This window comes from Mastigoproctus giganteus, chromosome 10 (assembly GCF_048544385.1).
Source record: "Mastigoproctus giganteus isolate SK-2022 chromosome 10, ASM4854438v1, whole genome shotgun sequence".
NCBI classification, from domain to species: Eukaryota; Metazoa; Arthropoda; class Arachnida; order Uropygi; family Thelyphonidae; genus Mastigoproctus; species Mastigoproctus giganteus.
In genome coordinates, this window is record NC_143584.1 from 2,210,919 (window position 1) to 2,355,097 (window position 144,179).

At 38.3% G+C, this 144,179-nt stretch overlaps 1 protein-coding gene across 1 annotated transcript; it reads left to right on the top strand.

Moving 5' to 3' along the window:
* The first annotated feature begins 2,773 nt into the window (after positions 1 to 2,773).
* Positions 2,774 to 70,824, top strand: Ahcy (adenosylhomocysteinase). The gene is made up of 9 exons (XM_090383733.1): positions 2,774 to 2,871; positions 16,644 to 16,834; positions 28,559 to 28,687; positions 44,071 to 44,170; positions 48,199 to 48,311; positions 51,715 to 51,922; positions 55,800 to 56,005; positions 60,029 to 60,223; positions 70,176 to 70,824. The coding sequence occupies exons 1-9, from the start codon at positions 2,832 to 2,834 to the stop codon at positions 70,305 to 70,307; spliced, it is 1,314 nt and encodes a 437-aa protein (XP_090239859.1). The 5' UTR covers positions 2,774 to 2,831; the 3' UTR covers positions 70,308 to 70,824.
* Positions 70,825 to 144,179: the final 73,355 nt, after the last annotated feature.

Consider the following 144,179-nt stretch of genomic DNA (forward strand, 5'->3'; position numbering starts at 1 on the left):
AATAACATTAGTCCACGATGAGCAGTGTCCATTGATTACCACTCTCTGTCTTCTCCCTCTCAACCACCCCTTTATCCATAGCAGCAATTTGCCTCCAATGCCACACTGCTCCAATTTGTGCAGCAGTCTTCCATGTGCAACAGTATCAAAAGCCTTTCTAAGATCCAAGTATATAATATCAAAGTTATTGATGATGTTGATACTTGTTATTGATACTTCCTGATGTTTTCCTCATAGGTTTTCTGGTGGTTGTTGGTGCTGGGCACCGCTATATCGATCAGGTAGATAGCCATTTCCTTCTTGTGTATGAGGACTATATCTGTTTCATTGTGCGGGATTATCTAGCAGTGCTGGATTAAGGCACGGGCTAGCAGGACCCTTGGCCGGGGTGCCAAATTTTTCAAATCATGAAAAAAAAAAAATATATATATATAGCCTTAGTAAAGGGGGCGCCGAAAAAGCTTTCAGCCCGTGTCGCGAAATACAGTACCTCTTATTTGATTCTTCCTTACTCGGTTCTGAACTGTTGTCTAGTCCGTTATTATGGCACAGTCCCAGTATAGTTTGTGAGTAGGGGTCTCTAGTACAGCCTAAGTTTTGTACTTGTAATGCGGCACACTAACTATGATCAACTGGCATTTTTGAGCTAACTTCGATGCATCATCTTGGCGACCTGGTCGTGTCTGTGATTGTCCTGCTTCGTCTGGGTGATCCCTCTGCATCCTGTAGTGAAGTGCTGGATGGTTTCTGACGCTAGGTGGCATCGTCGACATGTGTCATCTGTCGCTCCGGGGCCCTAGCGACAGATGCACGTTATCCTATAGGCAAAAAACACATCTGCCTAGGGCCCCGATCAGAGGGGGGCCCAAAACCAGTTTGAAAAACTCATTGCTGTTTTTTACTAATATTATTTAAGTGATTTTTATCGGAAACTGAACTTTTTCCCTGTCAATAAACTTTATTTGAAGATTAATTTGAAAATTACTTTTTTTTCGGAAATGGGGTCCCCCCAAATTACATTTTACCTTAGGCCCCATGAAGGTAAAAAGCGCCATTACTTGGCGATGTATTTCCTGTGGTTCCGGATGTTGATTATCTGGTTTTGGATGGTGAGCAGGAATTATTCGGTCTCGGGAAAGAGCCTCTCGCTCGTTTTCCATGCGTTGAAAGCCATCTTATCTGTGCAGTCTTGAAGGAGACCTAGTGTATCATGGAGTCCCTTCTTCTCCCATCTTTCTTTCTTTGTTTCTTCTGTCTGTCTGTGTGAATGGAGTCTCTTTGTTAAAGTGGAGTGTTGTGTGTCGTTTGTCTATCTTTTTATGGCTTTGTAGATTGGGGCTGTGTTTTCCTGGAAGTAATCCAGGAGGTGCTTAATCGTCTTCTCTTGTTCAAAGCAGTCAGGCAGTCCCTTCCCTTCTTTGTGGGCTATGGTCAGTCTCTCCATGGCCGACTTCGGGTTGTGTTTGCGGCTCTTAGTCATCATTATGCTGGTTCGATCTCACAATATCCTAGAGCTCGGCGTTGGTCCAGTCTATCCCTAAGGAGTATGTTAGTGCTGGGACAGCATAGGTGTTTATGGCTCAGACCATGTTGTTGCCATTCAGTTTTGATTTTAATGGGGCTTTAGTCTCTAATGATATTTCTCAGTCCTGATCTCTCTGTGTTCTTACTGTTGAGCCTGCATCGTCCCCAGATGTTTGTAGGGCTTCTCCCTCTGTCATGGCTTCAGTCTTTTCACCGTTTTTCAACTGGTAGTTTCGGCTGTCTGAATTCCTCTGATGTAATCCATGGGACGACTTGTATTTTTCTAGGTCAATTATTATTATTATTATTATTATTATTATTATTATTATTTTTGGTGCAACAAAAGGCTAGGGACTCCTTGCACCATATAGCTACTGCTAATATTATTTTTAGGCCACCCGAATAATTAAATTCATATGCCCTGCTGTGTGTCTTATGTCCGTTTATTGCGTTTGTTCTATGGTCGGTTTGTCTGTTTTGCTGGACGAAAAACCCTGTTTATGGGGGGAACCTTGCTATCTACGCCTGAGACCTACTAACTCAGCCAAGGAGTGAAAAAAAGCCCATTAAAGTTCCTCGCGTCATTGACGGGATTCGAACCCGGGTCTTTTCCACTCGGTGTGGGGAGGACGGTGACGATGCCACTGTCTACCGCGCAGACTAGCTACTGCTAATACTAATGTACTTTTCTTATTACCGTATTTTTATAGATTTTTTTCAGTCTTTATAAACATATGAATATATGATGACAGACAAATCTCGTTGAGATTAACCCTTCTGATACAGAACCTTCCCCTTTTTTTCTGTATGAAGATAAGGAATACAAAAAAAGAAAAAAAAAAAAGAAAAATTCTCTCGATAAACTACACACATTATCAATTCACTTCAGGATTGGAAGCTTCCTCAACGATTAATGTTGAGAGAAATGGACCGTAATCTACAACGCTGATCCAGTGCGAATTGGCAAATCAAGTGTATTTAGCAGTCAGGGACTTGAACCCCGGTCTACTCAAACAGCGTGAGTTACTACACTCCTGATCACTTGGCTACGAAGGCCTCTGTATGAAGATTGGGAATCCAAAAAAACAAATTCTCTCGGTAAGATCAGCCCAAATGCCACGGTGTGGCCAGTTCACTATATTCAGTACAAAGAGTAGTGACATACTTTGTGATTCAATCTTTGGTGATATTTTGATTTGATTCTTCCTTTCTTTTCACTGCAGGTGGCGCGCTGTTTCTTATAAAGCGAAGCATGGTTTAGATTAGTTCCTTCCACTTGTGTGCTTCGGGAAGTTGGTTTTGTATTTATGTCTGTGAAAATGAGTCAGAAACCGGCGTACAAAGTTGGTAGGTGAATTTTGTTGGTTATCTGTAAAGTGTGGAGTTTCGATGTTGTTGTTCTGTGAAATATATGGCGCTCATTACATTTTAAGGTAGTTTATCATATAATTCTGAATATTTCACACTAAGCGTTGCGACAAAAACTTACTGGTTTATATTCATTCTAATAAGTGGATTTTATTTTTATTATATCCTGACAATGTCCGTATCTGTCACAAAGATGTGACAATGATCCGTCACATCTTTGTCCGGATCCTCCGGTTTTCAAGATATAGCGGATGAGAAATCTAATTTACCTTGGAAGTCAAATGAATTTGTTATATTTGATTAATGCAGTGTATTAAATTTTCCATCGTTCACGGTTTTAGTATATCTTGAATTTTTGTATTGTTATTGATATTTCGTTTTCTTAATTAGCAAAAGCTACTGTGTAAGAACTATAGGATATAGTGTTAATCCTTTGGGAATAGTAGTTTGAAATGAATTGAAAAGAAAAACATTCCTTTCATGAGGAGAGCGTCGGATGGGGGGGGGGGGGGAATGATTAGATCAACGAAATTGACAGTGATAAGGAAATAAATCTGAAGGATAAAGACGAGGCTCAGTCGAGGATTCCAAATACACCCATGCTGGTTTATCTGCTGTGACCTCATAAGGTGAAGATTTGAAAGCAAGAAAAGTAAACACTGATGGTGTAGAGATACGGATTTCAACTGCTTAATTTGACTAATTCGAAAATATCCAAATTAACCTTTTTACTGTCTCATTCCCAAAGGAATAAGTTAAGGCTCCCCATATCTTCGGTTTGTAAACTTACAATTTCTTAATAGTTTGTGAACTTTAAGAACCTTGCACCTGTGGAGGGTTTCCAAACTATATGTAATGGTGCCTCCTTTTAGTTTCGAACAATTTTTATTGTTCTGAAATTGGTTTTATTGTAACCAGTGAAATATGGTGGGATATTGAAACATTAATCTTTTCTGAAAATTGGCCATGAATGACTTATAAATGAGCTGAACTGTATCAGTCTAGCATTGGCTATTGTCAGTAATGTTGTGTTACTATTATTAAATTAATTTAAATGCATTTTGAATTCACTCCATGTATAGTTTTCAGGATAGAAGAAATACATACAGAATGTTACATTATTTGGTAATTCTCCAGAACATGGTGCTCCTTTGACAATTATGTCGAGAAGAAGAGGGGAAAGCAGTGACGTACGGTTTGTAACTCCGCCCACTCACTGCGTTCCCCCTCTTCTTCTCCCTCTTCTTCTCGACAACTGCACGTGGCGAATGTCACGCGACATAACAGTATGGCGGAACCAAAAAATAACGAAATTATCGGCAACAGTAATTTTTTCGGAGCAGCAGCCAAAAGAATTGTAAATTAAACACACTAATTTCGTTGTTCAAAACGAAAAAAAAAATAATGAGACGCAGCAAACGACCAATTTTTGACAAATAACTGGCGAAGTCCCGCAAAAAAGGTAACCTACCATTTTTAATTAAACACAAACGAAAGACAATTAAAAACGTAATTCCCAATTGAAAAACGTTCTTAAAAAGGAAAAAAAAAAAATGAGACGCAGCAAACGACCAATTTTCGACAATTAACTGGCGAAGTCCCGCAAAAAGGTAACCTACCATTTTTAATTAAACACAAACGAAAGACAATTAAAAACGTAATTCCCAATATACATTTTTTTTTTTTTTTTTTTTTGTTCAACGTTTTTGCTTGAATCCTTCCCGGATTCAAGCAAACTAACCTTTTCTGGCTAAACAGAAACGAAAGTCAATTAACACGTGCAACGAACAATAAAATTACTCTTTGCATAAGCACAAAACGACAACATAGAATTTTTTCTTTAAAAAAAAAAAAAAAAAAAAAAACGCAACGGACACAATACTACGTTAATAATACGTGAAAATAACAGAGAAATACAAGACAAACTAAACTCACCTCACAGCAGCAAAAAACAAAGAAACAGTTTACCAGCAGGATGGAACGGGATAACGACAAACTGAAAACCACGAGGCATAACCAGAAAAGCAAGAAGTAACAGCTCAGCACCGTACACACTAAAAACCAACATTCCAAAGGAAAAAATACGCAACGAATTTTGCATTTAGCACTCCAGTGACGTCGTGTCATGTGACATCCACGTGAAACGAAGAGGGAACGCAGTCAGTAGGCGGGATCAAAACCTGTCAATCACTGCTTTCCCCCGTTCTGACAGCCAATTACAAGGGGGCACTGTATATTGGAGTATGGCCCATTATTTTATTATTATCAGCCATATGGTGCAAGGAAGCCTGAGACTTATGAAGCACCAGCCAAAAAAAATTTCTGAGTTAACCAGAGTGAGAGTATGAGAAGTAGAAAGGAGTCACCAAGAAAGAGAAGAATGATGATATCCAGCTCAGGACCCTGGGTGTGCCAAGCCCATACTCACCAGATGTGGGTCCATAGTACAATGTCCAAAAATTTCAAGATTGGATCTTTTTCCTCCCCTAAATCGATTAATTTCAAATTAATGCAAACTTATTCTTCGAGTAATGCAATAGCATTACTAGGAGAATAAGATCACAGCCTCAGTCCTGGGTCAGAAAGTCAGTTGACAACCCTACAGTTGCTGTACGTAGCAGAATAACTATATAATTTAGGTGTAAAAACACTATAGACAACTCATAAAGAAAAAAAACTACGATAGCATAATATTTTTAAGAGTTATAATTAGTTATATAATATAGGTGAAAACACCATAGACAGCTCTTAAAGGGTAAAAAAAAACTAGGGTATTACAAATGGAAATTCAATTAATTTATGCTGATGATGACAAAATGGTTGAACAGCACTCTCTTAACTTAATTAGTTTCTGTAAGAGCTCATTTTTTTGTCCATTTTGTGTAGTCACCGAAATAATATATTTTTTTAACTCGCTATGTTGTGATTTAGTTTTGGTGAAGTATTACTAGAGACAAATGATGAAAGGAAGCAAGCTTTTTTTTTTTTTTTTTTTTTTTTTTTATGAAAACCCCAAACATGAAAGGTATCAAAACCTATAGTACTTAGTACCGTGCATGGGTTGAAGGAAAAGTATGGGGGAGGGGGATGCCGGAAACGTTGCACTAGAGACTAAACATGGGTTTCACCACTTCAAGCCTCCAATAAGCAAAGTGATGGTATTTCACCGGTTGATGGAAGTCATCTACCGCCTACTAGCTTATACAGAATGAGCTAAAAATTTTTTTCACCTCATCTCTGTCTCCTCGAGAGAGAGAGAGAAAGAGAGCTTTCACAAGTTTGTTCTTATAATTAGCTACATTCTGCCTGAAAGTAAATTTTTGTGCATTTATCCTAAACTCCTTTTTAAGTTTATGTCCCCTTTTGTGTGTGTATTGTCAGAGAAAGAATAGGAATGCCATCAGAATTAGTTTACTCATTCCATTTAAAGCCCTAAACACACCAATCATGTCTCCTTTCAGGTGCCTTTCTCCAAGCACTGCAGTTTTCAGAATTGTCTTTTTCATGGTAAGAGTACTCTTTTGTTCTCACCAGTATTTTTGCCCTTCTCTACCTGTATCAGCCGATCCATATTCTTCCTAAAAATGAGGCCCCCAGACCTGTATACATAACCATTGCATAACTATTGCCTTGTATAATGGGATAATCACATTGTCCCTTCTGGTAAAGCTTGCATATATCATTGGCAGAACCCCATCAGTTCTAATAACCTGACTGCATTCTCATAGAACTTCATGTTGTGCTGTATGGTTATCCCTAGGCCTCCACCTAGAGATAATCATACAGGATCACGGGGATAATCATTTCGTTCTCCACCACCTTTAGGGTGGTATGACCCAATTAGTAAGTTATTCTGGGATTATTACTGCCTATATGCAGTACCTTATTTTATCAGTGTTAAATCTGAGCCAATTTTCAGCTCATCTGTCTAATATTTTTCTTGTTGCAGGTTTTCATGGCACACTATAACCTTTCTGTTTTTGCACCACAAAAAATCAAAATCACACACACTCTTGTTGCAGAAATACATCTTGATTCCTGTGTTTAACCAGCCTGCTTATGCCTTTGTATAATCTGCAAAATCAGCTTTATATGTCTTCATCAGTACTGTTAATAATATTGTTTATACAGTAAAGTGTTCAACACCTTTGTTTTCTGCTACTCAATTGTCCCGTTATCCCTAGCAGTAACTTTCTCTTAATGCCACAGCAGTCTTTCCTGCAGAACAGTTTCAAAGGTTTTTCTCAAGTAATTTCTTAAATGTACAAGGTCAAAAATTATTTTTTTTGCATTCAATTCCTTTGTAACTGAGTTATTGTAGTTTCAGCTTGATCATACAAGATCTCCCTTAACTAATAAATCCATGCTGGGATTTCCATATAACTGCATTCCTGTCAAGATAATCCTACAATACTACATTAATTACAGACACCATCATTTCTCTGGAAGAGAAGTCAAGCTTACAGGTCTAATTTCAAAAAGGTTCCCAAACTTTTATACCTTGCACTTCCTTAAAATATTTCATAAAATTTACCCCCCCCCCATCTTCCATAACAAGTGCAAATAAACAAGTTTGACATAATTTATCAGAGAGCACACATGCTTCTATAAATTAATATATATTTCACTACATTTAATTTCAAAGATTGAGTTAAACTTCCTTATCTGGAATAGTGAGATGGATTGTCTACTTGTTTTTTTTTAAAAACAAAACTTAATAAAAATAATATGCTCCACCAGATTCTCCCCCATCTAGGGCACATGCCCCACACTTTGGGAACCTCTGAATTACTCACTTTGCCCATAACACTTTGTGAATAGGAAAGACATTTGTACATCTCCAAGAATGAATGCCTTATAATTATGGCCATTTGCTTACCTTTTTTGCTGCTGCTTTTAAAATATTTAGGCCTTTTTAATATATTTGATATCACTGTTAACTTCAATGTCTCTTCTACCTTCTTCTGAGTTATCACAAAATTATAACTTGATATACTTATCTGAAAACTTGCCTACTACTTGCATCCTCCCATATATCCTATTTGACATTAGCCTCTTAAATTCATTCACTAATATTTTGATCCTTTGTTTTGCCCTTATTTCTTGGCATGGGCTTTCATCAGAAACAGACTTTATAATGTTATCTTTTTGTGCAATTTTGGTAGTTGGCTCTTGATAATGACACCAGGGTTGTGTTATACGAAAATAGTGTTAGGAAGGTTAGAAAACTGATAGATTGGGGAGGGGATACACAATCTAATAGATTAACTAGAGCTGTAGGTAGAGGTAAAAGTGATTCTTGAATTGCTTCTATTGGAACATGTAGCAGCATGGAAAGCAGTGTTTGGGATTTCAAGCCCTGCTGTGGGTCATCATGAAACAAGCAAATACATGGACTGTGTTAGCGTAACTAAGAGTAAGAATAGTAAATTTATTTACTATGCATGTATACTTGCATAGTAAATAAATTTTATGAAAGTGAAGTACTGATATTAAGTCATCAAATGCAGAAATTGTGGGGATATCAGAGATCTGGTGTCACTCAGACATAGGGAATTATGTCTGAGTGACACCATGTCTTCTCAGAATTTGAACATAGTATGAAGTGTGTCTGATGCATGGCAGCACCTGGAATGTCAGTTCAACTGCCATGTTTTGCTGTGGTGATAGAGGATATGCCTGTAGGTAAAAAAAAAATAAACATGAAAGAAACCATTTCATGTTAAATTGGGGATTCAAATTGAAGGAAATTTTGTTACTTTTCAGTTAGATTTTTAGTTAGATTTTCTTTAAAAATAGGGGAACCATTCAGAGCTAGATAACCTGAAATAGTTAACCACGTGACTGTTTACAAAAAAAGGAATTATACAGAAAATTATACAACCTTAAACAAATAGTTTTGTAAGTTGTTTGCATAAAAATAATTTGAATGAGTACAATGTGTACAGTTAGTACTCTTAGTTAAGAAGCATATTAAATCAGTGCATTCAGCCTACATGGGTGGCAAGTGCAATGTTGAGTGTGACATAAGTAATGGGAGAACAAAAAAATGAGAGTAGGAGTGTTATACTCATCACAGTATTATTTCTTATTTAGCTTAATTATTAAGCATTAGTATTTTTAGTATTTCACTAATTAGTAAGCATTAGTGAGTAATTACATTACACCATTGCCTCCCCCCTCCAGTGTGTGAGAAAGAGATGAATGAGTGAGTAAAAAAAATATACAGGGTGTCTCAAAAATATTGGTACAAATGTTTAGGGGCGGAAGGTAACATCTAAAGGAATGTGAATCGCATCGGAACCCATAACTGGAAATGTCACCGTAAGTCGGTACACGGCGCTGTTCATCAGTTCACGAGAGGGAAAATTTCTGGTTTACTCATTCAAGCAGTAGTCGCCGCACGAAGAGCATGCATCGATATACAAACTGTGAGCTGGCAGACATGTACCTAGTGTATGGATTAGCAGAGGGCAATGGACGAGCCGCTCAACGAATTTATGGAGAACACTTCCCAGACAGACATGTACTGGACCACCGTCTGTTTGCACGTGTGCATCAAAATTTGTGCGATTATGGGTCATTTAGAGGTAACAGGAGTAGTGCAGGCAGACCACGTTCGACGCGAACTCCCGCCATGGAAGAAAGTGTGTTGAATGCCGTCCAGAATAATCCTACTACCAGCACACGTGCCGTTGCTTCTGCTTTAGGAGTGTCTCGTTGTAGTGTACAGCGTGTCTGGCATGACAATTCCTTACACCCCTTTCATATCCAAAGGGTTCAGTTACTGCTCCCCCAAGATCATCCTGCACGTGTGGATTTTGCGCAGTGGTTTCTCCAAGAAAGTGTTCAAGACTTGAATTTTCCAGCCTATGTTTTGGTCACGGATGAGGCTTATTTCACTCGGGAAGGCTTATTCAATGAGCACAATGCTCATGTGTGGCCTCACGGCAATCCACACGGTGTGCGCCCCCATGCGGCAGAACATCGCTTCGCAATAAACGTGTGGGCAGATATGGTCGGTGACTGCTTAGTCGACCCATACCTGTTACCATCCCGCATGAACTCCGCTAAATATTGGATCTTTCTTGAACAAGTTCTACCAGGATTACTTGACGATGTTTCAGCAAATGTGAGATGCAACATTTGGTTTCAACATGATGGGGTGCCTGCCCATTATGGAAGGTGTGTTCATGACCATTTGAACAGGTGTTTTGGGCGTCGATGGATTGGCCGTGGTGGACCCGTTGTTTGGCCCCCCACGCTCACCTGATTTATCGAGCCTTGACTTCTTTCTGTGGGGGGGCCCTCAAATCTATCGTGTATGGATTGCTTGTGGACGGAAATGGATCTCGTGGCGAGACTCGTCTGTGTTGCTGCTACTGTCAAAGAAACTCCAGGTGTGTTTGACCGTGTCCGCCAATCCATGCTGCATCGATATCACGCATGCATCGTGTCTCATGGTGGAACCTTCGAGCATCTGTTGTAACATCATGAAATGCATCCATCTCTTACTCCATTATTAATATTATGTCAAATAAATGTTTGCCACTAATTACTGTCTTGTGTCATTTCTGCTTCTTGTGCCTCTGCTACTACTTTCCCGTGACGTTTCCGGTTATGGGTTCCTATGCGATTCACATTCCTTTAGATGTTACCTACCTCCCCTAAACATTTGTACCAATATTTTTGAGACACCCTGTATATATATTACTGAACTTACGTATTAAAAAATTAATATAAATGCTCGTAGTATGGCAAAACTGTAGAGCGAACTGACCATCTTTGGGGATGCCTACTCTATCGTCCCCATCATTCTACCTGTTTCCCACCATCTCTAGGCTCCTCCCCCACTTTAACCAACAGAGTATACCCCTAACAATGCCTCCAATTTCTAATCGTCTAAAAATTCAGCTGCTTTCTCGTAAATCTCTTTTGGCCTTTCCAAATTCCAGTGTCCCCCCCCCCCCCGTTTTTTTTATTATTTTTTTTATAGGTCTTGCCACTGAAATCCTCGGAAAATAGGTGGCAGGGCCTGCCAGAGTACTTAAATAATTTACTGGGTGCCTGACCTGCATCCTTGTGGGAAATGGTGGGTCCCAATAGGGGCCCAACAGCTAAATGGTCAGAGAAACAACAGAACATAACACTACACAACAAACCACTGTCCACACTGTTTAAATCTCTGGCCTCCACAGAGTTCTGTGTCACTTACAAAGAATACAATGCGGAGATGGGGGGAAACCCTCGGTGCCATCAGACAACTAACATTATAGACCTAATACTATGATGAGTATAACAAACAGCTATACAGAGAAATAGATTCGTCTATTAAATCAGAATGTTAAATCATATATCATATTAAATCAGAATACTAATGATATTAAGAGTAGGAGACCAGCGGAATTACTTAACAAGTACAGGTCACTGTTGAAAAAAAGCCGTGAAGTAGGGTTGAATTTGAAAGTGTCTGCAATTCTGCCCAGACACGATAGGAGGGAGTATATGACGAGAGCCTTGTCGATCAATTCGGCCCTGGAAAGATTGTGCAAGACTGAAGGGGTAGAATTTTTTTCAGCCTGGACTGTACTTGTTAACAGGAGAGATTGCTTCTACAGGGATGGGATACACTTAAATAGAAAGGGTGCAAGAATATTTGCTGATGCTATCGAGGCAGTGTTAGGTGGGTCGGAAAACTGCTAGCTTGGGGGGAGACAAAGACTAATGGATTAACAGTAGCCACTGGCAGAGGTGAAAGAGATTCTTGCACTGCTTCTATTGGAATGAGCAGAAGCCTGAAAAACAAGATGCAGGATATTTCAGAGACTGCTGGAAGTCATTGCGGTACAAGTAAACACATGGGTTGTGTTAGGGTAGCTAAGAATAGGAACAGGTGCATGTATACTTGCGTGTACACTAATGCTAGGAGTTTAGTAAATAAATTTAATGAATTTGAGGTATTACTCAAAACATCAAAGGCAGATATTGTTGGGATATCAGAGACGTGGTGTCACACAGATATAAGGAATGCAGAACTGGAATTTGGGGAGTACAACGTCTACAGAAAGGATAGACAGGATAGGAAGGGAGGAGGGGTTATGCTATTAGTTAAAAAACACATAAAATCCAAGGAAGTGAAGCCAGTTGACATCGCTGGACAGTGCAGTGTTGAGTCAGTTTGGTGTGACATAAGCATAGGTAAATCAAAATTGAGAGTAGGAGTGTGCTATAGGCCTAATGACTCTGATGAGTATAATAAGATACTGTACAGGGAAATAGAATGGGCCAGTAAATCAGAGAGTCTTATAATGGGGGATTTTAATTTCCCAGATATTGACTGGAATTTGTGGGTTGGTCACTCACACACTAGCAAGGCTTTTGTGGATTTATTGGATGATTGTTTTCTACACCAGCATGTTCGGGAGGCAACTAGAGGGAGTAATACTCTTGATCTGATTATCAGTAGTGATTCTTCATGCATTAGGAATCTGCAGATAAATGAACCACTGGGTGGCAGTGATCACAGTGTGCTGAAGTGGGATTTACTCAAGGAGGTAACTACCATCAGAGGTAAAGGGAAGGGTTTTTGCTTTCGTAAAGGCGACTATGATGGTCTGAGACAGTATTTAAATTCTATACAGTGGGACCAACTGAAGATGTTACCAACAGCAAATTCAAAATGGGAAGCATTCAAGGAACTAATCTTGGAAGCTACCAGGCTTTACATACCAACCAAGAAATATTGTTCAAGGTTCAGGCCTAAATGGTTGTCAGATGAACTAATGAGACATATGGCAGAGAAGAAAAATGCATGGGATACATACAAATTAATGGGTGACGTGGAAGCCTATGATAGATATAAGTTGGTCTGTAACCAAGTCACAAAGGAGATTAGGCAGGCAAAGGCAGATTATGAGAAATCCTTGGCAAAGGATGCAAAGAAAAACAGAAAAGAGTTCTTTACCTATTTAAACTCAAGAAGGAAAGGGATGAATCAGATTGGTCCACTGGATGTTGATGGTTCAACAGTTGAGGATCCAGCTCAGGTGGCTAACAATCTAAACGAGTATTTTGCATCTACATTCACACATGAGGAGTTATTCAGGAAGGGTAATGTCGTAGGTGAAGTAAACATTGGCAGTGAGCTAGATGATTTTCTAATAACTGAGAGGAAAGTGGAGGAGAAATTGTTGAGGATAAACATAAAAAAGGCACCCGGGGTGGATGGGATCTATCCAGTTATATTAAAGGAGGCAGCAAAGGAAGTAAACAAACCCCTAGCCATAATTATGAGAGCTTCTTTGGACTCAGGGGAGGTACCCATGGACTGGAGATGTGCAAATGTAACCCCAATTCACAAAGGAGGATCAAAGGCTGACACAAGTAATTATAGACCTGTTAGTTTAACTTCGGTTCCAGGAAAATTAATGGAGGCACTGGTTAAAGAAGCACTGCAGGATCATCTGGACAAGAATTCAGTTATAGCTCAGACACAGCATGGGTTTGTTAAGGGCAGGTCTTGTCTGACCAATTTGATTGGATACTATGATGTAGTCACAAAAGAACTGGATGCAGGGAATAACTTTGATATTATATATTTGGATCTTAGAAAGGCTTTTGATACTGTTGCGCATGGAAGACTGCTGCACAAATTGGAGAAGTGTGGCATTCGAGGCAAATTGCTGCTATGGATAAAGGGATGGTTGAGTGGCAGAAGACAGAGAGTGGTAATCAATGGACACTGCTCAACGTGGACTAATGTTATTAGTGGAGTTCCTCAGGGTTCAGTGTTGGGTCCATTGTTGTTTTCTGTATTTATAAATGATATTGATGATGGTGTATCAGGCTTAATGTCCAAGTTTGCAGACGATACATAGGTTGGCAGGGTTGTTAAGGATACTACTGATACTATGCTGCTGCAACAGGATCTGGAAAGGTTGAGCAGATGGGCTGAGAGGTGGCAAATGAAGTTTAACATTGACAAATGTAAAGTACTACATATGGGAAACAGTAACCCCAGATCAACGTATCAACTCTGTGGTACTACGCTGACAGTGGTAGAGAATGAAAAGGACCTGGGGGTAATTGTGCAGGCAGATATGAAGTTCTCTGAGCAGTGCAGACGAGCTGCAAGAGTAGCTCATGGTGTCTTGTCAATGATATACAGGAATTTTTCTAGCAGGGACAGGGATGTGATTATTCCTTGTATAAGGCATTGGTCAGGCCACACCTTGAGTACTGTATACAGGTCTGGAGGCCTCATTTCAAGAAGGATGTAGAGCTGCTGGAACGAGTACAGAGAAGGGCAACAAGATTAGTGAATGGAACAAAGGGTTGCTCTTACGAAGAAAGGCTTAAGTTTTGCAAATTACAGAGCCTGGAGACTAGGCATCGCCGAGGTGATCTGATAGAGGTGTATAAGGCTTTGAATGGCTTGAGCATGCTCAATGCCGATGGGATTCTTCCTCTTGCTCAGAATAATCACCTGAGAGGGCATAAATTCAAATTGAGGAAGGACGGATGTCGGATAGATGTGCGGAAATTCGCCTTTAGCCAGCAGGCAGTTGGTTTGTGGAATAGACTTCCATCGCTTGTTGTTGAAGTTGATAGCCTAAACAAATTTAAGGCTCAGCTGGACAGGTATTTCGAACGAATTGAGGGGTGAAATGGGAGTAGTGGTTGTTGTTTTTTTTTTTTTTATTGGCTGATGCTGAATAAGCTTGCTTTCTTGCATCATATGCCTCTACTAATGCTAATGCTAATGTGTTATAACGGGGGATTTTAACTTCCCGATATTGACTGCAACTTGGGTTTTGGACACTTCTGCTGATGTGGAGTTTTGAATTACTTTTCTGCAACAGCATGTTAGAGAGGCAACAAGGGACAGCAATACTCTTGATCTGATTACCAGCAGTAATTCTTCATGCATTAAGAATCTGCAGAAAAAATAATCGCTAGATGGCAGTGATCAGTGTATTGACGTGCAATTTACTTAAATATATAACTACCATCATCGGACAGTTTTAATTTCTATACAGTGGACCAACTGATGTTACCATCAGCAAATTCTAAATGGAAATCGTTCAAGGAAATATCATGGAAGCTACTAGGCTTTTCATACCAACTAAGAAATACTGTTTAAGGCTTAGACCTAAATGGAATGATGTCAGATGAAATAATTAGACTTGTGGCAGAGAAGATATAACCTAGTCTGTAATCAAGCCACGAAGGAGGTTTGATAAGCTAAGGAAGATTATTTCTAATGGAAAGCAGGAAAGACTTCTTTACATATATTAACAGTAGAAGCAAGGGATTGCAGCATATTGGTCCAGTTGATGTCAGTGGTTTAATTTTTGATTATCCTGCTCTGGTTGTTGACAAACTGAATAGGTATTTTGCATCTAGCATTCACAAATGAGTGGTTCTCTAGGGAGCAGATTTGGCTAGCCGGGTGGGTAAAGTGCCTACCTGCAACCCAAAGATTGCGGGTTTGAATCTCACCTCGGGCTTGGCATAAGACTAGTGTAAAAACCTTGTGAGGTGCATTTTGGCCACAGAAGCCGATGTGCCAACAACTAATAAAAAAAAAGAGCAGAATTCAGAAGAGAAGTTAATTAAAATTTAATAGGCAGCTATATGATTTATGATCAGTGAGAGAAAAGTGGATGAGAAATTGTTGCAGCTTAACATAAAAAAGGTACCCTGGGTGGATGGGATCTATCCAATTATATTATATTATGCGAGTGTCCTTGGATTCTGGAAAGGTGTCTTGGGTAGCAGTAATCCTAGATTAATGTACCAACTCTGTGGTACATTAATTCCAGTGTACTTGAAAACAAAAAGACCTTGGAATAATTGTGTAGTTAGATGTCAAGTTGCTTGAGCAGTGCAGACTGGCTGCCAGGACAGCTCATAGGGGTTTGTCTAAGATATATACATAAACTTTTCCAGTAGCGACAAGGAAGTGATTATCTCATTATACAAGGCAATGGTTAGGTTCCAACTTGAATACTGTATACAGGTCTGTCAGCCTCATTTTAGGAAGGATGTAGATCTGCTGAAAACATGCGGAGAAGGCAATGAGATTGGTGATGGAAACAAAAGGGTGTGCTTGCCATGAAAAGCTTAAAATGCATTCTGGAGACTAGGTGCCTGCATGATGATCTGATTTAGATGTTTAAGGCTTTAAATATCTAAGGCTTATGCACATATGGAGCATAAATTAAAATTGAGGAAGGAGGATTGCAGCATAGATTTGTGGAAGTTTGCCTTCAGTGAGCGGGTAGGTAATGGGTGGAACAAATTTCCACACGTTGTCCTGGAAGTGAGTAGTTTGAATAACTTCAGGGAAGTACTAGATACAGCTGATGGTGTATGAGCATACTTTCTTGCATCATTTGTCACTACCAATACTAGTAGTTTCAAGCATATTTGTGGAACTAGGATTATATGATTGCATGTTATGTAAAAGTGTGAATGTTGATTATCTAGGAATTATTGGTTGTTTGAGGTTTGGAGCCAGCTAGAGAATTGTTATGATTTTAAATTATCTTGTTTTTAGATGTTTTATTTATTAATTGATAAGAGCAGTTGCCAATGTATTTAAATGAATGTTGATTATCTAGGAATTATTGGTTGTTTGAGGTTTGGAGCCAGCTAGAGAATTGTTATGATTTTAAATTATCTTGTTTTTAGTTGTTTTATTTATTAATTGATAAGAGCAGTTGCCAATGTATTTAAATGTTTTTCAGCTGATATCAGTCTTGCCGACTTTGGTCGCAAGGAGATAATGCTTGCAGAAAATGAAATGCCTGGTTTGATGGCATTGAGGAGAAAATATGGAAACCTTAAACCACTCAAAGGATCCAAGATTGCAGGCTGTTTGCACATGACCATTCAGACTGCTGTTCTTATAGAAACTTTGTTAGAACTTGGTGCTGAGGTAAAATTTTCTTTTACATTGCTTGATTTATTCATGACTTTGGAAACAGCTGACTTTATGATACTTAAATGTACACTAAAGGAAATGAAACCAGAACACCATGAAAGAGTGATCCAATTTTGAACATTATTGATAATGTTAAGAGGTATTATTTTTGATTAAATTTTTGAGAAAGTTGGCTCAGTATTAACAGATCACGTTTATGAGCAAATTCTGGAGTTGATATTATGGTTTTTGTGCATAAAAAGTATAAATTTTTTGAAAGTTTTGATTAAAATATATTCTGAAAATAGACTGAAAATATTTAGGGCTAAAGCCTCAACTTATGGGAAAATTCACTTGATGTAACAGGTTAGTGCATTGGAATGTTTGTACATGGTGAATTACTGAAAATAGTGAAATAGCATCATTTTTATCATATCTCATATTGTGGAATACCTTCAACGAATTGCCTGATATTGCACTACCTCAAATAAATAGCAAAGCAAAAGGCTCAAGCTAATGGAAGTGCTGTGGCTCAGAGCAGAACTGAGGGGGGCAGTTGTCCTCTGACTCACAGCCTTATAAAATGCACTGTTTGCTTGATGTTTGCAGAGCAATTGGGTACGGGACATGATACTGCCATGGGGGATGTCTTTGTGTGTGCGCGATGCAAGGAGTGTATCGATATCAGGCAACAACTCGGCGTTCTTGTGGGCCTATATGAGAGCTTGAAGGACAGGGTGGATGCCCTCGAAGAAACTAAATTGAGGGGCCCATCAAGCTCTCAGCTGCCCACATCAACGCCAGAGCTTTCACTTGGGCATCGCGTGACACAGAGGCAACCCCCAAGGCAGAATGCGCTGGTCCCGAAGGAACTAGTAGTTGTTGGTGACTCTATTGTCAGGGAAACGGGGAACATGCTTTGTAAAAAAGATAGGTGGAACAGGACCAGGGTATGTCTGCCAGGGGCAAAGGTTGATGACGTTGTAGAGCGAATATCATCTTTTAAGGGCACAAAAGGTGATATAGTTGTACACGTTAGCACTAATAATATTAAGAGTAGGAGACCAGCAGAATTACTTAACAAGTACAGGTCACTGCTGAACAAAAGCCGAGAATTAGGGTTGAATTTGAAAGTGTCTGCAATTCTGCCCAGACACGATAGGAGGGAGTATATGATGAGAGCCTTGTCGATCAATTCGGCCCTGGAAAGATTGTGCAAGGCTCAAGGGGTAGAATTTTTTTCAGCCTGGACTGTACTTGTTAACAGGAGAGATTGCTTCTACAGGGATGGGATACACTTAAATAGAAAGGGTGCAAGAATATTTGCTGATGGTATCGAGGCAGTGTTAGGTGGCTCGGAAAACTGCTAGCTTGGGGGGGAGACAAAGACCAATAGATTGACAGTAGCCACTGGCAGAGGTGAAAGAGATTCTTGCACTGCTTCTATTAGAATGAGCAGAAGCCTGAAAAACAAGATGCATGGTATTTCAGAGACTGCTGGGAGCCATTGCAGTACAAGTAAACACATGGGTTGTGTTAGGGTAGCTAAGAATAGAAACAGGTGCAGGTATACTTGTGTGTACACCAATGCTAGGAGTTTAGTAAATAAATTTGATGAATTTGAGGTATTGCTCAAAACATCAAAGGCAGATATTGTTGGGATATCAGAGACGTGGTGTCACACAGATATAAGGGATGCAGAACTGCAATTTGGGGAGTACAACGTCTACAGAAAGGATAGACAGGATAGGAAGGGGGGAGGGGTTATGCTATTAGTTGAGAAACACATAAAAACCAAGGAAGTGAAGCCAGTCGACATCGCTGGACAGTGCAGTGTTGAGTTAGTTTGGTGTGACATAAGCATTGGGAGATCAAAATTGAGAGTAGGAGTGTGCTATAGGCCTAATGACTCTGATGAGTATAATAAGGAACTGTACAGGGAAATAGAGTGGGCCAGTAAATCAGAGAGTCTTATAATGGGAGATTTTAATTTCCCAGATATTGACTGGAATTTGGGGGCTGGTTACTCACGCACTAGCAGGGCTTTTGTGGATTTATTGGATGATTGTTTTCTACATCAGCATGTTCGGGAGGCAACTAGAGGGAGTAATACTCTTGATTTGATTATCAGCAGTGATTCTTCATGCATTAAGAATCTGCAGATAAATGAACCACTAGGTGGCAGTGATCACAGTGTGCTGAAGTGGGATTTACTCAAAGAGGTAACTACCATTAGGGGTAAAGGGAAGGGTTATTGCTTCCGTAAAGGCGATGGACTGAGACAGTATTTAAATTCTATTCAGTGGGACCAACTGATGATGTTACCAACAGCAAATTCAAAATGGGAAGCATTCAAAGAACTTATCTTGGAAGCTACTAGGCTTTACATACCAACTAAGAAATATTGTTCAAGGTTTAGGCCAAAATGGATGTCAGATGAACTAATGAGGTATATGGCAGAGAAGAAAAATGCATGGGATACTTACAAATTAGCACATGACACAGAATCCTATGATAGATACAAGTTGATATGCAACCAAGTTACAAAGGAGGTTAGGCAGGCGAAGGCAGATTACGAGAAATCCTTGGCAAGGGATGCAAAGAAAAACAAGAGTTCTTTACTTATGTAAACTCTAGAAGGAAGGGGATGAATCAGATTGGTCCACTTGATATTGATGGGTCAAGTGTTGATGATCCTGCTCAGGTAGCTAACAAACTAAATGAATATTTTGCATCGACATTCACACATGAGGAGTTATTCAGCGAGGGGAATGCCAGAGGTGTATTCAACTCTAGCAGTAAGCTACAGAATCTTGAAATAACTGGGAGTAAAGTGGAGGAGAAACTGTTGAAGATAAACACAAGAAAGGCACCCGGGGTGGATGGGATCTATCCAGTTATATTAAAGGACGCAGCAAAGGAAGTAAGCAAACCCTTAGCCATAATTATGAGAGCTTCCTTGGACTCAGGGGAGGTACCCATAGACTGGAAATGTGCAAATGTGACCCCAATTCACAAAGGAGGATCAAAGGCTGACACAAGTAATTATAAACCTGTGAGCTTAACTTCTGTTCCAGGAAAATTAATGGAGGCCACTGGTTAAAGAAGCACTGCAGGATCATTTAGACAAGACTTCAGTTATAGCTCAGACACAGCATGGTTTTGTTAAGGGGAAGTCTTGCCTGACCGACTTGATTGGATACTATGATGCAGTCACCAAAGAACTGGATGCAGGGAATAACTTTGATATTATATACTTGGATCTTAGAAAGAGCTTTTGATTACTGTTGCACATGGAAGACTGCTACACAAATTGGAGCAGTGTGACATTGGAGGAAAATTGCTGCTATGGATAAAGGGGTGGTTGAGGGGGAGAAGACAGAGAGTGGTAATCAATGGACACTGCTCATCGTGGACTAATGTTATTAGTGGAGTCCCTCAGGGCTCAGTGTTGGGTCCATTATTGTTTTCTGTATTTATAAATGATATTGATGATGGTATATCAAGCTTAATGTCCAAGTTTGCAGACGATACAAAGGTTGGCAGGGTTGTCAAGGACACTACTGACACTATGCTGCTGCAACAGGATCTGGAAAGGTTGAGCAGATGCCTGAGAGGTGGCAAATGAAGTTTAACATTGACAAATGTAAAGTACTACACATGGGAAACAGCAACCCCAGAGCAACGTATCAACTCTGTGGTACTACACTGACAGTGGTAGAGAATGAAAGGGACTTGGGGGTGGTTGTGCAGGCAGATATGAAGTTCTCTGAGCAGTGCAGACGGGCAGCAAGAGTAGCTCATGGAGTATTGTCAATGATATACAGGAATTTTTTCCAGCAGGGATAAGGGAGGTGATTATTCCATTGTATAAGGCAATGGTCAGGCCACACCTAGAGTACTGTATACAGGTCTGGTGGCCTCATTTCAAGAAGGATGTAGAGCTGCTGGAACGAGTACAGAGAAGGGCAACAAGATTAGTGAATGGAACAAAGGGGTGCTCTTGAAAGGCTTAAGTTTTTCAAATTACAGTGTCTGGAGACTAGGCACCAGCGAGGTGATCTGATAGAGGTGTATAAAGCCTTGAATGGTTTAACCATGCTCAATGCTGATGGGATTCTTCCTCTAGCTCAGAAAAATCACCTGAGAGGGCATAAATTCAAATTGAGGAAAGACAGATGTAGGATAGACGTGCGGAAATTTGCCTTTAGCCAGCGGGTGGTTGGTTGGTGGAACAGACTTCCATCCCTTGTGGTGGAGGTTGAAAGCCTAAATAAGTTTAAGGCTCAGCTGGACAGGTATTTTGAACGAACAGAGGGGTGAAGTGGTAGTGGTTTTTTTTTTTTTTTTGGCTGATGCTACATAAGCTTGCTTTCTTGCATCAAATGCCTCTGCTAATGCTAATGCTAAAAAATAACACTTCACCAGTGGAGAAGACTATTGTTACTTATTCTCAGTGGATACCACCACACAGACGGCTGTTTGGTCTCATCGGTGGGTACCTACAATTGTCTTCTCCACTGGTGAAGTGTTATTTATAGTAACAATAGTAACAATTTAAAGTAACAATAGTCTTCTCCACTGGTGAAGTGTTATTTATTCGAGGTAGTGCAATATCAGGCAACTTGTGTGAGATATGATAAACTATGCCATTTTACCGTTTTCGGTAATTCACTACGTATAAACATGATGCCAGTGCACTAACCTGTTACATTACTTAAAATATATTCCTAAATAATGCTGGGAAGTGATTACTCCATATGTTTAGCTGACTGACTTTAAGAGAGGACAGACAGCCAACTTATAAGAGAGGGGGGGGAAATATAATTTCATGTTATTGCTGAACAAATAAAGAGGTGTCTGCAGTTCAGGATGTTGGACACAGAAGAGGAAGGCATTCATGTTCAAAGACCAGGCACAGGACCATCCAGAACCGATGAAAGGCATATCCTGCAGGTATCTTTGGTTAAACAGGTCAGCTACTTCTGCTCAGACGAGGAGTGTTATGCTCCTTGTGACTCCTATCACATTTCAGTTGTTTCTGGAGGCTGGACTGCTATCTCAAGTCTTGCTGAACTGTTTGCCTCTCATTCTACTTGTCATGTAAACTCCCAGTGTAATGGTTTGGGGAAGCAAATGGCTTACCCAAACTATTAAACCGGAAGTTATAACAAAAAACAAGTCTTTGTGGAGGGCAGTATGATGGACCATTATTATGTTGAAAATGGCATAAACCGAGCGGTTATCCTGTTTTTGGCAAATATGGATAATGCGATGTCCCAACAGGATAATGCCAGATTTTTGCGAGATTGGCACTTCAAGATATGAAATGCCAATCTTGCAACAATCTGCCATGGTGTGTGAGATCACCAGTTCTGTCCCCAATCAAACTTGTCTAGCACAAAATTGGAAGGTATCCAATTACAAATTTGTACCTGCACTTTTAATCCCTCAATTCATATCAGGTGAAACAGGTCTAGAATGATATACTGCAAGGCGACATCCAACATCTCTTAGACCAGTGTTTCCCAAACTGTGTTCTGTGAACAAGTGTTTCGTGAAAAATCATAATTAATAATTTGAAAAATAAAATAAATAAATTTTGCATATTTGTAGCGTACACTACTTTTGGATCATTATAATTTTTAACATTATTTTGTTTCTGTTATTAATATACTGGCATAGACTAATAATCAGATAGACCTCAGAACACTTTATTTTGGCGGGCTTTTGCATAGAGAAGTATGCGTAGAAGTAATGACATCTGGGAAAATGTAGTGATGTAATATTATGCCATTCATATGCAATTTATCCTGGAGTACACGGGTTGAAGGAGAGGGGGAAGCGAACCGATATCATAATTAAACTCACTTCCTTATATAAATTTTTTTTGATAATTATCAGTATTTCAAAATATTATTAAAATAAATGACCATGGATTTGTGGTTGAAATAAGGAACTTTAAAACGAGAAGCAAGTACTTCTAGTATTGCAACTGTGGTTGATAAAAACAAACACAATGATGTCACACTTCAAGGTGAGGATGAACAATCGCAGCCTTTTGTTCCCTCAAAATCTGAAGTGAAGAAACAGGAACCAACTAATGAAAGACCAAAACAAAAGTATGATGACAGTTATTTGAATTTTCAGCTTTACATGTGTTCGAAATAAAGATGCTCCTGATGCACAGTGCGTCGTATGTAATAAAATATCAGCAAACGGTTCTTTGGCTCCCACTAAACTTGTTTTGTAAGTGTTCCATAAATATGTGTTCCGTAAATACAGGGTGTCTCAAAAATATTGGTACAAACGTTTAGGGGAGGTAGGTAACATCTAAAGGAATGTGACTTGCATAGGAACCCATAACCGGAAACGTCACGGGAAAGTAGTAGCAGAGGCACAAGAAGCAGAAATGACACAAGACAGTAATTAGTGGCAAACATTTATTTGACATAATATTAACAATGGAGTAAGAGATGGATGCATTTCATGATGTTACAACAGATGCTCGAAGGTTCCACCATGAGATGCGATGCATGCGTGACACCGACGCAGCATGGATTGGCGGACATGGTCGAACACACCTGGAGTTTCTTTGACAGTAGCAGCAGCACAGACGAGTCTCGCCATGAGATCCATCTCCACAGGCGATTCATACACGATAGATTTGAGGGCCCCCACAGAAATAAATCAAGGCTCGATAAATCATGTGAGCGTGGGGGCCAGGCAACGGGTCCACCACGGCCAATCCATCGATGCCCAAAACACCTGTTCAAATGGTGACGAACACACCTTCCATAATGGGCAGGCGCCTTGTCATGTTGAAACCAAATGTTGCGTCTCACATTTGCTGGAATATCGTCAAGTACTAAGCCGACTAAGCAGTCACTGACCATACCTGCCCACACATTTATTGCGAGGCGATGTTATGCCGCATGGGGGCGCACACCGTGTGGGCCCTCTGCTAATCCGTACGCTATGTGCATGTCTGCCAGCTCATAGTTCGTATATCAATGCATGCTCTTCATGTGGCGACTACTGCTTGAATGTGTAAACCCAGAAATTTTCCCTCTTGTGAACTGTTGGACAGTGCTGTGTACTGACTTACGGTGACGTTTCAAGTTATGGGTTCCTGTGTATATTGTGAGATGAAAAGTGTTCCGTGACTAAAAAAAGTTTGGGAAATGCTGTCTTAGACTGAATGTGCCATCCAGTGCTTGTAATCAAGTACTTGGGAGTCATACCTGATATTAATTTTCAGTAGTATAATCTTTTTTTTTTTTTTTTTGATATCCTGAATAAAATCTACAGAAATAATTTGAAAATTGAATCGGTTATTCCTGTAATTCTTCTTAATATAATCAAAATGGATCATATTTTGTGGTGTTCCAGTTTCCATTTCCTTTGTCATAATTTTATGACAGTGATTAAAACTTATTAGTTATTTATCTGTATGGGTGGTAAAATTGACTAGAGTTTGACATTCCAGCATAAATTTCTGTGCTGCCTAGAAAATCCAGCCTATCACTCAGTATTTTAAAGCTCAATCTGGCAGCAGTATTGAAGCTGAATTGTGTGTTGTGATCTGTGTCCTGCAAAGGTTGTTCAACTTTGGACAAAGATATGCAATGGATTCTTATGGACATTGGATTATTAGCAGCATTGTATTATGGTGTAAATCTGTTGATTGAAGCAGATGTCTTGCAATATGAGTGATGATGAAATGGTGAGAGCCCATTTTTTTTTTTTTTTTTTTTTGAAAATTTGCGAGCCCATTGTTGAGACGATCATTTATTTTACAAATGAAATCCTGAATGCAATTATTGAGTATCCAGAGCCAAAACTACTCTGGGGTAAGCTGGGACACAACCCAAGCATTTGAATGGCGCAATCGATCAGTTATGTATTTTAAAATTGCGGATTGGAGGAATTATCCTGCTTTGTGGAAACACTTTGAATCAGAAGTTAAATATTCCGGATTATTAAAGCGACTTTTAAATCTGGAATTTAACTGTTTAGCACTAATGATTGACATCCTGCAGGAGCTCTTACCTTTCAGAAGCTTTACAGATTCACTATGGTAAAAGTAGATAAATTAATTATTCGAACTATCAATGCTATTGCTAATTTGAAAAATTCTGAAGGAAATTATGAAGCTAAAATTGTGAGCATGTTGAAGTGGAAAGAATTTGAAGGAATCAAAATCCAAAGTAAGAACGCATTTAAAAAATTACCTTGTGACAAGTTATTAAATGCATTGTTTTATCTGTAAAGGATAAGTTATTAATTCAGCTGAGTGATTTTAAATTAAATAAAGAAAATAACGATGCCATTGAAAGAAATTTTAATCATATGCTACCCGAAATCATGGAATGTGAAAGAACTTTCGTCTCGGTAGCAAGACTGAAAACGGAATAAGGAATTTAAGTTTTCTGATAAAATGTGAAATAAAAATTAATGATTTTAGAGATTTTGTCGAAGACAGTTTATCTTTTAAAATCGAGTGAAATTCCCTTTTCAATTAAGAAAGCCAGAAATATCTTTGAAACCATTGCGATTAGCAGTGGTGGAGCTGAGTGAGCTTTCAGCATAATGAATAATATTGAGTGAATGAATGAATAAATAATGTTGACAATTAAACACATTGCAGATTATGATGACCATACATCTAAATCAGTGCCATATTAAGGCAAGGGCTAGCAGGACCCTTGCCCAGGGTGGCATTCTTTAAGGGATGCCAAATTTTACAAATCATGAAAAAAAAAAAAAAAAAAAAAAAAAAATATATCCATAGTAAAGGGGGTGCCGAAATATCTTTCTTTCTGGGGCACGAAAATACCTTGGTCCGGCACCGAACTAAATGGAAAACCATTGCTTCAATTCAATCCGGATCGTTATGTCAAATCATTTGTCCACCTTTCTTTCTGGGGCACAAAAATACCTTAGTCCGGCACCAAACTAAATGGAAAACCATTGCTTCAATTCAGTCTGGATCATTATGTCAAATCATTCATCTGTAATCATCGCTCAGCTATTGAGCAAAGCAGAAGATCGACAACAAATATTAATAAAGAAGTAAATGCATATGGCAATTTTTTGAATAAAATTTTCTTGAATATTTGTGAAACTTTTTTTTTTCATGTAATCTGTGATTTTCGTGTACCTTTTGCAGAATAGTTTGTTTTTTTATGTAATATTTGTTTTTATGTTGTGGAATGTTTTGTGATAGTTTTTATGTTATTTGGGATATGGGAAATATTTCATGTTATTTTTTATTCGCAATATTAAAATTTTATCATGAAAAACATGTATCCCTTATACTTCCCTAGTTTAAAAAAAAAAAAAAAAAAAAACCCGAATAAAAAAGAGGTGCGTGCCCGAGCACTACAGTAGATGGTTTTTGTGAAACATCCTTCGCGTTTCTTTTAGTTATTTTGATTTGTATATATTGATTACGAAATAAAATAACATTTTTATTGTAAATATTTTATTGATCATTCACAAATTTTCATAATTTCTGGAAGACAAGATACAATGGGTTTAGGATAACTACAGTAAGAGATGTATACTTGCGATTGCAATGTATCTAAATATCTCTGGAAAACAGCGACGATCGATTGAATAAAGATTTTGTAGTTGAAACAGCATATACAGCTGTTAGGGGCACTTAATAATGGAATGTAACGAAAATGCGAGATGAAAAAAAAAAATTGTTGACAAATTTGTATTGTTGCAATCATACTTACTGAAGTAGTAACCTTAGGAAGCATGATTGTGACGTCATAGTATTAAAAAATTCTAAAGTTTTTTTTTTTTTAGATAGACCTAGGAACGTTTTACACATTCACTTATATGCATGGTTAAGCGAGTAATAAGCCCCATCTGTCCAACCCCCTGACTCGAGATATCATACCGGTCACGAAAAATATCACGTGCTTTTATCACACTATTAGTATTGCAAGCAGGGGAAGTGCCTCTGGTGGAAGCCGTGGATGATGTCCATTGTGAATCTTGCAGTAGACACAAACTTTGTCAGTCATTTTGAATGTCATTCTTCCTGTGGATATAGCTATAACATTGTTGCTTATTCCTGCAGCAGAATTAACAATTTATCCCCCACCCATCACTAGAAAAGACAACCATATAGTAAAAAGTTTCCAACTGTTATTAGAAACAGGTTAAATCTGAGTTAATACAGATAGTGTGTAAAAATAAATGGGACCAGGCTTATCAGATTTCAGCTGAATTGCTCATCTCACTATCTTGATTACTCATGGAATGAGTAATTGGTTGAGGTGGTGCTTCTTGATACATTGATTGCAGTGGTGATGGTATCCTAATTTCTTTTTCTTTTTTTTTTTGGCACTGCAAGACATCTGCACTGTATGTAAACATCTGATTTCAATGTGCCGTTATGTTGAATGTGTCATTATTTGGGGTGCCGTTATTTTGAAAGTCTAGTGTACTAGGAACAATAATATTCATCATGGAAATATAGCCAGCAGTTTTATGTTATTTTATATGCAATCTCGTGATCAGTATTTTGATGTATAGGCTAAGAATTTTATTTAAATTTTATATTTGTGCATTACCTTCAAGTATCACTATTTACCATTATTTCATATAGGTTTAACTCACTTAATTTGTAAAATTTCACATCATTGGGAACACATGGATGATGGGTCTTATACATACCTCTATTAGATGATTATTAGAATATCCTGAGTATTAGGCCCTTCAATAAAAAAAAAAAAAAAAAATATATATCATTGAAAGTATTCAGAGAAAATTTATGAAGACTAAGTATCTTAACAAGAGTATTCAGCTTGGATTGTAGTCATTCAGATATGCTATTTTATTTTTTATAGTGTTTCAATTTAGAGGCACAGTGGCCTCTTATTTTTAAGTTTAAGCCATTTGTTCTCCTGATTTTTTTTTTTTTTTTTTTTTTTTTGTCATCGTTGGAGCAAATTTCCCGAATTTAATGTTAAAATTGGATTAAATATTTTTAAAATTTTGCATAATCAAGTCATTTTTTAATGGGAAGTTGTTCTCTGTTCCAAGTTTAATTTAAAATCATCGTTGCTATATTTCTAAAACAGATTTTATTTGGAGGGGGGGAAAAATCTCAAATAAAATAACAGCAATTGTAGCATGAGCAGTGCACCAGAAACTGTCCTTGTATAGCCAGCTACATTTTGCAGCTAAATAAATGCATGTACTGAAGGTGCCTCCGTAGCCAGGCGGGAAGGAGCAGCAGTGTGTAGCACATGCTTCTTGATTAGACTGGGGTTCGAGCCCATCACCACCAAATATAGAGGATGACGGAAAGGTCAGGGAATGACCACCGCATATCCTGGAGCAATATGGCCTTAGTTGCTAATGCTCCTAAAAACCCAAATAACAACAACATGTACTGAAGAGTGAATGTTAACAACTATTTTTTTATTTTTTATACAGTCAGTTTATTTTTAGAATTTGACTAAACTGAGGAAGGGAAAGAATTAAGAAAATAGCAGTTCATTAGGAAAAGAACTTTTAAATTTAAAACTTGTGAAATCCAAGTGGTAATACTTAATTCATTAAAATTAATCCATTTTAACATTAAATTCAAATATTTAACCCCAAAATTTGACAAAAGGTTCAGATGACTAAAAGCTTAAACCTAAAAAAACAAGATGTACCTTGGTGTCTTGTGATTGAAACATCCTGTATATCATTTACATGCCAAATTTTCAGGTGCAGTGGTCTAGTTGCAACATATTCTCAACCCAAGACCATGCAGCTGCAGCTATTGCCAAACGAGGGGTGCCAGTATATGCATGGAAAGGAGAAACAGATGAAGAATATATTTGGTGTATTGAACAGGTAACTTATTTCATTTTATTTTCATAGAAATGGCAAGTAGTGGCTATTGTATTAAGTGAGTGGGCTATGAGTTTAGCATTATAGAATTTTTTTCTTGTTTGTGTAGGTCTCTTAAAGCCTATACAAACAAGTAAAAACCTCAGCCCAATGACTTCATTACTGGCCTGAGGTTTTTTGGAACTCCCAGAATTGAATTTTCTATTTGCAAAAATAGTGCTATTTACTAGTAGGATAATATTTTAAAAGTACTTTTGACAATTTGTAATGATAATTCCTTATAAAATGTATTGATGATTAAATGTAATCATTCTTACTAATTTGGTATTTGGTTGTGTTTCTTTAAATTACAAACACTGCTTTTTTCTCCCCTGAAGTTAATGGCCACGACACTTTAAACAAGACAATGCTTATGTGTTTGTCAGTATGCAATGTACAAAAGTAATGATAGTGTAAAAGTCTCCCCTCCCTTTTTAATAAGGATAATTAAAGCATATAAGTTGGAAGAATTTGCCAAAGAATTTTTAATGCATTTGTTAATTCAGTAATTTTTCAGCATTTATTGTTTGTTGAAAAGAGTAGGCTTAATGTCATAACTTGTTATTGAACTATAAGTTTTGAAAGGAAAAGCAAATATGTAAATAGATTGTTTTTACCTTTATTTGTAGCCAGGAGTTGTTTATATGTGAATAGAACTTCCTGATATATGCTGGTTTATTTTTTGATATATGTTACTTTACTATCTGGTACCCATGCTTCTCTTAAAATAAAAAAATAAAATAGCTACATATATGAGAGAGGTGTTAATGACTCACATAACACGTGATTCCTGCTAGTTATGTTATTGTTTGATCTTATGTTAAAGTATAGCCCCTGGTAACAAAATGTTTGGTGGACAGAAGAATAGAGAAAGTTGAAAAAGAATGCTGTATGGTTGTTAATACATGTGTTTAAAAGTGATAACAACAGTAGAAAGATTGATTTTGCATGAGGGCTGTTCAATAAAGAATGATTTTTTTTTTTCTACAACATAACTTTATTTAATCATCCATATTTTTTTGATGGTCCTTTTCAAAGTAGTTCCCATTTGATGAAATTCACATACTGCAATGATTCTGCCATTCTTAAAAACATGGTTAAAGCCATTTTTTGACACATTTGAGAAATGCCTCTGGCAATTTCTGACAACTGGAAATGTTTTCCTTGCAGCACTTTCTTTAACTTTGGAAATAAAAAAAATCACAGGGTGCGAAGTCAGGGCTATAGGGTGGATGAGGGACTCAGCAGTTGACATTAAGGCTGGCTAAGTACCTGATAACAGTATTGATTTGTGAGGTCTTGCATTGTTGTGGTGCAGCATCCACCCACCTGTGAGAAGTTGTAGTCACTTGCAACGAAGGTGATCTCACAAAGTGTGCAGTACATTCTGTAGTGAGATACCATAACAGTCTTATGATAAGGCACAACATGCTGATAAACCATTCCTTGGATGTCAAAAACATCCATGAATGTCCTCTCCCGCAGAAGTCAAAGACACAATGCTTTTTTTCATTGTTGGTGATGATGTGGACCTCCAAACAGAGCTTCGTTGCTTACTCTCTGGGTCGAAATGAAGTCACATCTCATCAGCCATTTATTAACCATCTGTTGCAGCTCCTTACAAACTTCTATGTGAACTTGCTGTTTTGCTCTGGTGTGAGTAGTCTGCCCAGTGTGCACAAACACGTATCATCTACAAACAGTTATGGAGAATACCATGCATGTTTCCTACTGATATTCTCAACATATCTGCTGGTTGCCTTACTGTAATATGAAGATCTCTCACAATTAGAGAAGCAGCAGTGTTTATGGTTTCTGTGGCAATAGCAGTGGTTGGAGTTCCAAGACAACTGATTTTTGTGATTAAATCTCTTCCATCTTTAAACATTCTAAACTGTGCTATATGGACATGTAGATTCACCATAAGCCTCTTAACATTTACGCTTTAGCCAATATTTTCTTGAGATGGAAACAACTTGAGATCAGCATACTGTTATTCTTCATGTGTCACGTCCATTGTTATGTAGGTGAAACTGAACAGACATAAAATTGACCAAATGGTAAGGTCAGTCGTGCACATGAGTTAACTGTGCAGTTGCCATGTAATGCAGCTTGGTTTAGCCTTAAATTCTGCAGCTCAGCTAGAAATACCAAGCAGTACAGTTTTTCATGAAAAATTATGCTGTCTTTATTGATCAGCCCTCGTATTTGTGATAAGCTCATAAATGAAAATGGTTATTTTCTTGCCAGTTATGTTTTATTTTCTTGAGCATAAAATTATATAGCCATTAGCAAATTATTTTTCTTTGATTGTGAGGAAAATTGCAAGTACATATAGTTCTCGACTTTACGAGTTAATTTGTTCCTAGTGCGCTCTAGTAAAGCGGTAATTTATTTCACATAGATATAAGGTTAAAAATAGGGGTTACGTTCTCAACAATGAAATTAGTTAGCTAATTAGTTTGTTTAAACAAAGATTGATTTATTGCAAAGAAATGAAAACGTAGCCTGTAAAATCAAGCAAATTATAATAGTAGAGAAATTATTTACGACTTACAAATGTTAAAGATTGTTTATTCTTCATCATCGACTAAATGCACACTTGTTGATCGCTCATTATTGGCTCGGCACTCGTTGGTTTGTTGCATAAGGAGTCGTCTTCTTCAGAAATGGTTCGATAGGCATTTTTTCCAAGATAATCTCTTTTAATTATAAATTTCACGATTGCATGCATAAGCAAATTGCAACTAACCACGATTTGCATTTACGAAGCTTAAAAAAAAAGGAATAAAGAGAAGATTCTGAAAATTTGTGTATGTTTTTTTATACGATTGAAGATTTCAATAAAGGGGAAACACGTTTCACCATAACACAAAAACCCACACAATTCCAGCTATCGGTATTTTTGCAAATGCAAGAAGATTTGAGTTTACTACCCGTTTATAATTTCCCTCAACATGAATTGTTGAGGAGGCTTCCATCCTGCAGTGGGTTGATAATGGCTGCACTTTACTTTTTTTTATTATTGCTTGCAGTAACAGAAAAGCCCAATAAACTTGAAGTGCAAATTGTTTTTGTTTTATGGTCATGATCTCCAGAAATGTGCTGTAGAAAAATATTACAAAGGCTTTTAAAATTGATTCTTATAACAGAACATATGATAACGATGAAAGTGTAGTGCATTTTAATGATCTGAATTGGTAACTAATACAATCTACAAACCACACTCGCTACTCACTAGTGAGTTTTTAAGGTCATTTTTAAATGTCATTTTTAAGGTCATGAGCGTGACCTTAAAAATGACATTTTAGAGATAAATAGCTTAGTTATACAGCAAATTTCAATATCCGAGATCTTGAAACGAATTACCAAAAAACAATCTGTTATTGGGTTCACATTACGATATTTTAGCAATACTATGGTGTCTCTGGAATTGATTAATATTGTAAAGGTGGGTATGCTGTATTATATAGCTATGCACGTGGTTTGAAATGCAGTATTTATGAATGTTTAACATTCATTGTTTTGCGATTAATGTTCATATTTTCGATTTTGTTGATACTTGATACTTGGGGAAAAAACTCGTAAAACGAGAACTGCCTGTATCACAAAAAGTGAGATTACTTTTAGTTAATTGATTCTTACAAATCCTGTAAAAGTTTTTTTCTCTAATTTATCACATAATAATGTGATCATCTGACTTGGGATGTTACTTTTAACATTGAAAAGGGATGTATATATAAGCTTATTTTTGCTTTATAGGTTAAGTTTAAATGCCAATCTCTAGTGGAATAAAGAAGACTTAGTGAACATTGATCCTTCCTAAAGCTCAGTTCTGACTTATCTCTCAGAAAAAAAGTCTACTGCTTACATGTTCATTTTCAATGACAGTCAGATTTCTAGACTATATCTCTTTTGGGAGAAACGCTGATTTCTTAACTTGTCTTGGCACAAGTATCATAAATACTGCTTACTTTGTATTTTATTTTTTTGCTCTCAGCATGACTTGTCTTCTAAACGGCTAATCACTGTAGCTCAAGTCTGAAACCTGCCTCACCTGGAACTATCAAAGGATTTCGAACTTATAAGAACGGATGTTTGTTGGAAATTTTTACTGTAATTTTTGATTAATTAACATATTAAATTGTGTTTGTCTAATAGTCTGTCATATTCGTTAGCTTATTTTTAAATTTAGCTAGTGATTTTGTAAATTAAGACTTATTATTTATACCGCTACTGTATCAGTGTTTTGGTGTGAATATCATAGCACATAACTAGTAGTGCAGTGGAATAGCAAGGTTCTGATAACTTGTTAGGCATATTTTTTGTTTTTAACTGAGAAATTGTACTTTTTAGTACAGTCGGTCCTCGCATAACACGTGTTTACACAAATTCGATCTACACGATTTATAAATAGGGGAACAATATCTTATATAACATGAACCGAATTCGCTTATGCACGATTTGCCTTTGTATTTACAAGAAATGGCAGTCGAACGCAGAATCACCCCAACCGAACGCAACATGATAGGAATGAAGAGAAGGTTCTGAAAATGCATTTGTTTTTTATATCAGTGAAGGGGAAACACATTTCACCATAATAACGTAAAATTCCAGCTATCGGTATTATCGCAAATGCAATTAGATCGAGTTTACTACCAGTTTATAACAGATTCCACTAGCAGAAACGCAACTGGAAATTGTTTTATGGTAGCAACCCCTAGAAATGTGCTTTAGTAAAATGGTGAGGTGTTAATAGTGTATCTCTGCCTTTACGGTATTGTTTATTCAGTTGCTACACGCACGCAGCTTTGTTTATGTGTATCAAGCATGCCTCCTCGTTTTGTAATTGTGCTTTATTCCCTAAAAATGAGTAAAATACTTAAAAGGTGTGAAAAGGAAACGTCCTGGTGAAGACACTGCAGATTCAGAGAGAAAAAGAAAAGCATAAAAAATGATAAACAGAGGCGGACTGGGTCAAAATTTCTTACCCGGGAAAATTTATAGTGGCCTCATACTATGGTTTATGGCCAAAATCACACTGGCCTCCAGCCCACCGGGGTTTCCCCGGTAACGCTTATGGCCAGTCCGCCTCTGTCGATAGAGAAAAATATGAAATTGTGACACGCTTTGAGCGAAATAAAAGACCATGTGATATTGCACGTGCTACAGACCTAAATGAGGCAACGCTGAGAATTACAAAGAATGCAGAGAAAATAAAAACAACTTTCGTAGCAGGAACAACTCAAAGTGTAATTAAAATCCATTAGATTAAGACAGAAAGAACTGGAAGAGATGGAACGGCTGTCATCTGTTTGGATAGAAAATCAAACAAAAAACAAGTTTGCTTACGATAGAAGCAAAAGCATTAGCAATATTTTATTACGTAATAGTTGTAATAAAATACTTACGTATTTTATTACGATTATTTATTGTATTTGGTATTGTTTTGGTTACAAATGTATGTTCAATCTGGGGTGGTCGGCACCTAACCCTATTTTTCCCATAGGGTCTGTTTATATTGCACGATTTTGCATTGCACGAAGGTTAGCATTAGTAGAGGCATTTGATGCAAGAAAGCAAGCTTATGCAGCATCAGCCAAAAAAAAAAAAAAAAAACCCACTTCCACTTCACCCCTCTGTTCATTCAAAATACCTGTCCAGCTGAGCCTTAAACTTATTTAGGCTATCAACCTCCACCACAAGGGATGGAAGTCCGTTCCACCAACCAACCACCTGCTGGCTAAAGGCAAATTTCCGCACGTCTATCCTACATCTGTCTTTCCTCAATTTGAATTTATGCCCTCTCAGGTGATTTTTCTGAGCTAGAGGAAGAATCCCATCAGCATTGAGCATGCTTAAACCATTCAAGGCTTTATACACCTCTATCAGATCACCTTGCTGGTGCCTAGTCTCCAGACACTGTAATTTGCAAAACTTAAGCCTTTCTTCGCAAGAGCACCCCTTTGTTCCATTCACTAATCTTGTTGCCCTTCTCTGTACTCGTTCCAGCAGCTCTACATCCTTCTTGAAATGAGGCCTCCAGACCTGTATACAGTACTCTAGGTGTGGCCTGACCATTGCCTTATACAATGGAATAATCACCTCCTTATCCCTGCTGGAAAAATTCCTGTATATCATTGACAATACTCCATGAGCTACTCTTGCAGCCCGTCTGCACTGCTCACAGAACTTCATATCTGCCTGCACAACCACCCCCAAGTCCCTTTCATTCTCTACCACTGTCAGTGTAGTACCACAGGTTTCTAGGAATACAACTATCATGCTCTACGAGGACTGACTGTACTGATAACTAATTTAAAACTGATCATAATGGCATAACATATATATTGAACTTGATAGCGTAATTGAACTTGATATCACTGCATATAGGAATCTATTAGCTTAGCGTAGTATTGTCAATTAATCAGTTAAAATGATTAATTTTGTTAATAATTTTCATTGTTGATCAATTAAATTGTATTTAAACGGAAATCATGTCACAGACCAGACTAGAGCAGAAAAGCAACGGGCACAAAGAAGAGCTGGAGTGCTGTGGCTCGGGGGAGAACCAAAGGAGGCGATTCTCCTACGAATCACGGCTTAACAAAATGTGCAACATTTGCTGATCTTTCTGGAAAAGGACATGATACAGCCAAGAGTGAGTGAGTGTGGTGCAAAGAGTGTGAAGAAATTAGGTGCCAACTCGGCATTCTGATGGATGTTTGAGAGTTAAAGAGAGGGTAGATGTTCGGGAAGGAATTAAAATGACTGGTCCCATCAAGCTCTCAGCTGTCCAATTCATTGCCAGAGCTCACACTTGTGTATCTGGCAAAACAGTAGCAATCCCCAAGACAAATGTGCTGACCCCATAGGAGGTAGTTATTGTTAGTGACTATTATCAGGGAAATGGGAAATATATTTTGCAAGAAGGATAGCTGGAATAGAACTGGCATGTTCTATTCCAGGGGCAAATGTAGATGATGTTGTAGAGCAGATATCATCTTTTAAGGGCAAAAAGGTGGTGATGTTGTATATGTTGGCACTAATGATAATAAGAGTAGGAGATCTGAAGACTTACTTAACAAGTACAGGACAGTGTTGGAAAAAAAGTCTTGAGTTGAGTTAAATTTGAAAGTGTCTACAATTCTGCCCAGACATGATAGGAGAGAGTATATGATGATAGACTTGTCGATCAGTTCAGCCCTGGAGAGATTGTGTAAATCTCACGGGGTAAAATTTTCTTGGCATGGTCTGTGCTTGTTAACAGGAGAGAATGTTTTTACAGGGATGGGATACACTTAAATAGAAGGGGTTCAAGAATATTTACTAATGCTATTGAGGAGTGATAGGTGGGTCGGGAAAACTGCTAGCTTGGGGAGGGATAAACAGACTAATAGAATAACCAGAGCTGCAAGCAGAGGTGAAGGCAATGCTTGCACTGCCTCTATTGGAAAATACAGCAGCTCGGAAAGCAAGGTGTCAAGGATATCAGGCCCTACTATGGATCACCATGGAACAAGTGAATACACAGGTTGTGTAAGGGTAACTAAGCGTAAGAACATGTGCATGTATACTAATTCCAGGAGCATTGTAAATAAACTTGATGAATTTGAAGTATTGATTAAATCATCAGATGCAGACATTGTAGGGATAGCAGAGATGTGGTGTCACTCAAACGTAAGTGATGGTGGATTTGAATATGGGTAGTGAAATGTATAAGGAAGGACATTTTGTATTATGTATATTGTCAAGCAGCACTGGGGTTTCTCCTACAAACTGAATAATATACGTTGAAACACTACAAACTCTGTAAATGCCAGAGATGGTGTAAGTTTTAGTGTTGGGTTGTGAAAATGCTGGGAGAGGAGGATATGAAAAGGGTTGAGAGTGAAGAGGGAGGGAGGGAACAGATGGCGGGTAAGGTGGGTGATGGGAAGGCTATCTACCTGGAAATAGGAAGTTAATGGGATAAAGGGTGCCCCTGTGGATGGAGCGCGCACACACACACACACACCGTTAAGGAAATGTAAAGGGTTTGTGGTGGTAGGATCCACCAGGCAAGAAGTTGGGATGGGAGGTGGGGGAGGAAAATCATAAGGTCAGAGTGCCCTACGGGAGGGGGGAAGTGCGCTATAGCCAATGTCAGCAAGGTAAGGGTGTTCCCGTTGGGTTACCCCTAGTGCAGTCCATGCCAGATTACACACACTTACACACACTCTCTCTCTCTTCATATGCACACCAACTAATCCAACAGATACTTATTCAGGGACAGACTGGTAGGTAACAACACACAACAATCACTCACTCATGTGCCTCTTTTCATCATCATGCACTCAGAGACAGGACTTAGGTGCCACCTAAATAAACATGATCAGGACATTCAATTTTTCTTTAAGCTCATCACAGTACATTTACTCAGGCAGTGCATAGTTTACACAGATGACCATAACATTCATACACATTTACACAACTTAACCTGCGAACTTAGTGGAAGTACAGTAGAGCATCAGTTATACGGAATAATTAATGTCAGACATCTTCTGGATAGCAAAATTTTCCGGATAATCGAGCTTAAGTTAAAATTAAACAAATTCTGTTATAATGTTATTAAGGTAAAAGAAAAAGATTTTAAATGGTGTGAAAAAAAAAGAATTTATTTAATTAAAAAAAATAACTTTTACATAAACATTCGCACATTTAAATATGTATATTCAGATAGGTATTTTACTGCAAATTTTATCTGGAAAAAAGTTAAACTAATTTTTTAAAATAATGTTCGATCGTGTTTTGTTTTGTTTGTTGTGGCCTATTTTTTTGCTGCTAAATCTCACGTTCCTTGATAATATCAATTTGATTATATCGCATTCTTGGTTTTCTACCCATTTCAGTGCTGTTTCTTTTCGTTGACATTTTACCATAAAAATAACTGAGATAAACTATAAATCGCACAATTTCGGGCCGATATTATTCTTACCGAATCTGGAGTTGAGCTAAACATAATATGAAATGAAGAGAACAAAATATGTCATGGGAAATTGGGTTCATGGAAGCAAATGACTAAACTCTGTCACTCATGGTTTCTGAGAAAACCCATCTGTTCTAATCTAACACTTCACCAGATATACGACGTAAAACAGACACAAATACTCTCGTAGCATAATAAACATTTGTCTCAAATGCTACCATTAATAATAATAAAAAAGAAGAAAAATCAGCCCTTCAAATTATTCCATATAACCAATGTGCTATTGTATGTATATATTTTTTAATATAATATTCACATTCAGGGTACAACATTTAACACTTATAAGACATTCTCATTCACTCAGCTTTTGCAGACGTAACACTTAATCGACACCCACACACACACACACACACTTTTTTGGTTAGGTGGTTGCATTTCCCACTCGCTGTATAAACTGACTAATACACAATTCATACGTACTCGTTCGTGAAATCTGCGCACGTGCACTTACTCACCTCACAAGTGGTTGTATATTTACACTCGCAGTATTTATACCTATTGATACACATGGATTACAGCACATAATTGGTATAGTGGAAATATAGGAAACAGTAATAAAACGGTTTTATATATATAGTGTATAACAAGAGTTTTTGATTTTATTATGAAAGTAATTAGGAACCAGTTTAATATGCAATTTCTCACTGGGTGGGAAATGCATCCTAGCAGGCCAGTCACATTTAGGTTTGTACCTTGTGAAGGTAAGTTTGTTTGTTGAAATAGAGGAGGATGTCACAGTTTGGGGAGTCATGGCATGATTGCTTTTCCTGGTCTCTGACTCTCTGAGCAAACTTGGAGAAGCCCATGTAGTCTCTCATCAGAAACTAGAAACTGCTCATCGCGGTTTATAGGTCCAATCTTTGTGATCAGTCTGCATCTGTGGGGAACATAATTGGGATAGTCATATATGACACATGCCCAATTGTCATCAGCAGCACAGGTACATTTAGGGTCCTATGTTGAGGCCTAGTTGGCACAGTTTTGTATTCAGGGAATCGTGCCCTGTTATCAAAAATGTGTTATATAGGTCTGGTGGAGGCTTGGGGGGGTGGCTAGGGTTGCCTGTGGCAGGAACTTCCTAATAATGTCCCCCTTATCTGATTGGTCCTACCTGTTTGCCACTTCTGGTACAGATAGGTTTGTATTCTTTTCTTTTCCTTTATCAGGTCAGGTGTATTGACTGTGGCATGCCCTAGTTATTATGAGTAATATGACATGCTGGATTGATCCTAGTTTGTGAATGCTGTTAGCTAGAAGCATCCTAGAAACCAGACACCAGCTCCATAAGTAATCACTGGGAGGAAGATTGCCTTATAGATAGGGCAAGGGTCTTACTCTTTCAAACCCTCGCTCAGACCCGCTAATTCTGGCAATACTCTTGATCTGGTTATCAGCAGTGTCAGCATAGGTTTCCACTTTTCTACCAACATATGTCAGATGAGGGTGAAATGTTAGTTTGGAGTCAAGGATGACTCAGAGGTATTTCAGTTCTGTTGTCAGGCTATTGTTTTTCCTGAAATCTGTATCAGAGGTGATCTTATGCTTTTTAGTAAGATAGATTTGGTTTTTGTACTTGAGAATGAGTTTATGGGTTTATGCCCAGTTCTGTAGCAGGTTCAGAGCATGGTTTGCCTGATCCTCCAGCTGGTGTTACCCTTCAAAAGGAGAACAAGGGCTACCTTGTCCACTAGGCCTGTGTGAGTCCACCCCCCCCCCCAGAAACTTGTGCAGGGGCCCAGCACTGAACCCTGAGGAGGTCATCCATGGGTAACATTTCTCTGTAGACATTGATACCTAGTTTAAACTGCTATTTTTGTGTTATGAAGATTGGCCTTAATACAGTTATACAGATTCTGTGGAATAACAGCATGGCATATTCTCCTGAGAATGCTGGGGCACCATAAGGTATTTAAAGACATCAGCAAAATCAGTTGAAATATATAAGGAAGGACAGACAGGACAGAACTGGTGGGATGGAGGGGTTTATGCTCATAGTTAAGAACCATATCAAATCTAAAGCAGTGCATCCAGTTGACATGGGTAGTTGAGTCAGTTTGGTGTGATATAAACACTGGGAAAACAAAATTGAGAGTAGGAGTGTGTTAAAGGCCTAATGACTGTGATGAGTATACCAAACAGCTGTACAAATAAATAGTGGCCCAGTAAATCAGAACATCTTATAATGGGAAATTTTAACTTTCCAGATGCTGACTGGAATTTATGGGTTGGTCACTTACACATTAGCAATACTTGTAAATTACTTGGACTGTTTCCCACACAGCAGGCAACAAGAGGAAGCAGTACTCTTGATCTGGTTATCAGCAGTGATTCTACATGCATTAAGAATCTGCTGGTAAAAGACCCACTAGGAGGCAGCAATCACAGTGTATTAATGTGGAGTTTAATTAAAGGTGTAACTAATGTCAAGGGTAAAGGGAAAGGCTTTTGTTAAGGGTGACTACAGTGGTCTCAGACAGTTGTTAAATTCTATACACTGGGACTGACTTGATGATGTTACCAACAGCAAATTCTAAATGAGAAGCATTCAGGGAAGTAATCATAAAGCTACTAAGCTTTTCATACCAATTAAGAAATACTGTTAAATGCTTAGACTTAATGGATGTCAGCTGAACTACTGAGACAAGTGTCAGAGAAGAAAAGTGCATGGTTTGCATATAAATTATCAGATGATTCAGAAGCTTATGGTAGATACAAGCTAGTCTGTAATCAAGTCACAAAGGAGGTTAGGCAAGCAAAGGCAGATTATGAAAAATCTTTGGCAAAGAATGCAAAAAAAAAGCTCCCAAGATTTCTATGCTTATATTAACAGTAGAAGGAAGGGATTGAATCACGTTGGACCACTTGATGTTAATGGATCAACTTTTTATGACCCTGCTCGGGTTGTGGGCAAATGGATATTTTGCATCTACATTCACACATGAGGAATTCTGTTGGGGAGGGCGTGACAGAAGTTCATCAAACTCTAATGTAGAGCTAAATGACTGTGATAACTGAAAGGAAAGAGGAAGAGGAATTGTTGAAGCTGATCATAAAAAAAAAAAGGCACCTGGAGTGGATGGGATCTATCCAATCATTAAGAGAGATAGCAAAGGAGGTGCACAAGCCATTAACCATAAATATGAGAGCATCCTTGGATTCAGGGGAGGTTCCTATGGACTGCAGATGTGCAAATGTATCCCCAATTCAAAATGTGGGATAAAAAGGCGACATGAATAATTACAGACCTGTTAGCAAAAGGCATCTCAAAGGCTGAGTAGGTAATCATACAACACTATTAACAATGTAGACTTTAGTTTGGCTATATTGCTCTTCATGTATTGCAATGGGGCACCATACATCTGTTCCAGGGAAAATTATGGAGTTGCTGGTTAAAGAAGTGATGCTGGACCATCTGGACGGGAATGCAGTTATACTGCAGTCACAGGATGGATGGTGGTCTTTTCCCAATCTGATAGGTTAGATGCAGTGACCAAAGAACTGAATGCAAAAAATAATTTTGACATCATATACTTGGATTTCAGGAAGGCTTTTGATACTGTTGCACATAAGACTGCTGTACAAACTGGAGCAATGTGGCATTAAAGGCAAGATACTACTGCTATGGATAAAGGGATGGTTAAGTGGTAGAGGACAGAGTGGTTATCAATGGGCACTGCTCTTCACGAACTAATGTTATTAGTGGAATTTCCCAGAGTTTGGTGCTGTGCCCATTGTTGTTTTTAATATTTATTAATGATATTGATGAAGGTATGTCAGGCTTAATATCTTAGTTTGCAGATGATACAAAGGTCAGCAGGGTGATTAACAACAGTAATCAGGGTGAGGTACTGCCACAAAATTATAGGCGCAGTGGATCAATGGGCTGAGAAATGGATGTTGAAGCTTCATTGACAAATGCAAGGTACTGCATATGGGTAGCAGTAATCCCAGAGTAACATATCAACTGTGTGGTACTACACTCAGAGTAGTGAAAAATGAAAAAGACCTGGAGGTAATTGTGCAGTCAGATATGAAATTCTCTGAGCAGTGCAGACATGCTGCCAGAACACTCATGGTGTTTTGTCAGAAACAAAGATAATCACCTCCTTATCCCTTTGTACAAGGCCATGGTTAGACCAAATCTTGACTATTGTATATAGGTTTGGAGGCCTCACTTTAGGAAGGACATAGATCTTTTGCAGTGGGTGCAGAGAAGGGCAACCAGATTGGTGAGGGAACATGAGTGCTCTTAGCTAGAAAGGCTTCTTCTGCAAGTTGCAGCTTCTGGATACTATGCATCTGCTTGGATGATCTGATTGAGGTGTTTAAGGCCTTGAACGGATTGAGTAAGCTGAATGTGAATGCATTCTTCCTCTTGCTGAGACTACACACTTGAGGGGGCATAAATTTAAGTCGAGGAAGGAAGGAAGGTTGCAGGATAGATGTGCAGAAATTTGCCTTCAGCAAGTGGGTGATTGATTGTTGGAACAGGCTTCTGTTGTGGAAGTGGATGATTCGGATAAATTCAAGAACTAGACAAATTCTTGGAAGGTATGAATGGGAGAAGTGCATAGTGCTTTTTTTTGGCTGATGCTGTTTAAGCTTGCTTTCTTGCATCATTTGCCACTACCCCCCTGCAATGCTGTTTGCATGGCTGGGATCTGGACAGATCGGTTTCCCACCTGTTTACTTTTCTTAGCAGAGGCACCGGGGTTCTAAGAATCACCAACAATATTGTATTATTTAAATTATTTGTTATAGAACATTTTTTGAAAATAACCTTTTTTTATTTGATAAAATGTGTAAATTTATCAGTTAAAGTTCATTATGTCAAAAGCAAATTTTGTCCATTTCAGTTGTGTTTAACAGTTACAATCCACAACTCTGATTTCTGCAGTTTATAACAATTGACACCTATTGATCATATGCCTATTATTGGATATTAATGGTACACTGACTAATGATAGTTGGGTTCGGCTTCTCAAAAATATTTTTGTGTCTGGCATCTCAGCTTTTAGTATAGCTGTAGTTGGTAGTCTTTGGAATATCTGTAAAATGTATTCAAATTAAATCATTAGTTTTATCAAGGGTAGAGTTTCACAAATTCATTTATCATTTTAAGGGATCATTTGAGATCATTTGATCATATGATCAATGATCATTTGATCATTAGACTTCTGTCCTAGAGCCCATACAGTAGATTGTCTAGTTGATTTTAGTGGCTAGCTTGAGAAAACTTAAAGCTGTTCCTTTGTTGGTGATGTAAGGAATGTTGGGTCATCAGTCATGGTTTTAGATTACTACTGCTGACTTCCAAAATATAACACCAGAGGGTGCTGCAATCTACCTTTTCTAGTATTTATGGCATCACAATTTCCTGAGATTTTCTCCTGATTATGGGCTTTTAATACAGTCTGGCTTAACATATTTTTACTACTCTTTAAGTGCAGTTATGCCTTAATTTAATCTGTTTAGCTCTGTAAATATATAAATTATAAAAGCATATAAATATAGGATATCAGAATGCTTACCAGGCATGTTTAGAATGAGTGTCAGCTAATATTGTGAGATAGCTGCTAAGGAAGACAATGGTATGCACTCTTTGAATGTATTTCTGTATGTAGAATTCCCAACAAAGGAAGTTCTGTATACATCTGAGTCAAATGTTTAGCAGACTAGAAGATTATCAATCCAGTGATGTATGGATTCCAAACTGTCTTGTAGGGAATAGTCAAAAATTCGAGGTCTGTACATTGAGGAGAATACAGGGAAATTTGCAGTTATCTACAAGATGCATACTTGTACATTGGGTAGATAGTGGTGTATTTCTCTGGTGCATGGTGAAACAATTTTTGAAGTTTTGAATATTTTGTATTGCCTAGGAAATTTTCTGGTAATGTATTTTTCACTAATGAGATGAAATTATGGTTCACTTTGGTTATTATGCATTCTAGTGTTTTGCCAACTAGAATATGGCTTTCCTTCAGTGCAGTGTTTGAGAATGAAATTTCCAAGACTACACATGAACTATGCTTTCCAGCAAGGCTATTCCTGCACATTGACACAAATTGATCATAAACTTTGTCATTTTATGTTATTGCCAAACCCTGTTTTTGGTATTTGTCTGAAATACAATGAGAAGAAAGCACCAGAAATAGTTTTCCACCTTCAGGGATGTTTTATGTATATTTAGAATATCATTTGTCTTTCTGGCAATTCTATATCATAGTAAACATACGTGGCCTCTGTTCTCTAAACTCACTTTATCATAAAAATGGTAGCTGTTGATTGTTGATTAATTCTTTGTCTAATAATACAGACGCTCGTGTTTCCTGATGGGAAGGCTCTTAATATGATACTTGATGATGGTGGTGATCTAACACAACTGGTTCATGAGAAGTATCCCCAGTACGTACCAGGTAAATATTTGAAGCATTTAATTAAACGAGCAGCTATTTCATTAAATTATTTTCAGCTTTTTCATTAAAAGAGAAGCTAACATTTCATTAGAAAAGAGCAGCTATTTTAAATTGCTGTATTCGCACAGGATATATATATATTATAGGTTTTTTTTTTTTTTTTTTTTCCCCTAATGATGGAAGAAATAGAAATAACAGTTGGTTTGACTTGAATAATTTGAGGTTCTGATCATGGAAAAGTAGCAAAATCAGATCATAAGGTTAGGAGTTATAATAGCATTTCCAAATATGAAAGGTTAGTGAAATCTGTAGTATTTAAGTATTTTCAACAGCTTGAAGATTTAAGCTAGGATGAATGACATTGGACTTGAATTTCTGTAGGTATGTTATTTTTGGGAACAGAGAACAGAAGCAGAGTGATTAAAAAAAAAAAAAAAAAAAAAGCAAACAAGCATTTAGTTATACTGTAAAATGGCATCAGTATAAGTTAGCAAGAAGATAAAGCAGTTGTTTAATATTTTTGTGAAAGAGGGTTCAAGCTGGTTGCCATTCACTGAAGACTTGCACTACAGTTTGGGAAGCACAGATTTATGTGGTGTTATATGGTATTAAGAGTAAAAAAAACTGAGACACCGAGCAATTTCTCCATGCTACATGACTGCAGACAGCAGTCAGTCACGTGAAAATTAACAAAGTTGATATTTTTATTTTGGAAAACTGCTGTATTTTTGTGCATGAATCTCAGAAGCAGTAAACATTTTGTGTGATAGAGATCATTCATGACTGATCATCTTTGCTTCTGAAAAGTGAGCATGAGATGGTTCCAAAGATACTGACAATGACTGGACTTGACATGACTGGACAAGAGGAGTGGGAAATCCTGGGCCACTTAGGTACAGTCTTGTTATATCTTTAGATTTCCAATTTTTCCAGATCATTAAAAGAATTTTTGGGAGGATAAGTTTAACAACAACAACTTAAGTGCATATGGGCTTCCTTTAGTGGCTGAGAATCTATCCTAAAGAATTCTATATTTCTGGCATAGTTGTATTTCTCTCTCTCTCTCTCTCTCTCTCTCTCTCTCTCTCTCTCTCTGTCAGTCTGATGATGAAAACTCTAAACACAAAGTTATTATGCATAGTTTGAATGTAGATTTTAATTTTTGAAAAGTATATGTGAAAAGTTTGTTCTAAAGAACAGAAGTAGAAAGGATAAATGAGGAAAAGTTGGTTCTGTAGTTTGGAGTTGAACCAATGGATGTAGAGTAGATGCCAGTCGAGAAAAAAAATACTTGTAGAAGTATCTCTAAGATTTTGTCTAAGACAAGGCATGTAGCAGAAACTGTATGAGACAGAGTGGAGAGACTTTGTAAGAGATGGGTCATTAATTAACCTGATTTTTTTTTTTTTTTTTTTTTTTTGGATGTAATCAAGAAGCTTGACAAGTTCTAGGGGCACCAACCTAGATGGACAAATAATATTCCATGGTAGAGTGCATTTGAAATTTATACAGAGTGAGTAGTTGTTTAGAAGAAAAGTAATGCTGAGAGTGAAAGAGAAAACCCAATTTTTATTTTTGGTGCAGAAGAAACAGTGTGCACTCAAGACAGATTTGAGGGTAATCCCTAATAGAGATATGTGATCTCATCTAGAAATCTGTGTTATTGAAGATGAGCACTGAGCACGAGAGCAGTAGTTTTTTTTTTTTTTTTTGAGAAGAGAATAAAGTGAGAAGACTGCCTAATATGATGAAACAGGAAAGGTTTATTGATATGCTGTGATAAAAATTCTAGGTAAAATTTGAAATTTTCCTCCTCTTTGTTGTCTGTAATGTTATTGTTTATGTGCATAACAAATAAGTGACTCATGGATATAGTTTAGTGGTGCTCAGTGTTTTAATGGCTTGAGTTTCTATTCATTCTTCGATTTCAATGAGATGAAATTGAAGAACGAAGTACGAGATATTTTCACGTTGTTTTGCACCCTAAGAGATAATTAAAATGTATGCTCTTTTTAGGTTATCTTTTAACATAGCCAACTGCTTCTTTAGAAATCAAGCAGACAATTTTCATTGCCAGTCTGTAATGAATTATTTTTCTTTCACTGTTAATTAAATGCAGGAAAAGTCAACACTAAGTCAACTTTATCCAAGCCAAAAAATTTTAGGGGAAATCAAAGAATGAAATACCTTGGGGTAGGTGGATGAAGACAACTAACTGTAAAATTAATGCTTCATTTAAAAAATTTAAATTTGTATTTAATTATGAATATCAAAAGAAAAGAACTTACTTTGTGAACCTCTAGAAATGATCTTGAAACACTTGCATTGCAAATATGCCAAAATCCAATTATTCTGAAGTGATGAACATTGCAGCTGGTCACATTCAAGTGCAACTTAATGGACAAGTCTTTGGGTTATCTGTATATATCAGTTGTCTCTGGTGCTGACTTTTATTTCATTTATACACTGAAAGGACAGAATTCATGGGATACCTGGAATGCGATGCTGTCACCCCTCTCACTAGTGGATGAACCCACCACTTGGCGGGTATATAGGTATACTGCATCACAACATTCATGTAGACTGTAATTCGATGTCAGTATGGATAAATGTTGTGAGTTAACGGACTTTGAAAGAGGGATGTTAGTGGGTGCCCGAATCATGGGTCATTCTATCACAGAGGTGGTACAGAAATTGCATCATCCCCAGTTGACAGTATCAAGGTAGTATTGGAATACGCCATTTTCGTAATAACATCTCACCATGGACAGTGCTATGGGCGGAGAAAGGTGGTGGATGAACGTGGCCGTTGACGTCTGTCTCGCATTGTTTAAGCCAATCGGAGAGCGACAGTGGCACAAATCACCACTGACTTCAACAAGGGAGGTGCCAGAAATGTCTGCCCAAAGCCCATCAGGTGATCATTAGCCGCAATAAGTTATGGGAGCTGCCAACCCACAAGAGTCCAATTGTTAACACCGTGACACAGGACTCTACGCCTCAACTGGGTGAAAGAACATCGGCACTGGACCTTGGATGATTTGAGACGAGTCTGCTCTCTGGTCCGATTAGTCCTGTTTTGAGTTATTTTGAGCGGATGGGAGGGTGTGTGTCTGGTGGAAACTGCCAAGCTATGCATCCATCATGTCAACAAGGAACTGTTCAGGCAGGTGGATGGTTGGTAATGGTCTGGGACATGTTCAACTGGCACACATTGGAACCTCTGTTATGTCTAGATGCATCTCTGAACGGTCCTTGCAGACCATCTGCATCCCTTCATGGTCATTGTGCACCCACAGGGCAATGGACACTTCCAGTTCTTCTCCCCACAGATGTGGTGACTAGAATATGGTTGGAAGAGCATTCTGCAGAATTTATCACTTGTAATGGCCTCCCCATTCACTGGACGTGAACTCTGTGGAGCATCTTTGGGATGCCGTGGAAAGGTTCCTTTTGAGCTTTGGATGCTCCACCCAGGAATTATGGACAATGGTGCAGCAAGCATGGATGGAAATACCTGTGGAATGCTTTCATGAACTAGTGGGCTCAATGCCTTGCTGTGTGACTGCCCTTATCTGGGCGAAAGGTGGGCCTACCCATTACTAGGTTAGGTATCCCATGATTTCTGTCCATTGAGTGTAGTTTAATTTTCAGTTGAGTTGAGTGCACATTTGGTGTTTAAATAATACTGTTACTGGTTTAGTGTTAGCATTTCATTACCAAAAATAAGGGAAGACAATTTTCAGGGAACCATTCATGTATATTTTCATATGAAATGCTTAGAAATTTTAAAAACCTTAGTATTTATACATTTAACAAGTAATTTTCCTCTTTAAATATAATTTATATATTTAATTTATTATACATTTATAATAAAGTAATGCATCATATGCTCAGTTTAATCAAGGTTAAACAGCTTAAATTAGTTGACAGTTTCAGTTATTTTAATAATTTTATATGTAAATATTTTAAATTTATAAATTTCTTATGTGGTTCTCTTTTAAAATATTTAAAACTATTTTATTTAGGGATCAGAGGTATTTCAGAGGAAACCACAACAGGGGTACATGGTTTGTATCGAATGCTCAAAAACGGAACTTTAAAGATACCAGCTTTTAATGTTAATGATTCTGTTACAAAGGTTAGTAATGTTTGTTGTGTGATGTACTTCAATAAAAATGTGAAATAAGCATTAAAGTATTTAATGAACCAATTTGATTAACATTACTGGACAACTTGGCATTACTAGCTATTTCATGGCATTCCTATGCAGTTTCCTTGCAAATTTCCCATTTCTTGACCCCTCTATTTTATTGTCTATTGCAGTGCCTCTTGATTTTTGTTGTATCTCCTAACTGTCATCAGTTATTCTCCTTATGAGTTAAAATTTTGTCTGTTAATACACAAAAATGTTCAGAATGATTTTGCTTGGGGGTGCTTAAAATAACTGAGCAAGCTGGGTAAAGTGAGTTGGCACCATACTTCTCAAAACTAAATACCATTGTCATCTCATGTAGAGCTAAACAAACATGGTTTCCACAGCAATAATATTTAAGAGATCAGTCTACTAGCTAAGTTGTTAAACTGACAGTTTTTTTGTTTTTTTTTGTTTTTTAAATTGCTGCAGTCTGTATTGCTCAGGAATGGGCATAATTGGCATACCAAACTATGGGCAGTTTTATTCTTGTGGATTAAAAGAACACGATAAAGAATAATAGCTTAATCAATCAGATCTGGTTTACATTTGGACAGTGTTGAAAATTGAAGTTACCTGGAGAGTATTTTGTAGCTGCTTTCTTATTCATTATCAATATAGTAGATAGAGTTCATTGGTCTTTTTAATTGTTTGGGGGGGAAAATATTTGACTAATTGGTATATGCTGGTTTGTGAAGTTGGCATAATGTAATGCTAACAAGTAAGGTTAGCATTATTTTTTTTTACCTTATGAATTTGGCAACAGCCATAACAGTAATGGGCATTGCAGAAGACTTCTTTTTTACTGTGCTGTTTCTCCACTCCTAGCTGGTGGCTAGATCTTAAATTTTTTGCTGCCTAATCTAGTAGTAGAATTTCATACCATCATTTATGCTGCCATGGCAAGGGCAGTCTGGAAATTTTTGGTAATACTATCTTGTATGCAATAATTGGATTCAATTTTGATATTGTTCTTCAGAGAGACAACACTTGTTATCGGACAAATAATGAAGAAATATTATCTTAGTGATGTGTATTTTTGAATAGTTCTTCAGTTATTATAATTAGCTGATGCCTGGTGAAAGGAGTGAGGTCTTCTCTGAGATTTTCCAGATTTTTTTTTCGGAGCCCACACAAGTAGACCAGCTTGTGATTGACACAATATGGCCTAAGATGCCGATTTGTCATAAAACTGAGAAAATATATAAGTACATTTAATTGAGTAGTGAGGGAAATTAAATGAAAATGGCTGTTTTACTTTCAATTTTGATATTGAAAATTTGGAAGTAAAATAATCAGCCCTATGAGTTGTACCAAATGAAACGTGAAACTGAATTGTTAAATAACTAATTGCTTAATTTAAGAAGTGTATACATAACCTTCTTGAGCATAAAATGCCCAGTAAGTGATCAAATCCTTAATGAATTATTTATTCAGGAATTGTTGAATTTACTTGGTAATTCAGGATTTTAAAAATGTGACTGCATTCTTTAGACATTTAGAATAGACTGTCTAGTGCAACTTATGGCAGTTTACATTTCTACTATTTTATTTACAATTTAGTTCATAATTATCAGTTCTTCCTATCTCTCATCATTTTTTTTTTTTTTTTCCTTTTTTGTTTTCTAGGCTGCTACCACATTTTTTCACATAATGATGAACATTCATTTTAAGAGACATTCAATACTAGCCCACAATATACTTAATAGCAGTGGTATATATTTAGTTTAAGGCTATTCAATTGCTGAAATCATATTGGGCTGTTTATACATCCAATTAAAAAAAAAAATTGGACAATCACAACATCCATACTTGAGGCAGCATTTGAACCTATAATTTATTTCTCAAGCAAGAAGGCTACCCAATCCTCATATGTGTTGACATTTTGGCATAATGCTGGCTATTGTTCAGTGAAGATTAGAAGGAGCAGAGTTACTGTATTATCCAGTAAAAATAACAAGTTACCTTGAGTACTTAAGCTGTATGCATAACTTTCAAAAATCCAAAATTTTCAAAAATCTGGAACATACTATATCCCTGATAATTTCAAATTCAGCAGATTTATGAGGTTCTGCTGTACTAATCAAGAGTATATATATAGAAGTAATGTGTCAATTTTTATATTAGTATCCATATTTTGTATTTTGCTGTAAGTAGTCTGTATTATGCTTGTGATTCTATTTTTTGATTGTATGCTACATTTGAATTTCTTTACTGTATATTTATTGAAAATAAATATTTTCAATTTTTGCTGTTTATTCTATTATTTTTGTGTACTGTTACTTTTCCCATATGAAAATTTATAAAACTTTAGAAGTCAGCACTTAATTATGGTAATTGTTCCACACATGCTCTGTTTATCAAACTGGCTTTTTTTTTTTTTCCGCTTAACTTTCTAAGTTCAGTTTGGTTGGTGGTGGTGGTTCCTTCTTTCTGCTGAAATTTGCCAGGATATGATATTCGCCAGTGTTTCTACTAATTTTTCTAGATTGGAGTAGAATTCTTAGTGGATACGAGGTGTGATTTGTTTCTATGTTAACAGTTTTGTCTTGGTATGAGTAACCATGCTCTTCAATCAGTCAGTCAGTGTTGGAAGTTAGATTTTTTTTTAACTTATGCTTTGTACAGGTTTTTGTAAAGTGTTAAAAACTGCCTGTGTCATGAAGAGGCTTGTTTTTTTTTAGTGTCTAATTTTATTGTTGCCTGTTGGTTTCTTAGATACGTTTTATGACACTCTTGTGCTCACAAGCTTAAATCTGAAAACCTATGAAGACCATGCATAGTTTACCCATTGTGCCTTGAATTTTAGTTGCATTCAGTTGTCATATTGACATAATTTTCTTGTTAGTCTAACAACTTCTGCAGATCACCCTGTGCCCTCCCCTAGGAACCTCCACTCTGCTGTTGACATGCTGGTGTGATTAAAGCTTTGGAGGACTGTGGATAGAAACTAGTAAGAGGTTTTGTCCTTGGTGATCCAGCCTGCATTAATAAATTATTCATATACTCTTCAAGTGTTTCTGAATATGTAACTGATCTTATATGGTTAACTAACGGTGCTAACTTTAATTAGTTGAAAGAAATTGAAAGACACAGCTTGGTCTTTCATAAGCTTGAAATACCCCTACTACAGCTATTACTATTATTATCACTGCTACTATTATTAATATATTAATTTATTCTGTTTACCACAATGGTCTCTCTTCTTTCAAAGAAGTCACATTGAAACATTAAATATTGAAATGTAATATTCAGAAGTTTTTTTCCCTTTTTATCTTGTAGAAAATGTAATAAAGAATCAAGTTGATAATTCTTATAGTCTGATAGTTCTTATAACTTTAAATTACAGAGTAAATTCGATAATCTCTATGGTTGTAGAGAATCCTTGATTGATGGAATCAAGAGAGCAACTGATATTATGTTAGCAGGAAAAGTGTGTGTTGTGGCTGGTTATGGAGATGTTGGGAAAGGTTGTGCACAGTCATTACGAGCCTTTGGTGCAAGAGTTATTGTTACTGAAGTAGATCCTATTAATGCTTTACAGGCAGCAATGGAAGGTAAGTGCAAAGAATATAAGAATAAAATTGACAATTTATAAAAGTTTTTTTTTTTTTGTTTGTTTGTTTGAACACTGTCAGAAGACTTGTTTATATAATTATACAAATGATAGTCATTTTTTGGAGAGTATGATACTCTCCCCACCACTCACTCATAAAAAAAAAGGGTCCAGAATGCTTTGCATGTTACAGAAGATTCATTCAGATGTCAAAAGTAAATTATTTTCTCGATGCATTTTCAGAGTAGTTTCGTAATGCACCCCTTGATCAGATCTTGATAGTTGCTGTACTCTAGTTATGAATGTTTTGATAACAATCAAAGCGGAAAGGACAATTTTTTAGATTTGCTATTTATTCATTGATGGACTAGTCACTAGTCAAACAAGGTTGACATGGCTAGTACAAGTGATAAATTATATAAGAGCATGAATATACAGGGTGTCCCAAAAAGGTGTAACCAATTTTAAATGTTTGTAACAAATGTAATTTTAATGATAGAAACACAAAACCTGTGCTAAATGTGAGAAAAACAGTTGAAGTTTTTACTGACATTCAACATGTGCACCACTTGTCACACGAACAAAAAGGTGTAACCAATTTTAAATGAGCAATACAAACATGCATGTTGGAGAAAATGGAACAAGATGAACGTGTAATGACACGGATTTGTTTCACAGACAAGTGCACATTTCATGTTTCGGGAAAGGTGAATAAGCAAAATGTCAGAATTTGGGGGACTGAAAACCCACACTGTGCGCAGGAGTATCAGCGAGATAGCCCAAAGGTGAATGTGTGGTGTGGCATCATTGTTGATCGTGTTATTGGACCCTTTTTATTTCAAGAAGCGACTGTGAGAGCAGATAATTACCAGGACATGCTTGAGCTTTGTGTATCCTCAATTGGATGAACTGCCAAATAGGGTTATTTTCCAACAAGATGGAGTGCTGCCATATTGGGCTTTGAGCGTGAGGAGGTCTCTTGATGACAAGTTTCCTGGCTGTTGGATTGGGTGTGATGGTCCCATTGCATGGCCACCACATTCACCAGATTTATTCCCTTGTGATTTCTTCTTATGGGGATTCATCAAAGACACAGTCTACAAGACCCCTGTTGCAGACATTGCAGGATTACAAATGCAATTACCATGATTAAGCGTGACATCCTTGAAAAAACATGGGATGAACTTTATTACCAATTACATATTGTTCATGTGATAAGTGGTGCACATGTTGAATGTCAGTAACAACTTCAACTGTTTTTCTCACATTTAGCGCAGGTTTTGTGTTTCTATCATTAAAATTACATTTGTTATAAACATTTAAAATTGGTTACACCTTTTTGGGACACCCTGTATATAATTATGCTTATATATCTGCTTCTGATTTTGTTCTGCAAGCACCAGAAAAGTATGTTTAAGTAAAAAAAAAAAAAAAAAAAAAAAAGAAATAAATTGCAGCCATTATCAACCCACTGCAGGATGAAGCCTCCTCAACAATTAATGCTGAGGGAAATGGACCATAATCTGCCATGCTGGTCCAGTGCGGGTTGGCAGATCATGTTTAAGTATTTGCAGTTAATTTTTTTGCTCCTTTTGCCTTTGAAAGTTAAATGGTATATCCTAATTAATTTGATATCAGATTATTCAAAATGTAATTTATTTTGAAGTTTTTACTGTTCCCTGACCAACAGTATGGGGTTTTGTAAGCATTTTAAATGGATTGTTTGAAATACAGCTACAAGGAAATTCAAAGTCTGAATTGGATCCTACAACTTATGAATAGCTTTTCTAATTTGAAAAGACTGTCTACTAGCAAACATTGTTATAATGAAATTGAATGGAGCTACAGTGGAAATTTGCTAGGCTAACATTCTCAATCTAATTGACTAGATAAGTTCACATGTTTCTTTAATTTTATCCTTGAATTGTTGAAGTGATGGTTTCCTGCCATGCACTTTTTTGGTCATGAAGCTGCATTTTGGTTGACACATTGGTTTGCTTTTGTGAGGTTTCCTATGTGTCGATTATTCAAAATTTTCATGCATTCCTAATCTTGATGGTCACAGGCGATTTCAGCACTATTTAAGCAGAAGCAGTTCCACAGTTTATATACGAAATTTCCATTGCATAGTATGCAAAACCTGTTTTTTTTTTTTGTGTGCTAAGAATCGGTTTCATGGAAGCTAAGAGGACTGTGACTGAAAAGTTCATTAGATTCTTTAAAATCTGACAATTCTTTTGGATAGTTTTCTCTGTTGTTTTGATAAGTTAGATCCAGTGAATGGATAAGGCATTTGCTTTGGTTTTAGAATTTTATGGTTTTTGATCAGATACCTGATTAGAATGATTTTTTGTTGACATATCTCATTGTATGTTGTGTGGATTATTCTGGATTATTTAAAATTTCCATGCTCAGCACTTGATAAGTGGCTTATCAAGTCTGCCCAATGTTTGAACTTTTGGTTATGATTTAAACTGAACTTTTGTCTTAAATTTGCTTTATTCCCCATTTTTGATGAGTTGTCAGCATTATATGAAGAGGTTTTTGCTTTGGGAGGTGGTGCCAAAAGTATTAAAGTAATTTCTGTTCCTAAATCTGTTGTATCACTTATTCCAGATATCTGTGCATTCTCCCTTTTTTGAAACTCCTTGAGAAAATTATTGAATTAAATCACTGCAGGCCGCATGGTGATAGATTCATTATGGTGTTAGTTGATGGTCACCTTTCTCCATATTTAATTGGTAGAATCAAATGTACAATCATTGATTGAATCAAATTAATTGGTAGAATCCAATGATGCAAGAAAGCAAGCTTACGCAGCACTTGCCAAATAATAAAAAAAAATAAATAATAAATAAAATAAAATAAAGTTAACACTTCCCATATCACCTATCCATCACTTCTAAAAGTTTTTCTTCCTTGAATTTGTTCAAATTGCCAACCAGATGTGAGTTTGTTCCAACAATCAACTACCCACTGGCTGTCTAGTTCTTCCTCGAATTTGTTCAAATTACTCACTTCTGCAACACCAGATGAAAAGCACAAAAAGCACAATGTATTTATCGTATGCATATTGGTAAAAGACATTGCATAAAATGTCTGCATACATTAGCATATCTGGATGGGACTGTAATTCATGAGATTCCCATTTTCTATATTCAGGCGTATTACGATTGTCTCATATTACCTTTCATTAGTGTCATGAACTGTGTGTGTGTTAAATCTTTTGTGAAAACTGAGGAAAGAGACAGGCAAAACAGTTGGATAAAAGAAGTAGCAGTTAGTAACAATATGCAATAGTTTTATCAGTTCCACCAATTTGGAGAATGATGAAGATCAGTTGAAAGTGAGCTTGAAATCTTTCAGGATCATGAAATTGTAACTGTTTTACATACATTGGTTTGAAATGCTGGTGTGTTGAGAGTTAGCAGAAATAGTTTTCTCTGGTTCACAACATTTAATCCCAACCAATGATTTGGAATGAAATCCATTCTTCATCAAAGTGATGTGCCTATCCACTCACTGCAACTTTTGCACCAGTTTTGTAAAACACCATATCCACCAAAAGCCAAAGCCTCTATATACATATGACTAAAATTTTTTTGTGCAACTAAAAACCTAAAAAAGACATTTTATGATATGGAAATGACAAAACAAAATATGTGTAAAGTAACAGCTTTAAAAGATTGCAGAAACCACTTTTCAGAGAAGTTTCAAACCAACCATGGCCAAAATGTGAGAAATGTGTGGCTATAGGGGCATGCTTCATGGAAATTAAGATTTCAGTTAATGTTTCCTAATTAATTAACGTTGTATATGATTAATATTTATTTTTATATTAAGTTTTTTAATGATTACTTGCATATTGCTCTTCTTAGGTTATGAAGTAGCAACAATGGAAGAGGCAAGTAAGAAAGCATCATTATTTGTCACTTCCACTGGCTGTAAAGATATTATCTGTGGAGAGCATTTTATTTGTATGAGAAATGATTCCATAGTGTGTAACATTGGACATTTTGATGTGGAAATTGATGTCAATTGGTTGGAAACCAATGCTGTGGAAAAGGTGAACATCAAACCTCAGGTATGTATATATGAAGTACCCCCCCCCCCACCCAACAATTTATTTCTGTTTTTATTTTGTTAATGCCAGAAAATTAGTTTCTTGTATTAATTGTATAAATTTAAAATCAGTAGTAAGTCTGTCGATTTTAAATTAAGTCTTGGCATGCTTATGCATTGTAAAATCAGTTATGCTACAAACCTCCACATTTTTAATGGTATGTAAAATGCACCCATATGCAGTGCTCATCCTCAGGTTTAAATAATTGTTAATAGGTATTTTATTTAAAAGACCAGTGAGAATTCCCCCATTTCCCATATAAGCTGCCACCAATGGTTACAACTTTATGGTAGTAGCATTAAGCATGATATTTAATTTCACATTTGCCAACTTCCAGTTTTGTGTGGTATTTCAGAGTCATATTTTTTCCATCAATTTTACTTTTCTTCTGGATTTTAGGCCATTTTGGATACCCCCCTCAACAAATATTTTGTACTGTACCACTTGTCCTCTGCATGTGTCATCTCAAACATAATATTTGGAGTGCTTGTGCAGCATAAGTATGTTGAAAACCATATGGGTCATAGATTGGAACTAGATTTCCATACCATTTTAATAAGCTTTCTATGCATACAACTGCAACTTATGAGTCAATTGAAATCAACTCTAGCAGATCTTATTCAAAGATAGAAGATCATAGGGATATCCCAATAAAAAAAAAAAAACCTCCCAAGCATTGTAGATTGTGTTCAATGAACCATAAAGGGGGTAGTTCAAGAGGCAGCAAGAACGTCCATTAGTATTCTAACTAGCTGTCTATGTGTAATTACTTTTGGTCAGATATTATATATCTAATTATCACATTTTATATATCGGTGTGGACTTCAAAAACCACTTTCAGGTGGTGCTGGGCAAATTTGTAGTAAAGAATAACTAACAGTCATGTTCTCAATATATGGTTTCATGTTCTCTTTCTTGGAGAATAATTATAGTCCTCAGAAAGTGTGATCTTCTTCAGTTTAAACATCTTCACAAACTTTTTTTTTTTTTTTTATGAAAACCCCAAACATGAAAGGTATCAAAACCTATAGTACTTAGTACTGTGCATGGGTTGAAGGAGAAGTAAGGGGGGGGGGGTGCCGGAAACTTTGCTCTAGAGACTAAACATGGGTTTCACCACTTCAAGCCTCCAATAAGCAAAGTGGTGGTATTTCACCGGTTGATGAAAGTCATCTACCACCTACAACAAGGGGTCTTCTCATTCTTCTTTTGATCTTTTTAAAATTTTTGGCACCATCTTGTCGCACACGTTACTCATGCCTAAATTTTCAGTTAAAATTTGTCTGTTTCTTTGTCCGTATTGAGTTCTGATGCAACCATTCTAATGCTTAAATGATGATAATGTCTAATCAACGTCTTTACCCTGTCAAATTTTCATCAGTTTTAATGGATACCTGACAATTTGGTCATTAATCATCTTCCACATTTTTCTCTTCCTTCCAAAATTCTTTTGTGCCATTCAAACACGTTAACTCTTGATACAGTACCTTCCCCATAAACTTGATATAACAACTTATAACTTTCAGTTGGTATTTTCTTTTGATTTGTTATTCAATTCATTTTTCCAGTAAACTACAACATGCCCATTCACTGCAAATTGAATGGGCATGTTGGAATGTGACTTGGCAGACAACTAGGGAAATGCTCAAAGTCAATTGCCTTTGTTTCATAGATGGCACTTGGGGTGTAGTAGCTGCTTGGTATACAAGGTGTGTAGTAGCTATTAAATAATGAGACTGCACTCAGTCTTGTTATTTAATAGCTACTACACACTTTGTATACAGAGTGTCCTAAGGAAAGTTTCAGGGCACTTTTTATCCATTTGAAAACTTGTGTATTGACGAGAGCCTGCTTCTATTCAAAGGGCGACTTGGCATAAAACTGTAAGCGGAGCATTTGAAAAAAGCGTGGTCTGAGCATGAAAGAGTAGTGGTTATAGTGTTAAAAATTTCTATACTTAATGTATAATGCTTCAAATAGTTTCATGCAGTTTCAATGTCTTTTTTTGTAATTTTTATTATTATTTTTTTAATTTCTGGTCCTGAAGTTAAAGTTGTGTGAATGAGGAAAGATGGACAAAACCAGTCACTGTGGAGTCATCCAATATTTAGTGAAAGAGGGGCTAATGCCAAAGGGAATTCATGAGGATATGGTTACAACATTGGGGAAGATGCCGTTCCTATTCCATGGTTAAAAAGTGGACAGCAGAATTTAAATGAGGAAGGGAGAGCCTGGAAGATGACCTATGTTTTGGAAGATCTGCAACATCCATCACTCCAGAAGTTGTTGACAGTATGCATGATCTTGTGTTGAGTGATAGTTCAGTATATTGCCAGCATCTCATCTCAATGTGTGTGTGCTATGTAACAGAAGTTCTTGCTATGAAGGTGTCAGCACAGTGGGTCGTAAAGTTGTTAACAGTAGATAAAATGCACGAGAGTTAAGTCAAGTGAACATTTGCATTGCTTTTCAAGGATCCAGCAAATTTCCTTGCAAGTTTTGTGACCATGGATGACATCTGGATATGTCACTTTCAGCTAGAGACAAAGGAGCAGTCCAAACAGTGAAAACATAGCTGTTCTCCCTTCCAAAGAAAGCCAAGTCGATTCTTTTTGCTGGTATTGGTTTATTGGGATGCTGATGGAATGTTTGCTAGTGGATTACCTTCAGAAAGGCCAGACAGAACATATTATACAGACCCTGTTAGGTGTTTTTGTGAAAACAAAGATAAACACTGACGGAAAACTCAGAAAAGGAGTCTTGTTTTCAAGAGGACAGTTCACTTGCTCACAAGTCTCCTGTTGCCATGTCTACACTGCATGAGTGCAGCTTTGAAATCATGGATCATCCCCCATATTAGTCAGTTCAGCCCCATTGAACTGTTACCTATTTCTTAATTTGAAAAAAAATTACCAGACTGGCAGCCATTGCTGCAATGGATGTATGGAGGCCCAAGAGAACTTTCTTTCCATTTCCACCACCTTTTCTGAAAGTTGTATAGGGATGCTAAAGATTTCCTTTAATGATTTGTTATTTAATTCTGGTCTAATAATGCTAAGATCTTCCTTCTCAGGATCATTTTCGTTCTCATTTTAATTTATCCAACTCTTCTATTGTAAGTTCATCTGCATTGAGTCTCAATAAGTTCCTGAATGTCTGTTGCATTTTTTTTTTTATAAAGCCCCTGTTTTCTATTCCCTGTGCGATTGCTACAATATCAGCAATCAAGGGTTTGCCGATATTGTAGCAATCGTAGGGGTTAGAAAACCAATTATTTTTGTAGAGGTTAGAATAGAACTTGTCCACAATAAAGTCACTTTCTTTTAACAATTAACACACTCGAAAAAGTGTGTTTACACTAACACACTGCAAAATGGTAGGTTTTTTCACTTTCATAAGCATATTGTTTAAAAGCAAATGACGAAACCTTCCATGACAAGTGCATAACACATTCATGACAAACCTTCCATGACAAGTGCTGAACAAGGATTAGCAGGATTGTCACTCTTCTTCCCCACCCACCGAGTGCTGTCTTGACCAGGCAAGATGATTTTAGCCACGCCCATATATTTTATGGCTGAAAGTGTTCGCTGCACTTTAAAATTCACACTTTTTAGGTTTGATTTTATATTAAATCAGCGACTGAACACACACACATGCACACGTATGTGTGATATTAGTGGAGAAATGGATATGACTGCACTACTAGCAAGCTTGGGAGAAGAAAGAGAAAAACAGGTAGATAGATACAAGTTGTTTAATGGTAACCATATCATTCTCCAAGAAAATCAAAAAAATCTGATGTTTTGCAATATTGTCCTCCCCCCACAACATGGCCACACCCATATGTGCTTGAAGTAATTTAGAATTATTTATGAAATGCTCCTTTTTTTTTGTATGAGTTAAAGTAGTGTTTTAAAACTTTATTTATAATAAGACTAATTTTGTGATACAGTTTAATTATGGTATATTTCATTGATGCAGGTAGACAGATACAAGTTGTCTAATGGTAATCACATCATTCTTCTGGCTGAAGGAAGGCTTGTGAACCTTGGCTGTGCTACTGGCCATTCAAGTTTTGTTATGAGCAATTCATTTACAAATCAGGTTCTTGCCCAGCTTGAGCTCTGGACAAAACCTGAACTCTATCCAGTTGGTGTATATTTCTTGCCTAAGAAGGTAAGTTTACTGCAAACGCTGTTAATAATTCATTTTACTGCAAATTCTGTTAAATACTGACATCATATTTGATTATGTTATACATTTTAAAAGTTCTGTCTTCTGATATGAGAGTTGAAGAGCATAACTGAACTGTGCAAGTTAAATAGAATAGCTAGAAAACTTTATTGCTATAATTAACATAATTTATGTAATTGTTTAAACAAACAATTGCATTAAGAAACTTAATGATAGTGTGATCTTTTCCTGGAATCTTGTAATATGTAGCAAGAAAATGAACTAAAAACAGTTAACACACATTTGATCCAAAACATTGTTTTTTGTTTTTGGTCAAATGTACTGAAGGCTTATGAGTGTAGGGAGAAGCTGCTTTGGATGAAACTCAAATAGATTGGCCAGACTTGCTGCCAAGAGAAGCAAAATCAGCAGTTAAACTTATTCTCTCTACCCCACTTTGGTCTCACCCAAAGCAGATTTTTCCTGTACTCATTGGCCATCAATCTCTCTCTCTCTCTCTCTCTCTCTCTCTCTCTCTCAGAACTTCTTGTTCATGACAAATGAACAGTATCTGGGCCTCTGATGTCAAGGCTGTACTGGCATAGCTGTAACGAAACTCATATTTACAGCTGTTTTATTTACATATTTACAACCTAAAACTCTTATTTTGTATAATTTCCTAGTGCAATTGTTTAGTTGTCAACAATTCAATTCTTTGTAAATTACACAGTGAAGTATTCTATTCTAATTGACCTCAGGTGCCAGGCATATTTGTGGCTAAGTGAAACTTGTGCAATCTGTAGAGTGCCCTTTGTTTACCAACTAAACTTCTAATGTCTTTCTCCATTCAATTTATTTAAAGTAGTTCTTTACTTGAAAAGACAAGTATAACTCCGGAAGGAAAGGAACATTTCTTTTTCTTAGCATACTTATAAACTAATGTTACTAACACAACAAATCTTTCAACTGCTTGACCATCTAGTGGCACTGCTTCTGGTAACCTGTGGAGTAAAGATAAACCCCCAGGGCCAAAAGGAGCGGCCATGCACATTAACATCTTTGGATTAGATCTTTGCGTTCAAGAATTGAGTCATCTCAAGTGCATCTCAAGTGCATCATGACTCCAGTTATCTTGAAAGGTGGAATTCAGGATCATTTATTTTATTTATTTTTTTATTTATTAAATCTGTTTATTGCTCTGCTGAAGAGCCACCCCCTGGACAGCAGGAAGCTAGGGGGGGTGATATTTACATACAGAGGTTAAGACAGGGACATGTGTCCGGTGGTTACATGGAGCACATGTATGCTTAACCCGAAAGGTACAGAATTTAGTGTTTATTATTTTACCTAATTGAAAGTTGTGCAATACCGAAGTGTCTCGAATTATAGGATATTATTTTATCAAAAGTGCTATAAATTACAAAACCATGAGAGAAATGTACAAAATATAGAGAAATGAGGCAGTCCTTCACCGGTTGTTGCATGTGGTATCTCTTCAATCTTGACTGTCCTAGTGCTCACAGCCAGGTGTCTTTGGAGTAGTAGATTCTAAGAGAGAGGACCAGTGGCTTCACTTTATTTTCCTTTTCACCTATCTTTAACGGGATACATTGTCGTGGCAATTTTCCTTCTTGGCGTCTCATAAGTGTATGTTTGCATATGTGTCCTTTAGCTTCTAATGTCTGTATATATGTATGCTGCTTGTAGAATCTATCCAGGTCGATGGCTAGATTGTTCATCAAATCTACCGTGTTTCCTGGGAATGTGCGTCTCAATCCTTTCAGGTTGTTCAAACTGATTGAGTGGGAGCCTTGGGTCCATTTGATTCCTTCCGGCAATGCAGGGAGTTTTTTTATTAGATCAGTAATGTCAGGGGTGTCGAGTCGTCTTGTGATTAGTCTGGCAAGTGTAAGAAGGTTTGCTGCCACAATCTGTTGTTTCCATGGGGTGACTTCCAGATTTATGTAGAACTAAGCCCTAGAAATGGTGTATTGGTTGCCAGTCCGCCAGTTGAGCCATTTCAGGAGCCAGTATTCCAAACTAAGGAACTTGTTGAAGTGTGTTGTGGGAGACCAAATGGTTGCGGCATAAAGAGATATGGGATAGACACATCGGACAACATATTTCTTTACCAGGTCGGCGTCATGAATTCCTGTTAGTTCCTGGCAGATTGCCCACATAGCGGAGTACATTTTGGTTTTTGTGTTCAGGAGGTGAGCCTGGAATGCGAGCCCCTCATTCCATACTAATCCAAGATCCTTGTGTGTTTTAACTTTCTGAATAGGTGATCCATTGATGGTAAGATTAATGTCATTGCGTGACTTCTTCCAGGTGAAGGACATTTGAGCTGTCTTTGCTTGATTAATCTGTAGTCCGATGGAAGCCAGATATTGTTGAAGGTTATATATGGTTTTACTTGCCTGCAAGGTAGTGCTAAGAACCTGAGTTTGGTCAGAAGATGTGATATAAAGTTTCAGGTCATCAGCGTATGATTGGAAGTCATACGGGTAAGACAGCTACAAATTTTCAGGTTGCATTGACAAGTTAAATCAGCTTCCTTATTTAATTGACAGATGGCACACGTGGTTGGGTGCTGAGTGTGTTCATCCTGCATTTCTTATTTTATTATCCTGTTGAATTTTGAGCACTTAGAATCTGATTGCGTTATGCAACAGATACTGTTCAGCGAAAGGAATGTATTTGTTTACGCCTTGTCTTGCCGAAGGCAGTTGGCGGTGGCGGCGGACTGCTATTGTTGGGATAAGCTTCCTGAGGGGTGACGACCTTGTGCTGACCTTGATTAATATCCATAGGCTTGGTGTTCTGTTATTGTAGTATGTTCATAAAGAGGGCAAAGACAAAGCAGTGGGGGAGTGGCTAATATAAAAATAATAAAAGTTTACCTGTTGGAAGATCTGTGGAAAATTAGTAGCTGACGAGCAAGTCTTTCCTAATCAGTACAGTCTTTAGCTGGCGTTCCTACATGAACTAGAACTACTTGAAATTATGGATTAAAGGGGAGCACTTGGATAATCGACCACACTGTGGACGGCAATGGACTTATAGCATTTAGATAGAAATGGAATTCTGAAGGATACTCAGAATGGTTTTATAAAGGGAAAATCATGTTTAACCAATCTTGTTTGCTATTTTGACAGGATCACTCAAGAGCTGGACTTAGGGAATAATTTCGACAGTTTTTTGGATTTCAGCAATGCATTTGACTCAGTCCCACACGAGCTGTTACTTTATAAGCTGGAACATGTTGGAATCACAGGGAAAATCCTTAGATAGATAATTGGATGACTTCAGGGCAGGAGGCAGAGGATTATGATAAATGGTTATTGCTCAGATTGGGTTGATGTAAAAAGTGGGGTTCCCCCAAGGATCAGTATTAGGATCACTGTTGTTTTTGATTTTCATAAATGACATTGATAAGGGATAGAGGGGGTGATGTATAAATTTGCAGATGATGTAAAGATCGATAGAGTAGTTAATGATGACTGCCAAGCAGAGCTTTCTTCAGAGTGATTTAGACAGACTTCAGGGATGGTCAGAAAAATGCCAACTATGCTTTAATCCAGCAAAGTGTAAGGTATTACACCTGGAGAACAGTAACCCTAAAATAACTTATACACTTAGTGGAGTTGAACTAAAGGCAGTAGTAGAGGAAAGGGACTTAGGTGTTATGATACGGTCAGACATTAAATTCTCCGAGCATTGTAGACTGGTTGCAAAGAAGGCCTATGGTGTCCAATCGATTATTTATCAAACAATTGCTAGTAGAGATAAGGACATAACAATCCCATTATATAAAGCTATTGTTAGACCACACTTGGAATACCGTGTTCAAGTATGGAGACTGCACCCAAAGAAAGACATTGTTTCTTGAAAGGGTCCAAAGACTGGTAATTTGCCTGGTGAGATCGGCAAAAGGGCATCCATATGAGGAAAGACTTAGAATATTTTGGTTGCAGAGCTTGGAAACTAGGCACTGCAGAGGAGACTTGAAGTGTTTAAGGCTCTGAGAGGCATAAGTAAAACGAATGAGGACAAAATTTTCACGGTTATAAATGATTCTAGAAGTAGAGGCTGTAATTTCAAGTTAGTGGGGAGGGGATGTTTAGATAATTGCAGAAAGTTTTTTATTTTAGCCTGACAGTTTATAAGTTACCTACCTACATGAGTGGTGGAGACTGGCAGTTTGGGGAAATTCAAAAGAAAGCTGGATAATTCTCTATGGGAAGAAAGAAAATGCATAGGTTGTCTATTTCCTTTTCTCTTATTAATTATTTATTTAAAAATTTTTTTTTTTTTTTTTTTTTTTTGCTGGTGCAGTGTAAGCCATAGGCTTCCTTGCACCATGTGGCCATTGCCAATACTAACCCATATAATCAGTCTTTCCTCATATGGATTCACTTTTGCCGTTTTCACCAGGCAAGTTATTATTATTATTATTATTAGCAGCCATATGGTGCAAGGAAGTCTGAGGCTTCCATACTCACCAGATGTGAACCCCAGGGGTTACCCATCTTTGGACCCTTTCAAGAAGCTCAGTGACTTTCTTTAGGTGCAGTCTCCACACTTAATTATGACATCCTTATAGAGATAAGGATGTCATAATCTAGACTAGCAAATGTTTGATAAATCATAGATAGGATACCATGGGGTCTTCCTTGCAATCTGTCTACACTGTTCGGAGAACTTCGTGTCTGACTGTATTTTAACACCGAAGTTCCTTTTCTCCACTACTGGCTTTAGTTTAACTCCAAGTGTATAAATTATTTTGAGGTTACTGTTCTCCAGATGTAATACCTTACACTTTGCTGGATTAAAGCATAGCCGTCATTTTTCTGACCATCTGTGAAGTTAAGGTTGAATGTGAAAGTGTCTGCAATCTATCCAGACACGATAGGAGGGAGTATGTGATGAGAGCCTTGTTGATCAGTTCGGCCTGGAAAGATTGTGCAAGGCTCAAGGGCTAGAATTTTTTTCAGCCTGGTCTGTGCTTATTGACAGGAGAGGCTACCTCTACAGGGATCGGGTACACATATAGAAAGGGTGCAAGAATATTTGCTGATGCTATCAAGGCAGTGTTAGGTGGGTAGGAAAACTGCTAGCTTGGGGTGGGGATACACAGACTAAAAGGTTAACAGTGGCTGCAGGCAGAGGCAAAAGTGATTCTTGCACTGCTTCTATTAGAATGAGCAGCAACCTGGAAAGAAAGGCAGTGGAGATTTCCAGGACTGTTGGGAGTCATAGTGGAACAAATAAATACATGGTCTGTGTTAGGGTAACTAAGAGTAGAAACAAGTGCATGTATACTTGCATGTACACCAATGCTAGGAGTTAATAAATTTGATGAGCTTGAAGTGCTAGTCAAGACATTAAAGGCAGATATTGTTGGGATACCAGAGAAGTGGTGTCACACAGACATAAGTAGTGCAGAATTGGAATTTGGGGAATACAATGTGTACAGAAAGGAGAGACAGGACAGGAAGGGAGGAGGGGTTATGCTGTTAGTTAAGAAACACATAAAATCTAAGGAAGTGCATCCAATTGATGGTGGACAATGCAATGTTCAGTCTGTTTGGTGTGACTTAAGCACTGGGAAAGGAAATGAGAATAGGTGTGTGTTATAATGAATGAATCTGATGAGTATACTGAGCAATTGTGCAGAGAAATAGTGGGCCAGCAAATCAGAATGTCTTATAATGGGGGATTTTAACTTTCCAGATATTGACTGGAACTTGTGGGTTGGTCACTCGCACACTAGCAAGACTTTTTTGGATTTATTGGATGACATGTTTTCTACAGCAACATGTTCGAGAGGGAGTAATACTCTTGATCTGATTATCAGCAGTGATTATTAGTGCATTAAGAATTTGGAGATAATGGAACCGCTGGGTGACAGTGATCACAATGTACTGGTGTGAGAATTACTTAAAGATGTAACTACCATCAAGGCTAAAGGGAATGGCTTTAGCTTTCGACTACAGGGGTCTCAGACAGTTTTTAAATTCTGTACAGTGGAATCAACTGATGATATTACCAATGTTGAATTGTAAATAGGAAGCCTTTGTGGACTTAATTTTGGAGGCTACTAGGATTTTCATTCCAACTAAGAAATACTGTTCAAGGTTTAGGCATAAATGTATGTCAGATGAACTAATGAGGCTTGTGGTAGAAAAGAAAAATGTATGAGATGCATATAAAGTGAAAGTATCAGGTGACAGAGAAGCCTATGGCAGATATAAACTAGTCTGTAATGAAGTCAAAAAGGAGGTTAGGCAGGCAAAGGCAGATTACAAGAAATCCTTGGCAAAGGATGCAAAGAAAAACAGCAAAGAGTTCTTTATATGTAAACTCTAGAAGGAAAGGGATGAATCTGATTGAATCACTTAACATAGATGGGTTGACTATTGATGATTATGATGATAGACTGAATGAGTATTTTGCATCTACATTCACACGAGGAGTAATTCAATTAGGGGAGTACCAGAAGTTTATCAAACTCTAACAGGGAGCTAAGCGGAGAAGAAATTGTTGAAGTTAAACATAAAAAGGGCACCTGGGGTAGACAGGATCTATCCACTTATATTAAAGGAGGCAGCAAAGGAAGTAAGCAAACCCTTAGCCATAATTATGAGAGCTTCCTTGGATTCAGGGGAGGTATGCAAATGTATCACCAATTCACAAAGGGGTTTCAAAAGTTGACACAAGTAACTATAGACCTGTTAGTTTAACTTCTGTTCCAGGGAAAATAATGGAATCACTGGTTAAAGAAGCATTGCAGGATTATCTAGACAAGATTGCAGTAATAGTTAAGACACAGCAATGATTTGTTAAAGGGAGGACTTGTCTGACTAATTTGATTGGATACTATGATGTGGTCACAAAGGAACTGAATGCCAAAAATAATTTTGATATTATATACTTGGATTTCAGGAAAGCTTTTGATACTGTTGCACATGGAAGACTGCTGTACAAATTGGAGAGGTATGGCATTAAGGGTAAGTTGCTACAATGGATAAAGTGATGATTGAGTGGGAGATGACAGAGTGGTAATCAATGGACACTGCTCTTCGTGGACAAATGTTATTAGTGGAGTTCCCCAGGGTTCAGTGTTGGGACCATTGTTGTTTTGTATATTTATCAATGATATTGATGAAGGTATATCAGGTTTAATGTCCAAGTTTGCAAATGATACAAAGGTTGGCAGGGTTGTTAATGACAGTATGCTACTCCAACTGGATCTAGATAAGTTGGGCAAATGCACTAGAAGTGGCAACTGAAGTTTAACATTGACAAATGAAAAATACTGCATATGGGTAGCAATAACGAAAGAGAAATTTACCAACTGTGTGGCACTACACTCAGGGAAGTGGAAAGTGAAAGACATGGGGGTAATTGTGCAGTAAAATGTGAAGTCCACTGAGTAGTGCATAGGGGCTGCCAGGGCAGGTCATGGAGTCTTCTTAACTGTCAATGATATATAGGAATTTTGCTAGCAGGGACAGGGAGGTGATTATCCCGTTATACAAGGCAATGGTCAGGCCACACCTAGAGTACTGTGTACAGGTCCTGAAGCCTCATTTTAGGAAGGATGTAGAGTTGCTAGAATGAGTACAAAGAAGGGTAACAAGATTGGTGAGGATTGGTGAGATTGCTCTTACCAAGAAAGGCTTAAAGGTTCTGCAAATTGCAGTGCCTGGAGAGTAGGCACCTGTGAGGTGATCTGATTGAAGTGTATAAGGCCTTGAATGGGTTGAGCAAGCTGAATGCTGATGGGATTTTTCCTCTTGCTCAGATTAAGAACCTGAGTGGGTACAGATTGAAATTGAGGAAGGACAGTTGTAGAATAGATATGTGGAAATTTGCCTGTAGCCAGTGGGTGGTTGATTGACGGAACAGACTTCCATCTTTCGTTGTTGGAAGTTGATAGCTTAAATAAATTTAATGCTGAGCTGGACAGGCATTTGGAACGAATGGAGGGATGAAATGGGAGGGTTTTTTTTTTTTTTTTTTGTCAATGCATCATAAGCTTGCTTTCTTGCATCATATGCCTCTGCTAAAGTCTATCTAGGTCACTCTGAAGAAGCTCTGCCTGGCAGTGATCATTAACTACTCTACCAATCTTTACATAATCTGCAAATTTAGACATAACATCCTTTATCCCTTCATTGATGTCATTTAGGAAAATCAAAAACAGCAGTAGTCCTAATACTGATTCTTAAGGAACCCCACTTCTTAACTGAACCCAATCTGATGAATAACCATTTATCACAACCCTCTGCCTCCTTCCCTGAAACCATCCAGCCATCCATATAAGGATTTTGCCTGTAATTCCAACCTTTTCCAGTTTATGTAGTACTGAGTCAAATGCTTTGCTGAAATCCATATAATGTTGAAATTATTCCCTAAATCCAGCCCATGGGTGACCCTGTTCAAAATAGGTAACCAGATTTGTTAAACATGATTTTCCCTTTACAAAACCATTCTGAATAATCCTGAATTGCATCCTTGATTACTGCCTCCACGATCTTCCCTACTACTAAAGTTAAGCTGACCGGTTGGTAATTTCCCACTTCACTCTTAGAACTGCCCTTATGTTATTGGAGATACATTGCCACTTTTCCAATCAAATGGAATCACTCCTGAGTCCAGTGATGCTCTCATAATTAGCCTCAATGGTTCAATGCACTCGCTGCCTCCCTTAAGATTATAGGGCATATGCCATCAACCCCAAGATCCTTACTGGCCTATAGGCTCTAAAGTTTTTTTTGTTAAATAATAGTGAAATTTCAATATCATTAATTACATATTCTTCAACTTTACTTCCATAATTTCTCTTTGACATAAAGGGTTTTTCTTCTGTAAATATAGATGCAAAGACTATAATTAAAAATAGCAAGAACTCTTGATTTTTTTTAAGGAGTCCTTATGTGCTGTAATGTAATAACTAGATCATATGTATAGCTTAGCTTAATTTTCAGCACTCACCTCATAGTAATCAGCTTAGCTGGTGGTGAGTTTTACCACATACATAGTGGTTATAGGATTTTAATAACTTACAGGGATTATGGGTTTAAAACTAAGTTATGGGCTATAAAAAAATTAAGAAAGGAAAGTGCACCTTCCATTCTATGGTTGCCTAATTAAATTAAATTAAATTAAATGAAGAAAAAATAGAAGCTAATAGTCGCGCACGAGCGACTTTCGAGATTCCTCGTCTTCAGTTAGCTATAGTGGGTGGGGGAAGAGATACTATAGCTTTGTTTTAGAAACATTTGGATGTTGTTCAGTTATCTGCACGTTGAGTGGAACAATTAATTGATCTAAAAATATTTCTTTTTTTAAAAGAAATAAACTATGTACACCAAGCATCTCTCATATTATGGAGTTATACTTCATAACTGGGTCATTACTATTGCAACAACAGGGTACCTGCCCACCCACCGATGAGTAAGCCAACAAGCTTCGAAACGGTGACATCTTGGGTGGTGGTATCCGCCGAGAATAAGTAACATTAGTCTTCTCCACTGGCGAAGCGTTACTTATTCAGAGCAGTGCAATACCTCGGCAACTCATTGTGATGCTGATCACAATATGAGATATGAATAAATTATGCATTCATACTACCTGGGTAGTAGAAATGATCGAAGTGCAGTACCCATGCATAAACAACTGCTTTAAATTAATTGATCTGTTTTCTTATTTCAATTTATTTTTTATTTTGCATTGTGTTAGTTTCAGGTAATTGCAACATTTTCAAGAGTGATATTTTTGTTGTATTTTATATTAACTTTTTTTTCTTAATTACTTAAGAGCAGGCATTGCTAATAAGAATCAGTAGTGAAAGAATGAAATATTTTTTTCATTATTTACAATTGGTATGTTTTCTTTACAGGAGTTATATTTTAAAATAGTATATCATTGTTAATTTCTCTTTCAGTTGGATGAAGAAGTAGCAGCTCTGCATTTGGAACACCTTGGAGTGAAGTTGACAAAGTTGTCAGTTGATCAAGCCTCTTACCTTGGAGTTAATTCTGAGGGACCATTCAAAGCAGATTATTATCGATATTGAGTTGCGACCCTCCTTTTTTTGTGTGTGTATGCCTTTCTATATGAGAACAGGAGAAGGAATGCATAAAGCAAGCATTAATCTCTAAAAAGGATAAGTCAACACTCATTTATAGAATTTTTTTTAATTTCAAATAACTGTATATTGTTTTATTAAATTTTATCACTGAATGTGACATAAATGGAAAGGAACATCTAAATGTAAATTTATTTGATACATGGAATGAATTATTTTTTTTATCGAGGCCTGTTATGAATTTTAATTCTGTTTGCTTTGAAATCTAAAAAATGGAGACTTCATAAGTATAGTGAAAATCATGTGAAACATACTGAAAGTTTAAATCTAAATAAACTTGTCCTGTGGACAAATTTCTTAACATTTATATATTGTATATAAGGAAGAGACAACTTGTTTTATATGATATTTGTACTTTTTTTTTATTTTTCACAATTACACTTTTTTTTATTAATAATGCCAAATGTTATCAATGTGTTTGAAACTGTTGACTTCTGATAATTAAAGATGACCAAAAAAAAAAAAGTTATTCTCTGTGTTTGAAATAAAAACAAGTTCTGCAGCTAATCTGAAAAGTGGTCTTGTATAATGCTACTTGGAAATAAAGGATTACCTGTTTGTATAATACTTAAAAAAAAAAAAAAAAAAAAAAGTACGTACATGATTAATTATGTAAAGTAGTGTTTATCTGTGATGCTGAATAGAGAATCATAGAATAAATTGTGTAACAGATGTTTGGAGAAAGTGATATTGGTGGTATGAATGCAGGTTTTACGTGTGTAATAAGTTGTTTCAGAAATGTGTAAACTATCTTAATCATTTTCTTATGTTTAAGAAATGATTGACAGTCTACACATTTCTTATGTTTAAGAAAAAAACTCCTGAATAAATTCAAAATTGAACAGTGGGAGCTCTCTTAACAGAGTAAACAGGCCAAATAGTGGAAAGTGAAGAGAAATAAAGTTAAAATAACTTGGTGTATGAGTAAGGTTATCATATGTAATGCAATAGATTTTATGGGATTTGGGGGCGGGACAATACTGACTTATACTTGTGATCAACTAGATCTTGGAGGCAACAACAAACTTTTCAAGTGCATCAAGATCTGAACACAAGATTTGAAATGCAGTTTCACCATGTGATAAAGAGGGACAACATTTCCATACTTGTGAAGGTCCTAAAATTCATACATACTGTTACCATGTGCCTTCCTAGCTCCTTGTTTACAGTACATGTTTTTCATCCCGAACCATTTTTAACTATACTCTCCCTAGCCTGCAACTCCTGGATTTCTGTTTCCTAGGTGCAAACCTTACATTTGGCATCTAGGGAACAGAAATCTTCAACCAAGTTAATTTTGGTTTCTCTGATCATTTTTTTCCTTCTTTCTCTTCTTCCCCCATATTAAAAATGTAACCTTGACATTCTGGTTTATTAGGACCATGAATGTTAGACTATATGAAACAATCTGTGCCCGAATATGTAAATTGTGGTTGCACACTATGAAAGAAAGCACAAGTGTTCTTGTTCTGTGCAAGGTTTCTGTTAGCAATTACTATCAAATAGGGAAGTTGCCAATGTTCATTTAGCAGATATACCAGTGAGGCTAGCTGTAGTCAAATGTTTAGCGATTGTCACTAGTCTTTTAACAAATGAAAAAAAAAAACAACCAAAAAACTCCCAGAAAACTTTAGCATTAGTAGAGGCATATAATGCAAGAAAGCAAGCTTATTCAGCATCAGCCAAAAAAAACACACCACTCCCATTTCACCCCTCCGTTCGCTCGAAATACCTGTCCAGTTGAGGCTTTAATTTGTTTAGGCTATCAACTTCAACAACAAGTGATGGAAGTCGGTTCCACCAACCAACCACCCGCTGGCCAAAGGCAAATTTCCGCACATCTATCCGACATCCGTCCTTCCTCAATTTGAATTTATACCCTCTGAGCTGATTATTCTGAGCAAGATGAAGAATCCCATTGGCATTGAGCATGCTCAAACCATTCAAAGCCTTATACACCTCTATCAGATCACCTCACCGGTGCCTAGTCTCCAGACTCTAATTTGCAAAACTTAAGCCTTTCTTTGTAAGAGCAATCCTTTGTTCCATTCACTAATCTTGTTGCCCTTCTCTGTACCCGTTCCAGCAGCTCTACATCCTTCTTGAAATGAGGCCTCCGGACCTGTATACAGTACTCAAGATGTGGCCTAACCATTGCCTTATACAAGGGAATAATCACCTCCTTATCCCTGCAAGAAAAATTCCTGTATATCATTGACAAGACACCGTGAGCTACTCTTGCAGCTCGTCTGCACTGCTCAGAGAACTTCATATCTGCCTGCACAATTACCCCCAGGTCCTTTTCATTCTCCACCACTGTCAGTGTAGTACCGCAGAGTTGATACGTTGCTCTGGGGTTATTGTTTCCCATATGTAGTACTTTACATTTGTCAATGTTAAACTTCATTTGCCACCTCTCAGCCCATCTGTTCAACCTTTCCAGATCCTGTTGCAGCAGCATAGCGTCAGTGGTGTCCTTAACAACCCTGCCAACCTTTTGTATCATCTGCAAACTTGGACATTAAACTTGATTCCCATCATCAATATCATTCATAAACACCCAAAACAACAACGGACCCAACACTGAACCCTGAGGAACTCCACTAATAACATTAGTCCACGTTGAGCAGTGTCCATTGATTACCACTCTCTGTCTTCTGCCACTCAACCATCCCCTTATCCATAGCAGCAATTTGCCTCCAATGCCACGCTGCTCCAATTTGTGCAGCAGTCTTCCATGTGCAACAGTATCAAAAGCCTTTCTAAGATCCAAATATATAATATCAAAGTTATTCCCTGCATCCAGTTCTTTTGTGACTACATCATAGTATCCTGCCCTTAACAAAAACCATGCTGCGTCTGAGCTATAACTGAATTCTTGTCTAGATGATCCTGCAATGCTTCTTTAACTAGTGCCTCCATTAATTTACCTGGAACAGAAGTTAAACTAACAGGTCTATAATTATTTGTGTCAGCCTTTGATCCTCCTTTGTGAATTGGGGTTACATTTGCACATCTCCAGTCTATGGGTACCTTCCCTGAGTCCAAAGAAGCTCTCATAATTATGGCTAGGGGTTTGCTTACTTCCTTTGCTGCCTCCTTTAATATAACTGGATAGATCCCATCCACCCCAGGTGCCTTTTTTATGTTTATCCTCAACAATCTCTCCTCCACTTACTTTCCTCTCAGTTATTACAAAATCATCCAGCTCACTGCCAATGTTTACTTTACCTACATCATTCTCCCTCCTAAATAACTCCTCATGCATGAATGTAGATGCAAAATACTCGTTTAGATTGTTAGCCACCTGAACAGGATCCTCAACTGTTGAACCATCAATATCCAGTGGACCAATCTGATTCATCCCCTTTCCTTCTTGAGTTCAAATTATGTAAAGAACTCTTTTCTGTTTTTCTTTGCATCCTTTGCCAAGGATTTTTCGTAGTCTGCCTTTGCCAGCCTAATCTCCTTTGTGACTTGGTTACAGACCAACTTATATCTATCATAGGCTTCCATGTCACCCATTAATTTGTATGTATCCCATGCATTTTTCTTCTCTGCCACATGTCTCATTAGTTCATCTGACAACCATTTAGGCCTAAACCTTGAACAATATTTCTTAGTTGGTATGTAAAGCCTGGTAGCCTCCAAGATTAGTTCCTTGAATGCTTCCCATTTTGAGTTTGCTGTTGGTAACATCATCAGTTGGTCCCACTGTATAGAATTTAAATACTGTCTCAGACCATCATAGTCGCCTTTACGAAAACAAAAGCCCTTCCCTTTACCTCTGATGGTAGTTGCCTCCTTGAGTAAATCCCACTTCAACACACTGTGATCAATGCCACCTAGTGGTTCATTTATCTGCAGATTCTTAATGCATGAAGAATCACTACTGATAATCAGATCAAGAGTATTACTCCCTCTTGTTGCCTCATGAACATGCTGCTGTAGAAAACAATCATCCAATAAATCCACAAAAGCCTTGCTAGTGTGTGAGTGACCAACCCACAAATTCCAGTCAATATCTGGGAAATTAAAATCCCCCATTATAAGACTCTGATTTACTGGCCCACTCTATTTCCCTGTACAGTTTCTTATTATACTCATCAGAGTCATTAGGCCTATAGCACACTCCTACTCTCAATTTTGATTTCCCTATGCTTATGTCACACCAAACTGACTTGACACTGCCCTGTTCATCGATGTCGACTGGCTTCACTTCCTTGGACTTTGTGTTTCTTAACTAATAGCATAACTCCTGCCCTGTCTATCCTTTCTATACCCATTGTATTCCCCAAATTCCAGTTCCGCATTCCTTATATCTGTGTGACACCACGTCTCTGATATCCCAACAATATCTGCCTTTGATGTTTTGAGCAATACCTCAAATTCATCAAATTTATTTACCAAACTCCTAGCATTGGTGTACACGCAGGTATACATGCACCTGTTTCTATTCTTGGCTACCCTAACAGAAACAGGTGCATGTATACCTGCGTAACATTCATGAACAAAGAGTGTAACAGGACCTCATTTATTACAAGGACATCACAATGTCCCACATTATGCTGAGACCTCACCTAATACTGAAAAGCATGAATCAGGATTAGTGCTTTTCAGTATTAGTGAGAGTATACCATGTGAGGCACTGGAAACATTCTTATATATGTATTCTGCTGGTAGTGTAATGGTATAGGGCATATTTTTTTAGTTTCCCTGATCCACTAGAGAGCGCTGAACCCCAAAAGCATCTGAACATTGTGAATCAAATTCACCAACAATATTATGGTCTGATGGTACCTTCAGACCATAATATGCAATCATGTTATACTAAATGTGTGGAATAGTGGCAAAAGTATTTGGTAAGCATTAGCTGTTACAACTTTAATATGGACATTTCTTAATTTATGTGATAGATCAGTGGTTCCCAAACTACTGAGATCCACGGATCCTTTCAAAAATCAAAAAAATTCACGGACTCCTTAAAATATATAAAAAAAAAAGTTTGCAGACCCTTTTTATATCGACCCCTATATATAACATATGCATGTTATATATAGGGGTTGATATGTTATATATATAAGGGTGTGTGTGTGTGTACACACACACACCCCTGGAACAGGTCTATGGACCCCAGTTTGGGAAATGCTGTGATAGATCAAAATATAGCAAAAGCTTATCTCTCGGTACTCACCTACTATATATTTATGTGATTTATTACTGAAAAATTTACTGCATAAATTAAAAAAGGGCATTTCATATGAGAAATGAGGGAAGACAGGATTGTGCAAGGATTAAGCCAGTGGTTCTAAATCTTTTGTCACTAAGTCATGAAGTTAAAGGATGCATATTTGCGGCACACTTAGTGATTGCCATTGAATTCAGATGGAGTTTTTCCTAATCTTGCGGCACACTTGAAAAGGGGTTGTGGCACACCAATGTGCCGGGGCACTTTGAGATTCACTGGATTAAGCTGATGTACATGGCTGAAATGCCAGCCGAGAAAATTGTTTCAAGTACCAAAAGTTATTGTTATATAGCAAGTATTTTTAAATGTCTGTTGTTTGATTGTGTACACCAAGACCCTATTTCTTTATAGTTTTTCTAGTTAAAAATTTTTATTTCATATTTTTTTGTTTTTCTTTCTTTTATGTTTCTTTTAGACAGTTTTATTAAACCCAAGACAAGATAGCTCTCATCACTGGAAATCTTCAGTGATTGCTTTGGCTGTCTCTTGGAAGTGTGTGAAACAGCCAAGTTTGGTTGTTCTGCAAAAGTCAAATCTGCCCCACCTTCAGTACCGGTGGGAATATTCTCTATATCCGAAAGTCATACCATTTTGAGAACAATTGGAGAAATACAATCAGGACCTGGAACTTTCTTAGCATCAAGATTCATCAAAATCCTGACATCCTTTTGATAGAAGACCACAGGAGGTATTGAATGGAGCGTGTTGGGAGATGTTTTACCAAGATCATTAATACATGAGTTTGAAGAAAAATGGGATGCTAGCAGGTCAGCTTCATCCTTGGCTGAAGTGACAACAGAACCATCTGGTTTTTACAGAGGTGGAAGCAGTGCATAACATGGCATAACACTAGTTTATGTAATGATGGCTTAAAAAGGCTAGAACCACATTCAAATCCCATCAATGAGGAATTTTTATGGGCCTTTTTTTCACAATGTGGCTGAGTTGGTCTGTCTCAGGTGAGGGTAGCATTGTTTTTTTTTCTCCTGCAAACAGTTTTTTTGTCCAATATACAGAAAATTTACCTCAGAACAGGTAAATTTTCAGACAATATATATGGAGCAATATGGCCTTAGTTGATAATGCTAAAACTCTACTACTAGAACCACATCTTACTGCTAGAGCAAATTTTAATTTTGTATAATGGGTAATGTAGTTCAGATCTAACATTTCCAGGATGCAGCATTAAAATGGTGTTTTTTTTAGCTTGTCCAGTGGACAAGCTAAAACCAGACTGCATCTGGTTTAGAAAGCACTGAACCAGATGCTTTCTAGTGCTTTAGAAAGCATCTTTTTCAGCAAGTAGTCTGTCCTCTCTGACAATATCATTGTTTCATCCCTCAATTGGAGAGGCCTGGTTTAAATCCTATTGATGAATTTCTAAAGGTCTCTTCCATTGATGGGGTGTAGTTAGCTGATCTCAGGCAAAGAAAATAGTTTCCCCATGAATTCCAGGTTTTACAGCCTGCATGCCCTAGTGGATTTGCAGATTTTGTATAATCACTCCTCCCCACACCAGGTTGAAAAGACCAGAGTTTGAAACCTATTAATGATTCGAGGACTTAGGATTTTTTTTTACAAAGTGGCTGAGTTGGTCTCAGGTGAAGGTGGCTTGGTTTTTGCCCCTCAGGAAACTAGGACAATGATGTAAAATAGTTGGACTGGCCAGCATAGATATGGGCTGCTGCTGTTCTTTTCAGAACAGTTGGAATTAGAGTGCCAGATTACCTGGTATTGGCTACTGTACAGGAGGAATGAAAGCAGATTCTACTATACCAGTGACTGGTAGAAAGTATGCCCACTTGGGGTTAAGGCTGTTGTACAGAGCCTACTTCATTTTTGGAATTAAAACCCCCTTTTTGGCAACCAAACATTTGGTTATATAGCATTTATGACTAAATTATTATGGTCTGTAGTGTCTGCCAGGGGCAAAAGTTGATGACTTAGAGCAGATATCTTTTAAGGGCACAAAAGTTGATATTATACACGGCACTAATGTAAGAGATATGCGGATTTGCTAAGCAAGTACAGGTCAATGCTGAAAAAAAAAGCCGCGAGTAAGGGTTAAATTTGAAAGTGTCTGCAATCCTGCCCAGACACGATAAGTGGGAGTATATGATGAGAGCCTTGTCAATCAATTCGTGGAGAGATCGTGCTGCGCTCATGGGATAGAATTTTTCTCGGCATGGTCTTTGCTTGTTAACAGGAGAGATTGCTTCCACAGGAAAGGGATACACTTAAATAGAAGAATATTTGCTGATGCTGTCAAAGCAATGTTAGGTGGGTTGGAAAACTGCTAGCTTGGGGGGGGGGGTAGAGATTCACAGACTAACAGTTAACAGTAGCCGCAGACAGAAGTGGAAATGATTCTTGCACTGCTATTGAAATGAGCAGCAGCCTGGAAAACCAATTTCTGTGGATTTCAGAAACTGTTGAGGGTCATAAACCAAGTAAATACATAGGCTGTGTTAGATGTATACTTGCACATACACCAATGCTAGGAGTATAGTAAATAAATTTGATGAATTTGAGTGCTTTGTGTTTCTGCCCTATTTTGCAGGTAACAGTTGTAATTGCTCTCCTACATCGGGTGGAAAAGACGAGTTCGAATCTTGTCAATGATGCAATGAAATTTTATGGACATTTTAGCAATGTGTCTGAAGTCTCAAGTGAAGGTAGCATGATTTTCTTCTCCTGGAAACTTTTTTTGTCAAGAAAACAGGCAAATCGACCACAGAACATGCAATTTACAGTCAATATATTCAGAGCATTATAAGCTCTACAAGAATAGCAGGGTTTCTCAGATTAGAAGGTAGTGTGATAGCATAATGAAAGGATTCTAGTAGCGGAAGGAGCTCGTAAATATTGAAGAAACGAGTGAGAGAAAGAAGACAACCTCTGAAAATACAAGCATTAGTTGAGAAGTTAGAAGATAGCCATTTGTCATTCATTACCCACAGAGTGATAAGTGAGAAAACTCATAGGAAGCTTGTTTAGAACACCCTTATGCTAAACATGGTCAGGTCCCCATGGGTAGCACAGTTAGTATAATCACACCCTTCCCCACATCGGGTGGAAAAGAAATGAGTTTAAATTCTCACAAAGACGCGAAGAATTTTTATGGATTAATTACCTTTTACACAATGTGGCTGAGTTAGTTGATCTCAGGTGAGGTTATAATGGTTTTTTTTCTCCCGTCCAGCAGACAGCAAATCGACCACAGAACATGCACAATTGATAGTAATAGATATAGTGTAATAGGCCTAAGATGCTGATGCACCTAAAATCATAGGACGACAACACTGGAAATCTGAAGTTTATTGTTTGATAATAATGAGTAATTTTTTTGCACAGTTTTAAAATTAAGCCTTCCACAATGTTTGGCACTAGTGTATTGTAAAGTAGGCCAAGTTGTGATCTTAAGCTAGAGTGGATGCGCATTTTTTTTATTTTTTATTATTATTTTTTTTTTTTTATTTAAACCCCAAACACGAGAGATATTAGAACGTATGGTACTTAGTACCGTGCTTGGGTTGGAGGTTGAGAAGAGGAAAGATATTTGTTGATATTGGACTTGAACTTCTGTAGATTGTAATTTTCAGGAAATATGTATGAAGGAAGGTTCCAGAAAACGGCAGTTGAATAAATAAACAAAGATGAAAAGTTGGTTCTGTGAGTTCAAAGTTGAACAGTAAATGGATGTTGGTGTGGGAATTATAGAAGCCAATTCAGAAGAACATCTGAAATATCTAGAAGTATGCAGCAGAAACAGTACATGTATGGGACAGCGAGAGGAGAGACTGTTAGAGATGAATCATTAATTAACCTAACTGCCCTCTTCTGAATGGAATCAAGAAGCCTGAGAGAGGTTTTGGGGGGGGTGCCACACTAGATGTGGGAACAATATTCCATGGTAGGGCGGATTTGCAATTTGTACAGAGTGAACAGCTATTTGGAAGAAAAGTAATGCCGAGAGTGAAAGAGAAAACCATGTTGTTTAGATGCAGAGGAAGCAATCTTTGTAATGTGCTTGTGCCAAGAGAGATTAGAAGTCAGGGTAATCCTCAGAAGAGATATCATTTTGCCTAGAAATTGGAGTGTCACCAAAGATAAGCATAGGAGCAGAAGAATCCTTTTTGTGAGATATAAGACAAGACTGAGTTTTAGAAGGATTGAAATCAACTAAGTTGTCTTTGCCCCACTGGAGAATTACCTGGAGATCGGCATTTAAGGAAATGGTAAGGAGATTTTTGAAAAGTTGAAGCTGATTGAGCAGGGCAAGGTTTCTCAAAATGGAAAGTGGAATGCAATGTGCTATCATTGGCAAAACTATGAATAGGATTTCCAGTCAATGGAAGGAAGAAGGTCATTAATATACAAGAGGAAAAGAGTGGGGGAAAGAACTGAACCTTGGGGGACACCGGCATTAGTGGAGAAGTTAGAAGACAGAGTCATCTACCATCACCCTCAGTGAGAAAACTGGATAACCAATTAAAAAAAAAACAGTAGGCAAACCATAAGACGGAAACTTGTTTAGAAGGCCTTTATGCCAAACACGATCAAAAGCCTTTGAGATATCGAGAGCAGCTGCTTTAGTTTCACCGAACTTTTCCATTGAATTAGTCCATAAATGGGTAACAGGCCAGAATATAGACACTGGCGGAATGCATACTGGTGATCGTAGATCAGATGGAAGGTTTCTAGGTACTTTAAGAGTTGGTGGTTAATTAATTTCTCCATTACTTTAGAAAGAGCAGAAGTAATTACAATGGGATGATAATTGGATGGGAGGGATTTGTCACCCTTTTTAGGAACTGGATGGATATGAGCAAATTTCCAAGCAGAAGGGAATAAGAAAGTGAAAAAAGGCGCCAAAGAACAGGAGTAAGTTCAGGAGCACAGGTTTTGAGAACAATTGGAGAAATACAATCAGGACCTGGAACTTTCTTAGCATCAAGATTCATCAAAATCCTGACATCCTTTTGATAGAAGACCACAGGAGGTATTGAATGGAGCGTGTTGGGAGATGTTTTACCAAGATCATTAATACATGAGTTTGAAGAAAAATGGGATGCTAGCAGGTCAGCTTCATCCTTGGCTGAAGTGACAACAGAACCATCTGGTTTTTACAGAGGTGGAAGCAGTGATGGCAAAAGTTATTCAATAGCTTTGGCAAGAGACCAAAATGCTCTGCTACTATTAGGACAAGAAGCAAGGTTTCTACTCGGCCTATTCTAGTTTGGACTGATTAATAACTCCCTTACAATTATTGCAAGCTTTGATGTAGGGTAAATGAAACTGAAGAATTAGAAACAAGCCAATTACGATATGCAACGTTCTTCTCTTGAACAGCCTTAGCACATTTACTGGAAAACCAAGGTTTAGATAAAGGACAAGATTTTAAAGTGGAGTGCGATAAAGGATTCCATTCCTACAAGAATAATTTTGCTGACACAATCAGAGCAAACGTTGACATCCCAAGTTTTGAAAGTAATCCGACCAAAGAAAAGAAAATCTCGCAGGTCATTCCATTTTGCATTCTTGTAATGCCAAACAATATGAGGTTGGGAATAGCCATGAGATAAAGGCTCCATTTGAGAAGAGACAATCACAAAGTTGTGATCTGAGGTGCCTAAAGGACCTCTCACTTCGACCGTGTACTTAGAACGGTTGTTTGTGAGAAAAAGATCAAGCGTGTTGGCTGTATGGTTACGATTGACCGGTATTCTTGTAGGTAAATGAACAATCTGTGTAAGGTCATTAGTAATTGCAAAACCCTGCATCTCGACCAGCTGGGTCGGTATGACTAGAAAATGGAAGCCAACTGGAGTTGTGAACATTAAAGTCGCCAAGGAAAATTACTTCACTGTTAGGAAAGTTGGACTGGAGAAATTCAAGTTGCAAAGAGAGGAAGTCAAAGAGCTCCAAGTGATTAGTGGAGTTGGGAGAACGGTATAGACAATAGATGAATTTGACACAATGAGGTAGAGAGATTTTAAGCCAGAGAAGATCGAAAAGAGGAGATTCCAAGTTACCAAGTCTCTGACGGAATATCAGAACGGACATATGCACAAGTACCACATTTGAGGCGAAAGTAATACAGCAAATAATTTGGGCAACTGAATTCAACAGTAGTTGAATCAACCGATATCTGAGATTCTGTCAGAAAAAGTACATGGGGTTTGGTAGACTGCAAGTGGAAATGGACATCATTGAGATTAGAATTGAGACCACGTATGTTTGTGAAATTAATTAGGAAGTGTTTGTGAGGTTTAGATCTTTTTGCAGATAAGCTTACTCTTAAGAAGTTTGACAATTCATGGCGTAATCAATAGTGAGAAAAAGTGGGTGGGACATGCTGTATGAAGTAATGAAATTTTTGGATATGTCGTACACGTGGTAAGAATATACCCAGATCCTTGACATAACGTGGCCTCGACAATTTCCCCCCCGTATACACACTGCTCGGACTCCCTCCAGTCTCTATCTGGCAGAGTAGAGGTAGCAAGATTATACACTAGCTGATCCGGAAGCCTAAAGAGTTACCAATAGGTTCAGTCCGGTGTCCTAACTAGCGGCCGGCCTGCGAACACCGTTTTGCAGCTGTATCCTCGAAATGTAAGGAAGATTGGATCTCATGATGTTCATCATAACCTCAAAAGTCATCAATCATACTGCAATGGAAGAGATGGGGAACAGTTGACCGGAACTTAGCTCTGGAGACTAAACACGGGTTCCACCACTTCAAGCCTCCAATAAGCAAAGTGGTGGTATTGCTCCAGTTGATGAGAGTAATCTACCACCTAGTACTGCCTGGTAACACAGAGGGGTGGCATTCCTCCATGTGATGTGGATGCCACACCTCGACCCCTGCTTACGTTGGATCACATCTGGGTGGTGACCCACCATGTGCTTGTGCATGGAGGTTAATTAAGAAGTGAGAGAAGGCCATACTTTATCTCAAGAATCGTGTGTTTATAGTAATAGTCTTGATGTTGAGGGTAAACCCATGTTGAAACCACCAGTGGTTTCGCACAACTGTGCTGTTGGTACTCTTGTGTAGTAAAACATCACTGAATGTCAGAAGTGTTAGTATTGTGTGGTTCGTATAGGGTTGTGCTGTGTTCCATTGTTCTGGCTACTTATTGCCCGACTATCAACGCGAGGATGTGAGCTATGCAGTAGGGACTGTCATTCTCTGGCTAGTACTTGCCAGGGTCGCCTGATCTTTCTGAAGGAGAACCAAGTAAAAAAAAATAAAAATAACAATAAATAAAATAATAAAAATGAAAATAAATAAAAAAAAAGGATTGTATGTGTGCTCATTGAAAATCACTAGCCTCTTTTTTTCAGCATGAAAATAGTCTAAAACTTCATGTCTGGAAGTGTCAAACTTCACTAGATGAGGAGAATACGTCATATTCGTTTGGTGTTAGAAAGCAACGAGTTGATCTACTGCTATACTCGCAAGGCAGAACTAGACAAACATTTGGAACGAATGGATCAGTGAAATGATAAGGTTTTTTTTTATAAGCTTGCTTTCTTGCATCATATGCCTCTATTAATGCTAAAGTTCATCCTCACTGGAAGCCAAGAATCGAAACTTTTAAGCTCAATTAGTCCTGGAATGTATTCAAACACGACTGTTACGACTAGCAGGGCTAGTCGTAGCGAAGCGTTGTTGCTAACAGCGCTAGTCGTAGGGTTCAGGGCGTGCAAAAATTTTGATACTGAAGAATTTATTTGGATTTGGGGCCCTTTTCAGTCGGGAATCTTTAGCATTAGCATTAGTAGAGGCATTGGATGCAAGAAAGCAAGCTTATGCAGCATCAGCCAAAAAAAAAAAAAAAAAAAACCCCCTTCCACTTCACCCCTCTGTTCGTTCAAAATACCTGTCCAGCTGAGCCTTAAACTTATTTAGGCTATCAACCTCCACCACAAGGGATGGCAGTCTGTTCACCAACCAACCACCCGCTGGCTAAAGGCAAATTTCCGCACGTCTATCCTACATCTGTCTTTCCTCAATTTGAATTTATGCCCTCTCAGGTGATTTTTCTGAGCTAGAGGAAGAATCCCATCAGCATTGAGCATGCTTAAACCATTCAAGGCTTTATACACCTCTATCAGATCACCTCGCTGGTGCCTAGTCTCCAGACACTGTAATTTGCAAAACTTAAGCCTTTCTTCGTAAGAGCACCCCTTTGTTCCATTCACTAATCTTGTTGCCCTTCTCTGTACTCGTTCCAGCAGCTCTACATCCTTCTTGAAATGAGGCCTCCAGACCTGTATACAATACTCTAGGTGTGGCCTGACCATTGCCTTATACAATGGAATAATCCCCTCCTTATCCCTGCTGGAAAAATTCCTGTATATCATTGACAATACTCCATGAGCTACTCTTGCAGCCCGTCTGCACTGCTCAGAGAACTTCATATCTGCCTGCACAATCACCCCCAAGTCCCTTTCATTCTCTAACACTGTCAGTGTAGTACCACAGAGTTGATACGTTGCTCTGGGGTTGCTTTTTCCCATGTGTAGAACTTTACATTTGTCAATGTTAAACTTCATTTGCCACCTCTCAGCCCATCTGCTCAACCTTTCCAGATCCTGTTGCAGCAGCATAGTGTCAGTAGTGTCCTTGACAACCCTGCCAACCTTTGTATCATCTGCAAACTTGGACATTAAGCCCGATAAACCATCATCAATATCATTTATAAATACAGAAAACAATAATGGACCCAACACTGAGCCCTGAGGGACTCCACTAATAACATTGAGTCCACGATGAGCAGTGTCCATCTTTGTGCATTACATTCTGCACCTCCCTAGGAAACAGGTCCTCCTAGTGTCTATTCTATCTCATGGCATGTAGAAAAGGTCTTGGATGAAATTTAACGCCGGGGACTCACATCTGGTGAATATGGGCTTGGCACACCCAGGTTCCTGAGCTGGATATCATCATACTTCTCTTCCTTGGTGGTTCCCTTCTACTTCTCTCTCTCTCTCTCTCTGGGTAAGTTAGAATTTTTTTTTTTTTTTTTTTTGCCTGGTGCAGCAAAAGCCTCAGGCTTCCTTGTACCATATGGCTAATGATAATAATAATAATAAAATAATAAAAATTCTTGTGGCAAGCGAGAGCTCAATGTCCCTCGTGTTAGCATGATCGCTGTTCTTCTACACCATCCGTAAATGTAGGAGGAACTTTTATCAACCTTTTCGCAGCGTGGCGGAGTTAATTGTTTTCTGGCTAAAAAGTTATACAGTTCTTCTTGGAATTTGCCACTACGAATAGTCGAGTATTTCATCCAACAAATCGATTTCACATATTTGCTTTGGCTAAAACATAGTCAACCTTTTTGACCATGCAGTGTATTGTTTTCTCCCCTCAGAAAGTCAATTTTTAATGAATTTTTTTTTTCGTTGCCAAAATATACAACCACAGAATAAACAAAGTTTTCCAACGATATAGAACCGCTTCATGGTCTTTATTAGTCGCTTTGTTGAAAATACTAAATGGCAAATGAAGGCTCCAGATATGTATATATTAACTTGGACTATGACACCACAGGACAAAATTCGCTTCTTTATATTACTGAGGCAACGAAGGCATGAGAGGTGCGATATTTCTGCTGGTGAGCATGTATGGGAGAGGAGAAAGGGAAACTAGAGTTTTTAGGAAGGGATAACTCCTTTCGGAGTTATCTACAGCCTCCAGTGGGATTAAAAAAAACAGACTTTTACATCGAGATTCTTCAGTCTACAAAGGGAATTGAGCTTTATAATAAATTTCTGTATATATTCACGTTTAAAAAATGGCCGCCATTTTAAAGGGAGCGATAGTGGAATTGTAATTTTATTTCCAAAATTCTTAGGCGCGTTAACATATGTGCAAAATGCATTGTCTTTACCATGACTATCTGTCTGTCCGTCCACAAGTAAAAATAATTGGACCCCCAGTCAGCGGATTTTCATGAAATTTTAAATTTTCTGTCTTTTAAAAAGATTTGTCGAGTCATTCTTATTAAATTCGGACCAATAAAAATTCGGAAATTGTTATTATATTTTTTTTTCGTCCTCATGTAATAACTCGACTCCCAGTGGATGGATTTTCACGAAAGTTTATATTTAGGCCTTTTTAGGCCGTCCTAAATTTCATTAAAATCGAACTCTGAAATTGGACAGTTATTATTTCTTCGTCCTCCCGTGCAGAGTAGTAACTCGGATTGATTTTCATGAAATTTAATGTCTCGTGTAGTAAAAAATCGAACCCCGGAAGTTATTTTTTCCACGCACATCAGATAGGCTGTCCATTTAAGGTGAAGCGCTCGATATTATATTTATTGCTATGTGCTGGTTGCAGGAATGCATAGAAGCGAAATTTTCTCAGTCGCGCATAAAACTCGTTGCTGTTTGCTATCAATCATGAATTATAATTTGCTAACACGTCTGAAATGACACGCATTACATTAATTAATCCTGACTACACTAATTAATTTGTTTATGTTATTTTCACTTCTGTAAGCGAAATCACGAGGCTTCGAATATCGGTCTGTAAATAGCATGTATTCGTGGTCGGTTTTCACAATGTGGCTGGCTAAGTTGTCAGGAGCGTGAAAAACACCCTTGAAGGTTTCGGATAAAATTTTATTAGAATCTAATAAAATAAAATTTTATTAGAAGAGGCTTGCCATTTGACCAACGTATAGCCAAGAAGTCGGAAACCGAATTCATCAAATGTTTTTACTAGTCTTCCTCCTTCAAAAATTGTGGACTAATAAACTTAGTATTCACAAACAAAATAAATTCATAGAAAAACTAAATCTGATGTCCCATTGAACAGCACAGCTTCTTTCAAATGATGGAAAAGAAGTTAGCCAAGATTAGTCATAGCTAACGGACAGCTAGCCATGAAACCGGCATACTCTGCCTGCTACATTAAGTGTGTGGGAAGATATTAATTTATTCTGCAAGAAAAAACTCTTATTTATAGATAAATACATTAGGAGTGGGTAGTAATAATTTTTAGGGGACGTAACAAGGGAAGATGATGGATAAGAGACTGAGAGTAAGCAGGAGAATTGGAATGTTGGTTGGTTTGAATAGAGGCTGAAGAAGAGGACTGTGGGGACAAGTGAAGTTAGCATTAGTATATGATGCAAGAAAGCAAGCTTGTACAGCATCAGCCAAAGACAAAAAAAAAAAAAAAAAAAAAACACCTCGTTTCATCCATCCATTCCCTCCAAAAGTTTGTCTAGTTCTTCCTTGAATTTATTTAAGCTATCAACTTCTTCCACAACGACAGATGGAAGTTTGTTCCGGCAGCCACCACCCGCTGGCTAAAGGCAGATTTCCGCACATCTATTCTGCAACTGTCTTTCCTCAATTTGAATTTGTACCCCTCAAGTGCGTAATCTGAGCAAGAGGAAAAATCCCATCAACATTGAGCTGGCTCAAACCATTCAAAGCTTTAAACATCTCAATCAGATCACTCGGAGGTGCATAGTCTCCAGACGCTGCAATTTGCAGAATTTAAGCCTCTCTTAGTAAGGGCACCCCTTTATTTCCCTCAGCAATCTCGTTTCCCTTCCCCGTACTCATTCTAGCAACTCTACATCCTTCCTAAAATGAGGCCTCCAGACCTGTATGTAGTACTCAAAGTGTGGCCTGACCATTGCCTTATACAAAGGGATAACCATCTCCTTATCCAGATAGAAAATTTCTGTATATCATTGACAAAACCCCATGAGCTGTACCTATCAGCCTGTCTGCATTTCTCAGATAACTTCATATCTGACTGCACAATTACCCCCAGGCCTTTTTCATTCTCCACTACCCTGAGTTTAGTACTACACAGAAGGCCGCCGTAGCCTAGTGGTTAGGCGCGCGGGTGCATAAGTACACGTGCCTTGAGTGACCGGGGTTCAAGCCCGTGACTACTGAATACGGTGCTGTTTCTTGTATTCTGTCTATCTTGTGAACTCCTCTGACCGTTTGGTCGTCCCGGAGTATAAACAGAAAATTTATTTTAATAGGCCGCCGTAGCCTAGTGGTCAGGCGCGCGGGTGCATAAGTACACGTGCCTTGAGTGACCGGGGTTCAAGCCCGTGACTGCTGAATACGGTCCTGTTTCTTGTAATCTGTCTATGTTGTTAACTCCTCTGACTGTTTGGTCGTCCCGGAGTATAAACTGAAAATTTATTTATTTACTCTGGGGTTGCTATTACCCATATGCAGTACTTTGCATTTGTCAAAGTTAAATTTCAGTTGCCACCTCTCAGCACATATGCCCAACTTTTCTAGATCCTGTTGCAGTAGCACACTGCCATTACTGTCATTAACAACCCTGCCAACCTTTGTATCATCTTCATACTTGGACATTAAGCCTGATGTACCTTCATCAATATCATTGATAAATAGAGAAAACACAATGGGCCCAACACCGAATCTTTGGTAGAATAAATCTCCTTTTTTTTTTTGATAGAAAGACTCCACTGATAATATTAATCCCCAAAGAGCAGTGTCCATTCCATTACCACTCTCTTTCTTCTCCCACTCAACCATCCCTTCATCCACAGAAGCAACTTATCCTTAATGCCATACTGCTCCAGTTTGTACAGCAGTTTTCGATGTGCAGCAGTATCAAAAGCTTTCCTGAAATCGAAGTATATGATATCAATTATTTTTTGAATCCAGTTCCTTTGCGGCTACATCGTAGTATCTATTCAAATTGGTCAGGCCAGATTTTTCCTTAACAAATCCATGCTGAATCTGAACTGCAATCTTGTCTAGATGATTCTGCATCACTTCTTTAACCAGTGATTCCATTATTCTCCCTGTAACAGAAGTTAAACAGGTCTGTAATTACTCGCGTCACTCTTTGTCCCTTTTTGTGCATTGGGGGATACATTTGTACATCTTCATTCCACGGGGACTTCCCCTGAATCCAAGGATGCTCTCATAATTATGGCTAAGTGTTTGCTTACTTCCATTGCTGCCTTCCTTAATAGAATTGGATAGATCCCATCACTCCTTTCTTATGTTTAACTTCAACAATTTCTCTTCCTGTTTCCTCTCAGTTATTTAAAAATCATTTAGTTCCGTGAGAACATGCATTTGATTTGCGGCTGTTGTGGCACAAAACTTATGATGATATATTTTATAATATTAATAATACGAATGTGTTGAAAACGTTTTGTTCTTTGTTTTTAATAAAATTAAAATATATACAAATTTGTATGTGTAGAAAAATAAACGAATAATCTGTACTTTAGGGTGCAGATTATTCGAGACAAATAAAATAATAATGTGGATTTTCTCAAGTTCGCTCAATAAGGATGGAAAAATGAAACGGGAAAAGATTGTGCCTCACTTGAGGCACACATTTTTTGTCATTTATTCTACCGAGACTCACGATAAACGGATAAGAAATGATCATTTAATTTTTGAAGTGGAGATACGATTATTTACGACATATCATTTGGATTTGCTTTCCGTATAACGTGCACCTCTGGCAAGACATTGGATCCATGTCTAATTACATCGATATTCCTAAGGGAAATGACACGTGATTATCTCTGTTACTGATTGATATTTTACATTTCAACTGGTTTTTTGTGGGAATAACCTGTCACGACAAGATCGTCACCATCTATACCCTCTTCCTCTTCCACAGCCCTCTTCCTCAGCCTCTATTTACACCTGAGCTTCGTTCTGTGAACGAATGCGCTCAATTCCGTTTGCCCCCCCCCCCCCAACAAAACCTTACAGTGTTTCCCACATCCATCCATCCTTTTTAGGCAGCGCATTAAAAAGAATATCCACGCTCCCACTCAGCAATGCTCTGGCTTCGGTCCAAATTTGGAAATTTCAATAGCGAACTTATAATGAAAGTATGTTTATCTGTTGAGTCGGGGCTGTGGGATGCTGTGGTCACGAGATGGCATTTTTACGGCGTTAGAAATGCATATATTTTGACGGGAAGCTTTTTGTTTTTTGTGAAGTGAATGTCAGGCGAACGCTTAGGCTCCTGATAACTGGACGAAGTAAATGGATTACATCCGCCTTCGCAGACTTGGGAATGTGGCATTGACAAGATTAGTGCTTGCGAAGGTTGTCAATTAGACTTTTTTTTAACAAAGTGGAAAAAATAAAAATCATTCTGTAATATTTTTCTGCACGGCTTCAAGTGGACAGGGGGGAGGCATTTCATATTCATGTTGAAAGAATGCACCACGCGTAAAACAATATTGCAGGAACAGAGGGAACATTTTCTTTCCACCATTACAGCTGTTCCAGACAGTTGCACTTTGTCTCCCACTCTCCTACTTTCCTATTTTTAATTTTTGTAGTTGCAAATTTCGAAAGCCCAGCGTTTCTCGCAAAGCTGATTGATAATTTGAACTGCTTTGCATTGGAATATCTGATGTCCACTTGCTCTCTTCGGTACCATAGAAATAGATGTCAAGACAGTATTTAAAATAAATATAAAAGTACTTTAGGGAAGCGCTGTTTATAAGAAAATAATGCAAAACCGGGTGGAAAAGTTGAATTGTACTTCCAGTGAGAGAACTTTAACTTTTTTTTTCTTAGTGGCTAGAGTAGAATATAATAGACATAAAGCAGAAGCAGAAAGAACAGTACCGAAGAATAGAACGAAAATATTCGTTCTATTCTACCTATTTCCATAAGCGTTGTCATGGTTGGCAGCAAGCAATTTGCTCCGTATTACATCGCAGGATAAGCTCCAGCCTGTATTACGATACTTGACCTCCACGAGCTGCTGACATTTTGTGCGCAACACAAGCGACTTCCATTTACATGATTTAGCGGCTCCCCAACACTGCTCTTCCAAAATTGTTCTCAAGTGCATCGTCTTAGAAAAGATGGCTGTCAAGGTAAAGGATACGAACATATCTGAACTCCACCTTTCGCTACAAGGTTACCTAAATATTTAAATAAGCGCCTGAGCTTCTTCCTTTCTTATCTCGATTGGATATCCTTGAACTGCACTTTCAATAACATTATAGTAACGTGTTACGATATGCGCGGTGCCTTAGAGAACTTTTTCCTTCTTTTTTTTTCTAAATTGGGCATTCGTATTTATTCTAAATAAATTCAATATTCACATTAAAGCATTTTCCAGAATATCAAACGTTGAATAAAATTATAAATAGACAACGGACGTATTGTGTACGTACATTATTTGGTGCAGCCAATCCTGTACATCATGAATAATTACACTAGTTGACAAATTTAAGTTTGTTCACTGGGGTTTGAATTTCAATAGGTCCTACTGCCGAAATATGTTGCTGTGATTTGAAATATGACTTAGAGTTTTTTCTATCACATCCAGATACATCACAATTTAAGAAATAAAAAAGTATCGTTTTTTACGAAAGTATATAACTATTACTATATAAATATTACTAAATACATTTAGTAATGACAAATTGATAGGATTACATTTTCATATCAAAAAATACGTAAATACTAACAAGTATTAATCAAAATTCTGAAACTTTCATTAATCAGACCTTCGTCTCTTTGTTTGAAAAGAACGTTTAATCGTTTTTATTTTATGGCCAGGTTTCTCTGTTTTTAAAGATCAGCAGTAGTCGGCCATCATGCTTGTATTCCACCTTCCCTGGTACCTTTGCTCCATTTCCTTTATGTCCCAATGGAATCTCTCCCCTTGTTCTTCGTTCATCTGTGCGAGATTTTCCGGGAAAAAATCAAGATGGGCATGCAAAAAGTGAATTTTGATGCAACCTCATATTGCAACCTAATTGCGAAGCTTTTCGAGCATATTTTGAACAATTTTCTCATAATCCTGTGATTTATGATTTTCTAGAAAGTTTTCCATTACACTTTTAAAAGCAATCCAGGCTTCCCTTTCAACGTCAGTCATAGTAGTTTCAAACTGACCGTCTAAAACCAATTTTCTAATTTGGGGGCCAATGAAGATGCCCTCCTTAAGTTTTGCGTCAGATAAACCAGGAAATTTACTGCAAAGGTACTTAAAGCAGTTGCCATCCTTATTCATTGCTTTAACAAATTGCTTCATTATGACCTAACTTGATATGCAGTGGATGTAAAAGTATTTTATCTGGCTTCACCAAACTTTCGTGCACAATATTTTTTGACCCCGGTGTAAGATTGTGCCTCCGAGGCCATTGCTTCTTTGACCAGTGCAGCGCTTTAGTTCTGCTATCCCATTCACAAATAGAGCGTGGCATTTTAGTACCCACCCTGTTACCCCAACAACACACATAACACTTTTAAGTCTCCACATAGTTGCCATTCGTGATCTTGATATTTAATTTTCTCCAGAAGCAACTTTAGATTGTCATAAGTTTCTTTTAAGTAGACTGAATGAGCAACTGGCACAGATGTGTACTTATCTCCATTACACAAGACAACACCTTTTAAACTAGTCTTAGAAGAGTCTATAAATAGTCTCCATTCACTAGGAACATATGATGGAGCTCCTAAGGCTCCATCATATGTTCCTATGTTCCCATCACTTATTAAACCAGCGATATCACTACAATATACGGGAGGACCTTCTTGTGAAAAATACTGTATAAACTCCCTTTCACGATTTCTGTACCAGGAAAATGATGTACCTGGTGCAAGTAAGTTCTTCGCTTGAAGTCTGGATCCCAGAATTTCAGCATCATACTCGGGAAGACCCAAGTTCCTTACTAAATCGTTCAGTTCGACTTGCGTGAATTGCTGTGGCGTTAAAATATTTTCTGGTTGATAACATTCCTCTTCACTAACCTCTTTAGCTTCTGCTTCGGTGGAAGATGTGGACTCCAAAGTTTCTGGTGAAGGTTTTACAGGCAGATCAGGTCCATGCGGAACCAGTCTTATGGCTGACGGTAGATCTGGATATTTGATGTCCTTTTTATTTTTTTGAATTGTAACCTTTAATTTTGTCACATACACAAAAGTAACGTTCGGCATGGCGTACTGGCTCGTGCCACACCATAGGAATAGCAAACGGCAAGCACGCCTTTTTTCCTTGACTCCATTTTCTAAGATGTTCGACACATGTATGGCATACTTCATGCGGTGCCCACGATTTATCCTGATCGCCTAGTTTTATGTCAAAGTATGCGTAATACGATTGTTTTTACAAAATCGGTAATATTTCCGACGGTTTTTACAGGAGTACTGTGACCGCATAAGGGATGTGCCACTTATATAGGCTCTGTGGTTGAGTGGACTATACAAACAAGTGAGTGCATGCTCAGACAAGTTTAACCAGTAACTACACACAGGAGTCTCCCAGACTCCACTCGGAAAATAAAATTCTGGGAATCACAGATGGGTCGGAAATGCGGAGTGGGGGTCCGTCTACCTTCCTGGGTCAAGGTCGGCTACCTTGCAGTATGACCTTGCAGTGTGTGTGTGTGTAGTTACGGGTTAAACATGCGCAATCTGTTGTATTTGAGGCAAATATTTGATACTGATTACTGATTAATATAGGGGTATAAAACTTGTAAACCATTGCAGAAACTATAGTTATGTACACATTTGCGTATAATATTTTGTTAATGAATTGTGAAAAATCTTTACGTGATAGAAACAAACGGACTTCGGTTTAGTAATCAGTAAACATGCATAAATAACTGCAACATACTTTTACTCAAACCCCAGATACACTGTAAACCAGTGTTATACGTTATCTACACTGTGGCAGGAAGCGCTGACATGTAGATAGTGTATAGCATGGAACCTTCCATGATATACACTAACATAGATAATGTACAACATAAAGGGTTGTATGACATGGAACGGTGTGTCAACGTTCCATGTCATACAGCAACTGCTTTGAGACCTTTTTGAGCAACTGGTCAGAGACCATTCGATTACGTCGAAAAGTTGAACTTGGCGGCTGAGAGCTCAGACCTCAACTCTCAATGAACGCCTGTGGGAGAGATTGGAGCACCGGATTACGCTGCACCCAAAACAACCTTCTTCCAAAACTAGCTCTGGCAGCTCCTTCGGAGGAGGGATGAAGGCGAATTCCGGCTGATATTTACCGGAAGTTGGTAGAAAGTATGCCCAGTAGGATTCAGGTTTTCATATAGGCCAAAGGTGGTCTGGCTCCTGTGTATTATATTTTTGGATTAAAAGCGCTTTTTGCAACTACCCAATTGTGCGGGTTCGAATACTTTTGGTCATAGAGTGCGTTTATCAATGCATATGGATTCCCAATTATGAATGGGACTGTTGGACGGCAAGGAGAGTAGCATATTCCACAGGTTACATAAGGAATATGTGGAATATCTGTGGATTATGAATGCAAAAAAAAAAAAAAAATAATAATAATAATAAATAAAATAAATATATAAAAAAATAAAAATCATATTTATTGTAGAGTTAAAGATATTTAGAGTTGAAATTTTACGTGTGACTTTAGTAAATTTAGTTATGTCTACTGTAAAAAATACATTAAATGCAATGAAACATATTTTGTGATTCCGAAAACATTAACCATCATAAATAAATTTATATTATGTTCTTTTCGGAAGGTGTCATTTTATAGTAAAATTGCGCATATTAAATTTTATTATTACAGTTCTTTGTCCTCATTGTATAAATGGGAAAGAAACGTGTTCTTTAATAATCCAAGGATGGGTTATTTTATACATCGATTTTTCAGATCAAATAAAAATCTTAATATTTAATAAAATCATTCAAAATACTGTAGTAGGAATCTTTCAAATGCAGTCCACAGAGTACATTTGAATCCAAGTGCGCCGAAAATATTAATGTTGTTGTATGGTGAGTTCCCTGACGCAATGCGACCCGAAATATAAATAGAATATTTATTTAAATTTTCTCCTTGCACTTCAGATGTATTAAAATTTCATATTGCAAATATGAATAAAATCGATGGTTTCGAAACAAGGGAGTAAGAGAAATTTCAGGAATAGCCAAATGGTTCAAGTAATGGGAAGGAAGCCATCAATTAGAAGAGCCCATAATTTCTTTGAGGGCGCTGAGATCTAATCTGTGGAAAATGGAAAATAGGTGTAACCAAGCAGTATAACTGCAGTTACAAAATGAAGGCGCAATACAAAATAAAATAGAACACATTAAAAATTGAAAAGGTGTTGATAAAAATAAAACATGTAAAACCGCTAAAACCAGAAGGTGCCTTCTGGTTTTAGCGGTTTTTCACAACATGTTGATCTTGGGGGAACGATGTGGTTTTTCCTTACAGAAATTCAAATTTTCATCCCTCAAACCAGAAAAATGTACCATAAAATACACATGATTTACATATTCATTCACCATCGAGTTCAGCACAATGGTTTTAATTCGTTGTAAACAAAAAAAAAAAAAAAAAAAAAGATGCTGTATCCTGCAGTTGGCTTCAGAACATATATTAGATTAGTTTCTTTTTAAGTTATTTTAAAATATATTTTAGTTTTTTAAAAATTACGGAAGTTGTAGCTGCTTTAAGGAGAAGAAGATTTCAGAGAGGTAGGTATGCGGAAGTTTTTTTTTTGTGAGATTTATATAATTCTTTACAGCCGTTTGCATCTGACCTTAACCCCTTGAATCTGCTCGGAACTGTACTCTGTACCTTCTTGGCCGCTGTTTACAGCCACGTTACTCTAAATAGGTCATGGAGAAAACCCAGTCCATTGACCTTAGTGCAAGGCTTTCCATCTGATGAATACATTACCGAAGGCTTCGATATGGCTATTTATTTTTATTTTGCATCCGGAGATAAGTTCAGCACTTGGCCACACAACACACTTTGCATTTATCGCCCACGAAGCTCGTCTTACTTTTCGCATTAGAGACCAATCTTTACACGTTCCGCCCACGGAATTCTGTCCTTTTCATCTACTGCAAGAGTATCAGTCCTTCAGCTTTCTGTCAAAATTTACCACAACGCCAGGAGGTAGGCGTCAGACGAACAGAGTGTCATCTGTGTTCTAACCACCTACGGGTTGGTATTAGTAGTGTTGCTGTCCACAAGGTTTGTCACTAGGAACCATAATGACCTGGAAGACAGACCTCTCATAGAGCGCATCGCTTTAGACTCTCTTTTAGAAGGAATTTTTCTGACTTAAAGATGGTGTTCCTGGACCCGTGCGTCTTTTGGTTCATCATTGCTTCGGTGTCTGCAGGTCCAATAGCAGTTCTTACCCCACCGCAGAAGGTAAAGTACATTTACCCACTCTTGTTTTGCTTCTTACAATCATTTATTAATTTTCTTTGTACTTTAGAAATAAAACCGTTCGTTATTTTTTATCACTATCGTAAACTTATGACATGTTTCTGTCTGAAGATTTCTGTGAATTTTACTCAATTTTAAAATAATTTATTAGTAAAATAATGTATTGGTGGATTTCTTTGCTAGGGAGATCGATATGGGGAAAGGAGAGCGAAGTAGAGAGAGAGAGAGAGAGAGAGAGAGCGAGGAGAGAGAGAGAGTAATATTTGACTAATTTATGTCATGAAAAAATTTACTTCTACACTTTCAATGTTACCTTTCATTCTTCATACAGCAAAATGTTTGACGTGTGGAGAACGCAAACTCCAACATATTGTAAAACAGTACATCTTCGGGAACAGATGGACATTCCTACTGCACGAGTGAGTTCTCTTGATGGTTTTCGTTCTTTTCAATCTTAATAGCTTAAAACTGTCAATAGTTTCATAAAAATAGCGTCAAGGACTAATTAATTAATCTATCAATTACAGGGATGAAAAAATTTCACGCAGTAAGGGATACAAAACAGCACTGCAACGTAACGCACTGAAATATAGTTCAGTTTCATTCAGATGAAGGATTTATCCCAGTGGCATCTCTCATTTCCTTTACTTTTGGCTTAGCAGAGATTAATAACTTTCAACGAAGGTTTAATCTCAGTTAATAACCCAGCTAATATATCAAGCTGAATGAATCACCACTGAGCATAACTGTTATTGAAAACAGTTTTCATTTCTGATGTGGTCATATTTTTTTCCGTTTTTTTCAGTAATAGTTATTCTAATGATCGAATTCAAGCTACACTCACTGAATAAGATGCTGGAAATCGTTTAGTTCTTTAAGCGTTTAAATTTATTAAGCGGTGTAAATGGACGCGGCTCCATATAAACACCTTCCTGATCAATCCACAGTTTACGCTGACAAGAGTCCACAGAAAAAAATCTTTATCCTTTGACCTTCCTTTAAGTGAAAGCGTAGAAACTTTAAATGCGGAACTGCGATGTCAGCTGTGGCTTCCTGTTGTAAAGCAATGAACTCCGCTGTGGTGAGTTCCGTCATTTGACACTTTCCTTTATCTCTTGAACCATCCAGACCTCAAGGTCTCTGTCGAAGTTTCTGTGTGAAGTTCAATGACCAGCACTTGGGGCCCGTTCGAGGGAGTCAGTCAGCTGAGTTGCGTACTGATGAAACATGATTTGGCAAAGAACTAAATGAATTCCACATTGAAAGAAGTCGCAGTTTCAAACGAAAGAAAAGAGTTTAAAAGCTTTGTGCCAAGGAAATGTTGCACAGACTCTTTCCATTTGCGAACGTTTATATTTTTCTCTTTTATTTCAGAAGAGTTACTCTAAAAAAGTAACCTGTGAAGTCCTCTACCATATTACCACAATAGAGCAGGAATAACATAGGAAATAAGAATAATAATCAATTAAAATAAAACAAATGAACACAGAATTACAGACATGCATATAGTTTTCCGAAAAGACGTATCCTTGTTCTCGTTCAGTTCTTTTGTTCCTTGTAGTATAATATTTAATTTCACGGTTCTTGAACAATAAAATTTCCCCTTTAACTTCGGTGCAGTTTTTACGATATCAATCCTCCCGGGATTCACATCTGACCCTTTTCTACTCACTGTTGTCATAACTGAATTTTATTTTCCTCACACTCTGGGTGCTGACAATCATCTACCAGTTGCTGTTGCTGCTTCCTGATTCATCCCTTTCATTTTACGTCCTATCTCTCTCTCTCTGTCTCTCTCTCTCTCTTTTTACATTTCTTTCTATCTATTGTGGATAATAATGGCAGTTTTTTAAAAGACATCTTCTTGGTGTTATGTTTTGCGGCAATAGTTGCTTCTTTGACCTTCATACCAGCACAGTGATTTTCCACTTGTCACTCGTTTTGAGGCCCTGTTTGAATCCGTCCATGACTGGAAGGCTCTCTAAAGGGCTCTTCAATCTGGGCTGTAGTTAACCGGTTTCATGTGGAGGGAGTAGGGCCCCGCGTGAGTTATTATGGGTTTTTTAACCGACACAACGCAAATGAGCTTTGAACACTCACTTGCGGACATAATACACAGTGGAGCAATATGGTCAAAGTCTCTGATGCTCCTAAAACCAACAAAAAAAAAAGCATGGTTTCTTCTTCGGAGGCATATTATTTCTCCTACTGAAAAACGTAGGGCTGTGAATGTTACTTTTTAAAATGGAAAAGTAAAAACTACTGCCTTTTTTTTTTTTTTTTGATGTTGTCGGTTAGGAAATGTTTGGGTACCATCCCCATGGGGGCATTTCTGAGAATTCCGAAAGAAAATGTCTGTGAAGCTTCTGAAGAAACCGTTTTGCTTTAGCTCACTGGTGAAACCTGAATTTATCATGTGAATACGCGCATCTAGGAGCAGTTCTTGGTTTGCAGGTCAGAGCTTTGGTAGGAAATTTGATGCCAAATCCAACTGCGGCGCATCTCTTCCAAACTCAACCCTTAAAATTTTCCATATTGATTTCGACAAATTATCTCCACTGTTTACAGTACGATAAAATGTATCCCTAAAGAGTGTCGGTAATTTTAATCAATCTTTATGTATAACTTTATGTATAAAAAAAAAACCCGACTTATTCTCACTCTTGACTGAATCTTCCATATTAGCCTTGTAAAACGACAAACTTGTTTCTTAATATGACTTTTTGATATCTGTGAAGCAAGTTATGAAATAATGCATTAAGGAAGTCCCCGCGGGTATCTCAGTGGTAATCACAGTTAATCAATGGAATACTCTGAGGGAAGGGGATGCCGCAAACTTCAATCCCTAAATTTGAGTGCAATTTTTATTGTACAAACTTTCATCGTCGCGTGTATGCCCAGGTAATAACACTCGGTTTTCAAGATAAGTCTGAATGAATATATTAACTTTTATGTTAGAATGCTCATTACAGGAACAAATATAATAATTTATAAATTATTTGGTTGTGATTTTGTCACTTTATGTTGAATTTTAGGAAACTCTTCCTATATTTAATGCTTGTAATTTAACGAGTGCTTCCAGTTATCTTTATTTATTTTGGTGCACATATGATTATTATAATTATATAAGTAATAATTTATAAATTACAATTATAATTGTTATAATCATAAGTATTATAATGTTATTTATTATGAATTACCCTTAATTGTGCTAGTGAATAAAAATAGCACTCGCATGCTTGGTGGGGGGGGGGATCTGTCAAATCCCAGCATCTGAGAGAGCTTCGGAGGTTTTTAGGGTCCTTTCGTGGCTTTTTCAGCACCAGTTCGTTTTCAGTGATCTCAATGCCAAGTGACATTGATTTAGTGCAGAGTTTCCCAAACTTTTATGCCTTTCACCCCTTTAAAAGATTTAATAAATTTCACATTCCCTTCCACAATATGAGCAAATTAACAGATTTGGCATAAAATTTAACAACGAGTTTACATACTTTTCTAAATTAATATACAGTTTAATTGCAAAGATTGAAATACATTACGGTTGATACTTGAATAATGGGATGGATGCGGCTACCCCCTTTAAACTTGATTTCACATACCGAGGTTGCAGCTTTTGAAATGGCTACTCTAAGGTCGAGACTCTTCAAGTTTGAATTCAACGGTACTGTGTGATAACTCAACTACGTGCACCAAGCAAAATATTTTAAAAAAATCTCTCCATATTTCGTTAAAAAGTACTTCATACAAACAACCCACGCTTCACCTTTTGGAACCTCTGATTTAATGAATTATACATTTATTTTATCATACGGATAAATTTGACTTCTGTGAGACTTTTTTTAATGAGATCAGATAAATCCCTTTTCAAACACCAATATTAGCCAGCCATCACTGTCCAGTTCCAACTACCCAAATGTCATTTCTTCAGTCTTAGGAAACTTTGCTCTTCACTAACTGCACCAAGGTTCTCACAGAAGTAGATCAAGATGGCTAGGCAGGAAATAACGCTTCAGACTTGTATTGCAATATCGGGTGTTTGCCAAACAACACTGACGCATAAAAGTTAAGGTACAACACTTTGAGTTTGCCCATTTGCCCTTTGAATGCGCTCATTAACAGAGATTGGCGAGAATTGCGTGGCTGCCAGGGTTAATTGCACTCTTCCCACCCTCGTCCACATCTCCTCTGCTAGATCTGATGTACACATTAACTAATTCGTTTGTTTCAGAAATGACCGTTTTATCCATAAGCTCGCACACTGTTCCCATGTACTGCAGCACCAAATTTCATTAACTTGGTTCAGTTATTTTGTAAACCATTGCCCTTTTAGCATTTAAACTTTATGATTACATAAATGTTGCGAAGGTTACATAAATGATGTGGAACAAAGTGGTGCATAACGCTTCACTGTTTTCTTTATTACAAGTTCCCCGCGTCATTGACGGGATTCGAACAAAAAATGTTGAATGTTGCATGCGGTGTGTAAAGCACTATATTGCACCCACTACCCGGGGGGAATATTGTGCTACATACACGCAGGACTATTTTAATATGGTAGTGTATGTCCATAAATGTCTAATTTGTACAAGATAATGTTCAAGCTGATGTTTCTTTCTAAATCATGTATAAAAGGAAATTAATTGTTATAAGCTGCCCGGTCTGGGATCCATCAAAAACTCCAGCTCAGAGTTTATCAGCAGTTATACAGAAGACTGTAAAAAGGCATTGAAAACACATTGATTAGGGTTTTGACAAACCGATCGTGACTAGTAGTTTTATATGAAGAGGTGGCAGAAGCACTTTGTTTGGGCAAGAGTGCTCCATTAATTGTTTTCTGGAAAACATTTCTAGACTGATTTAATTTCTATGCATTTTTATTTGGTTCTTTTAGGCCTCTTCCTATTTTTCAATGGTCAGTTTCGGCCATGCTGTCTGGTTTACAGAGGAAGTGAGAGAATTTTGTAATGTAGGAAGCGCAGTCAATACGTTCTCAAAATTAGGTTATTTCACTTTGTTCAAAAAGTTTTCAGAATTAACTTTTCTTTTAAATAGAAAAGGATGAATGGAGGCTGACCGGGCTAGCCGGGTGGGTAAAGTGTCTGCCTCGCAACCCAAAGGTCGGGGTTCGAATCCCGTCTCGGGCTTGGATAAGAATACAAAATGCAAAAAAAATCTTTGGGAGATGCATTATGGCCACAGAAGCCGATGCGCTAACAAAAAAAAAAAAAAAAAGACTGGAGGGATATTCGGAATATAGGTAATATATTCCCTGTAAAATACAATTTTCAGTTTTTGTCTTAAGATAAGCTGGGACAAACACTTAAAGTTCGATTCGTGTGACATCACAAGAATCGAAATTTAATAGGGAACTGCCTCACTGAAATGATTGAGATACAATTGAGAGAGAGGTGAATTTTCTGCAGTTATTTATTTCTTCAACTTTTCACTTTCTTCCAGTATTTCGTGATCACGTATCAGGAAGAAAATCGCCTGATTCCCGTGACTGTCCATCTGGATTTCAATCGCCAGGTAAGATTGTATTCTGTTCACTGTCCCCTATTTCTATTAATTAATGAAATACTTATTTGAATAGGTATATGGCCACACTGATGTGAATAGGTATTTGGCTGCACAGTCAAAATTCGAAACAAAGCATAGCATGCGCATAGTTGCTGAGTGCTGGCATGGTCTGTATGGATCATCTGAGCAAACTGGACATCCGCTGATGTCCTGACAATTTCAGTAAGGCCTTTATACTTGGGTTTAGTTTTATAAGATGCTAGCTGACTTACCTCGGGAATTTCAACAAAATAACCCTGTAGTCCAGAGGCATATCGATTTGTAAAAAGTGCTCTGATAAATTGCTTTGATGAATACTTGGAATAATTTGGAAATTATTTTGCAATTATTAAAAACTTGCTTGATAAAATGTTTAAGAAGGCGTGACCAAATCTAGCAGAAGAAAAGAAACAACGGAAGTTACAGTGCCCTGGCAGGGAAAAGTGTGTCAGGGGTTAAAAGTTTCGATTAAAGTTAAGCTCCTCACCTTCCCCTAAACTAAATAAAAAGCCGCTCGAATACTATCTACTGTAGTGATCCTGTGTCGCAGTGGGATAAAATGCGGGAGTCAAAATTTTGGATCGAAAATCGACCTTTCACCACACGAAGGAGAAGGTCGTGTATGTTTGGTTGCTCTCGATCTAAGGGGGTTTAAAGAGACCGCGAACAGATAAATTTTTGAAATTATACATTAAATATAATGTACAGGTAAGAAGTATGTACATAGATCTTGTTCAACTGGCACTAAGAACTGGACAAGTTCTGCCCCCAAGCTGCGATGGGGCCCCCAAAATTATCTTATTCAGTTTTTTATATATATTCGGGCAAATATTACAAAAAAAGAGAAAGATAAATAAATGGAAAATTTAAAAAAAGAAAATATAATATGCAGCTCGTATATTGTATATTAATGCCATTGACATTGTTCTGAATATCTGTGGGATAAATCTGAAAATGAAATAATTCCAAATAAATTAGAGGCACAAAATTATGCCACGTTTCCGGTCCCGGATTGCTTAAATGGGCCATTAGCTTATATAACCGCAACAAATCTTAATAATTTCTTAATCTGAAAATATTTGATATTTGTAGATCTTGATGATTGCTGTTTTGAACTAAATTCTTTTGTCAGTGCAGTCCATCTCTATCTGTATTTTAAGATTAATACGATCAAAGCATTCATCGATTTATTAATTTTTTGTTTTTGTTTTTTTCCTTCTCTGTGCAGGCAGAATATGTCATTAATGTCATCCCACACGATCCACAGCAGTCCGTGACGTTTTACGATTTCAAGAAAGTAAGTACGTTTGTCTTTATTTTAATATGTTTTACCCACCCACACTCCAAGAAACGCAAAACTCAAAAGAAGTAAAACGTCCTCAGTGTGTGCAGCTATAGAGAAAGATCTTCCTCCATCGTCCCGTGGGAGGATGATTATTGACTTCGCCGCTCATCAGCATCCAAAAATCAGGGTGCACCCGTTTCCCAAGGCACTTTTCTCGAAATGTTTTCAATTTTTAAATTCCTGTGGAGTGACCAGTTGCTGCCGTAAGGTTTTTGCCACTTTTTTCAGGCTTGAAGCGGCCAGAGCTTGTCAAGAACGGTAAAAGTCACAGGAACGAAAACAACTAAGACGAACGGGATATTTCTCGAAGGAAATTTCGAGATAAGGGTTACAGTATTCAAGGCAATACTACTCATATTTAGATCAAACGACAAGAGAGATTACAGCCAGGCAGCTCTCTCTGCTTGGTTTCAAGGCTAAGCGCAGAAGATTTCAGGACGGAGACTCATTGAGTCCATGGCTCGTGTTCCCTTACTCCAGCCAACAGAAGGGTTGGTCTGACTTTGTCATTGGAGACAAGACCAATGAACCGATGCTTCCTTTAAATATGAGTAGATTGTCTTGAAACTGATTCTTTGCGTGTCGATTTCAGAGAACGTGGAGCGCGCCTCCTCCATACACCAGCAATGGGAACGAGGCTTCGTGATGAATTGTTCATTGAGGGACGCGCCTTGACTACTGAATATAGCTCTAAACCCTCTGCTGTATATAGGCCTGAACCCTCTGCTGAATATAGCCCTGAACCCCTTGCTGAATATAACCCTGAACCCCTTGCTGAATATAGCCCTGAACCCTCTGTGAGGCTTTACAGGGTATCGTAAGGCCCTGAATTAATTTTCACGAGTGATTTTGTAGGGTGTAGTTGGCGGACGAATTCCTTCAAAATGAGAATATTCTTTAGATGGAGCGACCGAACCTAAACTTTTTTTTTCCCGACCTAAACTAATTGAGCATGTCCGGGATGCTTTAAAAATGCAAATGCAAGAATACGTTGATCTCCTCCTAGAATCGTTCTGTTCAGTAAGATTTTTTTTTTTTTTTTTTTAGGGATGAAATTTATTACCATGGGGCCTTAACATCCAAACATTCAGACTGATGATATTCCCTATTAAACACCCTAATTATGGATGACTAGGCGTTCAGGGTTTGGCAGTCGGAATTTCATTAGTATTAAAAATACATATCACTCTTATCACCAACCTGAAAACAAACAAAGGAGCAAACAAAAAAAAGCCATCATCTCATTTCATTCGTGTGTCTATCCAATTCATTTCTACAGGTGCACAGTCGCATAACAATTGCAAATGTACCATTCTGCACGTAGCAATAATTGAAAATTATGGAAACATCACAACTGGTTGTGAGCACTTACTCACTGAGAATAAATTTCACTGTACTTGAGTATAAGAGGAAGTGCTGTTTATTCGAAAGTTAAGGGTAAGGCGACTCGTTGATTTGCTTCGCAATACGGGATGATGTGCGAACTTTGGTTTGCGATATAGCTCGAGACATATAGAAAAAAAGGAGATGTTGCACTGGTTGTACGATAGTTACTATTTTCTCAACTCCAATCTTCATAGTTCTAACCGTGCACGGGTTGTTCCAACGGTCAAAAAACGTTCTTATATCCAGTATACAACCATGTATACATATAGTTTAAACCTTTAGGAAACTTAGACAACTTTCTCGGGTTCCCATGTTGATTACCTGGTTTTCAAACTTCGCAAATAAAGAAACACTGAAGTCGCTGCGTGTCCTCCCTCTTTCTTTCTTTCTTTCTCTCTCTCTCTCTTCTCTCTCTAGGAATGCTTCTTTATACTAAGCTTGTTTGCTCTAAGCTGCACTATTTCCAACAGATCCACATTCTTCTCCTTCTTTAAATGGGACTGCAAAGTTTGTATATAACACTCCAAATGCAGTATAATTAATGACTTATAAAAATGTTTAGAAAAATGCGATTAGTAGTGCTTGTACTTCAAAGAAAAAGCGCCACGTGCTCTTGTGGCAGCCTCTCTGCATAGGTGACAGAAATCGGTTAATATTATTACAGTCCCTCCAAAGCGCTTTTCATCTGCTTTACAGTAAGTACAGTACGTTGCTTCCAGAATAACAAGGCTTACCTCACCCAATGTTGTGTTTTTTGAGGGTAACAAGATTTACTCTCACAAAACGTAATATTGGGATGTTGCAGCAACATCCCAATATTGTTTTGACAATTTTCCGACCAACATTTATCTAGAAATATTTGAAGCAATTAACCTTCGTTGCTATAATTAACCACCCTCTTATCTTTATGTCATCATCAAATTTGTTAAGCCTTCGTAGGTGTAATAAACCAGGCAATAAGGGACCCAATACTGAACCATTCACTGATGACTTCAGGAAAGTCATTCCCTTATAACGCAATCCGTCCCACTGCTTCCTTTAATACCATATAAATTCCAGCAGATCTCATGCCATTTTAGCGTGATAATCTCTCTTCCGATAATTATAGTTATTATTCATGCAGACTGTATTTCTTTCCAACTCGATTTGTGTAATAATACACTTCCACAAAAGTTTTGATAGAATGTACATCAAGTATTTTGGCTGTACAGTTTATTGCTCGGAATTTCGAATTTTTCATCCAGCAACACAGGCAAACCAACCACAGGATGCATGCAATTTAAAGACACAATACACTGAGTCGTCATAATTTTAGCTGCTTTAACCCAAAAATAAACAACAATTATTGTTTCTTAGTTGATCTCTCTCTCTCTCTCTCTTTGTCTGTGATCATTTGTAATTTGGTAATTGAAAGTGCACACTGAATTTTGGGCTATAGGTTGATCGATAGATTGGAAAAGTAGTGTCAAAAAACAGAATTAAAACACTACACTACACTACACTACACTACACTACCGCACTTCAGTTTTATGTAATTCAGAGAACATATTTCTGTGTAATGAATGCGCCATTTCTCCCCCTTTTTAGAGAATGGTGGCCTTCAAGTTTCTTGGGGAGAAGCAATGTTTTCTAGACGCTATGACGGACGAAACTTTGGACAGAGAGAAGAAAGTACTAGAACGACTTCAGGTGAGTGTGTTTGTTTTCTTATTGTTTGAAAAGAAAAGAAATTTTGAAAATTTCGCGACCTCCTTAAGCCTTTCTGGAACCGAAGATCCCATTAATCTTAGCACTAGCGAGTTGTCCAGTAAATCGTGCAGCAAAGTATAGAAAGGTGAGAGTGAAAAATTCAAAATCACATTGGATCTTGCAAAGGACAGTTGCCGGCAAATCTCCCAAAGCGAAAAGAGACAGTTCCATGAAATTCGTGTTACAACACCTTGCATAAAATAACAGGAAGGTACACTATCCTCCAATGGAACTGGGACACTAAATTAAAAAAAAAAAAGTCTTGTTACAAAAAAGATATTTTTAATATCGAGTGTTCCCCCAGATATTTACTGATGTTGTCAAAGTCCCATGAGCTTTAACATCAGCAAATGCCCATCTAGGAGACATTTAGTATAAGTTTCTTGCATGTGGAGGACGGAATCTTGCTCCATTCCTCCTGTAAGTCTAAAACCGCTCTGTGCTTGAACTGAGGAATCGTGTTCTGGCTTTGAACTGTTGTTCCAAAAAATCCCAAAGTTTTCAGTTAGATTCAGAGCTTGTCTGAAAATGGTAGGGTCACCATACTATTCTCCTGAAATTGCTGTTGTACTGGCCGTAATTTGTGACGGTGCTTTGTTATACTGACACATATACGACCGCTCTCAAAAGAATTTCAGGTAAGGCAAATTGTTCAGCATGCGCAATATGCAACTACTTTTATGGTTTTATCGATGGCAACCATTTGTTGTTGTTGTTGTAGGAGCATCAGCAACTAAGGCCATATTGCTCCGTGTAAACTATGACAACCAGTTAGCTGGGCATCTGCAACTAATGGCACCAGTTACACCTTGTTTGAATTTATTTTGTACCTTTTCAGATGTTCTACTAGCTTGTTAGTTGGTAAACGAACCGAATCCAATGAGGTGAGGAGGGTCCTCTTAAAAGCTGCATAGATCAGCGTGAAACATTGTAACCAGCTGTGAAACCAGTGGATGAGGTTCAAACCACGTAAACAGGATCCATGCCATCACACTGCTACCACCGAACTCCATTGTTTGTCCATCAACTTCATCTGAATGCGTCCATCTTAATTTGGAATTAACCAGTATTTCCCGGTAGTGCCTTGTCTAACTATATATCGAAGGATAATGTAGTAAGGTACAGTATATCTTATATGATAAATTAGATTATACAAGTTAAACCATGATATACAGAATTTCAGTGCGAGATTTAGTAAGGCGGCAAGTGGAAGAATATGGTATCATGCCGAGATGGTTTCGTTAAGGGTAGGAAGTTGGTTTCGTTAAGAACAGATCACAGTCAGCAGGACCGTCAACGCGAGCCTAACAATGTGCAAGCGCATCCATGTGTGTATTCTTCTTCTAGGAACGGAGACAGGACATATCCATCTGGGGACTGCGATCACCAAAGAGCTCGGATGCAAAGATATATTGCCTTTCATTTAATAATGAATGAAGCACACTGAGACTATATGAAGGCTGTGGGCATTTGGTGGAAGTTTTCCAGCAATTCGTGCAAGTGAAAATGACGAGTGAGCATTTACTATAGCGCAAAAATGAGAAATATTTATTTCGGGAGAACCCACTATTCTTTGAGCAACTGGACCAACCAGCCACACGTTATGATAAGGGCTGCAATCTTTGCCACTCACTTGTTCGGTTTGTATTTCTTTGAGGATCCAGACAAGGTGTCACGGAATTTTTCGTGCTTCAGATGCATCGATTTGAGCGTCTTGGTCAGGTGTGGTTTCCACATAATGGGCCCACAACTCGTTTTGTCCTTAGAGAGAATTCCTCAACGAAGTGTTCCGAGACAAGTAGAATTTCTTACAGAAAAACGTTTCAGGAATAAAGTTATGTACGTAATTTTTCTTTTATTCTTATTCAAGTTTTACCTTTATCGACACATACTCAGAAACTTTTCAGAAATTTTCCAGCAACTGCTAGCTATCTACGATCGAATATTTATGTTCAAGAATCAAGTCTGTTCGTGGTGCAGTCAGTCCAAACAGGACCACTGCTGTCTGCACACGAAATCGGTTTCGGGGGTACGGCTAGGAAGTACTTCCTCATCTACGAAATAGTCCTCACCTTCTGATTTTCTTCGGGTAAAAACATCCCTTCGGTGGTGACGATGAAGTTGAACTGTGTTGAATGAGGAAGTCCCTGAATTTTTTGACATCAAGTTATGACTGCCTTCTATATGATTCATGTCGTGGTGGGCATGTCAAGTCTTGTAAAAGCGGAGTGTGGAATAAAGGGACAGAAATGAGTGTCAATAGCTTTAGCATGGATCCATTGACGCACACGCATCCACATTAGTTTTCCACCTGCTCAAAATCAACTTCAGTTTCCTGAATAACTTGTTTACGAATATTGTAATTAGTTTAATAAATAATTTGTTTTCGACCATTGCAAGATTAATATAAGCAGAATACGGACACGGAGGTTTTGTTCAGGGCCACACATCCAATTTTGGCACATTTGTTGCAAATCCAATGTTTAGATAATGAGTGAGAGTTAGAGCGAAATGAGGAAATTCCTCGCAGTTGTTGTTGTTGTAGGATGTCAGCATCAGCGACTAAGTACAGACAATTTACAGACGGTGCCCCCCCCCCTGTACACCGTCTGTAAATTGCGTGTATTCTGCGGTCGATTTTCTGTTTTCTGGACGAAAAACCCGAGTTCCCGGAAGGAAAAACCATGCTACCCTCGCCTGAGACCGACTAACTCAGCCACTTTATGAAAAACACCCATAAAAATTCCTCACGGGACTTGAATCCCGGTCTTTTCCTCCCGGTGTTGGGGAGGACGGCGATCCTACAGTGGTGTTACCCACGAGGGCATTGCTTAGAAAATGATTTCAGAAAATTATCAGAGAAAATGATTTCAGCCATGCCGGCAAGGAAAGGTAAAAGATCAGGCAGAAAGAAGGTAATAACCTGTTGATGGCATAATTAGCAAATATACAGCTCCACCTGCTGCGATTCGCTGCTGAAAAGTTGCAACCGAGCTTCGTGGTGAAGATAGTTTCCCAGATTTGCTACGTGGGCATCTTAATTTTAACTTCCTTTGAAGTAAGTTGTTAAATTCTTTGGTGGCAAATTAAAATTTAGCCTTTATTGTACACAAATGTCTAAAGATTTACATTTGCTCTGTTTGATTAGCATCAGAAGATCGCTTCTCAAGGGCTGCCGGTGGTCACTCTCATGTCCAGCAACGTGACACTTTCTGCAGACCACGTGTTTCGAATAGGAGGAGAAAGGATAGCGCGATTCTGCCGAGGAATGATCACTTCCCTCATCCTGGGGGGAAGTCAACCAAGAACACTTCGTAAGTATTGCTTTTACTAATCTGAACAACTGCAGCCGTTCTTTCATGTTTTGCGTCTGTAATTATTGTACAATGAATGCCAGAGATTTTTGGAATTTCGAGTAGCGTTACAAATTTTATTGTTGAAACGAAAACTTCTCATTCATTAAACGACATTTTGTGTTTTGTGGAATGTTTCGAGGTTGTAGCTTCTTCTTCTTCTTCAGTCTGCGCTGGTAGCACAGTGGTATCGTCGCTGTCCTCCCCCACACCGGATGGAAAAGGCCCGGGCCCGGGCCCGGTTCGACCGTCGATGACGCGAGGAACTATTATGGGCTTTTTTCACTTCTTGGCTGAGTTAGTCGACCTCAGGTGCAGATAGCAAGGTTTTTTTCCCCCGGAACCCGGGGTTTTTCGTCCAGCAAAGCAGACAAATCGACCAGAGAACTCACGCAATTTACAGACACAATACACAAGGGTAGATGAAATAACTTTCCGGGTGACCCTAATAAACAGTTTTTTTCTCCTTCTCCTGCCAAGTAAATTCAAAAGCGTGTCTGGGTATCAAAGGAGGAACTGTTTTCGTGTTTAACTGATGTGGTTCTTCAATAATCGAAGCTTGGAATCCAGCCTGAGACCAACTAATCCAGCCACCTTTGCCACCTTGTGAGAAAGAATGAAAGAAAAAAAAATCCAAATTCTTCGCGTTATTAACGGGATTCGAACTCAAGCCCACCGAGCGTAGGAGGGTGGTAGTTTATCCACTTTGTTAGCAGTGAGGGTAATACATGTTAGACAAGAATATCTGATAAGTCTGGACGTTTATACCTTTTCATTAATGATCATTCTACATGTTGTGTATTAAAAAATCAGTCCGAACCATTGTTAATCACATTTCGTACCTCTTACTCCAGCAGGTGCATGCAATAACGTTTTAATGCTATTATTATGGGATTTTTTCCCACCTCTTAACGGGTACTGGTACGGAATACATGGGGGTGGTTGGTTTGTGTCCGATTACTATCATTACTGTATCATTATTATTACTGTAGGACTGTCCTACGGGTGTGTTGGATCGTGGCTTTCTAGAGTTCCTTGTAGGCGTTCTCTAGGAGACCTATTCTTATGAAAGCTCTTTGGCACAATGCCGGTGGCTGACACGGTGATCGAGATGGTAATTATTTCATTCCATATGCCACATATTTTTGACTTCCTATCTTAGATCTGTGTGCTTCCTGATCTTTTGCACATGTCTCGAGGTTGCTGGTGCTGGGCACCGCTCTGTCGTCAGGTAGGTAGCCCTTTCCTCTTTCTCCTCCTTCGTCTTCTTAATATTATTATGTGTTTTTCCCAAGAGAAATTAGTTGACCCTTGGTCACGGGCAGTGACGGGCGTTATTGACATGCATTGAGTAGTTCGTCCGCCATTTAAAGCGACTGCGACCAGAAATTGCATACGATTATCTTAATAAGCAAATAGTGATCCGCCATTTATTGTTTTATGCTTCTGTTACTCCACTGACGTGGGCCACAAATTAGGAGAGCAAATCATTTCATTTCATTGAGAATTTTTTTCTCTTTCCACAGGAAGGACGCGACGAGAAGTGGGTCCAAAGGGACAGTTCGTTCATCATTCCTACGGACATTACGGCCAGCAAAATCACAATTATGCCCACTATGGTCACGAAACACTCTCTAGTGGAACTGGAGGACCCAACGGAGTGACCTCGAAGCAACAGCAGTTTCAGGTGAGTTTCATCAATTAGCTGAAGTAAAAACGTCAGGAAGAATGAAGCTTAGCCCCATAAAATAATAAAAGGTGCTTTCCACGTGAAATATTTCATTAGTTTAGTGGAATGAAAAGATTAAACGATACAAAATTGAAACAGTCCTTAACTTAATAAATAAAGTTGGTTGCCTTCGGATTTCTATATTTTATTAAAACAGAAAAAATTGAAATTTGTCTTCGGCCTGGATTTTGGGTCGTAGGAGAAATCGTAGGAGAAACCTGACCTACTGTCTTCTCCTAAACCCAAAATCGAGTTCCAAAGATGGATTTCAATATAAAAATCCGTAACGTAGCCAACTTTATTCAGTTATTAAGATTGCTCGGGTCTAATGGCATCAATTCATACACTGTAGTATACATACGAAGGCACAGACGAGGGCCTTTGGCGCATAATTTCGCAATTGCAACTGCGCACAGTTGGCCTTACACAAGACACCATATCCAATGCAGTTTCTAATTAAAGCGGGAGTTATTTGAGTTCTAAGCTGATCCTTATTGGACATTAACAGCGTAATGCAATATGCAACAGGGAAAGAGCGCACTTCAGTTAACATACCTTGTTCAGTCATTGTCATTAATGTCGCAACCATTTCGAGAGTATTAGTTTCAGGTCCACGATGATGTTAGGAACAGATAGATAAGGTTATTCAGTTTAGAGTGCAGGGGAGGAGGAAAAGAGGGTTCTCAGCGAAGTTAGGGGGGAAAGGAGCACAAATAACCCCTAGCATTATTTACATCAGTCCTCCATGTAATCCATTTTTTTCGATTCACTGATTGCAATAAAGATATTGTACTAAAACCAACGCGCTGATATGTTAGTTCCCCTTCTTTGTTTCGTTTACTCTTTATTACAGTTGTGTGTGTAATTTTTCGTAGGGAATTTTAAATATTGCGTCCAAAACGGAACACCGTGCAGAGATTCAGTTTTTCGGTTGAGAACTTTTTACGCTATGATTTTTTTAAAAAAAAGATTGCGAGGAGATGAATCTTGGTATCATTTTGAACCGGAGGCAACGCTTAAAATTAAGGTATCGCATGTGCAGAGGAATCATCCTCGTCATATGGATCTCCAACAGCAAAAAATATCGATCCGTTCTCTTCGATCACTGGTCTTTTGCTGTTAGACTAAAGGATGGTGCCCACGTCAAATCGGGAGTGTATACTGAAACTCTGAACTGTCTGCGCCTCAGCACGAAAAGCAAGCGACCTGAACAACTGACAGAAGAAATCACCCCTCTTCATGATAAGCACGCTCACCCCTTGCAAACCTCCAAAAGACGAGTTGGGATACAAAAAATATTAAATGATTTTTGTAATTGTCCTAAATAGTTTTATAGGCCTAGAACTAAATATTCTGCTCTTTCAATAATAATGTGTTAGGCATTAATTATTGAAACACATCATCTATCATCTTTCAATTTACCTGATTTTACTTTAATCAAAGATTAAAATTTATGGATTGGTCAATGGTTTTGCACACATTCAGAGCGTGATATAATTCAATTGAATTTCAAAAGGTTTAAAAGCAGATTCCGCGGATATTTTCAAATTAAATGGTTTGTTCACACCCGGAGGTGGAAATAATGCAGTAGCTTCTGAAATGTCTTTATACAGTGGTGGACAAAAAAACTACATCACTTGTGAATTTTGCAAATAAATGTGTTTTGCGCTGCATTGTGGGTTGCAGAAATGTTCGAAATGCATTTGTTAGATGGAATATATATCTCTGTGAATGAAATACAATCCAATAAAAAGACCCCACTTGATATATCCAATTGCCATAAATATCTTCCCAAAGGGTAAAATGCGTAATTAATGGAAATATAAGAAATCGTGAAAATGGCAATCATGACAACCAAACATACATTTTGTTGAAATTACGTGTACAAACTGGAATGACAAGTTAATGTAATAGCATTATGTACTGTAAATCAGCAAAATAAGTCCTCAATATTTTCTTGTTCCTCCTCGAGCTGCAATTACAGCCTTGCAACGATCTGGCATTGAGCAAATCAACTTCTGGATATACGGTTGCCCAATTTTGTGGTACCACACCCTTACAATGCTCTCCTGCAGCTGAATCTTACTCGTTGGCTTCTTCTGAGCAATTTTAGGCGATATTATGTACCAGCAATTTTCAAACCTGGATTGTTCAAATCCGGACCAATCCAACACTGTAATGGCAGCATTTTTGAGGTATGACTGCACCTTAAGGGAGAAAAACGAGGGAAAACGCTGGTGTAAGTATGTTTTAAGCCTTGTGAGACAAGAAGACAAACTCATCATTAAATATAAATAGCATAAAACACGCCAATTTTACTGTGTGCCAAGGTGCTGGCTGAGTTCTGTTGAAAAATGCAGTTTTGTACGTCTGTGTGGTTTCAGGCACTCCTCCAAGATAGCAGTGTAGGTGGTTTCTGCATTCACCGTTCAGTTAATAAACTTAATTCGCCCCACCCCTTTGCTTGTTATGCATCCCCAGACCATCTGACTGGCCGGAGGGGAACTTTACAATCTGGATTATGAAATCAGGATGGTATGCCTCAGAGTTTCGTCTTCGGACATATCGCTGAATTTCACAGAATGAGGTAGAGAGACATTTTAAGCCAGAGAAGATCAAAAAGAGGAGATTCCAAATTACCAAGTCTCTGACAGGGAATATCGGAATGGACATATGGACAAGTACCACCTTTGAGACGAAAGGAATCATACAGCGAATAATTTGGGCAACTGAGATGAGCAGTAGTTGAATCAACCGATAACTGAGATTCTGTCATAAAAAGTACATGGGGCTTGGCAAACTGTAAGTGGAAATGGACGTCATTGAGATTAGAACTGAGACCACGTATATTTCTGAAATGTTTGGGAGGTTTAGATCTTTTCACAGGTAAGCTTGCTCTATTAGTTTGACAATTAATGGTGTATTCAATAGTAAGAAAAAGTGGGGGGGGGGACATGCTGTAAGAAGTAATGAAATTTTTGAATATGGAGTACACATGGTAAGAATATACCCAGTTCCTTGACATAACGTGGCCTCGACAATGCTCCCCTGCATACACATTACTCTCAGGAGACTAAACATGTGTTCCACCACTTCACGCCTCCAATAAGCAAAGTAGTGGTATTGCACCGGTTGATGAGAGTCATCTACCACCTAGAATTGCCTGGTAACACAGAGGGGCGACATTCCTCCATATGATGTGTCGCGCCACACCTCGATCCCTACTTACGTTGGTTCACACCTGGATGGTCACCCACCATGTACTTGTGCATGGAGGTTATACCCAGGATTACTCACAGTCCCACCATCGTGAAGGTGCAAGCAGAGGATTTGGTTGTCACAGACTGTCCGGACTTCGCCGAAATTGGGTCCACTTGACTTGAGTGTCATCCCAATATCTAATAAATACACAGAATCTTGAAGACTAACTAATAGCATTAGTGCACAAAGAGCAGTGTCCATTGAATACCACTCTGTTTTACCTCACTCAATTATCCCTTTATCCATAGCAGTAATTTGCCCTTAATGCCACATTGCACCAATTTGTACAGCATTTTTTTATATGCAACGGTATCGAAGGTTTTCCTGAAATCCAAGTATATGATATCAAAATTCTTTTTTTGCATCCAGTTCCTTTGTGACAGCATCATAGCATCCAATCAAATCGGTCAGAAAAGATCTCCCCTTAACGAATCCCTGCTGTGTCTGAAGTATGATTGCACTTCTGTCTGGATGGTCCTGCATTAATTCTTTAACCAGTGGCGCCATTATTTTATCTGGAAGAGAAGTTAAGCTAACAGGTCTGTAATTACCCGTGTCACCCGTTGATTTCCCCTTTGTGAATTTGTGATACATTTGCATACCTCCAGTTCGTGGGTACCTCCCCTGAGTCCTCCCATAATTATGGCTAAGGGCTTGCTTACCTCCTTTTCTGCCTTGCTTAATAAAAATGGATACTTCCATCTACCCGAGGTGCCTTTTATGTTTAGCTTCAACAATTTCACCTCCACTTTCCTCTCAGTTATTACAAAATCAAGATGCAAAATATTCATTTAGTTTGTTAGCTACCTGTGCAGGATCATCAACAGTCGAACCGCCGATATCACGTGGTCAATATGATTCATCCCCTTCATTCTAGTATGTGCATAAGTAAAAAAGTCTGTGCTGTTTATCTTTGCATCATTTGCCAAAGCTTTCTCATAACCTGCCTTCGCTTACCTCACCTCCTTTGTGACTTGATTGCAGACCAGCTTATATCTATCGTAGGCTTCCATGTCACCCATTAATTTATATGTATCCCATGCATTTTTCTTCTCTGCCATATGTCTCATTAGTTCATCTGACATCCATTTAAATCTATACCTTGAAGAATATTTCTTGGTACGAAAAGCCTCGTACCTTCTATGGTTAATTTCTTGAGTGCTTTCCTTTATTTAGAATTGCCTGATGGTAATCTCATCAGTTGGTTCCACTGTGTACAATTTAAAAACTGTCTGAGATCACTGTAGAAAGAGACCACTGAGGCCAATGTAGAAAGAGACCACTGAGACTACCTTTACGAAAGCAAAAATCCTTCCCTTTACCTTTGATGATAGCTACATCTTTAAGTAAATCCCACATCAGCACATTGCGATCATTGTCAACCAATGGGCCTTTTACCGACAGATTCTTAATAGAAGAAGAAGAATCTCATCCAATAAATCCGCAGAAGTCATCCAATAAATCCCCAGAAGTGATCAACCCACAAAGATTCTTAATGCGTGAATAATCACCGCTGATAATCAGATCAAGAGTATTACACCCTCTGGCTACCCCTCGAATGCTGCTGTAGAAAACAATCATCGAATAAATCCACAAAAGCCTTGCTAGTGTGTGAGTGACCAATCCACAAGTTCCAGTCAATATCTGGAGATTTAAAATCCCCCATTATAAGACATTCTGATTTAGTAGCCTATTCTATTTCTCTGCACAACTGTTCGTTGTATTCATCAGAGTCATTAGACCTGTAACAAATTCCTACCCTCATTTTTGCTTTCCCAGCGTTTATGTCACACCAAACTGACTCAACATTGCACTGCCAACCTATGTCAAGTGGAGGTACTGCCTTAGATTTTATGTGCTTTACTAATGGCGTAACCCCTCCACCCCTCCTGTCCTGTCTGTCCTTTCTGTACTTTCGTCACTCGAAGGGAGACGGATAACGGAAGTGTGTGTGTGTGTAGGTTTCCGTGTGACTTTCTTGAAGCTATACAAGGCGGGGCTAAAGACATTTAATATGAGAAAATCTTAGTGAGCATAACTGAGAAGTCATAATTGATTATTATTTAGATTATTTCAATTGCAGAAAATCATTCGTTTATTTCGATTACACTCATGTCATTCGAATGATTCATTCGATTATTGAACTCTCTCTCAATTACTAATCATTCGATTATGCCCATAACTAGAACGCTGTAGATTCCGTGAACCCCACAAGACGAGAGTCCTTTAAAAGAGTTATAAAATGCTGGCAAATTGTAAAAGTCTGTTTTGTGCAATTGCAATTAAATTGAACAGTGAAATACTTTTCATGTTTCCTATTACATTTGATGCTCATTACATTCTGATTTTTTTATTGCAGTATAGGCAGGAAGGCCCCTCTGGAAGACTTCCGATTCCAGGCCAACAGGACATCACTCAGACAGACACCCTTTCTGGTCGCTTTCCTGGTTTTCAGCTTTCGGGACGTCCTGCTTTCAATGGAGGCATTGGGGGAGGGGAGAAATTTTCTCTTCGATCCACTCAAGCAGGAGGTTATCAAATACATCAACCTTTCTTACAAGCTGGAAGTCGGCATGGAAGCGGAATCAGAGCAGAAGGCCATTACAGAACTGATGTTATTCGTCCCCCAGGCATTGGTGTTGCACAACCTCCAGGTGTTTACCCTCCAGACACTGGTGTACCACAACTTCCAGGCATTGCTATTCCACAGCTTCCAGGTGTTCACCCCCCAGGAATTGGCATTTCTGGTGCTCTCCCTCCAGGTGTCAGTGTTCCTGGTATTCCCAGTATCACACATCCAGGCATTGGTGTTCCTAGGGTTATATCTCCAGGAGTTGGTGTGCCTGGTATTCCTTCTCCAGGGGTTAGCATTCCAGGTGTTTTTGCTCCAGGTGTTGGGGTTCCTGGTGTTAAACAGCCAGGTGCTTGGGTTCCTGGTGCCCTTCCTCCCAGAGTTGGCACACCAGGAGCTGATATACCTCCAACCGGTTCTCAGATTATACCTCCAGGTGTTAGTATCCCCCGTGTTCTGCAACCTCCTGCTATTGGCATTCCTAGCGTTTTAACACCTGGTGTTGGCGTTCCAGGTGTTCTTCCCCCCAGTGTTGGCATTCCAGGTGTTTTTCGACCTGGTATTCTCCCTTCAGATGCTGGTGTTCCTGGTGTATCTGGTGTTATTCCTCCAGGTGCTGGTTTTCCTGGTGTACCTGGTGGTGTTCTACCTCCAGGTGCTGGTTTTCCTGGTGTACCTGGTGGTGTTCTACCTCCAGGTGCTGGTTTTCCTGGTGTACCTGGTGGTGTTCTACCTCCAGGTGCTGGTTTTCCTGGTATACCTGGTGGTGTTACTCTTGGTGTTCTACCTCCAGGTGCTGGTTTTCCTGGTGTGTCTGGTGGTATTCCTCCAGGTGCTGGTTTTCCTGGTGTACCTGGTGGTGTTCCTCTTGGTGTTCTACCTCCAGGTGCTGGTTTTCCTGGTGTCCCTGGTGGTGTCCTAACACCAGGTGCTGGTTTTCCTGGTGTATCTGGTGTTATTCCTCCAGGTGCTGGTTTTCCTGGTGTACCTGGTGGTATTCCTCTTGGTGTTCTACCTCCAGGTGCTGCTATTCCTGGTTTTCTACCTCCAGGTGCCGCTGTCCCTGGTGTACCAGGTGTTCTACCTCCAGGTACTGTTGTTCCTTCAGGCGTTGGTGTTCCCGGTGTACCAGGTGTTCTACCTCCAGGTACTGTTGTTCCTTCAGGCGTTGGTGTTCCCGGTGTACCAGGTGTTCTACCTCCAGGTACTGTTGTTCCTTCAGGCGTTGGTGTTCCTGGCATACCTGGTGTTGTTTCTCCAGGTGCTGGTGTTCCTGGTGTTATTCCTCCAGGTGATGGTGTGCCTGGTGTTATTCCTTCTGGGGTTGGTGCACCTGGTGTTGCAGTTCCTCCTGGGGAAATTTCAAGGTTTTACCCATCAGGTGTTGGCAGAAGACAACTTGATATCGCTTCTGCAGACGGTTTACTTTCTCAGACTCAGGTTCAAACTGGATTTGAAGGAACAGCAGCTGAAGCTTCTGCATCTGGAAAGCGACAGGGGCTTGGCTCTCAAACACAAGTGCAAGGTGGTTATAGTGGTAATGGAACTTTTTCTGCCCAGGCTCAATCTGGTTTTATAGGAGGTGCAACGCAGAGTCAAGTGCGCGGAGGACGGCAAGGTGGTTCTTCTGGGTCAAGTGCTATGGTGGAACGACTTGGTTCTGCCCAGAGTCAGGTTCAAGTTGGACAACCAAGTGGTGTTTCTAGCAGTAGTGCCCAAGGAAGGTTTCTTGGTGGAGCTACCCAGGTTCAAGCTCAGGGTGGGAAAACTAGTGGAAGTGCAGGTGCTCAATCTCAGTCCCAAGGATTGTCTTCTAGTCACACTCAAGTAAATATAGGTGGCGATCAAACTCGAGAATTTCAAAATGGATTCCAGGGAGGTGCTTCTGCATCAGCAATGGGAGGATATACATCTGGACAAAGCCAAACTCAACTTCAGGGAGGGTATAATTCTGGACGGGCATACACAGCTACAGCACAAGGTGGATTTGATTCGTCAGCCAAATTCCACCCTGAACCAATTTCAGTAGGACGTCCTGATGAACTCGTCCCAGGTGTGACTGGGTTACAACGACGCATACCAGGAGTTCCAGGAATTCAACCAGGCATTCCAAGCGTTCCAGGAATTCAACCAGGTATTTCAGGCATTCCAAGAGTTCAACAAGGCATTCGAGGTGGTCCAGGAATTCAACCAGGAGTCCCAAGTGTTCCAGGAATACAGCCAGGCATCCCAGGAATACAGCCAAGCATCCCAGGAATTCAGCCAGGCATCCCAGGAATTCAGCCAGGCATCCCAGGAATTCAGTCAGGCATCCCAGGAATTCAGTCAGGCATCCCAGGAATTCAGCCAGGCATCCCAGGAATACAGTCAGGTATCCCAGGGATTCAGCCAAGCATCCCAGGTGTTCCAGGATTTCAACCAGGTATCCCAGGAGTTCAACCAGGTGTCTCAGGCATTCCAGGAATTCAACCAAGCATTCTAGGTGGTCCAGGAATTCAACCAGGTATCCCAAGCATTCCAGGAATACGACCAGGTATCCCAGGATTTCAACCAGGTGTCCCAAGTTTTCCGGGAATACAGCCAGGTATTCCAGGAATTCAACCAGGCATTCCAGGAATTCAACCAGGCATCCCAAGTGTTCCAGGAATACAGCCAGGCACACCAAGAATTCAACCAAGTATCCCAAGTTTTCCAGGATTTCAACCAGGTATCCCAGGAGTTCAACCAGGTATCTCAGGCGTTCCAGGAATTCAACCAAGCATTCTAGGTGTTCCAGGAATTCAACCAGGTATCCCAAGTGTTCCAGGAATACAGCCAGGTATCCCAGGAATTCAACCAAGCATCTCAGGTGTTCCAGGAATTCAACCGGGCATACTTAGTGTTCCAGGAATACAGCCAGGCATCCGAGGAATTCAACCAGGCATCCCAAGTTTTCCAGGAATTCAACGAGGTGTCCCAGAAATTCAACAAGGCATCCCAGGCATTCCAGGAATGCATCCCAGCATCCCTGGTATTTCAGGAATACAACAAGGTATACCAGGAATTCCAAGTATGCAACCAGGAATACCATTCCCACAACCAATAGTACCAGGAGTACACCCAGGCATAACAGGAATACAGCCAAGCATCACGGGCATTCCAGCAGTGCAACCAGGAGTTCCAGGGATACCAATACCCCCAGGCGTTTCTGGAACATGGCAACCAAGCATACCTGGCGTGTATCAACCAGGACTGCCTGGTGTGGTACTTCCTTCTTGTTGCGAAGCAAAGTCTATCCCTTCAAGAAAAACAAAATACGAGAGGTGTTGCGACGAAGATGATGACGAAGAACTCTGCTGTGGTTCGTTGAGACGGGTTCTTGAAGATCGAGACCAAATAGGTTCTGAAGATGGAAAATCGTGCGTGATAAAAGCGACATGCTACATCGTGTACAGGTCAGCAGGACGCGCACGAATATGTAAGCCGAATAGAGATAGCGGATGCTAATTGTGATCAGCTTGGACTCATTCACACATCACTCATTGAACTGCTCATCATCTTAACATATTGTCTCTGTAGCTTTAGAAATAAAGCATTTCGACTTGTCTTAGAAAGTGCGCGTGCTCTGTATTTTTATGAAAAATCTGCACTACAGAAGATGAAATACTGCGAGATTCTTACGTTAGGAGCTCCTTCTGGTTTCTTTGGAGTTTTTTTAAATACTCCACATGTGCTACTGCGATACAAACATTTCTTTTATATACCCTGAGAATGATAAACCACCGGCAACTGGCAAATGTTTTCATTTCTATCAAACATTGATAACAAAAACGCAATCGTTTCCAATAATATATGAAATACATTTTAATAAATAACAAACCATATTACTTATTTGCAAATAAACGTAAACATTTCTGTTTCAAAATTAGCTGACGTTGGAAAAACGTTAAGATCTTCATTAAAGTGCTCCAATGAAGATCTTAACGTTTAAATTAATAAGATGATTTGTTCTGGCAAACTCAGTGGTAAAGATGTTACGCTCGTCGACAAAGGCTTTGCTCGCAACGCTACTAAACAAACGACCGATGGGCGTATCGACAAAAGGTGGACAACACGACGGATCTACCTAACAAAGGGTAAAAGATATCGATGGACCTACAACGCCGATGGCATGAATTTCGTGACGAAAGTTTATGAGTTGGTTTTTGCATTACCAACGTTATTCCATGTACGGCTGCTGTAAGATTACAGTTTGCACAAGTGCCGATCAGTTTTTTAGTGACTGGAAAGAATGGGTACGCGTTGAGATCGTTTCGACTTTGTACGTGGAATGATTACGGGGAAGAACTTACAGGTGGCATTATCTCGACAACAGCCAACGTGGAACGGTCGAATAACCAGCAAAGGTCACACCCACGCATCCCAATTGTGGTTGACGTGCGTGGTGAGCGTCGTGTGTTTCGTCTCGTAACACAGCAGCGACGCAGCAGTGGTCCATCTAAGTATCCACTAAAACATAGGAATAGCAAAACCAATATCCATGTGGACTATGCACCGGACATCAGCTCGTATAGGCTATGCCAGTCGACAGCCATCGCATCGCAAGAACCCATGCTCATTGTGAGACACAAAACGCTGCGCCTTGCATGGGCACGTCAGCACCAACACTGGACACTGACGTGTGGAAATGTGTCTCTGGTCTGATGAATCTCGTCTCCAGTTCTCTCATGCTCATGGCTTATCCGCATTTGCAAAAAGTAAGGTGAGGCCATGGAACCTGGATGCACTGTTGGTGTTCGAAAGGCTAGAGGCCATGGTGGTGGTATGGTTTGCAGACCATTTTAGTGGCATGCCCTGGGTCCCCCGATTACTGGTAATTAACAGTTTGTATTAACAAGACAATGAGCCAAGCCACAAGAGCCAGCAGATTGCCAACTGGTTTCAGGAACATGACAATGAATTCTCCGTCCTCCCATGGCGGCCCAAGTAATCCGATTTTAACCAAACTAAACACGTTTGAGACATACTGGAAAAGGATACTGGGTACTACGACCGCCCCCTTCACAATGACACAATGTGCAGCACATGGGTATTTACGTATATTTTGTTGGGGCGGCACCTGGAACATTAGTCCAACTCCGCCTCTTCTCGTTTCACTGTGAATTACACGACTCTGTAAAAAAGGCCAAACATGCGAATACTGTTATGTTTGTGTATATTGTGCGTGTTGCGCAGTGGTAACCTCTTGGCTAACCGAAATGCCAATCACCTGGACGACCACCTCTGGGTACTCGTCCCTAATCACGGAAAAGTGGACCAACACTACTATCTACACAACAGCCCCAGCAGAGACCAAGTCCTGCACTCACAGGGGAGAGTGCAATACCTGTCAGGGGTAAAAAAAAGAAAAAATCTGCAAACTTGGACCTTAAGCCTGATATACCTTCATCAATATCATCAATAACTATCGAAATAACATTAGTCCACGAAGAGCAGTATCCATTGGTTACCACTCTGTCTTTCCCAGCTCAACCATCCTTTTATCCATAGTAGCAACTTTCCCTTAATGCCACACTGCTCAAATTTGTTGAGCAGTCTTTTATGGGCAACAGTATCAAAGGCTTTCCTGAAATCCAAGTATATGATATCAAAATTATTATTTTAATTCAGTTCCTTTATGACGTATCCGCATTTGCACATTGTAGTATCCAATCAAATTAGTCGGACAAGATTTCCCTTTAAGAAACCCATGCTGTGTCTGAAGTTTAATTCCATCCTTGTCCAGATAATCCTGCATTATTTCTTTTACCAGTGACTCCATTTAGTCATAGAAGGTATGACGATTCCTGTTTAAAATTCAGCCTTCTTCAAATCAAGAGCACAGATTATTAAAAAAACAAAACAAAAAACAGCTCGAAGTAATTTACATTCCGCCTGAACCAAATCATAACAATCAAAGCCTGCGAGCTTGATAATAAGCAGATTACATCTCTGTATACACCTGACCCATTGACTTCAAGTAAATCTCAAATGTGCATAACTTGTTGAAACGTCCATTAAAAACTCTTCGCCCAACGTGCTTAAGAGTCACATAGTCACATATGGTGGAACATAACGCCTTTCAAAGGTAAACACTGCCGTCACCTTATCCGGAGCTCTGGCGACTGCAAAGTTAAGTCTCAGCCAGAGACTTAACTTTGCAGTGGGTAGGCAATTGAGTCGTGCTCTGTCATGACTCAATTGTTACCATTTTCCAACTGTTATCTCTAAATTTAATGTAATAAGTTTTCAATTGTAATACAATTACAAGTAATGACAGTATTCCACACAATGCAAAATAGGCCTGAGACTGACTTCATTATGATGAAAGGAATTTTTATGGGCTTTTTCACACGGCGGCCGATTTAGTCGGCCCCGGGAAAGGACTGACCTGTTATTTCTCCCGGCTAAGGTTATGACATCTTACAGCCTCATGTGCTGTGTTAGAAAAACCAAACAAACAGTTTAATATTCCTTTACTGAGGAATATAAAGTCTTAATTCGTACCCCCTCTCCGCTCCAAACATTCATCAATCCCTAAATTCCTGGAAACAGCAAGTATATCGTGGCATTTCAACCCATCTTCGTAGCGACCCTCATCACAAGGTGGATGGTGAATTTTCAACTTTTATTAAATTTTAAAATAAGGCCAGACCTCACGGACAGTGGAAGACTACAGGGACCACCCAAAGCTTCATCCAGTACTCGCATGCTAGAGCAACAGAAAGCGGTTACAATTAAGAGGTTCACCGATGTCGCCGTTATCAAGGAGAAACTGTTGATTCTAGCTGTAATAACTCTTGCTTTTTCCTCACCTTGAACAAACTGACTGGATGGATTATGAACGCCGGCAATCTATCGATGGGAAAAGCCAAGTCCAGGGAACTATCGTCCATCTAAATAAACAGAAAACGACTGACAGATGCCACAACTCCCTTCCTCCTTGATAACTACTATTACAGGAGGTGACTTCAATTTATCATCAACCCAAAATACTAAATCCACTTTAGCGAAAAAAGGCGAATCAAGAAGAGTGAATTATATAAGATACAATACACTTTTTAGCCATCAAAGTAGTTATGATTTGAAATAAAATTAACAATAATAAGCCGCCATTTTTGGTGATGAAGAGATCTTAACTTCCAAAGCCCTTTGCAGGAAGAACATATCGATCACCCCCAATACTGTCATACCACAACTCAATCTCATGGTGGGAGTGTTTTAAGGATATGCCTACAAACTGTCACTGCCATTAACAGAAATATTTATTGCAGACAGCGAGATATTTGCCATTATTATAGATTTTATTTTATTTTATAGATTTTTATTTTATTTTATATTTTATTTTATAGATATTTCCCCTTTATTTTATAGATTTTTCTGTCAAAAGTTTATCCCGTAGAAGTAAACGTCAGACTTGTTCTGACATTCGGATGTCACGATTAAATCACGAATTTGCTCGAAATTTTAATGTCAACGAAGCTTAATATTTGGGAAAACTGTTTTCGAAAGTTTAACAACCAGAAAAAGTTGAACTTCGTTGTTTTAAAAAAAAAATGTAAACTGATCAACTGGAATGACGTTCTCTACCAATTTCAACCTGTATTATGTCAGTAATCACATGATCCACATGAAAGTAAGACAGATATTAAAGGGGACAAGGTTGGTTATTTGCCGTTTTATGGCACGCTGGTAACTAAGGCCATAATGCGCCTTGGGGACAAGGAGTAGGTAGCCCCGAAGTGTGTCTCATTATGGGAGACTTGAACTTACCTCTTATGGATTGGAAATCGTAGACTGGAAATAGGACATACGAAAACAGTTTCTTGAACCTTAAACGAGAGTATTGTGAGCATGTGGTTGTGCTGTTGCTACTTCCTGTATTATCGAATCGCATTTTCGGTTTATCGAGGTTGAAAAGTGCATACAGGATTATATACGCGGCAATCTTTTCATATTGTGAAATTCTACTATTTTTGATATAACTTGTTCGTGGAATTGAATTATTATTAATTTGTATCGAATTAAAAAGTCATCCTTAAAAATATTCCGAAAGAGGAAAGTCGATTTGGAGTGTCGTGTTTTTAATCAAAGGTGGACTGAAGACTATTTCTTCATTGAGTACGACGAAAATGCAGTGTATTTGGTGTGAAAGGAGATTGTGTCAGTTTTTAAAGAATATAACTTAAAACGGCACTATGATTCCAAGCATATCATTGATATAAAGGAGTGTTGCTAAAATACAAGTCCGTGACTGCTGAATACGGCGCTGTTTCTTGTATTCTGTCTACCTTGTGAACTCCTCTGACCGTGTAGTCGTCCTGGAGAATAAACAGAAATTTTATTTATTTATTTAGAAGTGTTCAAAGTTACAAAACGAATTAAGATAACACACTGAAAATGTATTAACCAAGAAATTTATCTGCTGTAAGTGGAGTTATCCAGTTGCAAATTTGAATTTTTTTTTTTTTTTTGTTAGTTGTTGGCGCATCAGCTTCTGTGGCCATAATGCACCTCCCAAAGTTTTTGCATTTTACTCTGATCGATGCCCGAAGTGGGATTCGAACTCGCGACCTTTGGGTTGGGGGGAACCCCTGGTGCCGTTTGACCCTAAACACACTTTACACTTACCTTTGGGTTGCCAGGCAGGCAGGCATTTTACCCACTCGGCTAGCCCGGTCGGCTGCACATTTGATCGCTTTTGAATGTAAACGTTCAGTGATGGTGAATTCGTTAAAAGTTGTATAAGAAATTTGTCCGGAGAAATGAATACAAGACATTGTCTTGTCTCGCAAAACAATTGTGCAAAGGGTAGAAGATATTGGAAAGAATTGGTTCGAAAAACATTTGGAAAACAAAACGAGTGATATAGTTTAGTGTGGTATTGGATGACAATGCCGATGCAAATGACACAGCCCAACTCCTTATCTTCATACGTGGAATTAATGATAATTTTGTGCAGATCGAAGATTTAATTTATCTACAGAATTCACGGAACAACTACAGGTTCTTGAAATTTTTGCCAATTTATTGCAAAGCTGTGATTAAATATTAAAAACCTGGTAGGGGGTCAACACTGACGGTGCAAAAGAATGTGATTGGTAAAAACATTGGACTTATGGGCAGAATAACCAAGAAAATGATAGATATCGGAGATATCTATCATTTTCTGTATCTATCAACAAGATCACTAATCTTGTTGCCCTTCTCTGTACTGGTTCCAGTAGCTCTACATCCTTCTTAAAATGAGGCCTCCAGACCTGTATACAGTACTCAAGATGTGGCCTGACCATTGCCTTGTACAAGGGGATAATCACCTCCTTATCCCTGCTAGAAAACCTGCGAAGCCACTATCTGGACCTAAATCATATTGCCAGATCGCTCTTTTGGCAAACCTTGGTAAAATTCTTTAAAGGTTAATGACTTTACGGGTAAACTACCTTCCAATGCAGAAGGATGTGATATCGCCTCAGCAATATGGGTTCACTCTGGGAAATACTGTGAAGACTGTCTAGTGGCGTTTCGAATGCTTGTCTTGTATTCCGGCCATCAAATGTAATGCCAGCCATCAAAATGATGGTCGGCATTATTTCAGTACCAGATTTCTGGGCTAACTGCGGATGGAGGATCCCAGTCCCAAGCCTTAAGGCTAATCCAATCGTACAGGCCATTCCAAACCGGTTAAAGCAAACTGATCGGTTTCTACACGTGCAAATGCTGCAAGACATACAGTCCTTGGACGGTGACCTCTACAAATTCGCAGTCCACAAGGAATATAGGCAGAAAGTACTCGGTCGACTTCCTTCCCAGGACCACGTCAGAGGACATTAGAACCTGTTCCTGGGGACCTATTCATCACTGCCATGGATCCATCTCTCCAGTGTTGAAACATTTCTGGAGTCATAATTTTTTTTTTCGTGTGTGTTTATTATGTTGTATAATTTCTTTTACGTAAACCCCTTTCTTGTAGCCGTGAAGAGAGTTGTATACAGCAATGTGCCTTCTGTATATAATAAAGAGTTCTTCTTTTTCTTCTATATTGAGAATTCTACATCCAAATATGAATCAGCGATCTACGTTGATTTCGAAGGGACATTTGATACAGTTTGGTGGAGGCAGCGATGGCTTTGTTAAGAAACGCTGATTGTTCCAAGGAATTATTATATGTTTTCTAACAGTTGCTTTTCGAATAGACATGTGTTAGTAAAGTCCAAGCACTTTGAGCTACGAAAACAGGTTGATAACGGGTCCAATCACAGGTCGCACTAGATTACAAATAAGGGGTTTATTTAATTACAAATCTCACTAAATTACAAATAAGGGGTCTTGAGACCCCTTATTTGCAATCTAGTCTTACAGAATTGATTGGTTCAGTTGGTGTTGGCATTTGCAGATGATCTGACGATTATATTTGCAGGACGATCTCGCTCACTCCTAGAACAGAGAGCTAGTAGTGTGCTGACAGACTTAAGTTCTTTGGTTCAAAGTGCTATTAGTCCTTACAAAACCAAAATGATGATATTTAAAACAGGCTTGGATATAAATCGACTTCGTCAGATCAAGTTGAATGGTGTACAGTTACCTATTGTCCTTGATACTAAATATCTGGGAATTATTGTGGACGGTAAGTTATCATTTACCAGCATTTAATATATTTAAGCAATAAAATCAGGAAATTTTCTAGTTTTATCATTAGAATTTCAAAGTCTGACTGGGGCCTGTCCCATTGGAGTCTGTCCCCTTGCAATACAGAACCGCTGTTTCTGTATTACAACGCAGTATTTCTTTTTATAACTACATATGCTGCGGGAGCCTGGTTCCATAGAGTTAAAATAGCCAGATTTAAAATAGCTAAACTAAATTCCATACAGGCCATCACGCTTCTTGGTATTCTAAAAGTGTGCAGAAGGTGTCCACTGCAGATTTGCGGGTGTCGGCCGGAGCGATACCCTTAAATCTATATTTGTTGTATCGTCGTTTTTGCTACAGTATTAAGAGGGAAATTCCTACAGAAATTTTTGGTATACACATCAATATTTGCTCTGACTGTAGAGGCGAAAAGAAAAGAGGTTTGAATAAAGTAATTAATTTATGGCAGACAAGATGGGATACCATACCTACAGAAAGGGTGACCAACTTGTTTATCCCTGATGTGACTTTCCTTAATGATAAAAAAGTTCTTCATTGGTTTACACCTAGTTTACAGTCGTCATTTACATGAAGAAGAAAATATATACATTAGGACTGAGTAACACGGACCTTTGTTTTTTTGGGGTCAGAGAAGGCGGCTGGCAGCACATACTGTATGATTATCCAATACATGACAATACCAGGACAGCGATACGTGAAATTCTTGACAGTATAGCTCCAAGACAAGAAGCTTTATTTTTAGCAGACCGAAGTAGATTTCAAATGTTTCGCGTATTTGCTAAAGAAGTATTTGGACTAAGGAAAAGTATGATTCCAGTGGTTGATAAAATTTGTTCCCTCTGGAGTGGGCCCCAGAGTGTTTTTTTTTTTTTTTTTTGTCTTTTGTCTGATACTCTGACACCTAATGTCTCAGAGTATGAGACAAAAGACAAAAAAAAAAAAAAAAAAACCCTTCCATCTACTGGAACTGGCCCACCTTTCCGTAGTGTGGACGATACCCAGAATCATCTCTCCAGGTGACTGGAACTAACACTTCTCTCATAACTGACACTTTTACAGTAGTACACAATCCTTCACAGAGATACGAGGCGAAGTTGAACTGATGTTCTAGGAGCCGCCCCTCACACACATACACAATATATATATATATATATATAAACTTTAGAGGCATTGTATATAGATTAAATGAAAGTCGTCCCACTTCTATTCTAGGAATTAACGGCGCTCTGCAAATAATTTAAGAAAAGAAAACTCTAGAATTTGGAGCGCGTTGCACAACATTTGGCAAACAAAATCGAATTTTAGTGTTACAGGTGTTATTAGGCACTTTATACCTGAAGCTATTTATGCTTCAACAACTATAATTAAACAATGGTTCTAACTTTCAATGACCACGTCATACAAGTCATGGCTCCCGAAAGGTCAAACTCTTTCAATCGGATCGGAAACAACTCCCTTTTGTTTGTGCGATGCCGAAGAGACATGACATACTTCTTTCCTTCCCACATTACGAGGAACAAAGATATAACCTCAAGAACTTGGTCCCTTCATTTCAAGAAGAAAATTTAGCTACTCTACTTGAAAATTCAAGAAACGCGTGATGTTTTTGCGCTTCAACAATTTTCTTCACACGTCTTTAATAGAAGAAAACAGATTGAAGTATTTAATTTAAACCAATGAAAAGTTAGGTATTAAAGGGGCTAATGGACATGTTAATTGACAGCTGTAAAAATCCAATTAGAAATGCTATTTATTATAATTGGAATAACTGACTGATAAGAGGAAATTCTGCATTAAAAGAAATCAACTCGTGGATGGTTAGAAAAACAAACAGGGTACTACAAGTGATTCATAAAGAGAAAAACAAGAAGACATTAAGTTAACAAGAAGAGAAACAACCTTCGAAAGATGTTATCTAATAAATGAATATGATAAGGCTGCAGGAGTAAAAGTATGACATTACTGATAAGGATAAGGAGAGCGGCTAACGGGGTTGAGACACTACTGGTCTCACCCACTTCGCAAACAACAAATTGAAACAATCCCAGTTGCAGCTGAGGAATGCGCCGCTCACAATTTCAGGAAACTGATTTACGACAGCGATTTGAAGTGCTTCAGCAGTGAAGCCAAAGCTTTACCACAGAAAAAACAAAAACAAAACAAAACTCCCTGTGGTAAAACACTGCAGCTCACTAACCTTTCACTCCTTCAGCACATTACTACTACACTGACTAGATAAAAAATTAGAAACCTTTATCTACTGGCGCCGTATTTTGCTTGAATTACATCCCGTACAGTTGTGGTTTGGGTTCCACTAGGTGCCTGTAAGAAAATAAATAAAGTGTCACGTTACAGCTAAGTGTATTATGTCCATAAATTGTCTGTGTTGATAGAAAAAAAATCCGAATTTTGGTGGGTGAAGACCTCGTTGTCCATGGCTGAGGTAGTCGGCCTCAGCCATGGAATGAAAAAAGCCCATAACGTTCCTCGCGTCATTTACTGGATTCGAATCCGGGCTTTCCCACCGGTGTGGGGAGAACGGTAATTTTAACTACTGCGCTAACCGTGCAGACTTCCACTAGGTGTCTGAGGGAGTATAGTTCCTGAGTTGACCATTCTTACCTCAGAATATTAGTCAGCTGTGGTCGGTAGAGAACACAAATCCGAAATGCTTCGACTTTCCAGCATATCACACAGATATTTGGATCTGGAAACAGGCGGCCAGATTTGTAAATTACGAGAATGTTCCTCGAACTATTGAGATGAGATTTTTTGCAAGGTGGATATTGCGTTGTCGTCTTGAGAGAATTCATCGCAATCCGGGTAAAAATGAGCGAAGTAGGTCCGATACGACAGAACGATATTCATTGGAGGCAACAGTACCTTCTAAAGGAATAAGTGGTCCAGTCCGTGCTAATAGAACATACATGATATCATGATACTGGTACGAATGGTATGGGGAATGTTTACTAGTCTTGATGAGGTTCACGCCATATCGGTGCAAAAACTGTAAATTGAGACTTGTCAGACCACGTGATCTTTTTCCACAGTGCACTCTTGGAGTTGCCGGCATCATTCCGGTCGAATATTTCGAATTTCTACAGAAAGAAAAGTGGTTTCGGTAGAGGCAGTAGTACAAATGCAGCTTCTTCAACTCCTGCCTGATCGTTCAATTGGAAATGGGCTAATTTTTGCCTAAATTCATCAGTCATTTGCTGCCCACTGGATTCTGTTCTGATGCAAAACGGTCTCAAGCGACGGTAGCATATTTTTTTTCCTCCCGGAAACTCCGGTTTGTCGCCTAGAAAACAGCAAATCGACCACAGAACACATAAAAATTTACAGACGCATATACGGTGCAATGTGACCTATGCTGCTAATGCGATTAAAAAACAAAAACAAAACTGTTGTATTGTCTTGGCGGGTTGCATTGTGGTTATGAGCATCGTCCTCTCCGCATCGAGTGGAAAAGGCTTCGATTCGAATCCCGTGAATGACGCGAGGATGGCTTTTTCTCCCATTGAGTTAAAAAAAATGCCCATAAAAATTCCTGCCATCATTGATAGGACTCGAACTTAGGTCTTTGCCACGCGGTGTGGGGAAAGACGGCGGTGCAATGTTTTAGGCTTTGCACATGAAGGGGGGGGGGTCGTATCCAGAATTACTAAGTACTCACCATGGCGAATGTGCAAGCACAGGATTTGGATGCCGCAGGACCAGACTTCGCCGAAATTCGAACCACCTGACTCTTAAGGGATCTCAATATCAGTTCCATCAGCGTTTTAGATTCACAAATAATTAGCCGTAACCATCATTACAAATAATTAGCCGTAACCATCATTACTTGGAAGAATGACTGCGCCAATGAATTGGAGGGCTAGGAAAAATCGACTTTCACCGATGTATACTAGTTCGGAAATTGATGTGTACAAAGATGATCTCATAATTCTGTTTGTAATATGTGAGACATTTGGCAGCTACAAAATATTTGACACCAAACTGTTGGGCAGATGGGCCGAGAAGTGACAACTGAAGTTTAACATTGACAAATGCAAAGTACCGCACATGGGTAGAAGTAACCCCAGAAAAATGTACCAACTCGGTGGTGTTACACTCAGGGTAGGTAGTGGAGAATGAAAGAGACCTGGGAGTAATTGTGCAGTCAGGTATGAAGTTTTCTGAGCAGTGCAGAAAGGATACCAGAGCAAGTCATGGGGTCTTGTCAATGATATACAGGAATTTTGCTAGCTGGGATAAGGAGGCGACTGTCCCTTTCTATAAGGCAATGGTCAGGCCACACCATGGGTACTGCGTACAGGTCTGGAGGCCTCATTTTAGGAAGGATGTAGAGCTGCTAGACCAAGTACAGAGAAGGGCAACAAGATTGGTGAGGGGAACGAAGGGTTGCTCTTACGAAGAAAAGCTTAAGTTCTGAAAATTGCAGAGGCTGGAGACTAGGCACCTTACTTACTATCAGTTTATTAACACAAGGTTCACCCCCTGTACAGCAAGTGGGCTAGGAGGGTGTACAGAAATTTTAAAATATACATTATACACTTTTGTACAATTTTTCAGATCATTACAATATAATTATTGTATAATAATAACTATTAAATAGATATATACATTTGCTTAATTGTATTCACTTTGAAATAACATAGATCTTGATAATTGAAGATTTAAATACATAGGTTGGCTTCTTAATCAGCAACTAACATACAGATTTATTTATATTCATTACATTATTGCATTTAATTGTTCATATCATCAAATTTCTAATAAAAACTGCTCAATTTTCACAGCAATCCTGGTGATTTAGTCCAGATTTGGTCTATAATTTGACTTCTGTAGGTTTTATTGACTTCAAACTTTACCGGATCAATGGAGAAGGTATTGAAGTGTTCAATGGTGTTACATGGAAACATTCCTTTTAGGGAGTCCACGTTTGATAGCTTCATCCTAAGTGGGTGATGGCTTTTATTTCTTACTCTTTTCAGTGCAACGATATCTCCTATTGATGGAGCATCAATATGGCGAGTTAGCAGCTTTGTAAGCGTTGACAGATTTTTTTTTTTGAGGACAATGAGCTTCCAGGAGTTCATGCCTAGGTTGACTAGGAGAACGGATTTCGAGATGGTGAAGGGGTTCCCTCCTAGACGGTTCAGCCACCGCAGAATCCAATACTCTATTGATAGAAATTTATGCGAGGTGATCTGATTGAGGTGTATGGTTTGAGCAGGCTCAGTGCTGATGGGATTCTTCCTCTTGCCTAGATTAAGGGGGTATAAATTCAACCTGAGGGGGACATAAATTCAAATTGAGAAAAGACAGTTGTAGAATAGATGTGCGGAAATTTGCCTTTAGCCAGCGGTTGCTGATTGGTGGAAAAAACTTATATCTACCGTTGTGGAAGTTGGCAGCTTAAATAAATTCAAGGAAGAGGTGGACAAACGTTAGGACTGAATGGATGGGTGAAATAACCAAAATTAAAACTAATGCCGCAACTAATGCTAATGCTAATGCTAAATTATTAAATTAAAATGAGTTCAACGGGATATATATAAAAGATAAGCGTGTGTGTGTGCTGGCTACGAGATGATTTTCATGTGACGAGGGAGGTCACTATCTGTTTAGACTTTGCTCCTGCATGCAGACAGTGATCGACGCAGTCAGCTAACGTTACCGAGCCGAAATGGATGTCTTTGACAACGAAGAATGGGCAGAGGAAGAAGAAAAAGAAGAAGAAGTAAGTAAGTACCTGTTGGTTCCCATTTCAAAGTGTGTTAGGACAGTCAGTTAACAGATGGAACTTTTTCAATGCACGAGTTTTCTCGCACCGAGAGAGTACCAGAAAAGAGCTAGTGGGAAAAAGCTGCGTTTTAACACGTGCTTCTGAAACATCTCTCGATCTTAATGCTCGCCAAGTGGCAAGTTGAGTGTGGCGTGTCAAACTGTGATTGAAACTTCAAGGACACGTAATGGAGAACGGCCCGCTTTCACCACCTGGGTTCAGTGATAACACTTTCGCTCGTGCGTATTATTATTACCGTGACTAACGACCCACCCCCGTGTCGGCAGATCGTTGTTATCTGTATAGGCAACAACATTCGTCGATAAACCACCCACCTGAGGCGCCAGTGGAAGTGCCGAACGTCTGCTCAACTGCACAGTAAAGGATGCGTCTGAAGCCATCTGTTTGCGAGGGATGTCCACGAAAGCCTTCTTCGTAGGAGTTGACGAAGCTTTATTCCCACCAGCGGAATGCGTACACGGCAAAGAAATCATTTGGCCTCATTAAAAAGACTGTCCAGTGGAAACAAAAGTTCCGCTTGAAATCACCAAGGAAGCGAGAAAATTACACAAGTATTTAGGAAGTATCCGAAAACAAGACGTATGTGTGTGTGTGTGTGTGTGTGTGTGTGTGTGTATTAAGTTCTAAAGTAATTAAGGTCGTGGGGCTTCCGCGTTTTAGAGACGTTTATTGCAAAAATATTAATAATACAAATGGATACACTGCAATATTGCCCTTCACGGTCACCAGGCCACAGGTTAAGCTTGACAACACAGCATGCAGTACTGTGTCTGTAAATTGTATATATTCTGTGGTCTTTTTTCTGTTTGATAAACGAAAACCGCTAGCTTCAGGAAGAAAAACCTTGCTATCCTCGTCTGAGACCAACTAACTCAGCCACGTTGTCAAAAACCAATTAAAAATTCCGCACGTCCAATTTTTATTTCCAGCTTGCCAGTGCCTAACGATGTAATGTACCACCAGTGGTACACATCTTTAAAAATATGTGCACCAAGGCTACCTAATATGGAATTCCTGGCAAAATATAATAATAATTGATAATGTATTTTTGGCCTATAAATCACGAAAAGTGTGATTTTATCTGACAAGTTGACAAATGATTTTTTGCATATTTTAATTTTCTCAATCTCATTTTCGGTACTAACAGGCCCTGGTTTGGGCTCTGGGTGTACATAGGTTTGGGTTTAATATGAAAAGTAAATTCTAATTTACTTTTCATATTAAATCCGAACTAAAATATGATTGTAAACTGAGTCAAATTTAATGTTATGTATCATCAGTGGTTCCTAAGCTGCACTGAAAGCATAACCTCATGCGAAATAAAATAATTACAACGACCAATAGTGAATAAAGAGATTAGCACTCGTCTTGATAAGGGCACGGGTCTGAAGTGAATTGGCGTAATTTTAAAGGTTAAGTGCCTACTCAATTCACGCACTTAAATAATTTTCTATCAGCTTCAAAATAAATATTTATAAAGCATTTTTTCCCCTTTCATTATTCTGTTTAATACTCTGATCACGAGGCATGATTATTTAATTATTTAAAGATTTGGTGAAAAAGAAATGCAACGAATTTCACCTTAGAATTACGATGATCTTTAATTTATAAATTCATATGAAAATAGCAACCTGAGACAGTTACTACTACAAACAACAATAACGATAACAGCGACACCTAACAATTATTTGCTTCATAAAAATTAAAAATTATTTATTTTGCGCAATATTACGTCATCTGCATATACTTTAACGAAGATTTTTTAATTAAGAATAAAAAGAGCTTTATTAGAAATTTTAATGAAGCTTTTTAATTAAGAATTAAAAAGCTTCATTAAAATATTTTAAATTAATTAGAAAGATATCTTTTATTATTAACGCAAAAATCTTATTATTTTTTACTTCTTGTACTATTCCTTCCTTTTTCTTTTTTCTTTTTCAGATTCTTAATTATTATTAAGAATAATTAACTGATAGCTTCCTCCTTATCAGTTATTTCTTCACTATGCAAATCTCCTGGCCATCTTTCCTGCCGTGAAGGGAACTTTGCCTTTGTATATACAGTATTTTGCTGTTTGTATGTATATAGAGGCAACCCTCGTATAACACGGGTCCTGTAAAATGTCGTGTTGTGCGAAACCGTGTTATACGGGACTAAGAAAAAGTGCAAAAAGGGGGATTGCGTTCCAAAAGCTAACAAAAATACACTATTTCGTTAATAAAATGTTAACAAAACCACCGTTCTAGATTTATTTATTTTTTTTTGACTAGCGAGTCAACAGGGGGGATTCAAAAAGAGTGGAAATGTTGAAAAATTACACCCAACATAGTAGCAGGGTTTCCCCCTCACAAAAGCTCAAAAATACCCTGTTATGCTAAAATCTCTAACCGTGTTGTGTGAAGATTGTCGCAATTTATCGATCGTGTTAGAGAGAAACCGTGTTGTAACAACAACAACCCCCGTATAACACGGTACGTGTTATACGGGGGTTGCATGTACCATTTAAATTATTTTCCATTATTCTTTTGTAAATGCAGAGGTATCTTTAAACAGGTTGCTATAATTTTTTTGTTTTGTTATTTTGTTCCTCAGTAGTAAAAACTCTCGGGTCTTTTCCACCGTTTGTGGGGGAGGACGGTGGTTATACCAACTGTGTAAGCCACGAGGGCCTTTGTTCCTCAGTTTATTATTCCATCTTTGGGATAATTAATCTTTTGAAGATTTTTCTCTTCATAATTATAGTACAATAATCGCTTTCCCTTTCAGATTGGAGAGCACACAAAGAACACATTTAAAAAATAAAAGCATAGAAGTAGTTTTTAAAAGTTTAAATTACTTTCAAAATTTTTCAACCACAGTATCGATAGGTTGATACATATTTAGAATTCATGAAAACATTTCACCGCTTTCATCGACCTTTGGTATTTAGTTTTAATAAAAGTGCGCACACAAGTTTAAATTGTTTTTTATTACCCTTGGACTACCTTTATTTTCCCTTTTCTTTATGTACAAGAAAACTTTTGAAGAATTTTTAAACGAAGGAAAATAAACACGAAGAACCACCTTTTTTACATTTCGCTGCGCTTTTCAGAGCTCAGTTTAACAGCTTAAAATCCAAAGTATTGTTTTCAAAATAATTATGTATCGTTCATCCCAGATCAAAACTAAACTGAATGTTATTCGCAGGTGAAGACAGTGAAGAATGGATCCAGATTAAACCAATTGAAAACGAAGATATCCCTCCATTAGAAAGGGCTGGAATCAACGGTCAGAAGGTGCAATGCATGATATGCAAATCTCACGTCGACGTTGTAGATGAAGACCGAAAGGGATCGTTAATCCAATGTCCAAATTGCAAAGAATCCACAGTAAGTATGAGTACAAATGAAAGCGATCTGTGGACACACCATTCAAACGAATTAGTGTCAAATAACAAGTGGATGGTTTAATATCTACAGTAGATTATCATTGCAGATTCGTGCGTATGTATTAGCTAAATGACTAAAAATTTCGGATTAACGGGGGTAATTTTTGTTTTATATGGGCATTTGTCAGGGATGATAGAGACAATGTGGCATATTTTTAGGACAATAGAACAATTCTTTGTGGAACAGAATATTATGTATCGTTGAACGCATCTATTTTGTAACTATAAGGTGCGGCTAAAATGAAAAAAGAATAGTTGCTTACCAACGCCTTACTATTATCTCTCCCGAGTCCAGTGATGCTCTCATAATTAACCTCTATGGTTCAACGCATTCTCTGACCGCCTCTCTAAAAATTACTGGTTAAATGCCGTCAACTATAGGGGCCTTACTTGCCTTTAGGCTGGAAAGTTTTTCTAAAAAAATTTTCTTATCACTAATTTCATACGACTCAGTCTCACTGGCACAACCTCTCCTCAGCATTCCTCATCGTCATATTGATGGAGATTAGTCCTAGTCAGGACGTCAGGGAATGGCTTTACAAATGCGTTCCCTATATGAAATTAAAAGTAAATATTTATTAATATTTATGTTGTTTTTTTTCGATAATCTGAAACCATAAAAATCTTTCAATATAAAATCTTCTTTCAGCTAATTCAAATTCCGCCCTCCGGGAAGAAATTTGTACGATGCCCTTGCAACTGTCTGTTGTCTTTTGAGGAAAACAAACGGCGATTGGTGTGCCCCAGGAATTTCTGGTGAGAATACTAAAATTATTATGACATTAATTTTGCTTATTTTTCACGTGGTTTACAGATGAAGAGTGGCCTTCATGGGCAGCACAGTTGGTATGATCACCGTTCTTCCCACACCCGGCGGAAAAGACCCGGGTTCGAATTCCATCAGTGAAGCGAGAATTTTTAATGGGCCTTTGAGAGAGTAGCGTGGTTTTTTCCTCCGAGAAACTCGGGTTTATCATACAGATTGAGTTATGAAATGTTGAACTGTTGAATATATCAACTGCTGTTTATATTATGTTGGCTACTACTCATTGTAAACTACTAATTCTTGTTAATTCAGTATAAAAACAGCAACATCTTCTTATTAAGTAACTCCCCTCTATTATTACTTAATAATAATGAAGCTTTTGCTGTTTTTAACTGGAATGAATTACGTATTTGCTTTCCAAGAACGACACCAAAATACGGAATCAATTGCAATTTCCAATCTTTTTGGGGACGAATAGCTTCATTTCTTCTTCGATATGGCATCGGATGAAAGATTTTCAATCGTTCATTGGAAGCTTCGCCCTAGGCAAAATCCTCGAAGTAGTTAAGCTAATAATGCTAATCTAAATGACAGAGAAATCAGTTGCCATCAGAACTAAATTGCTACTCACGCTGTTCAATTGAGTTTGCTGTCCCGAAGGGATTTTCCCATCAGCTGCAATCTGTAGCCGCTCCTGAAACTGCTCAGTTATTACGCCGCTAATTAGATTTTCCGATGCCACTGCGTAAGCCATGCGAATTAATTTTTATTTCAAGGGGAAAATGAGAAATTCATTCTGTCCAACAGCAGAAATGGAATTATTGTTTAGATCAGAATCTGTCCTTCTTTCTCTCTATGGGCGTTGGAACTCTTTTCTAATTGGTACTTATTTTTAACGCTATCTGCTTTTGTCAAGTTAGGCTGCATTCAAATTTCCAAATTTCGAGTTTCGAGCAAGTAACTCATACCCCCACGGTATATTATGTCTGTAAATTACGCGTGTTCTTTGCTTGATTTCACTGTTTACTGAAAGAAAAATCCCGAGTTTCTTCCTGGAGGTGAAAGCTGCCCTCCATCAAGATACGGAAATAGTTGAGACTCCAGAAAGGAGTTTTCCAGAAATGTGGTAGGTTGAAGTGGATTATTAAGCGCAGCACTGTATAGTTATGTATATGAAGTGAGTGTCGCAGCTTCCTGAAATTAAATGGGACTTTACAGTTGGATTGTTTTTTGTATCTCAGTTTAGCTTGTAAGGGTCTACTTGAAATTCAATGAAATGTTTTATGGTGTTCGGTCGAAACATGCTGTTCTGGGTGGCGAGATTGTTCATTTTCATCCTTAACGGAAGGAGCGGATTCTGTGTGCTCTTTTGGCGAGATCTGGGACCATGTGACAATATCATTCGTGTCAGGAACATCAACTCTTTTGGTGGTCAGTAATTTCGATAGAGTGGCTATATTTTTTCTTAGGATGAGAAGCTAAGATTAGATGGTTAAAATTGAAATCCAGGCCAATTTAGAAAAGCCAATGCACAGTCTGCACAAAACTTTCAAGATTGAGGAAATTCCTGTCTGAAGATTCATTCTGAACAGGATCAAAGCGGTATTAATCGCAAGAAATGACCTAATTAGTGCGAGGGATTTGCGGGTTTGACAAAAATTTAAAACTTGAATTTATCTCTGGAAGCGTAGAAATTTAACTGCATTATGATATTCGATGCTAAGCTAATTACAAAATAAAACACGAATTAATATATTGAAATAACTTTCCACATTTTTGTTTTCTATTCACTCTGTACTGGTTCAACCGTTCAAATGCAAGTCGAGTACCTCTGCAATGTTTCTTTAGCCAGAGACAAAATAATTAATAATTTTCTCCAAAGTGTTTACCCAAATTGATAGTAGATGGCACCACTATACGAATAGAACTACTTTGATTAAACCGTGCACTGCAGGAGCACGGATACGCGTATTAAAGGTCACATTAAAACTAGATTTTGTGTATGAGTATGGATTTTAGTTCCATTTTTGGTCAGTTTATTCATCGAATTCATTTGCATTAAATAAAATAGTAATAAAAGGAAACCAGGTAATATCCATTTCATATTGCATTAACCAGTTAGAAACATTAAAGACCAGAACTTCATGAACACGAATGTTCATGAAGATCACAACAAAGAAGGAACTTCGTTAATTGGAACGATTAGGAAAAGTGTTAGGATTTTATGTACCATTGCACTCTGTAATTGAGTGTGGACTGTAAAGTACAAAATAATAAAGTAAAAAAAAACAATGTGAACTATCATTCTGACTCACTTTAATTTTTATCAAGTTGGAAGTGTTTTCTTTAACTTAACAAAGTTAGTATTTACACGCGATGCCCCACTCCACTTACATAATGGATAAGCAATTAACCTTCCTTTTTACATCAATAGGTTTCCATTGCAATAACACGAGAGAGAGAGAGAGAGAGAGAGAGAGAGAGAGAGAGAGAGAGAGCTCGTGTTATTTCACTCGAAATAGCGCTTTTGAACTCTAAATATTTTCTTTTATTAATCACTCGCTGTTCTGAGGATATGCCGTGTGTGTATTTGGAGAAAAGATGTTTTAATTTAGGTGTTTCGATGTAGTCAAATTTCAAAAAAAACAGAATCCCATTACTGAAAGTTTTGCTGAAATATTAGCGGAAGTTTTCTCCTCCCTCCCCAAGGTTACTAAAAATTCCGCAAGCAACACTGAAAAGTTCAAACGAGTGAAATTTAAAATATCACGAAACGCTTTTTGGATTTTAATAATTCTTCCACTCTTATGTCATTTGCATGTTTATTAATAGCTCACGCGGAGCCAGAACTGCATCTTCTCCACAGAAATCAATGCTCAGCGCTGTCCGAGATAGCAACTGATACGATAACAGGTGCGTTGAACTGCGGGCTCTAATGTGGCGCCATCTAGTATTTATGCCGGTACCCTCGCGGGTAGCGTGGTGGTTGTAATTACTGCCCTCCCACGTCGGTTCCAAAATGCTCAGGTTCAAATCCCGACAATGACGCGAGGAATTTTTATGAGTATTTTTCCCAACGTGGCCATGTTATTCAGTCTCGGGCGAAGGAAAACAGCAAATCCACAACATCTTATTTACGGCGCAATATAATCCAAGTCGCTGATGCGCAAAAAACTTCCACGACAACAACCAACCAACCGATCCATCGCTGTCCGAAATTGGTCCATTCTTAAGAAGAAGAAGAATGAAGAAGTGGTTATGCAATCATAAGAAGAAGTCCACTGGGTGACTTCTTCTTATGATTGCATAACCACTACTGCAAGAAGTGCAGTGGAGGTTTGCCGTAAACCGTTGATGGTCTGCAACTTTCCAACTGACTTTCTGGGTGTACCAGGGTTTCTGTAAATATCGAATGACAGATTAAAAGAAGTTCTTTTTTGATATATCAGTTATCTATACAAAAATTCAGACACAACATGGGTTTGTTAAGGGGCGATCTTGTCTGACCAATTTGATTCAATACTACGATGTGGTCACAAAGGAAATGAATGCCAAAAATAATTTTAATATCATATACTTGGATTTAACAAATAAGAAATAAAAACTTAAGGAAAAGTTAGTGTCAGAGTTGAGAAGAGTTAAGGGAATAAAACAGAAACACATTGCAAGAGACAACTCTTAGATTAAGAAGGAACGGGGTTGAAATGGCAAAATCAGGATGAAACGAAGAAGAAAACAGTTTAAAATCTCACGCATTTTGATGAGTTGAATCCAGATTTCAAGTCCGATATTGCGCAGCCATTTAGAGAGGAATGCGGGTTTGGCTTACTCCAATTTTAAATGAAACATTAACACTTAATACAATGAACAGCGTTTATTGCAGGAATTGTTAATCCAGTAAAGCATGCAAAGCAAGAACAGAATCGAATCCGTATGCATCCACAAAAGAATTAACGGCCCATTTCTAGCTGAGCGTTGTCATCCTGATTTCATTATTTCAATCCCCTAACGGAAACAACACGACAGCGTTCAGTGGGCATTGAATTTTCCAGGTGTAAAAATAAATTTGTTTGTTTTTGTTGAGGGGAGGATTTAGTTCCACCCCCTCCGAGCTGCTTTGCTCTGACGCGGTAATATTTATGACAAACAGGATTACTGAGCTCGCGGGAAAAAATGGAGTGCTCTGAACAAAGCTCCCTCTCTTGTAGAATCGGAAGCCATTAATACCTGTATGACAGAGGAGGCAGAGAGAGAGAGAGAAGAAAGCTGCAATGAACTGGCTAACATGCAGGAGGGAGAAAATAGCAGATGCTGGAAATTCAATTACGTTGTCGAAGACTTACTTTAAAAGGAAAGAAGCGGTCCCCTGTTCCCCCCTTAGTGTCACCACCGGAGCTTTACTATTAACCAGCTCTAAAACTTTCTGTTCTTTCATCAGGCTGTTGAGTGAACCTTTCGGCTTTAAGAATCACCTGAATAAGGAGTCGAATTTCTCCGGAGATCTGAATTTTTTCCTGATTTCCTTTAAGTTAAGGAACTGAGTTTAAAATAACCTCGACAGAGAAAGGCGAGAATATAAAAAAAGAAATACTACAAAAAGGATACGCAGTTTTCGTTTCTCTCAAGTAGCTTGAATCTCTAAAATGTTTCGTTAAGCATTTAAAATAATTATTTAGAAATTAAACTCGAGGACATTACGTGGAGGACATTACTAAGCAAGAAAAATATATAATAAACACACTTTCCCCCTCGAAACATTTTATTGGTATGCGAAGGACAGTTGGTACAACCTCAATAACTAAATAATACGTTTGGATTTTAATACCAAAATATGTCTTCAGGAGTGGATCTTTGGGTTTGGGAGGGGTTCCAAAACTTAGCCGTGGGAGACCAAACTGTACCACTGGACAGACCATATTTGACCAAATATGGTCTGTTTGGTTGAGTTGAAGACACTCTACCTGGCTGAGTTGAAGACAGTGCAGAGTCCAGGTAGACGTCTTCATTGTGTTACAATTTGGTCTCTCTTTTCAGTGGTACGGTTTTATTTTCCATGGCGAAGTTCTAGAACTCCTCCCAACCCGAAAATCCAGGCTCAGGCTTTCAATGTCGAAACAAGGATTTCGACACTGAAATCCAAAACGTAGCCGACGGTTCGTCGGATTGTTTGAAGGTATAATTGTACCAACTGTCCTTTGTATATCAATAAACTAATTAAAATATTTCGAGTGGAAAAGTGTCTTTCTTAATTTCGAAAAAATTTTAGTACTACAGAAAATAGCTTATTAAAGACGATATTTTTTCTTAAAACTTAACGCACTCTGTGCATTATATTAAACCATTTTATTTCCACAAAGCAGCACACTACACGAAGTGGCAAACGTTTCAAGTTTGATCACACAAGCTCTTCTTCAGGGAAATGTATTGTAATTGACAGAAATCTCAAATAATGAGCTGGCTCGCTGTTAATTATTAAAATTGCTTCTAATTGGATTCCTAACTGCTGATTGGTGTTATTACATTATGAATTTGATCTGGAGTTTACTTTGTTTCTTAAAACGTATTTTTTTAGAGGTAGCTTTCCAGTAAAAGTGGTTCTGTTATAATAATTATTATAATTTATTTATTTTTAATTAAACACGTATACGCCTGTACAGTACTTCATTAAGCATCGACGACGAATGCCACATAAATGCTAACCGCAAATTTCAATTTTCAGTCGGAGAACTCTGGAAGTGGTGCTGGAAGATCAAGTGACCAGCAAGGTGGTTGCCGCACTGTGTCGAGTCCAATGCGCGTACTGCCAAAGGACGATACTGGTAGGTGTGTTTACTTGCTTTTTGTACTAATCGAATGAAATGTCTGCGATACATATGTTGGGCTTCATCAAACGGCAATGGGGCTATTGGAAGTTCAAAGAGTTAATTGCCGTATGTTTCCTTTAAGACGTTTCTAGGGCGTGTGCAAGGCGCTTGGATTGCTGGTTAGAGATCATTTGAAGTTTTGCTATTTTGTCCTCAATTTTGTCCTATTTTGTCTGTGAGGTTTTCGTGCCACCAAGCTCGAAAGCCTAAAAATTCTTGGCTAATTTATGAAATTTATTTGTAAGACCACACTTATGTACTATACACTACCCTGGAAAAAGCATTCAGACACCCCTCTTTTCACACCCCATTGCACCTACCAATGAAGGTGTGTAAGCCACACAAGTCAGTTGTCCTAGCGATGGCACATACAGTCCAGCCGACTGATTTCGAGAAGGGTGCCATTGTCAGATGTCAGCTAAGTTGCTGATCGTACTAGAACTCCTCCCAAACCCAAAAATCCAGGCCTGAACACGGATTTCGACACTGAAATCCAAAACGTAGCCAACAGCTGGTCGGATTGTTTGGAGGTATAATTGTACCAACTGTCCTTTGTTGTTGAAAACCTACGATCCAAAGTCGACCGTCAGTGATGCTACCTTAAAATGGAAGCGTGACGGCACCACCAACACCACCACCACCATCCAGCAACTCAGAAGACCACGAAGCTCACTCCATGTAACCAGATGGCACTCGGAAGGGTGATGGGACAATCTCACCAGACATCCGTCTAAACATCAACCAGAAGTTTAAGGCGTCAGCAAGGGTTGAGAGCTGTACCAACACACTGTGTACAAAGCTAACACAACCTCAGTTTTCACTGGAGAACGGCGGAGCATGTCCCACATCACCAAC

Bases quoted from the DNA above. Each gene is read 5' to 3' on its own strand.
- Ahcy (XM_090383733.1), top strand. From the start codon at position 2,832: ATGTCTGTGAAAATGAGTCAGAAACCGGCGTACAAAGTTG. The intron at 51,923-55,799 runs GTAAGTGCAAAG...TGCTCTTCTTAG, and splicing joins TTTACAGGCAGCAATGGAAG to GTTATGAAGTAGCAACAATG. The intron at 56,006-60,028 runs GTATGTATATAT...TCATTGATGCAG, and splicing joins AGGTGAACATCAAACCTCAG to GTAGACAGATACAAGTTGTC.